The sequence below is a fragment of the Pinus tabuliformis genome, chromosome 5_1 (assembly GCF_031772625.1).
Source record: "Pinus tabuliformis cultivar Carrire ecotype Pingquan chromosome 5_1, CPIR1, whole genome shotgun sequence".
NCBI lineage: Eukaryota > Viridiplantae > Streptophyta > Pinopsida > Pinales > Pinaceae > Pinus > Pinus tabuliformis.
The window spans coordinates 483,939,030-484,083,208 of NC_142305.1; the positions used below are offsets into that span (position 1 = coordinate 483,939,030).

General features: G+C 38.3%; 5 pseudogenes; 1 reads left to right on the plus strand and 4 right to left on the minus strand.

Moving 5' to 3' along the window:
• Positions 1–8,871: 8,871 nt before the first annotated feature.
• On the plus strand, positions 8,872–84,058 carry LOC149165609 (calreticulin-like; annotated as a pseudogene).
• Positions 84,059–85,499: 1,441 nt separating this feature from the next.
• LOC149165610 (putative protein phosphatase 2C 11 pseudogene) lies at positions 85,500–94,467 on the minus strand (annotated as a pseudogene).
• On the minus strand, positions 91,692–92,986 carry LOC149165611 (glucan endo-1,3-beta-glucosidase 9-like; annotated as a pseudogene).
• Positions 94,468–97,556: 3,089 nt separating the features above from the next.
• LOC149165612 (glucan endo-1,3-beta-glucosidase 9-like) lies at positions 97,557–98,754 on the minus strand (annotated as a pseudogene).
• Positions 98,755–98,990: 236 nt separating this feature from the next.
• LOC149165613 (putative protein phosphatase 2C 11 pseudogene) lies at positions 98,991–99,928 on the minus strand (annotated as a pseudogene).
• Between the last annotated feature and the right edge of the window lie 44,251 nt (positions 99,929–144,179).

The window sequence follows — 144,179 nt, forward strand, 5'->3', positions numbered from 1 at the left end:
CCCAGATTGATTTGCCGAGATTTTCTCGCCCTGGTCTGGACTTTAGTTAGTTCCGAAGGGACAACCGTTATCTTCTCATAGAACTCCAGTTTTGCACTGCGTCTTCCTCCTTTTGTCATTTTCTGCATAGAGAAGACAATTATTAATAATTGGTCATTCGTGCTCATTCTTATTACATTCTTCTTACTTTATAACAAAGAAAGGATTACAAACATTGCTTGAAACATCACTAAATTATGCATCAAAACATACCTTTCCAATGCTCTACAATGAATATATAACACTTGCAAAAAGTCTTCAAGGAAATGTCCATGACATGATAATAGCAAAACTTACCTCATCTTGCAGAGCATATGTCAGTGCTAAACAAAAACAACAAATTAGAATACAAACAAATTAATGCAATTAAGAGATCAACATGCATATATAGAAGATACTTACCTGGAGCTTACCTCTGCAACATCATTTTGCTGCCCTAGAAAGTCTGGTCCTTTGCAACCCTTGACAACACTTGATCTAGTTTTTTTGTTTTTTGCCTTCTAGGAGCATGATATTAAATCTAATGTATCTCTGTGATTTCAGATCTCCAATATGTGATCTTTGGTCCTATAGTATCCCTCTGAGTCATCCTTCCAATTCCACAGGTCTGACCCGGCGATTTGGATTCTTCAAGGAAACGTTATGCCCATTCTCTCACAGTGACCTAATTATGGACTAGTTCAATAGAGCGAACTTGTATGGCATGCCACATGTCACTGTTTCCTCTTTCAGATCTTAAATTGATACACACAAAACTGCAGTCCATGCACTATTTGTCACTTTTCAAATAGTTTCAATCCATTTCTTAGAGAGAGAGTTATGATGGTTTTCCTAATTACACCTCTTTAAGATGAAATTCGGGAGCCTGCAAAAACCCTAACGTCCACGGATCATATCTCTGAAAATATAGTGAACCAAGATCTAAATGTGGTCATGATGTTCATCAGGATTTTAGCTCAAATGGGTTTTAATTTCAGCATCTAAGACTTCTCAGAAATAAAGTTATAGCGAAAATTCCACGTTCACTTCGTTTGGAGGATATATGAGATTTCTTTTTATAGAGTTAAGAGGGGCTTCTGTAGAGAATGTTGGAGGGATTTTAGGAGCTTAAAAAATTATCAATTATTGACTATTCAATGACCAAAATAAATGATAAATATCATGCCACAACCCCATGGGGTTTTAGCCCACTAATTGGGGTTACTAACTTCAATCCTGAATAACTTACAAACCATGAGGAATTACGAGGAGAGCTATATACCAATAAAAGGATATTTTTAGTAGAGTATTCCTATAATGGTTATGAGATGAGAAACCATGAATTATGATGCCCAATGTGTCATGGAATTTTATTGTCATCCTTGGTGCTACTTGGGTTGACATCAATGGAAACCTCAGATCATATTTAGATCAACAATCTCCCCCTTAGGCATTGATGGCAACACAAGTACACCCCCTGCAATCAGGGCACCTCTTCCTACTACCTTCTCTCCCCCTTTGAAATAAATGGAAAAGGGTAAATCCCCATGACACACAACCATCGTGCGGACCTATACACACTTCCACTCCCCCTTTATTTTCCGAATAAGGAAAATCTAATGAGAACTTGGGAGAATCCCAAGCTTCTGGTGAAGATATTCAAATTCTTCATGAGGTAAAGGATTAGTGAAGATATTAATGATTTGTTCTTTTGTACCAACATATTCAAGTTTGATATTCTTTTTAGCTACTTGTTCTCTAACAAAATGATATTTAATTGGAATGTGTTTTGTTTTTGAATGCATGACAGGATTCTTGTTGATGCTAATGGCACTGGTGTTATCACAGAAGATGGGAATAGGCTCATTGAATTGTACTTGAAGATCTTGCAAAGTTTGTTTCATCCAAAGGACTTGAGTACAACAAGTTATTGTTGCAATATATTCTACTTCTGCTATAGATAACGAGATTGAGGTTTTCTTTTTGCTCAACCATGATACGAGACAACCACCTAGATAGAATGCTGCTCCACTAGTACTCTCATGATAATCAACGCTTCCTACCCAATCTGCATATGTAAAGGCTTTAATAATGAGATATTTTCCCTTGGAATACCACAAGCCATATTCTATTGTGCCCTTTAGATATCGAAGAATTATTTTGACAACAATAATATGTGATTCTTTTGGTGCTGATTGGAATCTTGCTACTTGTCCAACTGCTTGCATAACATCTAGTTGGGAGGTTGTTACATATAGAAGACTACCAATCATAGATCTGTACAACCTATGATCCACATCCTTAGATGAGTCGTCTATTCTCAATTTGCAACTTGTTACCATTGGAGTAAGGACGGGTTTGCAATCTTCCATTTTGAATTTCTTGAGCATTTCCTTGATTTACTTGGCTTGACATATAAATATTCCTTTCTATTTCTAAGATATTTGAAACCCTAATAAGTACGTCAACTCACCAAGTAAAGACATCTCGAACTCACTTTGCATATTTGTAGCAAAGTTATTATTTAGTTGATCATCATTACTACCAAAGGTTATATCATCCACATATACCTCAACGATTGTTAAATTATCTTTATCTATTTGTATGTAAAGATTACTATCAGTAGTACCTTTCTTGAACCCTTGTTGACGTAGATATCCATCAAGACAAGCATACCATGCTCTGGGATCTTGCTTGAGATCATACAGAGCCTTATTTAACATGCAAACATAGTCTTCTTTTTATTAGTAGAAAGCCTTCAGGTTGTTCGATGTAAACTTCTTCTTCTAATTCACCATTCAAAAATGTTGACTTAACATCCATTTGGTATACTTTTATTTTTCTTGAACATGCATAGGGGAGAAACATCCTGGTAGCTTCCATTAAAGAAATGAGAGAAAATTTTTCTTCAAAATTGATTCCTTCAACATGTGCATATCCTTTGCAAACTAATCTTTCCTTGTTCCTGGTAACCCGTAATCCTTCAGCTATTTTTCTCCCCTTGAACGTTTAATGAAACTACCATCTTGTTCAAACTACCTTCCTTTCAATCGTAGACTTGTGCCATATACTGCTGCATAGACTCATCCTGTACAAACATTAAGGAGTCAACAAGCTAGATTATTCAAAATAGTGAGTCACCTAGTGGGCATCTTGACTTGAGTCATTATCTGAAGCAACTGTTAATTCCTCATGACCTTTTGCTTTTACAAATCCTGGAAGAATAACTGTTAAAACCTTGTTATCTACTTTGTCTTCCTGTGCCTGTTTCCTTTTCTAGACATTCTTATTCCCACAATCTCTAGCCATGTACCCATAGTTATTACACTTGAAGCATTCAATGTTTTCCATAGGCGATTCCATATGATATCTGCAACCGTGAGCACTATGGCCATAGTTATGGCATTTGAAAAATCAATGTTTTTCCCATCTAGCACGTATTCTCTTCTAACAAAATCAGCGTGAAAACTGTCTCATGATCCTGCAAACTTGCCTAGGGTTTTGTAGATAATGATTGTCCCTGTCAAAAACTTCACAATCCCTATCCATATGTCCATAGTTAGCACATAAAAGAAATAACCATTAAATAAACGAACATACCTGGAATATTTTTTATTCTCCTTTGAAGGCGGCGTTGTAGATAGTTGTGGTCCTTTATTCTTGATTTCTTTGGTCTTGTTCTTTGGAGTTGCAACATTCTTCTTTGGCTTTTCACTTTGATCAACTTCCTTCTTAGAATCATCTTGCGAAGCTGTGGAGCTTGTACCTTCATCAACTGGAGCTTTACCATCTTTAATTTCCTTCATTTTTTCTTCTTCATTTGTCTTATCTTGTAAGTGTTCTTTTTTTGATCCCTTGAGTTTTTTGATCTCATCATGGGTTGCATCAAGTTCTTCTTTCTTTTGAGCAAGATATTCTTGAAACCATCTTTTCAAGATATTCCTTCTTTTTTTGCCTCCTCAACCTATAGCTTGAGAAGAGTGGTCTTCTCTACTTCTCTGTTGAGAACCTGTATCTGTTCCTTCTGCTTCTCATTTTCAATCCTGAGCCTACTTATTTCTATTGAAGATGTTTCTAATTCATTTTTCTTTTGGTCAACAGCGGATATGTATCTTTGATAAAATTCCTTCCTTTCAATTTCTGCTTCCTACATCTGTTGTGTAATCTTTCTAATCTCTGCAAATGTTGTGTCGAGTTCTTGTTGCTTCTATTTGACTTCTCCCTTGAGTTCTCGTGTCGTTGTATTATTGATTTCTTCCAACACCCTTGAGTTGTTGGCATAGTTTTGGACAATTTTTCCCTTCTTCACTTCCTTACGCAACGAGACTACTTCGGCTTCTAATTCTTCCCTTTCTCGGTTTCTTTCTTCCAACTTCTTTTGAAGTGAGTCTTTAATACATTTGTGTTCTTCAACTTCAATTTTTAGACCTTGAACTTGTTCTTCAAGACTATTGCAATGGATCTTCTCAGCCTTGAGCTCTTTTATAAGCTTGATTGCCTCCTTAGAAAATTCTTCTATGGTCAACCCTTCTTCTTCGTTGCTTGATACCTCTTGTTTATTCTGCTTGGCCATAAATAGTACTCTCTCATTGGATTCTTCTTCACTGTCACTGTCTTCATCAGATGATGGGCTATCTTCTTTAGAGAGAAAGTTCATTTTGAATCCTTTCTTGTTTCCAATTTGTAGTTTTCTCGTAAAATAAGCATATTCTCCATATGAAAAACCTTCTTCATCATCTTCCTTTTATTCACACTTGCAGGTGTAGGTCTTTGCCTTTGATGATTGTTTGTCCTTATTGGTTTTCTTAGATGCAACAAACACAGTTTCTAGATGTGAAGTACCCTCTCTTCATCAAGACTCATTTCATATGCTATGAGAACTCCATGTAATTCCTCTTTGTTGAGTTTGGCCATATTTTCACTGTATTCTAAGACTGATACCTTTGGGTTGAATCTTCCTGGTAACATTCTAAGAATCTTTCATATAATAGTCTTCTCGTCAACAGGCTCTCCCAATCCTTCTAGAGTGTTGGTTATTTCATCAACGTGTTGGAAGTATGCAGCAATGTTGTCATCTTATTTCATTCTGAGTTGCTCAAATTTTTCTTTGTAGATTTGAAGCTTTTCTTCTTTGACATTTGAGTCACCTGCATATATATTCTCAAGCTTGTCCCATACATTTTTGGCGGTCTTACAACCCAAAACCTTATGATAATCAGATTCAATAAGTCCACTGATAATAATATTTTTTTCTTTTGCATCATTTACCAAATTCTTCTTACCTTGTGCACACGCAGTTTGTGTAAAGCCATTTTGAATAGTGTCCCATACTTCATAACCTTTTGCCAAGAGATAGAACTACATTCTTCCTTTCCATAGTGCATAATTATTTTCATTGAACAACACCATTCTTGGTATGCTCCATGATCTCCTTCCATTTGTTAAACTGTTATTGAAGGAACCAAGCTCCGATACCAATTGTTGGAAATACTGAGGGGAAGGGGTGAATCAGTATTCCTTTCTAGTATTATTATTAATGTTTCATAGCACTAGTTAATCTTTACTTATTATCAGTGTTTGTACAACGATAGAAGTAAACAAAAGGAACACAAATGCACACAGTTTTTAAGGTGGAAACCCCCTCCGAGACAAAAACCACCTGAATGCTTTTCTAATAATTCTTTAATATTCAAATCCAATTGAAAAGAAAGCTCCAAATTCCTAGAATCTAGAAAATCATTCTTCTCCAGCTCCCACTGGATGGACACTCCAATGCCTGAGATTCTTCAGTAGTCAACTGAACGGATGTCCCAACACCCAATGAGCTACAACTCACCCTAGTACCACCCTACCACCATGAATTTTTCACAGGCTTGAACCAGTTGGTGACTTCATGCACCAGCCTAGCACCACCCTATAGAAGAATAAAAGAAGAATGGACTCTCGTACCAGGGAAAATGGTCCACTTTACAATGATATATAATGACGTAGAAGAAGAATACACACTAGATCATAACCCCAACTATGACACAACCACCTAATGATGATCCTGGACCTCCCAACACTAACTCTTCAACTCTGAGTAGATAGACACTTGTACAGCTTCTGATGCTTTTACAATGAATTTGTACAATGACTGCAGTGTTGCCCACTTGAAGACTTCATGTGGTGAACTTCTTGTTGTTGTTTTGCACCTTGATTTCTGCTCTTGTCATGCTATCCTTTCTCACTCTTCATAACATTAGATTATGCATTGATTCTTCTCTTGATGAATATATAATACGTGCAAAAATTCTTCAAGGAAATACCCATTACATGATAATAGCAAATCTTACCTCATCCTACAGAGCATATGTCAGTGCTAAACAAAAACAATAAATTAGAATACAAAGAACCTGATGCAATTCAAAGGTGAACATGCATATACAAAAGATACTTACCTGGAGCTTACCTCTACTGCATCATTTTGCCTCACTTTGCTCTTTGCTGCCCTAGAAAGTCTAGTCCTTTGCACCCTTGACAACACTTGATCTAGTTTTTTTTTTCCTTCTAGGAGCACGATATTGAATATGATGTATCTCTGTGATTTCAGATCCTAAATATGTGATATTTGGTCTTGCAGTATCCCTTTGAGTCTTCTTTCCAATGCCATAGGTCTGACCCGATTTGGATTCTTCAAGGAAAAGTTATGCCCAATCTCTCACAATGACCTAATTATGGACTTGTTTAGTAGAGATAACTTGTACAGTGTGCCACATGTCATTGTTTCCTCTTTTGGATCTGAAATTGATACACAGAAAACTATAGTCCATGCACTATCCACCACTTTTTACAGAATTCCAATCCATCTCTGAGAGAGAGAGAGTTATGACTATTTGCCTAAGGTCACCTCTTTGAGATGAAATTCGGGAGCCTGCAAAAACCCTCACTTCCACAGATCATATCTCCGGAAATACAGCGAACCAAGATCATAATTTGGTCATGACATTCATCAAGATTTCAGCTCAAATCGGTTTTAATTTTAGCATCTAAGACTTCGCAGAAATAAGTTTATAGTGAAACTGCCGTGATCGCTCCTTTTGGAGGATATATGAGATTTCTTTTTATAGAGTTGAGAGGGGCTTCTATAGAGAATGTTGGAGGGATTTTAGGAGCCTAAAAAATTATTAATCATTGACTATTCAATGACAAAAATAAATGATAAATTCCATGCCACAACCCCACGGGGTTTTAGCCCACTAATTGGGGTTACTAACTTCAATCTTGAATAACTTACAAACCGTGAGGAATTACGAGGAGAGCTATATACCGATAGAAAGATATTTTTGAGTAGAGTATTCCTATAATGGTTATGAGACGAGAAACCATGAATGATGATGCCAAATATGCCATGTAATTTCAGGGTCATCCTTGGTGCTACTTGGGTTGACGTCAATGAAAACCTCTGATCATCTTTAGATCAACATATATTTCAACCAACTTCATGAGAAACCAAGCATAATTGAGACTATCCCATCTAGTTCTACATCAAACCTATCACAAGTGCTAGAAAATATTCACATTGATTATGCTAGGGTTTCTACATTGCATATCTCAAATATTTTTCATAATCCAAGGTTTCTTCCAAACCCTAACCTCATAATATCCATCAAGCCCTAACAAGCAAATTCCCTAAGGTTTCCTTCAAAACTTAGTATTCTTTTAGGTCTCCTCTGTCTCCTCTTGCTTCCATCAAAGGTGTCTTCATGGGGGTGATATTAATGACTTTTCTTCAGCCCAACTCTTGTACCATGTTAATTTTTCTTAGGGTTATATTTTTCTTTGCTTTAGATAATTGAATTTCTACATTTACATAATAAATTCACCCCACAAAATCATAACATTATTCATTTTTACAACATTATTCTGCAGCATATGCAATTATATAGAAATAACAATATCATCATCAATGTAGCAGAACATAAAGGAACAATAGAAGAAAATCATTCACACGTAGAGACACTAGGATTAGTCGGAGACCAGGAAAACACCCACTACGAGGAAAACCATTTAAAATTCTTCTTCTTATTAGATTTTCATTGAATGTTTCAACAAATAGAGAGTATAATGATCCATATCTTCAACAACAAACCTATCCGGAAAAATCAACAAAAAACAATCCATGAGATGAACCCAACATTGCTAAAAATCAAAACCTTGATTCAGAAGCCTACAACCAACTGTCAATGTTTGTGATAAACTGTCGAGTTCTGTGGTCAACTAAAAAATCAAACCCTAGTTTCCAATTGCTCATAGAGAGTGTATGTGAGTTCAACTGAAACCCTCCAACCACACCCATGAGCCTACGTGCTTGCGGTTTCAATCGAAAAATGTTTGTGTCATCCCTACAAATGGAAACCAAAACCACAGATCTCATGTGTGAGATTTGAACCCATAGGAACCAATCTCCGTGAACCACCTCAAACCCATACAATCCAAACCAAAGAAAGAATAGTGATCATCATGATCATCAAATGAGGGTCACTTGACTTGTATTTATAGCCATCCTTGGGTGTCCAATTTCTCTTTTGGGTCGACCCAGTCTTTTGTGCACATGTGGGATTTAATTCGAAAATAAAGTTTCCCTTGTCCAAATCAAGTGCTTCAAAAGTCAAAATTGGTCCTCTCAAAAAAGAGGAATCTAGTCCCATGATTGGAATTTGTCACTGAGCTGCCAAATTAACACTTTGTATGCCTTTGGCTTTAAATTCAACCTACTCATTATATTTGATATCTCAAGATAAAGTGATCAAGAACCCTCGAAAACAAAACAACTTCAATTGTATCATTTTATTTTGTGCCGAAGATCCAAATATGGCAGGTATGTTGCATCCATCGAAGGTCAAATCCAAACCCTAAGAAAAACACATAGTTAGAAGATTATTCAACTATGAACTAGTTTTCGTGTGAACTAGTGAAAATGGAAAAGATGGTTAGAGTAGTAGTAGTGGTTTCATAACCATGACAATGGTGTTCCAATGATCACCTTTGTATGTTGGGTTCTTGTTGTTGTTCGCTTATTTTATCTTGGTCGAAGTCTTGTTCAAGGAGTGTTTCAATGATAGTTATGAAAGTCGTTGGGTGCAATCTAATTGGAAAAAACATGAAATCTTGGATGGAGATTGGGTGCACATAATTGGTAAATGGAATGGGGATCCAAATGTCAAGGGGATATAAACACATACATATCGTATATTTTTTGTCATCACACCTGTGTACCCTGAGTTTATCAACAAGGATAGGACCCTTGTTCTTCAATTTTATGTTAAGCATGAAAATAATCTTGATTGTGGCGTTGGTTATGTAAATTTTTTAAGTGTTGAAACTGACCAACCGAAATTTAGTGGAGAGACACCTTATAGTATCATGTTTGAACTAGAAATTTGTTGTTATAACACTAAAAATTTCATGTCATTATGTCATATAAAGGGAAGAACCATCCTACCAAAAAATATGTTTCATGTCAAATAGATCAGCTTACTCATGTTTATACGTTCATTCTTCACATGATGGTACATATAACATCCTCATCGACAACAAGGACAAGTAATATGGGAGTTTATATAAGGATTGAGACTTATCTCCACCAAAAATAATCAAGGATCCAAATTCCACTAAGCTAGAGGATTGGAATGGTGAGGAGGATGGTGAGGGGACAACACCAACTATTACAAATCCATAATATAAAGGACCCTGGAAGACTAAGAAAATTAAGAATCCTAACTAGATGGAAGGCTCCAATGATTAACAATCATGAGTTTAAGGATGCTCTGGAGCTCTATGTGTTTCCCAATCTCAAATATCTAGGAATCATGTTATGGCAATCAAGTTAAGAACATTATTGATAACATTTTAATGTGTGATGATCCTAAATATGCAAAGAAGTTTGCAGAGGAAGCGTTAGCACTCCGTAATTTTCCTAGGCTAAAAAGGAAACTGGAGAGGCAACCACAAACCACTTTTAAAGCTGGGATCTAGCCCTTCCAACTTCAGAGAGGGGTCTCTCTGTATGATTTTAATCTTATTGTTTAGATCTTAGGCTAGTTATGAAAGGTCAATATAGGTTTTTTAAATTTTTGGTTGTAAAATGTAAGAAAATTCCATTGGGCATGGCTTCATAAAATCTTCAGTGATTAAAATAAATAGAGGAAATGAAACAAGGAGAGGTAGGTAAACTCCTGAATCTCATAGAGTTGTTGTGGTGTGGATGAGATGAATAAGAATTAGGATCAATTAAATATAGAGAATACACAGATGAATTCTATACTTAATATTAGAAGGAAAACATTAAGATTTCTTAAATAGCTAGAGCAGAGTACTGCAAGTAAATTCTACTCATCATCTTCTTGTAAACAATTTAAGAAGGAACATTCATGTGAAACTTGAAAGAAAAAGAGATATACAAAGAGGTAAAAATCACCATTTTCTTGACTCAAGAATCTCGCAACCAAATTCCCTTTGTATTACTGAATTGATTACTTCAAAATATACTGCTTACAATCACATAAAAAACTTTTCTTCTTGCATAATCCAACCCTTTCTAAATATTTTTACAAAATATTTATAGAGTTTGTCTCGAATTAATTCGGACTTCAAAATAAAATTTATTACAAAATAATATCTACTAAAATAATGTAGATATTCCAAAAATAGGACTAAATTATAGCATGTTCTAGACTGATTTAGACATTTTGCACACATTTGAGGATTGTTGTTCATGACTGTAGCTATAATCTTGCTCCTCTTTAACTACACCTGATCTATAGGATTCTTATCCTTTTCATTTCTATGATCACTAGAATTCTATTTGTTTTACTTGATGAGCTCTAATAATTTATCCCACGTGTCTTCACTTGGAACAGAGAAATTTACCATGCTTCAAAATCATTCATCTACCTCTATGTATGTTTGAAAATATGGATTATTGAGAAATAGATGGTGGACTTCATGCTAAATGTAGATGTTGGGTTGTATTCCTTCCTGTAAAGCTTCTCCAGTTATTGTTCCTCTGACTTTGGTGAATTTGGAAGTATCTGCAACTATGTTGCATAATTGGTCTTGATAATTCTCTAATGGAAGAAATTTTCCATTAGAGGCTTTTAGAGATGGAAGTCCTTTCTCTTGTAATACATTAAATTTTCTATTAAATATTATCAATAGTAACTCCAATTCTTTGCATTTACTCTCCAGTTGTATCATGAGGTTCTTCTTTGTTAGAACCCTCTTTACTTCCGTAATTGTGTCTGTTTTGTCTTGAATCTGGACTTCTTCTAGCTCATCTCTAGCCTTGGAGTTCAACATATTAATAATTATGTGTGCTTCCACTAGTTTGTGCTCAATTTGAGATTTTGTTTGTTCAATTGTTGCTTTGGCCCTTTTTACTAGCTTCTCCTACTAAAAAGTAAATTGAAATGATGGCCAAAATTCTCTAACATTGGCTTTGATGTTATGTCATATACTTTGCTTGGCCTATGCCAACATTTGAGTTGCTAAAGATTTTATTCTCATATTTCTCAATTTTCTTAGTCAGTTTGAAATTTCTCTAGACCTATGCTAGATATGCATTATCATCTTTTATTTTATTTTCCTCCATCTTTTTCTGTGATGCTAGTAACTTCTCATTCGCCCTGTTTGTTATTGATAGTTCTCCCAAAGCTTTGACTAGTTTTTCATAAGAATCTACATTGAATGTCTCTATTGTTTGTTGTACTTCCTATTGTGATGATGTACATATAACTAATAATTGCTCCTTTTATTTTAACGGTGTTGTTGGCTTATTGGGGCCTGACCCAGGTTTGGAGTTGATTTAGCCAAACAAATCCTAGTATTACTGGCCCTTTTAGCAATAGTCCGTGAAGCGCGGACTGAAGTCTCACCCGAAGGAGTATGGGAGGGTGTTAGAACCAGGTTTCCACACCCTGGAGATGTTTGATGGTTTCAAGTGGTTCGTGGTTCGACCCTGCACACATGTCACTACAAGCACTTACCCATACCCCACAGCCTGTGATGCAGCCTTCGTGCAACCGTACTCGAGGGGCAAACACTGTTATTACCGAATTCCTTACTAGTGTTCCACCATTAGTTGATTAACTTAGCTTATTTGCATGTGTAAAATATACTTAGCAGCATAAATCATTCATACAAGTGCGCGCAGTAAATAAATAGTATATTTTCAATTGATATCAAACATGTAATAACTCAAGAACAGATACACAGAAATTGGATAAAACTTCTCTTTATTATTCTCTTCTTTGGTTACATACTCGACTCTACCCTGTGCACTCAGGTGCATGGGTACGCGCACTCAGCGGCGGACAACTAGGCCTCTACACACTCAACTGCATAGCCTTCTCCTACCCTACGACCCAAGATACACTTATACACTTTCTCTGTGCTCCTACTTCCCTATCTCCTACTTCGCTATTCTTTTTCTCTTCCCTTTTACACTTAGAGCCTCGCTCTATTTATACAATCCCATGGTCCACGGACCATGGGTAGGCTGACATTACATTACAAACTAGGGCGAACAACCCTATGACTCTAACATACTTCCGCGCCCGCAATTCGCGGGGCTTTACAACATTATTCGGTCAAAACATGGGCTTTGAGCCCCAAAACATGCCTCGGGGGGGATTCCATGCCCAACGGCCCCCCAACACAAGCATCATGACTCACCCTCGAGTCACTCTGTTAGTGTGGCAATCTTAGCACGGAGTTCCCCCAACTGTCCTCAAACTGTGCTGATGTCGACAGCGCACTGTGCCGCTGCTTACCGAATTTGTTGCATCCTTTGTTTTGAGACCTCCGTGTTTGGGGTGCTTCTTTGCATTAACGTGTGCATCCCCTGTATGTGCGCCAGCTTTCCTCTAATGTTTGTTGTGATAGTGAAAGCCTCATCAATCCACGGTTGGACGCGCGCTTTGAGAACTGCCTCCTTATGCCGCATCGCATCCACCTATTTCTTCAGTGCCTTGGCTTGCTGCATCCTTGCAAGTTGCTGAGTGAGGACTACTATCTACACAATTCCTATGAAACTGTCGTATTGCTGCTGAAGTTCTCACGCCTCTGTCTCTAGGCACTGCATGTTAGGTCCTCGTGCAAAGTTGTGAGGACCTCAAGTGCTTGCTCCAACAAAGTGGTACAGTCTTGCACTGCACCTCCAATTTCTTCCAATCCCATTGCAATAACACTAGCGCGTTGTTCTTGAACCTCTAGGGGAGTGGAAGGTTGCACCTTTAGCCACAGCTCAGCGATCTGAAGGTTCAAATCCAGCTAAACCTTGGTCATTTCTTCTCTAACCTAGCGGACTCCAGTTGCCAACCTTTGAATTCATACCTCTACTGGTAGATCTGCTAGGATGGCCAGCTCCAGGATGCGTCGGCAAGTGTCATTTACCACCTGTGCCAACTATTGGTTTTGTGACACCAATTCGTTGTGATGTAGACTGAGCTACTCCATGTTGATATTTTGTTCGCTAAGAACTTGGATCGCGCAGCTCTCCTAGTGCATAGCTCTATCATTATCCCATCCTGTAGCAAATGCAGTGTCTCTCGTGGAAGGGCAGTCAAATTAAGGCCAAGTCCTTTGATCATGTTAACCGCAAATCTGTCGGTCTCATTTGCTACTATTAGTGCTCCTTCTAGTAACACTATGGTGTTTTTCATCCATGCATGCAACATCTTCTCTGTTTCCAAGGATCTTGCTGCGAGGTGGGTTGAAAGGGTACCCACCTGAGGGGGCCGCACCTGTAACTCTTGTAGCTGCACCCTAAAGACCCCCAACATAGTCTGGTGCTCCTGCATAAACTCCTTAAGGGCCTCATTGGTGACATTGCGAACCATCTCGCCGATGTCATGGAGGTCACCTTCAGTTAAGGTGATTGGGTCAATGGCCAACTTCGAGGCCTTAACCTTCTTCCTCGGTCATGTTCTCTCTGCCATGTGTGGGCATTTCAATTATGTGGACGTGGTCCTGGGATCCGAGCTCCTTTCTGTTGTTTTTGCTTCCTCTGCCTCCTGCCCCTATGAGGACGTTGCTTGGTCCTCATCCACCTTTGTTGTTGCTTCTTCTGCCACCTGTGCTGCTGCTACTACTTCTGCAGCCTTTTTCTGCTCTGTGGATTTCTATGTCGCTTCTCGCGCTGCCTTTTCCTTATTTTGTTGTTTCCTACCGCCTTCTTTCGGCCAACTGTGTGACACGCAACTTGGCATCGTCCTTCTTCTTTTGCGCTGTCATCTTCTCAAGTTCTGTGAGGTCTGGGGCACACCATTCTGTAGGCCATGTCTCCAAGACAGTGAAGATGGCATCGTCAGTGGCTATAGACAGGAGCTTCATCCACTGCTTCATTGTATCCTTACGTGCCCTGATGTATACATTATGCATGTCAACTTTGAATTCTACAAAACTCTGCAGACTGTTGTACACCGTAGGTGATAGGCGCGGCCTCTGATTGATCCACATCTGAATGCTCATCTCCATGAGCACCCAGAATGAGCATTATGGATAACAATGACCACACGTAGTGGAAGGTTTTACCCTGCTCCTGGGCTTCGCAACAGTTTTGCAAAAATTCCTCGCAAAGTAATTCAGACCAGTTGAACTGGACCCCCTCCATGCACTGCTCGGTAGTGCAACCACCGGCACCGGTACCTCGTCAGCGTGGCACTTCCTCATAACTTTTCCAGCCAGGAGTTGGGTTGCTATGCGTACCCCTTTTTCCTTGATGCTAGAGATGGCGTAGCCCCTCTTCTTCTTCTCCAACTTGTATTTTGTCTTCATGGATTTTGCAAGGGCCAAATCATTTCCCTTTCCTTTGGCTATGGTTGTGGGGTCATTTCCTCTGCAGGGGAGCCAAGAAATGTGGTGAATGAGGTCTGTCGTGATGGGGATAGGCTCTTCCAACCTTATATACCCATCATGCACCAGGTAGAGTAGTTGCCTAACGAGGAAAATTGTGATTGGCATGTGGTGGAGATGTGGTATCCATAATAAATTCAGTAGCCCAACCTTCTCCACACCACGTAGCCACTTCCATGGCTCTAACGTTATCACTGCCCCCTTAGTGTTTTTCTTCATTAGGTTCCCGGTCTCTAGGTGCGGGAACTTCTCGTGATCAGCGAGGTCCCAGTCTTCAAACTTCATGGTTGGCATGTGGCCTAGGTGTGTGCCCTCAAACACAATGCCATCTAGGAGGAGCGAGGTCTGGAGTGAACTCTTGGTTTCGTCCAGGTCCTTCGGCACTTTGGTTTTCCCTTTCCACGAAGGGACATATGCGGGCAGTTTTTTTGCAGAGCGTATAGGTTGAATATCCTCCTCCATATCTTCGTCTTCTTCTGTTGTGATGATAAGGGCCTGTAAATATTCTTCTTCCTCATCTGTGTCGATCGTGACAACTTTTCCTTTATCGGCCATTGATAGCTTACTACATAGTGGATCCCTCGGGGACACTCGTACGGGGGTCGTTGCTTGTTTATCTTTATTGGGCCTCGATGTTCGCAGTGATTTGGAATTTCTGCCACAACCCCAGTGCCTTCAGGAACATCCTCCACCATTGGGGTCTACGCGGCCTCGCCAGTGGTTACCTCTTCAATTCCCAAACCATCCTTAGTGGCGGTCATCATATCTAGACTGTAGTCTGTCACTCGCAAATTCAGGGGCTCAACTATCATTGGGCTCTCACTACTCAATACTCTACTCAGGCACTCAGTTCCAAAATGACCAAGTGTTGTTTGCTGGCCAACCCTCTATGTTTTTAGCGTCTTTTGAATTCGAATTCGACCATTCCCCACAATTTCAGGCCATTAATGCTTTCTAGGCGGCATATTTTCCCAAATATTGCCCATAAATCGCATCTTAAATGCCCACCGCCCACTCCATTTGGCCTTAAGTCGAGCATCCCATCATGAATAGTGACTTCAACAATCACTTTCTGGCCAACCTACACAGCAGCGCAATGCCCCATGCGCAGTCGCGAACCCTGTGACACTCTATGTCTGCACGCTTTCCCAATATTGCGCGGCTCCAGGGAAAAATAGTTTATAATCCCGCGCTCCCTTTCAACTACCTGGAGCGCTAAGACTGTTCTTCCTGTGGCTAGTCAGGTGGTCGCACCACCCATGTGGGGCTCCATCCTATCCTCCACCATGGTTCGCGGGGAATCCCCTCCTTCCATTGTTGTGGTCAGCATCGTGCACTCTACTATTTGCAACACGCTACCTTGGTCACAACGTTTGGAAATATGTGGTCTAAGCCAAGGCAGCAGACTAACCAGTTCACAGCGATAGTTCTCCCACTTGTCAGTATGATCGTATGCACCTTGCTTTACCACCCTCAGTTTTTCGACAAGAAATGCTTCCTTTATTTGATCTTCCAGCTTCTTAACCTCCACGTCCATCAAAGTGCTTTTCTCCCTTAGCCATACCCAGTCTTTTTCAAATTCGCGAAGTCTAAGGTGTCCCTATCGGATTTCTTCCTCAAGTCTTATGTGTTCTATTTCTCGCAGCTATGTGATTCCTTCATTCTGGGCTTTGCAAACTATCGTATCTATGGGTGCTACTTTGTGCAGACTAGGCTTCACATAATCCATAGGGATTACAGCCCCTGCTTCATACTTCAGCTTTGAAAGTGCTTGCGTGGTCAAGGTCTTCCACATGGTCCTATAAGCCAATAGAACAACTGGTATGTGTAGGTCCCGGTTAGTGCATCTCACATGGTGGACCGTGTTCAACACTTCGCACACCTTGTCAAAGGCTTCTCCGTGTATAATCTTAGCCACACTTGGTCTTAGCATACTTCATCATTTGCGCCCTCGTCTTGCCTACTCCTGTTTGTTGTTTCTGTTTCCTATCATGAGGACGGTGTGAGTTCGTGCAGGTTGCGTACCATATGCCTGTACCCATCTAGAGAGGTGGGCGCGTAGGCTGTTTCATCCATCATATCCATCTTCCATCCATAACTGAGGCTTTCCAAAACATATAAGCATCATTCTTCTGCAGTTGCACCAATTCTCAAAACTCCTCTGATGCATACCCCACCATCTTGCGGGTGTAGCGTGAAGTACCCATTTTAGAGCATCAAACCGCTGCTGTTCTAGTACCTCTTTTTCAAATTTGTTCAGGAAGACATCCACTACTGTCAACCCATCATACATGGGCACATCCATTACCTCTATTTTCACGCAGTGCAGTGATCTTACCATCATGATGGAATTGAGCTTGGTTACCTCGTGTAATCGGTTCTGCCACTGTTCTATTTCCTCATCCGAATCCGATGTGCAAGTGCTTTCCCGCTCCAACGAAATCTTGCCATCCACAGTTGGATTCACCCAATCCTATTCGAGGGTGGTTATCTTGCAGATACAGTCTAGATCTTTGTCGCTATTGTCGTCATGCATTGGCTCTGTGTAGCGCAATCCTTCCGTGGGGACTAAAGGTACCACTACTCGCAGTGACTTTTTTTTCAAAAATCATCTTGCGCTTCTTTAGATTTATCACTCCATTCATATCAGTGGCCCAATGTATTCCCAGTAGCACAAGATAGGGATTGTCGTCATCAATAATCTCTATCACTTCGAAATTTGCAAGTGCGCTCGCACCTTCGATATCTACCATTATTCCTTGCAATCTTCCCATCGGTAAGATCTTCTATTGGTTGGCCATTCGCAATTGAATAGGAGACCATTGCAACTCTGGCCTGCCCATGCACTCCCATGTCTGCTTTTGCAGTATGTTCAAATCCTATCCTAGATCCAAAATCACTTTATCCATTTCATATTCCCCGATTTGCGCAGTCAATCTCATCTCCCTTCCTGCTCGCGTTGTGTGCTTCCCGAGCTTTCGGACTACACGTGGTTCTCCTGACCCAACGCACCTAGTGATGTGTTCCTGTAGTCCCTTCACAGCCTTGCTGTTGCGTAGTAGCTTCATGCATGTCTCCAAAAAGGTAGTAAGCATTGATGGATCCATCTTTGGTTCTAGTTTGTCTTTACTACCTAAAGTGGAGGCCACCATGAAGCTCTTCTTAGCTTCCATGAATGTCTCCTTTGCACGCTCCAAATCAAACTCTAGTTCCTTTGTAGGAGCCTTGTGAACCCAAGCACTCTCTTTTGGTTGCTTACCCTTGTCATCTCCTGTCGTAATACCGCTTCAGAGCACAATGTTTACATTCGGGTCCTCTTCACGCGGCTCAGACCTCATCATTTGTAGGTTCTGAGTCGGGGGAGGCTGGAGTATTCCTTTATCACGCAACCTTGCTATCAGTGTAGGGTAGTCCTCTGTCTCATGATAAAACTGGGTACAATATAAACATGATGCTCTCATCGGATTTGTACAATCGTGGGCATAATGCCCTAGCCCTCTGCAATTGTAACAAATCAGCTGTCCGCAACCCCTTCCTAGTCCCATTCCACCTCGACCTCGTCCACACCCCTGAAATCCAGTGTGCACCATTCCTCCATTTTGATCGAGGGCTGGCATTTCAGTTTGAACTCTGTAGGCAGGAGTCTGATCCATCATTAGTTCATAACTTCTATAGGTGCATTCATCATGGCCTACTGATCTGCAGAAATTACAGAACAACTGTTGGGACATCTACGTATACTTTTGTAATAGGTGACATTTATCTGTAGTGTGCTTCCCTCCTATTTGACAAATCACGCACCATAATGTAGGTGCCACACTCGGTCCTGCTTGTGCCTCTAGTCTCAATGGCATTGGCCCTCCTCCCGCTAGGTAGTTCATGAAGACTGGACAATGGTCCTTGTCATGCCCCTGGCCTTTGCATTTTATGCACCATACCTCCTCGCGCACTTCTGGGCAAGTTGTCCTATCCTGTTTCAAACTCTGCATTTCCAGACACAAATTTTTCAGTTGTGCATGGATTTGTTGGACTCCCAGGCTAGGATCTTGTATTGGGGTCTCGTGCAGTCTCATTGCAATCTCCAAAGCTTCGGCCTGGGTGGATAACTTCTGTTGTGACAACACGGTCCTTAGATGCGGCGTTAGTGACGCTACAAACCATGCGTGGTGTTATCCATCCATCAAGGTCATGTTGGCATTGCGAATCATACTCTTCATTCTCTGATCCAATTCCTAGAGGGTCTCACCTGGAAGCATCGCGATTTCCTTAAACCTGATAATCAACTATGTCTCTGATTTTGGCCTGCTAAATTCCCTTTTCAGTGCAGCCTAGGTATCTATGATCCCCACATTTGTATGGTCATTAGAATGCTTAATGTACCATGTCAATGTGTGATCCTCCAATGTGCTTACTAGCGTTGCCTTCTTTATATTGTCATCCACGACTCCTTGTGCTTCCCATACAACTTTTACTACGAACCAAAATTGGTCTCGATCTTCGTTCCCTACTCCTTTGAACACCAAAAATTTTATCGCATTCGCCATATTAAACTGTGGTGGTGGCGGAGGTGGTGTGGGCAGAGATGGGGGTGAAGATGGTGAAACCGGTGGTGGTGTAGGTGGAGGTGGTATGCGCGGAATTCACTACCTTATCAGACTGATCACACTTCTTGGTGAAACTTTCACGAGCTCTTCCTCGCTTTCTCGCGGAGGTGAAATCAAGGGACTAGTCTTTAATTCTTCACTATTTCCATTTCTGTAGATCTTCCCACTTCACGTGGCCCTAAACATCAATTTATTCGCATAACCCGCTTTTCACACAGTAGCATTTTAATCCAAGTGTTCAAATATTTAATGTACTTACCTTGTGGTCCTTTGAGGAAGCATCGTTCTACCTCGTTGTAGTTGACTGACGTGTCTACCGTGAATTCGGTGATAAACCCCCCTATAATTCGATCGAGCCAATGGTCCACAATGCACGCGATCTTATCTTCCAATGCTTCTAGTCTGTGCACCAATTCTGGAGTCCACACAATTGGTTTGTCGAGCCTACACCTTCCCTGACTGTTTGCTAGCTTCGCGATCCACTCATACAACTTAGAGGGGAAGGATGCAAAGAAAATTTCATGGATTTCTGTATATAAGTAGTGCTCTAACCACTATTCCTTCGATACTTGCGAATTCCTATTTTCCTGCACCGCAAACTCGTGAATTTTTCTGTCCAGCCACCCTTCAATTTCTTTCTTTGTCAGATTCCAATGACATGACATTAGACATCCCTTATGCAGATCCCAGTCCTGGCAATGGAACCATTTGTTGGCTTATTGGGGCTTGACCCAGGTTTGGTGTTGATTTAGACAAACAAATCTCGGTACTACTGGCCCTTTCGGCAATAGTTCATGGAGCGTGGACTGAGGTCTCACTCGAAGTAGTATGGGAGGGTTCTAGAACCAGGTTTCCGCACCCTGGAGACGTCTGATGGTTTCAAGTAGTTTGCAGTTCGGCCCTGTGTGCACGTCGCTACGTGCACTTATGCGTAACTTGCAGCCTGTGATGTGGCCTTCGCGCAGCCCTACTTGGGGGTTGAACATTGCTATTACCCAAGTCCTTACTAGTATTCCACCGTTAGTTGATTAACTTAGCTTATTTGCATGTGTAAGATATACTTAGCAACATAAATCATTCATACAAATGTGCGCAGTAAATAAACAATATATTTGCAATTGATATCAAACATGTAATAACTCAAGAACAAATACAAAGAAATTAGATAAAACTTCTATTTATTATTCTCTTCTTTGGTTGCAAACTCGACTCCACCTTGCGCACTCAGCTGTAGGGGTCCATGCACTTAGTTGCGGACAACTAGGCCTCTGTGCACTCAGTTGTAGAGCCTTTTCCTACCCTGCGACCCAAGATACACTTAGACACTTGCTCTATGCTCCTACTTTCCTATCTCCTACTTCACTCTTCTTTTTCTCTTCCCTTTTACACTTAGAGCCTCAATCTATTTATACAATCATGGGTAGGCCGACATTACATTACAAACTAGGGTGGACAACCCTATGACTCTACCATACTTCCACGCCTGCAATTCTCGAGGCTTTACAACATTATTCGGTCAAAACATGGGCTTTGAGCCCCAAAACATGCCTCGGGGGGATTCCATGCCCAACAAGTGCCACCATGTTTTCCTCCATTTTCTAAATTTTAAACATTCTATTCAACTATTAATTTGAAAATATTTTCCTTTTCTATCTCTAGATTAGTTATTTCTTTGGCCTGAAGGTGCTCTGTGGTTGGAAGCTTGAGTTGTTTCCTCGGAGCTTGAATATATGCATCTTTACTTTTAATCATCTCCTTAGTTTCCTTGATGTTACTAAGATCATATCCTATTTTAATCACTAAATCTTCCAAATCTTTAGTTCTAGTGTCTTTGGCCAAAGATGACATTCGCTCTACCTTTAGCTGCTAATGCATATTATTCAAAGATGCCTACAACTTTGAGACAGCCATTGTTGAACTTGTAAGTGTTGAATAGATCATTTCGCCTGCATGTTTATGCAAATCAATTTTATCAATTGCATGCACCTTTTTGGTGTCAAAGGAAAATACTGAAGCTTTGTAGTCTTCTACACTTTTGGGGACTTGGCCTATGGGTTCCGAGAAGGCCAATTGAATTGTCCCTTCTCAATGTCTAGTGTGGATAGAAATATGTGTTGAGTAGTAGCATTTTTCTTTCAAAACTATGAATATGTTGTAGCCTTAAATGCTCCATTTTTCTTCTTGATCTCCCTATATATAGCAAAAATGCTTTGTTGTGTTGCAATATGAGATGTAGAAGACATAGGTCACTCAGTTGTCTCCTCAACATATGGAAATGAAGTAGTGGGAATACCTATCAAAACCACCATGGCTTTATCATGTGAGCCCTTTTCTTCTGAGGATTCCTCTTGAATATTTATATCTGAGCATCACTTTTAGTATTAGTCTTAGTATTGGTCGGTGGATCTTTCTTTCTCTTCTTGAAAACATGAAAGTCTACAGCTTAAGATCCTGAATCTGTAGGGGACATACTTTCACTTGGTCTCTTGATTTCTTTGTCATTTGGAATAGGAATTTGTAGAGATGATTGACTGATAATTTGTTCTTCATCCTCCTGTAGTGTGTTCTCTATCCACTGCTCCTGATTGGCATGCTGCTCTATCTCTGGCCTAGGTGTATGTACATATGGTATGGTCTTCTGCTCGACTCTTAGTCTTGAAATTATATGTAATGGATCATAAGAACATGTGAAACTTAACTTAAATTTCATTTGCTTTATTATTTCATCCGCTTCCTTTGATGATACTCTTGGATTTACAATATAAGGCCCAACATGTGCCTGCAATTTAAATTGTGCCTTCTTTTTGTTTGATACAAAATGTAAGTCATCCTTATTTAACATATGTCTAATGTATTCCAAGGAAAAAATCCTTACTGGTAAAAATACTAGTAATATTTAGGGAGGAAGTTCACACCCATAGATTCAAATATTTGTATAATTCTAGTAAAGATACCAGTCTCCAACTTTAGCTTGTTCTGTAAGATGCAAAACCTTCTTGATCTCTGGTGAAATTCTTGGTATAATATCGCTGCTAAGAAGACACAAGGATGTATGTAAAAATTGATCCAAAAAATTGTTGAATGAATAATCTTCTAAATTCCTTCTCACCAAAGAAGTTCAGTAAATGATTGATAGTGGACTTCCCTGGTCATCCATCTTCTGTAACTGGAAATTGAATCTATATGTTTGATAGAATAGCATTAAGTACACAAGGACTGAATGGTGTATGAATGTACCTTCATCTTTAAATTTCAAAAATTGCTCATGAATAACAGGTGACAGGAATGGACTGTAGTTGAAGATGTTTGATGGCTTCTGACCAATTGAAAACACTAACAAGAAACCTAACACTACTTCATCTATCCATTGGTCTTTAGGATAAAATAATAGTCAAGTAACCATGTAAATAACTTGTCTTGACATCTCAAGGAAATAGAAGCGGAGTATGGGGGATTAGTTCTAGGAAATTCAGAATTCTTAGGCAGAAAACATTCAAAAATATGGGCTCACTGGAGGAAGGTAAGCTTTTTGTATATTTCCATGAGTGTATCAGTGGAAAATGGGTGTAATGAAGTTTGATAATTAATCTTAAGGGCTTGAAAAATGGCTTCTAGGGTCATTTAGAATAGATTTTCATTGTTTTGAGCAATTACTGCTTTCTAGCTGGGGAGGTACCTCATATGGCACTAGGTAGCAAACTCTGGGAAAATATGAGTATAGGGAAAGGTAGACTGAGGTAAAAATGATTCCCAGATACTTAAGTCATCACTATTATCTAAAAACTTATTTTTCACCCAATTATGAAGCTCATATAAATCAAATTCAAACTGAGTTTCCACTATCTTATACTGTGTATCAACTAAAGGCATCTCATTTAAAGTTGGAACAGAGGGTAAGCCTGGACTCTCGAACACCATTTTTTATTTTCCCTTATGTGATGAAATTTCAGATTGTAGAGATGGCCCAAGGGAAATTACTCGATTTGTACTTGATTAGTACTAGAAGAGAATGGAAATTACAGAGGGAACTGGTGCACTGAAAATTTTTTGGGCGTGAACCTACACTAACAGAATGAAATGGAAAAGGGAAAAATTCTCGGTAATGTGGGATTTCTAAATGGAAAAGGGGAAGAAAATCAATGATAAAATTATTTTTTTTGGAGCATCGCCATTAATGGTTTTAGACGTTGGTGGAAGTTAATGACCAACGTTTACATGACTGTTGGCGGGAAATTTGGCCAACGGTCATGTGATGTAAGGGGGTCAGGTGATGTGGAGGGATTTGATGGTGTGGCGTCATGTGGTGGCATGATGTGGATGGGTGTGGTGTGGTGGCACGTATGAGTGGAGTGGGAGCCAGTGGGAGCGGGGGCAAGTACAAACAGGAAATGGTTTTCGGGGGGGTCAGGTGGTAAGTGGTAAGGGAGGAGAGGCCTCCAAAATGTTTGTGGGGTTGCCACGTGGTCAAAAGTGGTTTCAAACACACCACTTTTCAGACCCCCCCCAGTATTAACCTTCTGGAGGTCGGGGGGGAGGTTTGAACATCGTTCCCTCCCATTGATTTTGGTGTGGATGATCTCATTCATCCATAAGCACTCTTTCTTTATTAAAAGATGACAAAACATCATGTCGTGCTTCATTCACCCTTTAAAACACACCTTTGCTAATTTTAAACGAGCTTTAAGGATAATAAATAAAGTAATTTTGGTGGAATTTTGGCTGGCACACCTTTTTTAAGGATTTTATTTCATTAATTTTTCTTTAAATGCTTTTTCTTTTATTCCTCTTTTCATTTTTCTTTATTTTTCTTTATTTTTCTTTATTTTCTTTCTCTTATTTTTCTATTTTTCTTTTTAATAGCTAAACAACTTAAAATGAAAATAAATGGCAATATAATCATACCTTGATCACTATATTTATAGAACCCTAACAGGAAGCATGGGTGTTACGAGAATAAGTACCCTAGGGTTTTGGGCTGGAACCCCAACAGAGAAAAAGAAATCTACAGTAAGAAACACGCATACAACTTAGGCAACATGCTTATATGAACAAACTATGTGGTAATGATCATACCCAGATGTCCTTCATTTGGGTAGTTCTAGCAGGATTCAAACCCTCTACAACTCCTGATGATATTTGAATCTGCAAATCAACCAATTCTAATACACATAGTAGCATATAGATAAAGCATTTTAATGAAATCAACCTTATATCATATAAGCAAATGGTTAGTTATACATCAAAATAGTCATTCATACTTGAATTACAACAACAACATCTAATGCATAAACAAAGTCAATCTCAGGAACAAGACAGTGTTTCTTTTTATTGTAGAAAGCTATAACAGATACGGAAGGAGTTCACCTGATTCTTCTTCTTCCGGATCCAAGAAGAACCATCCTCTAGGTCCATCCACTCCCAGTCTTCAACAGCATCCAACCATAACCAATACCATGATATCTCAAGCAAGTGGGAGAATATCAACACTCAAGGAAACAAGGGTTTCCTAAACTTGGGGAAGTGCTTGAAGCACAGGGATACTTCAAACTTGGTCAGGGGATAATCTCAGTATAGTAATTCTATCTCTTCTCTCCTCCTTAAGGCCTTCCCATAGAAGTCTATTTATACTTCTCCCAATTAGTTTTTTAGTTGGGAAACAGTTGGGCCACAGGCACTAGGAGGTAATCAACAGGTAAAACCCGTGAACTCTGCCCATAGTTAAGGAAATTTAATTTTTTTAAGTGTTTTAACACATATACGTGGGTTGGGTATTGACTAACCCGCATGTACACACTTTTATCATAGGGAAAAGTAGCGTACAGGAGTAAAACATTGTTTTTAAAATATTTGGACCAAGTTTGGAAGGAGGGGTTGCCCTAGGCCATAAACCAAGCATCACAAATACCAAGGGTGATATTTGGAGCTATAATAAATGCCCCTTAATATATGAGGTTATAAGGGGTACATGATGGCCGAAATGTATTAAGTATATGGAAAGGAAACCTATCAAAACTGAGAAGGACTTCGCCAAATTTCAGCCTGCCAAGCCATCAAAAAAAGATCAGAAAGAAACAGCTATCTGAGGCAGGCATACCCATGCTCAAAGAAAGTAAAGAATGGTTGCATATCAAGTACAAGCGGATCCACTATGTATACAAGTATAAAGAACTAAAAGTACATAATGGATCATCTAATCGTGATCGAACAAGTACATGTATGAATATCACATATAAGAAGATGATCAATGAAGCTGAATGATGAAGCTGATCACTGATGTCAAAAACTGATCCCAATAGTACCAAATGAACATGATGGAATAAGATGATACTACATCACAACTCAGATGCCAGCATATAAGATGTTGTTGTGAAGGACTGCAACATATAATGTTGATGGTGTCAACTAGCAGCAACAGGAGAAACTGACAAGTGAACCAAAGAATGTTGATGCAACCCGAGGTCTTCACCGACCATCGTGGTACATTTCTACACAATGGGAATAAATGATCTAAAGTTGACCATGTGAGAAATCGTTTGATTACCGGTCATTGATTTATACCGTTAACAAACACGAGACTACTCACTGATAATGATAATGAGAGTCAAGGTACCCAGTACAATCTAACAAGTGCGAATGAATGAGCTAAGGTCGAACACCTGGAAGAGTCTAACAATCAGGGGACAATGATGGTTTCCCATTGTTGATAGCGAAGGATATGCCACTGATGACTACAAACCCTGAGGTACTACCAAATGGACTCTAGATCTTTGCCCCAGAGCAATGAGTCGTAATCGATAGGAAAAAATTCGTTAGAAGGAAGGCATTAGGGCATGCTTCATCAATCTAGTGTGAGTGTAAGCCGTAGGCCAATAATGTGGAAGGAATCGAACGAAAAATTTGTAGTAACCTGACTGAAGCATGTTTCCAACGTACACAAGATGTAGCTAACACACGATAGAAACCCTCTGAACCAACCAATAATGAACACTGACACAGAGGCGAGGAATCCAGCAATAGGGTCCAATGGAAATCAAGGCACTGCATGAATCCCAATGTGTGATAATGAAAGATGACGTTGAACACAAGGGAAACCACTCAGTCAAAGACCCATAATACTTATCGATGTTGAGCACAAGGTGACCTATCAATAATGAAAATAGGGCCAGGGTGCGGCTCTAGGCCTTCCCTTAGAGCAATATGTTGTCGTCAATAAGGACAACACCTGCTAGCAAGAAGTCAATGGAGACCCTCTCAAACCAGCATGAGCAAAGGACCAATATAACTAATGTGATGAAAAACATGACACTGACAACCAAGGATGGTCGACTGAAAAATAGGTCAAGGGACACCGCAGAGAGGCTGACTCATGCTTACTTTCCTTGAACAAAAGCACGACTCAATGATGACTATGTGGCAGCATATGATAACTCTGTATAAGTTCGTCATGTAGGAGTCATGAGTGAACTCTCCATATGATTAGAAGAGATGACCAGTCGGAGGAGAACTGACTCAATAATAAGGTTAAGGCATACCTAAGTCAAACAAAATCCTGCCCAAAATGGAGGAGAGACTTTCTTTTGAGTGCTTTGTTCAAGGGCGACACAACTGACTCAACTGACTCTAGCTGCCAACAATATATGGAAATGTTGTCTCGTTCCCGCTCTTTTTTGGAATATATAATTTTTTTTTTGTCTTTTTCTTTAAGCTGGAAAAAGAATAAAAGAATGCTATAGTACAGTGGAAAGAACAAGTTTCAGTAAAACAGATGATCTAGTTCCTGGGATGGGAACAATCCTATGCTCAATGCAGGAAGGCGAAACTGGTCAAGAACACTCAAAGGGACGTTCCTTCCACAAGCCAAAGACTGTGTCAAGTTGCAAAAGCTAAGTGATTGCAGGTTTGAGTTTGCAGAAAACATGGTCAAATATGTGGCTTAAACACGAGTCCAAGTGAAGCTGGCTCAAGGCCAAAAGGTGCAAATAGTCAAAATGTAATGCAGCAGCACAACTGAGCATGAAGGAACCTCTAGGGTATATGGCCAGAAATAAGCATAGAAGCAAGGAGAATGAGTCTTCAACGCACAAGTCATGGTGGGATTAAAAAGGGCTCCCGAGCCTAAGAACAAAAAATCATCATGGGTGCCAAGTGACAACAAGGTACTATCTAGGGCACCAATGTAGGCTCTACCACACAAGTCATGATACTTCTAAGCAATGAGAAGGTTCTGCACCATAACTTGGTGAGGTCAATCCTAAGGCCAAAATGGGAAAGGAAACATATAAGTGCACAATGCAGGTCAAAAAACCTAGCCTATATGCCAGTTTCGAGAACCAATACCCGTCAGAACATATCAACCATAAAATTTTACAAAGGAGAAATATTCCAAGTTCTGTAAACATAAATAGGAACACTAGACAAGAAGTTAATACATCCCACATATAAACTTTAGATAAAATCTTGTGTTATAGAATACAAAACTTGAAAATGCGTACCTTATATATACAATATGGTACAAGGAACCATGTAGCCTTGCGGCTTACGCATAATAGTTCTTCTGGACAATCCCCTTGTAGGGCTCAGACCAAGGACTCCTTTGGTAGTCAAAACTCATGGCTTCAAAGAGTTCCTCCTATGAAGGAAAATCAAGTTTTTAGAAATCATGAGAACTACAAGGATCAAAAGAGGGAATTAAGGGGTCCCATGTCGCTATAGGAAGAATCTGTCGATCAACTGTTGGAACCAAGTCCCAAGAAGGAGAATAATAGGTCAAAGGATCCTTCTGAGAAGCGATTGAACATTGAGGATTCAACGCCACATAATTCACCCATGGCGGGGTAGAGTCTACTTGAACACTTGGAACAAACCAAGGGGTACTCTGCAGTAAATTCGAATTAGGGTGGTGATTATCATATGCAAGCTTATCAATAGTGAGAATATTCCTTTATGAGGAAAACACATCACTCAAAAGAGTGAAGACACCACTGCATTCATAGCATAGACATAATCACGCCCAATTAGCATATTAAAGTCTAAAGGGCTAACAACCACCATCATATCGATTAAGACAATCTTCCCACCTAAAGTAATCGGCGATTGAGGAAGAACACCCATAGATTCACCAGGTCTTCGTCATAAGCTAACAACTGACTCTGAGCTATCAACAACCTTGGGGAACCCAAAGCTTTCCAAGTCAAAGAGGATATAATACTTGCAGAGGATCCTTCATCCACCATACATTGATAGATGTTTGTGGAATTAACTCTGACCTTTATTTGAAAAGGTGCAGTAGAAGGAAGACGAGGGTCGATAAGACTATCCCAATCAAAGGAGACACTCTTAGAACTTGGAGGGGGAACATTCGAAGAAACCGAAATACCCCCTATACCAGAAGACTCTATCCTAGAAATCAAATAGACTCTTTTGTTAGGCACTTCACCCCCCAAAAGAGGAGTGTAATCAGCCAGAGATTGCACTGGCTCAACCACATTATCAACCAATGGTTGATGAGACTGATGAGAAACCATATAAGATCCATAAGAACTTTCAGACTCGGACCATATCCTTTGTACCTCTGGAATACCAGGGCACAAATGAGTAAGATGGTCTCCCTTGCATATCTTACAAGAGAACTTAGGTTTAAAACTTCTACGCCCAGGTTCCTTATCAACATCCATTCCGCCAACATGACTAGCAGTGGTTTGTGGAGTCTTGAACATAACTTGCAGAGGTTCACGGAGAGTCCCGAACATGACTTGTAGAGGTTAGTGACTCTTTGCTAGTATGACTTGCAGTGACTAGACTCATGCCCCCAGCATGACTTGCAATGACTGAAGGTTCATCTCCAACATGATTAGCAGAGGTTGATGATGAATTGCTAGTATGACTCGCAGTGACTAGACTTGTGCCCCTAGCATGACTTGCAGCGGCTGAAGGTTCATCTCCAACATGACTAGCAGAGGTTGATGATGAATTGCTAGTATGACTCACAATGACTAGACTTGTGCCCCCAGCATGACTTGCAGCGGCTGAAGGCTCATCTTCAACATGACTAGCAGAGGTTGATGATGAATGGATAGAATTATTCTTCTTCTTCGTCTTCCTCTTTCTCCTCTTTTTAGATCTCTTATTACAAGAAGGAGGAGAAAGAGGAATCCTAGATTTCTCTTTGAAAGAAGATGAACAATTAACATCCATGTGATGCCCCTGAAATAAAGCATTCAACTGAGAAGCTTCAAGAGAATTCGGAATATTCGGAGTGGACCATAGCCAAATGGGTAGTCCAACATTCAATCTAAGAATATTCAAAGTGGCCATCAAGGGAGTACCAACGTTTCCAAAGAAAGGAAAAGCACAAGGATCCCCTTTTGGGAGGGTACCTTGGTTGGTTTCCATAGGAATATTGGCCATATCTAACTGATTCACAAACCCTTCCCTTATGGGAATGTACAAATGACTTTTCAAGGAAGATATATGCATAATCAAAACCTTTGCCCTTGAGGAGGCAACTCCACAACTTTTGAAAGAACGATCAAAAGCCTTTCAAGATCGATGGAGTGGTAAGTTAGTCACTCAAAATCTAAAGTCCAAAAGTGACTAGACAAAAATACCTAAAGCCAACTATATACAAGGAGCAAAGAGAACTTGACTATAAAGTCCCTAAAGATACAACCAATCAAGCAACTTCCAAGTATTTCCACTCCAGGTGATGAGGAACGGACACCAAAATACAAGAAAGTGATGTAAGGGACCTTCCGAAGATAGTCTAGGATAATGACGACCCAGGCCTACCAATGAAGGTATCAGAGGTAGTTACACTGACCTCCAGACAACAGCTTTTGCCGGTGCAAGCGCCCAAGCTTCGCAAGGGTGCCCTCCAGAAGTACTACTGAATGTGATGCAACGTCAACCTCAGGTGCCACGAGATTCCCCTCTGCAGCCACCTGTGTAGATTCCTAGGATAGGAAACTATGGACACCAACTCGTATTAGAAGCCAGGCGGAATAGTCGTGAGGTAGGATCCGACAAGTAATAGAGGGGGTATCTCTCGTCCTTATCTTCACTAACCCTCGTGCTTTACTCCCAGTCATAGAGCTTTCCCGGTCTCCCTAATGGTATTGGATTTTCTCTTTAATCAAACTTCTATGTTTTACAATTTAGAGCAGCCTTGGAGTGTTATCTCTCCTCTCGCCTAATCCAAGGCCCTAAATAAACCTAAAACTTGTTGGTGTATTCTGATGACAATACAAAAAGTTCTAGTTTATTTTATTAAGCGCTTGATTTTAAGTGGTTGTTATTTTAAGTCAAAGGGACAATATGGAAGTGAAACCAATGATGTGTGTATGACTAAACCAAAATCAATGAAAAAGTAACTACATGAATGCAATCGTTTTTCCTTCGATGAAAAGAGATCTCTATGTGGGTTCTACGAAACTTCTAGAAAGTAGAAAACTTTTTTGTTTCTTTTCTTTTCTTTGCTTGCAACACACCTCACACACGCAAAAACTAAAAAGATTACTAATGCTTTAACAATGCAAACTATCCTAATGCAAGGTGTAATGAAGATGCAAGATCATAAATCACTCTAAAAACGAAAGCAATTGTTTATAAGCATTAATAATCCAACTTAAGTATTGAAGATAATATAAATTTTGAATGCAAAAATTCTCTCCAAACAAGAAGGATGGATCACAAAAGATCATAATTCACTTTCAAAAAATGAGAAAGGAACCAAAAACTTGGCTAAAGAAAAGAAAAAAAATGTTTTTTAAGACTTTTTCTTTTTCAAGAAATAATCAAAACAACTTTTTGAAAGCACTCTAAATGCCACCAAAGACTCAAAGACCGAAACCAAAGCACAAGGAAACTTTGTAAGTTACCAATTCGACACGAATGAAAACTTGAACAAAAAAGGGCTTCAACTTGCACTAAACGATCCAAAAGCGGCAAAAGAGCTTTGAGAAACTGACCAAGAAGTCAGGAAAGAAACACTTTCAAATTCATCAAAAAGAAACTTTCAAAAAGCAAGAAAAGGTGTAAGGCCACAAAATGATGGAAAGCAAAGAAAGTAGACCAATAATCAAGCTTGACACAAAGATTGAAAACAATCTGTTGTTCCAGAGGACCAGAACAACCAAGAACTTCTATAAGAAGTCTTGTGTATCAAAACACAAATCGTAAAACTCGCTCAAAATCAAACCTAGGCCAAAAACTTTTCAAAGCAGAAGAGAATTGAAAATAGTAAGCTCACTGGATAATTAAATTCTAAAGACAGAAACTGACCACTTAGAAACCAAACAAACCAAGAAACAAATCTTTCTAGGCGGAAAGATTTGAAAAAAGCATTCAAAAATGGTATATGCGACTATGTTCAGGCACAGTTGCATGTACATGCGCTTCTGACAAAGGCAACTCGTGTATACGCGGGTTCACTTCAAAGAAACAAGAGTGTGTACACTACTGTAAACAGACAAAGGTGCGTATACTAAGTTTTGCAAGAAAAATAAAAAACAAGGCCTAATCAAAAAGATTAGACTTGAGGTCTGAGTTCCTACAGGAGCAGGCAATATTGTCACAGCAAGAAAACAAAGAACTAAGCCCTGACTAACACTGAACAACCCAAACTAGGAATAACAAGATTGTTATCCCCAGTGGAGTCGCCAATTTTGTTACGGGAATAAGTACCCTAGGGTTTTGGGTTGGAACCCCAACAGAGAAAAAGCAATCTACAGTAAAAAACACGCATACAACTCAAGAAACATGCTTATATAAACAAACTATGCGATAACAATCATACCCGGATGTCCTTCGTTTGGGTAGTTCCAGCAGGGTTCAGACCCTCTGCAATTCCTGATGATCTTTGAATCTGTGAATCAACCAATTCGAATACACATAGTAGCATATAGATAAATAATTTTAATGAAAACAACTTTATATCACATAAGAAAATGGTTAGTTATACATCAAAATAATCATTCATACTTGAATTACAACAACAATATCTAATGCATAAACAAAGTCAATCTCAAGAACAAGATAGTGTTTCTTTTTATTGTAGAAAGCTATAACAGATACGGAAAGAGTTCACCTTAGTCTTATTCTTCCGGCTTCAAGCAGAACTATCATCCAAGTTCGTCCAGTGCCAGTCTTCAACAGACTCCTTCCATAACCAATACCATGATATCTCAAGCAAGTGGTAGAATATCAACACCCAAGGAAACAAGGGTTTCACGAACTTGGGGAAGTGCTTGAAGCATAGAGATACTTCAGGCTTGGTCAAGGATAATCTCAGTATAGTAATTCTATCTCTTCTCTCCTCCTTAAGGCCTTCCCATAGAAGACTATTTATACTTCTCCCAATTAGTTTTTTAGTTGGGAAACAGTTGGGCCATGGGCACTAAGAGGTAATCAACAGGTAAAACCCGTGAACTCCACCCATAGTTAAGGAAATTTATTTTTTTTAAGTTTTTTAACACATATATGCGAGTTGGGCATTAACTGACCTGTGTGTACATGCTTTTATCATAGGGAAAAGTAGCGTACAGGGAGTAAAACATTGTTTTTAAAATATTTGGACCAAGTCTGGAAGGAGGGGTTGCCCTAGGCCGTAAACCAAGCATCAAAAATACCAAGGGTGATATTTGGAGCTATAATAATGGGCCAAACACAAGGATACTAAAATGGAATTATTTATAATCTCTCATTAGATAGTGAGAACTTACAAATATAAGCCACCAGATTTCTACCATACCTTGGTAGATTAGCAAGCGAACTATCTCTAGGTCCATTCATTAGGCCATACATTGTCAATATCATAGTTGGCCTACAATCATTACAAGGTAGCTTTATCTACGTACCTTCTTTCATCATGGTTATGGGTCACCCACAAACCCATGGTTATGGGTCAACCACACAAAACCATTTCCATAATTCCATCTACTAGGACATATGTTGTCAGTATCACAGTTGGACCACAAGCATTATGGGGTATCTTTATCCTTGGACCTTCATTTATCATGGTTATGTCTCACCCAAAAACCCACAGTTATGGGTCAAACACAAAAAACCCTTTCCATCGAAGTCCATTTTATAGGTCCTACATTATTAGTATCACAATTGGCCCATAAGCATTACTAGGTAACTCTATCCTTAGACCTTCATTCATCATGGTTACGGGTCACCCACAAACCCACTATTATGGGCCAACACACAAAACCCTTCTCTTCATTATGTCATATTCAACAAAAGCTTCTCATGAGGGAACTTGACGCAATGGAGACCATTGCTTCCTAAGGGAGGATGATTGATCTGAATGGAAAGTGGCATCCACCCATGTTATTTACCCATGGTATTGTAAATCAAGAAGACATCGAAACTACTATAAATAATTGGTCTCACCTTTTCCAAAGGAGAAATTGGTCCACTATAATGTAATGGTAAAATGTTTCTGTCATTTAATAAGTGGTTATCTTTCCTTTCACATGTTGGGATGGATTCAAAACTTATATGTATTTTAATTCTTTTGTGATTAGTTAAGTTGTAGTTATACATTTTTTTTCCTCCTCTCTTAACATTCAAGGTTCTAAGATCTTACGCCCCAAGATCCGAATAATTTGGAAGTGGTTTAGATCGTTGTGGTATGGAATTTTATTAAGGAATAGGATTCTGAAGATGGATACCACTCATAAGTTGTTGGCAATAATATTTTTTGGTTGGCATTGATGTCAACCTGTAGATTTTATGCTTTGGATTGTTTACTATAGGTCTTGAAGGATTAATGTGCCTCTGATGACAAGTAACCTGATGTGGGTGTGTGGTAGATATGTTTGGTTTAATTTGATAGTAAATCATGGTTGCAATTGTTTGGACAATGTCACAAATGATTAGAATTATTCCTTCTAGTGTGATGATGCAGTATTGAGGAGATGTTGCAGATATGGGTGAAGATTTTTTAGTTTCTCCAAATTACGTAACAATTGCCAATTAGACATGGGTTATCTATGTTAGTATGATCCGAACTTAAACAGGAACGAAAAAAATTATAGAAATAACCATAAATACATATATGCATCATAAATAACACTTCATTTCATTAATATCAAATACTGAAATATGCTTACAAATAGAATGGAAATAAAACTAGCTTGGACAATGGTAACTTATCTCTTAGGAGAGATGTGGCGGCTAAATGCCTCTCAATTGTGTTACAATGAGGCTTGGAGGCCTATTTATTATTTAGAAACAATGGGAAACCCTAAACATCCAAAATCCTAACCCTAGGAGATGAAGCACCAAACTATGGGCCTTGTTTGGGTAAATTGGTACATCAACTTCCCGGGTCGTAATTTTGGCATACGATCTTCATTTGACGCTCACAATGCCTCGATAGAAATATCTATCTGAGGAACACAAATTTAGAATGAAAAATCAATCAATGGGACATGTTTTCTTGGTTTTCCCAAAAAAATTCGTTTAGGGCCTCAAAACAGCTCCGAAAGTTTAGGACCCGAAAAACTGCAAAAAATAGTAAATTGTGCTACAATTAAGGAAACGGAAAAAATGAAAGAGAGAGTGGTGAGGACCCAAGTGGATTAATTGGTTGGCCACCAATATCTACCTAGATCACTCCTACCCCCTTAGGAAGCAATGGTTCCCATTGCATTGAGTGCCTCCGTGAGATGTAGAAACTTTTGCTGAACTTGGTCCCTGGTGAGCCACTTGCTTTGGTGCAGGAGTTGGCCTGCTTTGACAACCTAATATAGTTGGATCTTCTACTGGTGAGTGTTCTTCATTTGTTTCCATGATCTGATCAGTTGTGGCATGTTCCATGCAATTCATGTTTAGCTCTCTTGGTGTGAGTTGTTCTACATTGTTAGATGTGCCCAGCAATGGTGGAAAGTATGGTCGAAGACGGTCTACATTGAACATTGGGTGTAGACAAAGGAAAGGTGGAATGGTGAGCTCGAAGGAATTGTCCCCTACAACCTTGGTGATTGATCAAAAATTGATTTTTGGATAGACTCCTAAGTCTAGTGGTCCTCATAGAGGAAAAATGAAAGTCCAAGGAAGTTCCTAGAAATAGCCCCATTGCAGAGATCTTTTCCTTCTAAATCTATTGCAACTTGAATGGGCTAAAATGGACTTAGGATGCAGAAGTTATCACATGCAGAAGATGCCCAATTTCTTTGAAAAAAGAGGCAAAAACCCCTAAAAATGGCAAAAAACCCTTATGAGGGAAAATCGCATCGCATGAGGCAAAGAGGAGGACTTAAGGTTGGGCGGAAGGTGCCCCAGATCAGCGACCTCTGATGAATGTATCGGTGGGTCGGATAGGAGGCAAGCGGTGTATACCTAAGGCAAAGGTCTCGGGCAATGCGATATTGCGATATGCGATGTCTCCAATCGCCGAAATCGATGAATCGCAATCGGTGATGCCATGAGGCAAAGGCAAGACCCCGCAACATGCGATATCGTGATCGCCGATATTGGTGGATCACAATCAACGTCGGCATCGGCCATGCCATATGGGAACCCTAGGCCCATGCGATACGTGATTGCGATGTCGCAATATTGCGAAGGAACATTGCAAAGGAGCAGGGTCGTTATATATGTGTGTGTGTGTGTGTGTGTGTGTGTGTGTGTGTGTGTGTGTGTGATGCGATGGCCAGACTCGAAGGGGCTATAGGTGATAGTTGATGTACTTTTAAATTGCCTAACAGCATTTTGCTATGTATTTCACATATTTCGTTTGAAAAACGAAATACGAAAGGAAGCACTGATTCGATGAAAACAAGACCCGATAGGGTTTGTGAATGAAATTATATATAGTTTCAAGTCCGATATGGGCTGTTTTGCGGGATTTTGCAATGTTTTAATGCATTTCTCTGTGTAAATAGAGAATGGTTGTTTCAAGGATTTCAAAGGCCCAATGCACTTTTCCGTTGTAGAATATTTGGCCACCTCCCCTGAAGACGTTATGCCATGATTGCTAACACTTAGAAGAGGGATTTGAGCAGACATAGGTTGGAAGAAAAAGTGCCCGAGAGGGAAAATGAACAGACAGTGTCAATTGGCTAAAAGCCACAGAATGATAGAAAAAAAAAATAATAAGGAGCGTTGAGACAGGAGCACAAAAAGCTAGGGAAATTGAGAGTAGAGCGAGCTCAATTGAGTAGTGGGAATGAAAACAAGCAACGCAGAAAGCAAAAGCTGAAGTGCAAAGTAGCGAAGGGAGTCACTTGGAGTTCAATTGAAAAGCCAGAGCTGTAAATTGTAGAGAGGCAAAGAAGCCAAAGCCGAAGAGCCAGAGCCAAGAGCCAGAGTGAGAGCCGAGAGCCAGAAAGCGGATAGCTTCAAGAGCCAGGGAGAGATGGTGTTTAAAGCCCATTTTTCCTATGTAAAACAGTGAAGTTGAGCCAAGAGCTTGTAAAAGGACTTGCCATAATCCTAGAGAGCCTAGTCAAGTTGACTAGAGCTCAAGGAGACGTAGCCCAAGAGTTTTGGGTGAACTCCAAATTAATATTGTTGTTCTGTGTGTGTTTTATTGTTGCATTGTCTCTGCTGCTTTATTTACTACTATATGTATTTATATATCAGTTTGAGAACACTAAATTACAGCATATAATTAGTTAAAAACAAGCATTTCTTAATTCCGCATTGGTTAATCAATAAGACTTAGGAATATTTAAGCTTTGGAAGTGGGAGATGTTCTTGTAAGTTGGACAAGAAGCCTAAGTGCCCCATTTTCAGATCATGTGGTATCAGAGGCTAAGTTTGGTTAACCCCACCTTCAAAGAAGGTATTATCAGAATGCTTGATTAACAAAGCAAAGATTGCTTGTCTAAAGGGTGTGTAAATAGCAATAGGTTGGTTGTATGCTTGGTTTGCAAACTGACTATTTTCTGAGTTTGCAGAGGTGAAGGGAAAGTTGTTGCTAGCTCAGTCTAGGAAGGACAAATAGGAAAAAGGGCTAAAGGCATTCTTCTATCCCAAGGGACCTCAAGGTAGTCCTTAAAGCACAAGAGGTTTGTTGCAAAAGGTTGCTGAAATAAGCTCTTTATTAATCTTGTTTTTTAAGTTCTTTGTTCATTGGCATAATGAAAACTTCTACAAGTGTATCCTCAAATTCCTCTTGCATCACAAGACTCTTTGATGAAGACATAAAGAAAGACTTGTTCATTATGATGGGCAAGGTGAGATAAATGTATGAGGATGGATGGAAGAGCGGCGTACTTAGAGAGCAGTTGAATTTCGTGGAGGAAGAGAAGTAGATGCTTTCTGACAAACTGCAAGAAATGGAGAGCCAATTTCATATTGCAAATATGAACCTGAAGAGGATGCACGAGTTGGAGTCCCAGCTCTTTGCTACCAAAGAAGCCTTGGTCAAATATCAGCTTGAAGAAGAGGTAAACCATTCCAATTTGTCTTCAAATTCTTCTAAGAATGCTTATATTGGTTCTTTTGAAAAACATACTAGAGGCATAGGTTCCAAGCTAATGTCCAAGATGGGCTATGAAGGAAAGGTCTTGGGAAAGCATGCATAAGGTATTGTTGAACCAATAATGGTTGAAGAAAGGCCTAAGTATTTGGGTCTTGGCTATGGACAGTCTTATGGACAGAGTTCCAAAGCTGCCATGAAGGCCATTGAAACAGTCCCAAGAAGGAGTTTCATTTCATGTCCTCTACCTCAGAAGTGTGAAGGTTGTATTCAAGAGGAATGCAATGGCTTGAAACATCATTTGCAGGATGCAGGTGTTCAGAAGCACACACTTGAACCAGAGAGTTGTGGAAACTCTAACAGCCTTGAAGAGATTGATGGTGTTCCAAAGGGAGCCACTTCTTCATTTGCTTCACCTCCTCATGAAGGCAATAAATGTGAATGAGGTAGGTATAAATCTTGTTCTAATCATATTCCTTTTGATTTTGCAAAGCATGGTAAATTTCCCCATAAGCATTGGAAAAGAATTGCATGTTCCTTTTGTAGTTTGGATAACCATCATGTTTCTAGATGTTGGAAAGGAATGGCCACATACAGGAAACTTTTGAAGGAAAAGAAGCAAGCAACCAAAGGTCCATTGGACAAGGCAAATCATGCTATCAAGAGGATGCAAATCTAGTGCACTTACTGCCATAAACAAGGACATCTTGCTGAAAGGTGCTGGACTCTGAATCCAACAATGCTTCCACAAAAGTTGAAGAAAGTGGAAAGAAAAGATGGCAGAAATGGAAAGGAAGTTTCCATGAATGATGTGTCTCAGAATGATTCACATGTTGATGCTAATGTGCAAACAAAGGAAATACCTTTGAACTAGATTGGTAAGAAATGGTTAGAGTTCTTTTCCAATTAAGGTTGCATGTCTATTGATGCATCTATTCGCATTTCTTTATTGATGAGATGCAAGTTGCGGGTTTCTGCCAAGATGGTGAATGGAAAAAGGTTGAGTAGGAGACTCACTTTGTTGCTGCGAAATTATATTTCGTTTTAGCTTCGAAAGTACAGTGTGCTTAAGCGAAAGTTGAAGGATGAAATGCATGCATGAGCATGAGATGCATGAACACAGGGATGTTGATGTTTTCCTTGTATTTGAACATGTGTGTGTAATTAACTTGAAGGGCTGATTGCTTTAAACATAAATGCAATATTGACTTGAGAAAAGTTGATTTGGTCTCCAAGATGGAGAATAGTGATGAAATGTTTCATCTTTTGAAAAGAGTTCTAATGGTCTTTTTCTACATGCTTGACTTGAAGGGTCATTTGTTTTAAAGGCATGTTTTGTGGGTCTGTTGTCTAGTCCATCATTTGTATGTAGATGTAAGACATGGAGGTGTTCACAAGATCTGAAATCTATTTCTTTTATTGAAGCAGGAGTTTAGTCCATCCAGTTGTTGTCTGTATGCCTGTTGTTGTTAACAATTGTTGTTGGTAGCTCTTCAAACAGGTATAAATGAGAGTTTTTGGAGCAGGTGCACTTCACATTTGTTTGAGCCACCTCGAATCAATGATCAAGGCATAGAAGTTCAAACTACCTTCTATAACCATTTCAGCAGAAGTTCTACAAGAAGGCAAGGAGGAAGACAGTTCTTCCCGGGAAGACTAGCCCATCTAGAAGGGAAGTGGTCAGAAACTTTGGTTAAGGGAACTATGCAATGAAAGTGTATGGAGGCTGAAAGAAGAGGGTGTTGTTACTCTCAAGTACTGTTCAGATCAGTATATTAGTCTTTTGGAGACCAAAAGTTCTCTTAGTGGGAAGGCATGATCCAAAATTTTGGATAGACTCCTAAGCCTAGTGGTCCTCATAGAGGAAAAATGAAAGTCCAAGGAAGTTCCTGAAAATAGCCCCATTGCAGAGATCTTTCCCTTATAAATCTACTGCAACTTGAATGGGATAAAATGGACTTAGGATGCAGAAGTTATCGCATGCAGAAGATGCCCAGTTTCTTTGAAAAAAGAGGTAGAAACCCCTAAAAATGGCAAAAAACCCTTATAAGAGAAAATCGCATCGCATGAGGCAAAGAGGAGGACTTAAGGTCGGGCAGAAGGCACCCCTGATCAGTGACCTCCGATGATTGGATTAGCAGGTTGGATTAGAGGCAGGTGGTGTATAACCAAGGCAAAGGTCCCAGGCAATGCGATATTGCGATATGTGATGTCATCGATCGCCAAAACCGGTGAATCACAATCGGTGATGCCACGAGGCAAAGGCGGGACCCTACGATGCACAATATCGCGATCGTCGATATCGGTAGATCGCAATCAGCATTGGCATCGGCCATGCCATATGGGAACCCCAAGCCCATGTGATATGCAATTACGATGTCGCAATATTGCGTCGAAACATTGCAAAGGATCGAGGCTGTTATATATATATATATATATATATATCGAGAGAGAGAGAGAGAGAGATATGTGTGTGTGTGTGTGTGTGTGTGTGTGTGTGATGCGATGGCTAGACCAGACGGGGCTATTAGGTGATATTCGAGGTATTTTTAAATCTGCCTAATGGCATTTTGCTATGTATTTCACATATTTCGTTTGTTAAACAAAATACGAAGGGAAGCATCGATGCGATGAAAACCGGACCCGAAAGGGTCTGTGAATGAAATTATATATCGTTTCAAGTCCCATATGGGCCGTTTTGTGGGATTTTGCAATGTTTTAATGCATTTATCTATGTAAACAGAGAATGGCTATTTCAGGGATTTCAAAGGCCCGATGCACTTTTCCGTTGTAGAACAGGTGGCCACCTCCCCTGAAGACGTTATGCCATGATTGCTAATGCTCAGAAGAGGGATTCAAGCAGACAGAGGCCGAAAGCAAGATAGCTCGAGAGGGAAAATGAATGGACAGTGCTGATTGGCTAAAAGCTACAGAATGACAGAAAAATAAAATAATAAGAAACGCTGAGACAGGAGCGCAAAGAGCTAAGCCAAAGTATGAAGCTAGGGCAATTGAGAGCAGAGAGAGCTCAATTGAGCAGAGGGAATGAAAACAAGCAGCATAGAAAGCAAAAGCTGAAGCGCAAAGCAGCCAAGGGAGTCACTTGGAGTTCAAGTGAAAATCCAGAGAGCTGTAAATTGCAGAGAGCCAAAGAAGCTAGAGCCGAAGAGCCAGAGCCAAGAGCCAGAGCCAAGAGCCAAGAGCCAGAGCCGAGAGCCAGAAAGCCGAGAGCTTCAAGAGCCAGGGAGAGATGGTGTTCTGAGCCCATTGTTCCTGTGTAAAACAGTGGAGTTGAGCTAAGAGCTTGTAAAAGGACCTGCCATAATCCTAAAGAACCTAGTCAAGTTGACTAGAGCTCAAGGAGACGTAGCCCAAGAGTTTTGGGTGAAATCTAAATTAATATTGCTATTTTGTGTGTGTTTTATTGCTGCATTGTCTCTGCTGCTTTATTTACTATTATATTTATTTATATATCAGTTTGTGTTGAAAAGGCAACAAGATGATGGAGCTTAGTGAAAAGAAGTCGCCTTCACTAAGTGGGCCCGTAGGCTATTTTTGGTGCAAAGTCTATTTTTAGACATATGGATCATGGTCTATGAGTTGCAGGATGCTATTTGTGGATGATTGGTCATGTTGGTAAAAATAGATGGACTTCTATTTTTAGACATATGGGCGGAGTCTAATTTTAGACTGTCAGGCTAAAAATAGAACAGTCGAATATTATTAGCTCTTAATAATATTTGGACTATAAACATTATCTTATCCTCTTGGAGCACTTCAGTTCGAGCTACGGATATGGCACATGCAAATGCCAAAAGGAAATACGCTTTTCTTATGGGTCAGTTGAGCTATTGCATGATGGACTTCAGTTAGAACTCAAGTGGTTGAGTTTGGTGGAGTTGATTGAGGAGTTGATGGAGTTGTGTTCAGTTTGACTTAGTTGAACTAGTTGTATTTAGTATAATTGCAGAATACGCTAGTGATGAGTGATGTGAATTAATTGTTAATTAATTCACTAATTATTAACTCATAAAGCAACTAAAGAATACATCAGTTAACTCAGTGCATGGACAGTTCAATGGAGACTACTATCAGTTGTGACTATAGCTATGCATGAGATTTGCACAATCAATGATGGAGATTGCCAATGAGGATTGTGCAGTACAAGCTAAGGAAAACGAGCTTGGATCATTCCTATTCTCACATTGGATTGCGCAGTAGAGGCAGGCAGACAGCAAAGGAGATTTGAACCTGTGACTTGATTCAGATCTGAGCTAGTTTGTGTGTAGCAGGTGGAGATAGTACTGAGTACTTGTGAGGAGTATTGTACTGTGTATTGTTACATGTTCTCTATCATTATAATATATAGATAGTTGGAGGTTTTCAGCTGTATGCTTTCCCCAATACATACTGTGTTGATATGTGTGATTGATGTTTCAATGTGCACATGCAATTGTTTCTTAATTCTGCAAAATTGATGATCAACGTAGAGGAGGTTATGTATTATGCATGCATTCCGCAAATAGTGTTTAATCAGGATAATATATGTGAATAAGTGTTATATTATTCAAAATTTCTACATGGTATCAAAGCAGAGTTGATCATCATATCTATTATTCAAAAAGTGATTACATTTTATTTCTTCAGGCAGAGTCTGTAATCGGGCCAGGTAGCCTCTGGATTCATCCTTCTTTTGGAAGGTGAGATATCAGGTAAATGCCCATACAATCAATCTTTGTACAAGAAATACTTTTTTCTCACGAATTTTAGATCAGAAGCGGTTGAGTTTTGAGCTGGCGGAATTCGAATTTGCAGCAGTGGTTTCTTGGTGTCAAAGTTGAAATGTCTTTCAACAGATTGCGATTGGAGTATGCCCTTGAAGGAAGCTTGAATTATATTCCATGGAAAGACAGGATGGAGGCGGTGTTAGATGACAATGGGTTGAAGGATTTCATAGAGGATGAGGTCCCAAAGCCTACTGATGCTGCTCACATTGATGCTTGGCAAAATAAGACAGCAAAGTGTCGAAGGATTCTGTTGGAGGGCATGAAGGATCACATTATATCCAGCCTGCATGGAAAGACTTCTCCATACTTGATGTGGAAAGTGTTGACAGATTTATTCCAAAGCAAGAGCAACCAGAGGAAGTTGGTGCTCAAGGATAAACTCAGAAACATTAAGTGTGAGAATGGAGACAATATGCCCAAGTATCTCACGAAGTTCACCCAATGCCGGGATGAGCTGGGAAGTGTGAGGGTGACTGTCGATGATGAGGACTTGGTGAGCTTGGCTCTCCTTGGTCTTCCAAAGAGTTGGCATTCCTATCAGGACTCTGTCAATGGTTAGGAGAAATTGCCAGGATGGGAGAGACTTTGGTCTGATCTTGTGCAAGAGGAGATCAGGCGGAATACCAGGGACAAATCTTCATCAAAGGCATCTGATGAAGAAAATTGCACTTTGGCTACCAAAGAAAAGAAGGAGAAGGAGAAGGGTTCTCTTTCTGAATCCAGTTCTTCCAATGATGGGAAGAAGGTTGAAAAATCAAAATTGTGATGCTTTCGTTTTCATGAGATGGGCCATTATGCTTCAAATTGTCCATGGAGGAAATCCAAGAAGGGATCCGGGGAAGGATCTGAAGGCGAGGCACTTGCTTCACAGTTTGAGTTGGATTTCACACTCTTTGCATGCATGGTTTCATCCATGATGGGAAGTGGTTGGTTTCTTGACAGTGGAGCTTCTTTCCACATGACCGGTGACAAGATTTTGTTCAGTACTTTGGAGGAGAAAGATCTCCAGATACTCATAGCGATGGGTAATGATGAGAAGTATAGTGTCTTAGGTGTAGGCACAGTTATTATTCAGAGGGAGCATGGAGCTCGCCTTACCTTGACCGATGTCAAGTATGTACCAGGACTGAAGAGAAACTTGGTGTCGATCACGATGCTGGATGACAGAGGCTATGATGTAGTCTTGAGTTAGGGAAAGGTTTTCCTTAGACACATCATCACTAGACAGGTGAAGCAGATTGGTTCATGGGTCAAGAACCTGTATGCTCTTGAGGTTCAAGATGCATGCAAAGCCTTGAGCAGTGAGGCAACTGATGGAGACTTGGTGGTTGAGAGGGAGCATATATTACCTCTCAACATGCAGAGCCAGAAGAAATCTCAGACGATTATGGAGGAGCCACGATTGGTGCAGCAGCTTCAAGAAGTTGTGGAGCATTCAAAACAAGGGAAGTTGAGAGGAGATCGAGTAGAGACATCTACTCATGCAGAGACCTCCAGTAGGTGGAAACTTCGAGCCAGGTGGGCTGAGGGATCACATGCAGCCATACCTCCAGGTAGGAGGTGGGGCGATTTAGAGTGATCGTCCCAAGGAGGAGGGGCAGGATCCTTGAGGTACCCAACCTCTTGGATGAGACCTTGCTATGGGAGCCCTGATGTGGAGTAGTAGGAACTTACTGATTGGGTAGAGACAGAGTGGCAGAGAGAGCGACAGTGCAGGGAATCCCCGGATAGTGCATAGCTAGCAGGCTGCAGTAATGCAAGAGGCACAAGTGTTTTGCACAGTGCTAGGTGGCACAGAGAAGTGTGCAATGGTGCGAGATGCATGGAGATGTTGCAGTAGCGTAGATGTCAGAGAGGGAGAACTTGTCAGCAGCAGGTAGAGCTTCAGCATCAGAGTATGTTCCTAGCCCAACAAAGTGGTCAGTTGGGAGTGCTTTTGTTCCAAGTGTTGTTGGAGCAAGTGGACTGGGCAAATGTGTTGCATGCAAAACATTCCAAAGTTGCAGGATAGGGGTTGCAGATAATCCATATCTTGTTGAGAGGGAGTGTTGAAAAGGCAACAAGATGATGGAGCTTAGTGAAAAGAAGTCGCCTTCACTAAGTGGGCCCGCAGGCTATTTTTGGCGCAAAGTCTATTTTTAGACATATGGATCATGGTCTATGAGTTGCAGGATGCTATTTGTGGATGATTGGTCATGTTGGTAAAAATAGATGGACTTCTATTTTTAGACATATGGGTGGAGTCTATTTTTAGACTGCCAGGCTAAAGATAGAACAGTGGAATATTATTAGCTCTTAGTAATATTTGGACTATAAACATTATCTTATCCTCTTGGAGCACTTCAGTTCGAGCTACGGATGTGGCACATGCAACTGCCAGAAGGAAATACGCTTTTCTTATGGGTCATTTGAGCTATTGCATGATGGAATTTAGTTAGAACTCAAGTGATTGAGTTTGGTGGAGTTGATTGAGGAGTTGATGGAGTTGTGTTCAGTTTGACTTAGTTGAACTAGTTGTATTTAGTCTAATTGCAGAATACACTAGTGATGAGTGATGTGAATAATTGTTAATTAATTCACTAATTATTAACTCATAAAGCAACTAAAGAATACATCAGTTAACTCAGTGCATGGACAGTTCAGTGGAGACTACTATCAGTTGTGACTATAGTTGTGCATGAGATTTGCACAATCAATGATGGAGATTGCCAATGAGGATTGCGCAGTACAAGATAAGGAAAACGAGCTTGGATCATTCCTATTCTCACATTGGATTGCGCAGTAGAGGCAGGCAGACAGCGGAGGAGATTTGAACCTGTGACTTGATTCAGATCTGAACTAGTTTGTGTATAGCAGGTGGAGATAGTACTGAGTACTTGTGAGGAGTATTGTACTATGTATTGTTACACATTCTCTATCATTATAATATACAGATAGTTGGGGATTTTCAGCTGTATGCTTTCCCCAGTACATACTGTGTTGATATGTGTGATTGATGTTTCAATGTGCGCATGCGATTGTTTCTTAATTCTGCAAAATTGATGATCAACGTAGAGGAGGTTATGTATTATGCATGCATTCCGCAAATAGTGTATAATCAGGATAATCTTTGTGAATAAGTGATATATTATTCAAAATTTCTACAATTTGAACACACTAAATTACAACATATAATCAGTTAAAAACAAATACCAGCATACACCTATATTTTCAAGCACTTATTAATTCCACATTGGTTAATCAATAAGACTTGGGAATATTTAAGCTTTGGAAGTGGGAGAGGTTCTTGTAAGTTGGAAAAGAAGCCTAAGTGCCCCATTTTCAGATCATTAATGGTGTATGGCCCATATTAGAGTGGAAAATCTTGCGATGGGGTCTAGTGAGGTGTTGCTTCTGCAAATGTAGCCAAACTTTGTTGCCCATTTGTACTTAGCATTGGCTTTGTCCAATATATCATGGACTTGCTGGCAGATTTGTTGAATGCAATCAATGAAGTTGTTAGCCTTGTCGACTTCAGACTGGACATGATAAAAATCTGCCTAAGTGGCTGCAAATGGTATGACCATATCAATGGGACATAATGGCTAAAATTCCAACCCTACCTGAAAGGGGTTGTGTCCTTTTGAGCTATGGAGAGCTCTGTTGTAGCTGTGCTAGACATAGGGGAGAATTGCATCCCATGTTCGCGGATGCTTCGAGTTGTACATGCGCATAATGTGTACAATCATCCTGTTGATGACCTCTATTTGGCCATAAGTTTGGGGGTGGAAAGTGGTGGACTAAGTAAGTTTGGTATCTAGCATCGACCAAAGACTTGACCAAAATGCACTTAGGAATCTGTTGTCCCGATCTGAGACAATGGACTATGGGATCCCAAAGCATACCCACATTCGGTCAAAGAAGAGATTAGCAGTGGCCTCTGCTATTATACTCTTCTTGTAGGCCGCCATAATGGCCATCTTATGGAATCTGTCGACAAACATGAAAACGTAGTCATTTTCATGCTTATTAGAAGGAAGGACTACATGTAATCTATGGAGATGGATTCCCAAGGTCGACTAGGAGTAGGCAGAGGAGTATATGGACCTTGTAGGTCTATATTTGGAAATGGTGTAGGCAATGGAGGATCGAATGTACTTCCCAACATCTCGACAAAGTTTTGGCTAATAAAAATATTTCTGGAGTACTGTCATTGTTTTCTCTAATTCGAAATGTCCATCGACCCAACTATAGTGCGCCTCCCAAATCATCTTGGAACACTCACTTTAAGGAACACATTTGTGTCATAGGAGGAAAAATAGTGCATCTTGGAGGTGAAAATTTGGAACTTTCTTACCCTCCAGGAGTGTCTGGTAAGTCCTACCGAATTCTGGATCACTCTTGTAAAGATGCAGCCACCCCAAAGTCTCATTCCCATAGGAATCAAGCACAGTGATTAGTTTCGTGACTGGTTGTTAGCTGAGGAAGTCTGCAATAGTATTAGTGTTGTAATTCTTGCACTTAATGTTCAAATGGAACTGCCACAAGTATGTGGACCATTTCTCATGGAAATCATTATTCAACTTCTCTTGTGTCTGTTTGAATTTTAGGGGTCGTTGGTCTGTGTGGATGACTATTTCCTTCCCCAGAATGTAATGCTTCCATTAACGACAGACCTACACAATGTAATACATTTCTTTGTCATAAGTGGGATACTTTTGGACTATTTCTAAAAGAGTATCACTGTGGTAAGCCACTAGATGCCCCTTCCAAGTAAGAACTGCATCAATAGCATAGTCGGAGACATCTGTCTCAATCTCAAATGGTTGTTGCAGGTCTGGTAATTTGAGCACTAGTGCATAGCAAAGGTGTTGCTTCCACTCGGAAAATGCCTTCTATTGGGTTTCAAAACAAAATAAATTTTCTTTTGCTCCACCCTTGGTGACATGACTTAAAGGACAAGTGATATGAGAGAACCCCAACGTGAACCTATGGTATAAATTGGCAAGACCCAAAAATCTGCAGAGCTCTCTTAGAGTGGTTGGGACTGGCTAATCCTGAATGAATTTTATCTTGGCTAGGTCATTGTGGTGTTGTTATTTTCTTGGGACTTTGGCGGGTTGTCCTGGATTTCCCTGCCTTGGCTTTTTTCTTTTCTCTATGATTTGGGGGCACCTTTCCCTTTTTTCGGATTTGCAGATCCAAAGTATTGCTTCTTTTGTTTAAACATCTGCTCAATATTGACAACAAATCGGTATGTTGTTTCAAGCGAGGAGATGTTTAGAAACTCCATCATGTCCTGGATGTACCTATGTAGGAAGTCATGGTACTTGAGTACCAAATGTCGCTTAGATTCCTTGATACCCAAATTCATGAAAATGGTATGAAAAACATTGGTAAACTTTGGCATGTCTTGGCCCCTTCATTGCCGCAACATGGTCCACTTTATGTATTTATCCTCATAGCTCCCAATAGGGTAGTACTAATCCTTGATGGAATCACAAAACGAATTCCAAGTGGGTGTGGCTGAAAATAGTGAGGGTGTACTTTCTTCCTTCTTCTCACAGTATGTTTCCCACCAATCCTTGATGTGGGGGCGACTTTAAGAAGTGGAAAAGTAATATTTTCCCGACCGAAAAAATCATGAACAAAAATATATCCTTCTATTATATTTAATCATTTATCTACAATGTCCACATCTATCTGACCTTGAAATATGGGGATGTTAAAGTTAACTTGTACCTTAAGGGGTGTGGCACTTCCAAAGTAGCTGCTGGAAGGAGATGCATCGCCTTTGGGTGGGCACTGAAGGATCTTGGTAAAGTTGTCCATCATCACATTCCTCTATCACTCGAGGGCTTCTTCGGGCAAGATTTTGAAAGGATCTCCTACCCCCCTTGTATTTCTTCTCTTCTACCATGGGAGGCTGTTGGGATTTGCAAGGCTGGTCTTGCAAAGGTTCGACCAGTTTGAGCCCTAACTCCTTATATCTCGACCTCGTTGGGAACATGCAAATAAAAACAGAGAAAGAGAAGAGCACTATGATACCACTAATCTGAACTTAAATAGGAACGCAATAAATTACAAAAATAACCATAAATACAGAGATGCAACAGAAATAACACTTCATTTCATTAATATCAAATACTGAAATATGCTTACAAACAGAAAGGAAATAAAACTAGCTCGGGCGATGGTAGCTTACCTCTAAGGAGAGATGTGGCGGTTACATGCCTTTCAACTATGTTACAATGAGGCTCAACGGCCTATTTATTGTTTAGAAACAATGGAAAACCCTAAACATCCAAAAACATAACCCTAGGAGATGAAGCGTCAAACTATGGGCCCCGTTTGAGTAAATTGGTACATCAACTTCCCAGGGTCGTAACTTTGGCATACCATCTCTGTTTAACATGCACAAACCCTCGTTAGAAAGATATATGCAAGGAACACAACTTTTGAATGAAATTGTTCCAAGCATTTTGTTTGCTCAGTTTCCCAAAAAATGTTGTTTAGCATCTCAAAACGGCTTCGAAAGTTTTGAACCCGAAAAAATGCCACAAATAGTAAATGGTGATACAATTAAAGACACTGAAAAAGTGAAAGAGACAATGGTGGGGACCCAAGTGGAATAGGTGGGTGGCCACTAATATCCAATTGGATCATAGTAACCCATATTTCCAAAGCATTAACAACATTTGCAACCCAAATTGTGTGTGGGTAAACAACGTCTATGGGTTTGCATAAGGAAAATAAAAACCACAGGAATTCCCCTGGTATTTGGTGTGAATGGTAACATGTTGATCAGGACCTATTTGATATGGTCATCAAGACAAATGGAATATAATTAATGTGTTGATTTGGTGCAATTTGATGAGGGAAAAAATAGTATAAATATATCATGCGATGGTTGGAACTTATTTTAGTTGTCGTGTGTAATGAATTTGAGTAAATATATGTGTAGCAATCATCAGATCTAGGGATAATACTGCAAAGTTTTAATACATCGTTGTAGTTGTAGTGTATCATTTTAGTTGTAGTTGTATGACCAAGTAAGGGCATGTATTGTTGTTGATATCATGGAGATATATTATTCTCCTTAAAGTATGGTTGTGAGTTTTTCATACTATTGATTATGTTGATTGCAAGAAGTTTGTTGTTGTGTTATTGTTGCACAAGAGGACCCAGTATAAAAATGAATACAATCATGGTTCATAGTGTTTGTGGAGGTTGGGGCCTTTGGAAAGTGGTGGCTTGCTAAAATAGGGAGTTGGGACTTCCTAGCTAGTAGTGGCCAACAAATTTATGGATAGGGAGTTGGGGATTCCTAAATGGTAGGGGCCAGCAAATGATGTAGAGTGAGTTTGAGCTTCCTAGTTAATTGGGGCTAGCGAATCTATTTTGAAGAAGTAGTTTATCCTAGCTAGTGGAGGCTAGCATTTTTATGTAAAACAAAGATTGAATATTAATAAGAAGAAGACAAGAAAAGTATCAATATGGTGGTTTTCTTTCCCTTGAGGATTGATGGGCTTCCAAATTAGGCATAAATTAAGGTGCATCTGACCATCCTTTAGTACATTAAACCTCTCTTTTTCATTATATGACATACTTTTAGCTTTAATATTTTCATTAGGAAGGTTTAGAGATAATTTCATATGTGTTACTAATATTATTTATTTTTGTAGAATATTGTGAGAATATTGGGCAGATTATGAAGATTTGGAGGGTGAGATAATTTAGGGACTCTCTCCCTGCTACAAGAGGACCAATATAGGATAATAAATGAACATGATATGATGAAATTATTGAACACGTTCTGGATCTCCAAATATTGAGAAAATCTAGGAATATGTTCCATTTCATTTAATGTAGATTCCTAGTGTTGAGAACCAAATCCACTATTTGAGGGATTTTGGAGGGGAATACTTCCTCATTTCAAGAAGAATGCTTCCCCATCATTTTTTTATAATTACCAATTCGAATTTTCCTCTATGCACAAGTATTTCTCAGTCTTCTTGTGGAGAAAACTTGTTATTTAGTAGCTCCACTTTCATTTCTAGAAAGGATGTACTTGGATTGATTCAAATAATGAAGTATGGTGCCATTTTTAGCTTCTAAATCTCGGTTTCCTTCATATGACTCTGAGTTTATTTGGACTTTTCCATCATAGGACCCCCAGAGCCATCTTGTAGAATTTCTTTATTTCCTTTGAATGTCTTTTTCACTTGCATCTCTTATTTTTGCATTTACTATTCATGCCATTTTTGTTGTAGGTTACATTGGTTAAATTATTGAAGAGAGTTTTTTTTTAAGTTATTTACAAATTCACAAGAATGATTCATCCTTGTAATATCTTTGAAAATTCATATTCATCATTGGGCTACTTGGATTGGTCTACTAGTTCACAAATCTATAATTTCTGGTCCCTTGTAGCAAAATAGTACTAATTTTCTGTTATTTTTTAGAATGTGCTAATGAACTTACTTTGAGTTGATTCCACTTGTATTGGGTCATAAAAAATTCAATTTAATAGAAAAATTTACCCCATAGCATTTTCACTTTATTAGGCTAGGCATTTGGTAGGTTAACTAGCTCACTAGTTCTTGAATTTCCAGTTTTTAGAGTAGTAATTTTCTGTTATTTTTTAGCATGTGTTAACAAGGGTATTTTGGAGTGATTCTACTTGGAATGGAGTCCTAAGACATCCTACTTAATAACAAAATTTTCCCCATATCATTTTCGTTTGATTCACTTGGGCATTCAGCAAGTTATCCTGTAGCAAAACAGGGCCTCCTTTAGCACCTCCTGTAGCACATGTAAACTTAACCATATATGCTCCAAAAGCTTGGTTTTTGTCCCTTAGGCTTGAATAATTACCCCTAGGCTCAAAAACCATGATTGAGTAAGACCAAAAACCTCTTAATCCTTGCCTCTTCTCCATTTCAATTCACCTTTGCAGTTATGGTTAGTGGACAGATTCATGACTTGAAGAGCATAATGATGATTTTCATGATTACTTTATGAAGCACCTTATGAACTTTGTTGACAAAATCTATCTTGAATGCAGTGATTGAAGAATGATTTCATTTTTTTTCATACATCTTAAGCTATGGTTTCCATTTCCAACATTGTTATTTCTATTGCATAGACTAGGCTTCCTTTTGATGTACCATTCACACTCTGCAAATAGGTTAATGTTTACATTTCTACAAATAGGATTAACATTTACATTCATGCAAAGTAGAATAGCCTTTCCATTTTTCAAAAGTAACTAGATTTTCCTCTCTGCAGAGGTAATTAGGTTTACTTTCCATTTCTGCAATTATTTTAGGCTTGGATTTCATGGCATTCACTTCATTGCATCAGATCAACGAAAGAAGGACATATTGCATATTTCACATATAGTTTCCACACCTTTTACATTTGTACGAACCCCAGGTTGATAATTTATGTTGGTAGCCTTTGGAGTTGCAACATTCTTGTTGCAATACTGAGATTCGTCACTTTTTCGCACCGTTTCCAGGGAGGTGTCAAAGCATGCATTGTTTTCTTCCCTAGTTGATTCATTTCTTTTATTTTCTGCAGAAAAGCAAAAGAAAAATGCTTTAGGTATATTTCATTTAAAAAAAAATTGCATTAGCATTTTCATTTGAAAAAATTTAAAAACTAAAAAATTATTCAATACCGCAACCCCCCATTTGATCACGTGGTGCAGTAAGAGCCACATCGCCATCCAATTTTGTAGATAGACGAATAGGAGGTGGAAGAGAACGTAGAATAAATGGATGGAGATGATGATAATGAGGAAGATCCTCTTGGATTTCCCATTCAAGATACTGGTATCATTGTTCATATGAAGAACATCCCTCCATTTTTCCTTCCCAACTTCCATGGTATGAAGTCAGAGGATCCGGAAATCTTTCTCTTTGAATTTGAAATCCTTTGTAGATCTTATCATTACTTATTAAACACTCAAAAACTTAGATTGTTTCCAGAAACACTGAAGGATAGAGCTCTTAAATGGTTCATGAGTTTAGGAACTAATTCAATAAGATCATGGGATGATATGCAAAAGATATTGTTAGAAAAATATAAATATAATGATCTTAAAGAATAAATATTTAAAATGAATCAAAAGTAAGATGAGAACCATGAGGATCTAATAGACATATTTATGTATTGTGTTAGGCCCCTATACTACTTGTGTAACCCCTTATTGTTATTAGTATAACCCACTTATTATATTGATGTACCCATGTAGTGCCCATATTGTTACTATTGTGCTCCATAGAAGCCCAGTATTGTTATTATTGTGCCCTTACATTATTATTGTTATGTCGGCTCTGATTATGTTATGACCCCTTAGACTCCTATATATAGAAAGGAGGTCTTTTCATTTGTATCATCGAAGAATTGTTCATTTATGTAATGTAAAGGAGGTTTCCCCCTCGAAGAGACTGAATTCTAAGGCGTTGATCTATCTTTTATATCTTTTCTTGAGCTGGTTTCATAACATTTGGTATCAGAGCTTTGGATTCTAGGGTTTCGCTGCTCCAAACAGGTCATCATGGCATTTTCGATATAACGTTTTTCCTGTGATGTTTCAGAAGTCACAAAAAAAACCCATTTGAGAAGAAATCTTTCTTAACCTTAGGTCCAAATTTCAGAGCTTTTCGCGCGATATTTGCAGAGATATGATCTGAGGAAGTTGGTCTTTTTCCAGACTCCTGAATTACATTCAAAACAGGTGACCTGGGGAAAAGTGTCATAACTTTCTCTCTGAGGATCGGATTGAAATTTCGTAAGAAGGTACAGAAAGGGGACGGACTTTAGTTTCTTGTATGAATGTTTCAGATCCAAAGGTTGAAACAGTGACTCGTGGCACGTCATACAACTTCGCTCTACTGAACTAGTTTATAATCAGGTCATCTTGGGAGATTGTGCATAATTATTTCTTGGAGAATCCAATTTGGATCAGACTGGTGGCATTGGAAAGAGAACACAGAGGGCTACTATAGGTCACAATTTCAGAACTTAAAGATCCGAAAGTACAGAGTTACAGTCGTTTCAAGGTAGAGCTCCTAAAATCAAGAAAAAGCAAGATGAGGAAGTTTGATGGCAAGGATCCGGTAAATTGGATACTTTAGATGGAGCAATATTTTGATATACATGGTGTACAACTGTTACAAAAGGTATGTATTGCATCTTCATATTTAGAACCAGATCAATTTTTATGGTACAAAGGGCTTTGTTCTCGTAAACAACTTGTTACGTGGTCAATTTTCACGGAGGAAATGGTAGCACATTATGAGGATACAAAGAGCAAAACCTTCTTTAGAGCAACACCACAACAATTGGAAAGAGTAAAAGGGCTTTGTGACATAGTGGAAAGAAAAATTATGGAAACCACGAAGTGTACCCCTCACAACTATAAATATGGAAGTGTTGTTTCTCCTAACCTTCCACAACCTACAAGGGTTACACCACAACAATTGGAAGAAAAAAGAGAAAAAGGGCTTTGTTACAATTGTGATAGCAAATGCACTAAAGATCATAAGTGTGCTGAGAAGAAATTATTTTACATAGAATATGAAGAGGAGGAAGAAAAGGATCAAGAAACAACAAAAGGAGAAGATATACGCCAGGACCCCACCCTAGAGAAAGAAGAAATGAATCAGACCATATCTTGTAAAGAATTGGCAAGAATTACCACTCCTCAAACTCTCAAGATAGAAGGACATATCAATAAGAAAAAGGTGCAAGAAGTGAAAGATCACATCGAGAAAGAAGAAATGAATCCAACCATATCTTGTAATTCATTGTTCGAAATTACCACTCCTCAAACTATCAAGATAGAAGGACATATAAGGAAGAAAAATGTTCAAGAAGTGAAAGATCACATCGAGCATCAAGAAATAAATCCGACCATATCTTGTAAAGGATTGGAAGAAATTACCACTCCTCAAACTCTAGAGATAGAAGGACATATCAAGAAGAAAAAGGTTCAAGCAATGAAAGGTCACATCAAACATCAACAACAAGTTCTCCAACTTTTAAAGGATAACGCCACTTCGGTGCAAAATCAAACGAAACAACAGGCACTTAAAAAATGGCGACCTTACCAAATGGGAAGACTCTTCAAGGATGAGGATGTGGAAGCATTATTTTGTGCTATTTATATTATCCAACAAGATTGGATAAACGAAGCAAGGGATGAACGGAAGAAGGACGAAGAAGTATGGCCACTTATTCAAAAGTTGCAAAAGATCCCAATTCAAACAATATTGCAAGAAATTAAAGAGGAAGGAAAAATCATATTGGAACCTGGAGCAGTCACAGAAATATATATGATTGCTACGAAATCGATCAATTTCAGAGTATCTCATCAAGTGGAAGAACTTACCCACTGAATATTCCACATGGGAGGACAAGAATTTTATACAGAAACATCAAGAACTACTCAAGCATTGAGGACAACGCTTTTTGAAGGAGAGGGGCATGTTAGGCCCCTATACTACTAGTGTAACCCCTTATTGTTATTAGTATAACCCACTTATTATATTTATGTACCCATGTAGTGCCCATATTGTTACTATTGTGCCCCATAGAAGCCCACTATTGTTATTATTGTGCCCTTACATTATTATTGTTATGTCGGCTCTGATTATGTTATGACCCCTTAGACTCCTATATATAGAAAGGAGGTCTTTTCATTTGTATCATCAAAGAATTGTTCATTTATGTAATGTGAAGGAGGTTGCTCCCTCAAAGAGGCTGAATTCTAAGGCGTTGATCTATCTTTTCTATCTTCTCTTGAGCTGGTTTCATAACATAATGTTAAGAGGGAAAACTTACATCATTTAGGATCTGACACACTAAAAACCCTCTTACTTGGAACAATTAGGGACGAGTGGATTGATCTCCTTGATCTCATCAGTAGACGTGATGTATACCTATTATCATTTGAAAAAATTTGTGAAACATGCAAGCATATACCAAGAGGAAGGCCAAGAGTAAGTAATAAACATCAATATCGATAAGTCAAGATGAACTTAGAAAAAAGCTTGATAACTTAAAAAAAAAAAAAAAAAAAAAATCCTTGGCAATCTAAGTGAACAAGTAGAAATGTTAGGAACGCAAAATGAGGAAAAAGGGAATGTTTATATTTGTGTTATCTATGCATAATCACATGCTACTAATTATTTCCCATTGTTATCGAGGTTGAAGTTTACCAAGAGGACAATGGAGAAATTCAATCACCAAAGCAACTATGTTGTGTAGCTCAAAGAAAACCATGGAAGCCTAGTCAACTTGATATGATGCAAGGACTTAATTCACAATTTCAAGGTTATGCACATCCATCTCTAAGTAATTGGAACACACGCTTTCCATTTCAACCTTGGCCATCTCAAGCCCAAAACCAATCTTGCATAAAATGTTGGCAAGAACCTAATGGGAGAAATCCACAATATCCTCAATATTTTCCTCAATATCCTCCATACTTAAGTCCATGTTATCCCTACCATCCACCTCCACCACAACCACAACACCAACCACATCCATCACAAAAATCCACTCCCACTCAACCACATGTACCACCATTTCCAAACCTAAACAATGAAGTAACTCAACCCACTTACGATGTTGAGGTACAACACTTACAAACAACTTCTCTTCATATAAATGGTATTCATGTTAGCTCAGGAAGAATATTTCAAAAAAAATAGATTTTCCTGATGTCATTGAAGAACAACATCTAAAAGAAGAAAATATAGAAGAATCGTGTATCACATTTTATGGAACCATTGGAGCCTAAGATTGAAGATTTTTTGTTATGCTTACCATAAGATCCTTTATGTGTGCAAGGGAATATTCGACAAAAAGTATAAGATTTGAATGGCATAGAAAAAGAATACATGAAGAATGATCGAGATGAGCAAGCAAACCAAGGGCATCACAACTAAATTGAAATATGGTTCCAGACAATCATTAAGTTGTAGCACCACACTCTTCTTCAACAATTCCTGATCGCATCTCAGTTAAAGCATTCGGTCTCTCATATTCAGGTACATGTCAAAGCATATCTTTCAAGACCACACACAATTTTATCTATCATCTTGATGTGCACATGGATCCATTATAAGTATTCCTATACTTGAAAGAGATTTTGTTTTTTTCAAGTATAGTAGGATAGAAAAAAGAAATTAAAAAATAGGAAAAAATAATAATAAGAAAATAAAATAAGAAAAATAAAATCTTATGTGAAAACATCCTTTGAGGCACCTAAGATTAGATCACTAATTGAAAACCTCCTTGAGGTAGTGAGTGGGTTAGGAAGAAAAAGGGAAAAAAAAGGAAAATATACTAGGTGAAAACCTCCTTTAAGGTGCCTAGGCAAACCTACTAGTTAAAAACCTCAATAAGGCAACTAGTAGGCATAAACAAAATGAAAAAAAAATAGAGGAAAAAAATAAAACAAAAAAAAAAAACTATATTTTTCCAATTGCACATATGTATTTACATGTAGGTACTCCTCCACTTGCATAAGGAAAAGAAACAGGTCAGCGCCACAAAAGGAGAAAAAGAAAGAAATGAGCAAAGAGGCAAGCAAAATGTCAAAAACAATCAACCTTGGGCTTTTTACTTTCTGTGAAAACTACTTAAGAAGGACCAAGGACATGTCAATCCATCACCCTCATCCATTTCCAACATCCACCCATCAGTCCCAAGCCTTTCCCATTTATTTTCCTCATTGTCCTAAAATGCGATAAGAAGGTTATGTTTTGCTACAGGATGCCAAACACACACAGGGAAGAAATTGTTTTTACCATATCTAGAAAAGCGTGCATCCATCAACTGAGTTATTTCACGGGGAGATGCATATGGATGATGGTAATGTCCTCAAGTAATTTCAGTAAATTCCAATGCACACTTTTCGAGAAATTGGCCTCTGTCACCTACAACCATTTTTTTTTTCGAGATTCATGCATCCATTGGCCAAGATATTTTATGTATAGATGAATAAGGATGATGAAAACATGATCACCAAATTGTAGGTCAATAAAATCTACCATTTGAGAGATATGGATAAAACAATTCTACTACATGAGAATTCCAAAATTGCTACAAGAGTGGCCATATTTTCTATAGGAGTAAGATCTGCTTAGAAAAATGTATCAAAAATCATGTTTTCCCTTGGGAAATGTCAGGAGAGGTTCATCAAACCTCCTTCACCTCTCATCCACTCCATTTAACCAAATTCTTCTCAAGATTCCACCTCTGTTCATGAAAAAAAATAAAGAAAAGAGACTTTGCCTTCACCCCTTCTTCACAAGCTTTCACCATAATCAAAGTTTGTGTTCTTGTCCCTAGGCTCACCATGATTCATCCAAGTCACTGAATGTATTTCTTGAAGCAACATAAGGTTTGAATGAGGTTTTGGGGAGGGATTGTGTGACTACTACAAGAAGGAGATCAATCTTGTAGCAGTCTGCACAGATCCAACAAGATCATAGACAGAGGATTGTTGCAGCACCAAAGTGAAGACTTAGCCATTCTGAAGCATTTAAGGACCCTGTTTGTTATATTGGGAAGCCACAAAACTCTTGAGGAGTTGCTATAGGGTCAATATTCATATCTAAAAACAACAAATCGATCCACCATTTGAAGAACCATCAACAGATTTTTCTCAATCATACATCTATAAAAAAATATTAAAATATTTTTTTCAAAGCAAGGCCAGAGCATGAAGCACCTAGCATGGAAAATGGCGACTCCAAATAGTCAGCAGATCAACCACCATTTTTGAAGCAGCATGCAAACATCAAGGCAACTAGATACCATCAAGTAGGCATAGGCATGCAATATTCTTCACCTCTTCTCTTGAGCATATTATGGTTAAAAATTTGTTGTCAACTCACAAGAGAGAAGGTTTTGTGGGATGAAAGTGAAAAATAGTCTCAACCACCCTTGAACAGTTAAGTCTAGCTAACTCCCTCACTCATGCAATGTGGAAAATGAATAAAAAGAAGGGTGATAAATATGAGTGGACCAGCGTGTCTATAAGGGGAATACATAGGTGGTAGGTGGGGGACACCTCACCGAACACACCAATCCCAATACCACAAGAAGAATAAAAGGATAAGTATGAACTTTATTTGTACCAAGATTTCATTCCCAAAATGGTAAGGGAGTCTAACTACATCATTGATAGTCAAGCCATCCACCATCAAGGGTTCCCTAGGCTATTATAGAGGTGTTTAAAGGTTGAAAAGAAAGTGCTACAATATCATAACCAACTGCTACAGGAGATAGAGTAGGTGTTACGGGAGAGACAAAGTTTCTACATGAAGGGACAGATTTGCTATAGGCCCAAGTCCAAAGAGCTACAAAAAGCCTAATTTTGAGCAAATTTGTCATGAAAATCTTAGTTTTGAAGAGGGACATCTAAGAGAAGGGTAAGTACACATTTTTCTCTTCCATCCATCAACAAGAAACCTACAAAACCTCTCATTCCTTCATAAATGCATCATGTAACAAAATTTTGATAGCAGTTTATAAAAAAAAAAAACTAAATGTGAATGCTTCTTTTGAGTTAAGCAAGATAAGAAAGGAAATTGAATTATTTTTTAGTTGATTATGAAGTTTTCCTTCCTCTAACCGATATGGATAAAACTGCTCTTTTACCCCTGTAGCAGATTGGGAGTATTGGTTTGCCAAACTTTGGAAAATCATAGTGACAATCATGGGGGGTGGTTTCAATTGAAGATATTCCACAGACTCATCAAGGATGTCAATTATCATACATGTTGTGGAGAATTTTTGAACACTTGATTCATGGGAAAACTCTGTGGACATAGACAGAGAGACTTTTCTTAAGACCCAATCACAAGCCTAATTAGAAATTGGAGAAAAGGATGGATCTACATAAGAAGAAGAGGAAGAAGATGGATCAAGAGGAGATGTGCCAAAATTCCTTCTGAGGTATCTTGGGATGTTCGGAAGGCCACAAGGGCCATGAATGAGGCACAGATAGGTCATTAAGTTGCTTAGATGATGAACAACACTTTCAATAAGGGGGTATGATGGGCCTCCAAATTAGACACAAATTAAGGCCCATCTAACCATCCTTCAGCACATTAAACCTTTTTTTTTTGCATTAGATGACATATTTTTATCTTTAATATGTTCGTTAGGAAGTTTTAGAGATAAATTCATATTTGTGCCTAATATTATTTATTTTTGTAGAATATTGTGAGAATATTGGGCAAATTTTGAAGATTTTGAGGATGAGATAATTTAGGGACTTGCTCCCTGCTACAATAGTACCAAGATTAGATAATAAACAAACATGATATGATGAAATTATTGAACAAATTCTGGAACTCCAATGATTAAGAAAATCTAGGAATGTGCTCCATGTCTTTTAATGCAGATTCCTAGTGTTAAGAACCAGATCCACTATTTGGGGGATTTTGGAGGGGAAAACTTCCTTCTTTCAAAGAGAATGCTTCCTCATAATTTTTTATAGGTATCTATTAGAATTTTCCTATAGGGTTAGGTATTTATTAGTCTTCTTGTGGAGAAAACTTGTTCTTTAGTAGCTCCACTTTCATTTCTAGCAAGGATGTACTTGGATTGATTCAAATAATGAAATTTGGGGTCATTTTTAGCTTATAAATCTTGGTTTCTTTCATAGTACTATGATATTCCTTGGGCTTGGCCATCCCAAGATCCTCAGAGCCCTCTTGTACAATTTTTTTATTTACTTTGAGTGTCTTTTTCACTTGCATCTCTTATTTTTGCATTTACTATTCATGCCTATTTTGTTGTAGGTTACATTGGTTAAAAGATTGAAGTGAGTTGTTTTGCAGGTTATTTACAAATTCACAATAATTATGCATCCTTATAACATCTTTGAAAATTCATATTCATTATTGGGCTACTTGGATTGGTCTACTAATTCACAAATCTAAAATTTCTGGAAATCCCTTGTAGCAAAATAGTAGTAATTTTCTATTATTTTTTAGAGCATATTAATGAATTCATTTGAGTTTATTCTACTTGTATTGGGTCATAAAAAAATTCAATTTAATAACAATATTTACCTCATAGAATTTTCACTTAATTAGTTTAGGCATTTGGTGGGTGAACTAGCTCACTAGTTCTTGAACTCCCAATTTTTAGAGTAGTAATTTTCTGCTATTTTCAAGTTGTTAACAGGGGTATTTTGGAGTGATTCCACTTGTAATGGAGTACTAAGACATTCTACTTAATAAAAAAAATCTCATCCCATTTCCATTTAATTTACTTGGGCATTCGACAAGTTATCTCACCCTTGTAGCAAAACATGGCCTCTTGTAGCACTCATGTAGCATATGTAAACTTAACTAGATCTACTCCAAAAGCTTGATTTTTGTCCCTTAGGCTTGAATAATGACCCTCAAGCTCCAAAACCATGATTTAGTAAGACCAAAAACCTCTTAGCACTTGTTTCTTCTCCATTGCCATTCACCTCCGCAGTTATGGTTAGTGGACAAATTTATGACTTGAAGAGCATAATGATGATTTTCATGATTACTTTATGAAGCACTGTTGGGTGATTTAATTGAGAGTTAAATCCCTGTCATTAATTGTCAACTCGAGGTTCGTAGAACTGACGAGGTATACTTGTACTATATGTACTAGGTAGTTATTTATCATAATAGATTAATCTAATGTAGTTAAAACTAATTACCAAACAAGTTAAATCAATCTAATCCAAACCAAACCAAACATAAAGAATTGAAATAACACTTGCATAAAGGAAATCACACTTGCTTGAAATTGAAGTCACACCACACTTTCATAAATTGAAATCACACTTGCAGAATTGAAATCACACCACACTTGCATAAATCTAATCACACTTGCATAATTGAAATCACACCACACTTGCATAAATGAAATCACACTTGCAGAATTTAAATCACACATGCTGAATTTAAATCGCACTCATGCCTACTCAAATGAAATCACACTTCCTGAAAGGAAAAACACATTTGCATAAAATGAAAATGCACTTGTTGAAAAGAAATGAAATAAAATAACTACACTATGTTACCAATATGTACAAAGGTGTGCAAACTGTGGCTGATGGGGGGCCTCCATTCCTCTACAAGCACACTAAACAAACTACCACATCTTGGAGATCAAAGTGGCAATATGTATTTCATAAAATGAGTTACAAGATATTACAAGAATTCTCTATCCCCCACTTTACAAATCACATCTTGGATGGAACTTGGAACCTCCAACTAACAACTAGCAACTAGATACTAATGACTAATTAGTTAACAACCCTTTATACAAAGGGTGCACTCCTATTTATACAAAAATTAAGGATAACTATTCAATAAATATAGATCCTTATATATATCCTAAATCCACATTTAACTCTTGTGGTTACAACCAATCTCCTAAAAATGTAAGGTACAAATCCTCTCAAAATCCTCTCATCCATGATTCTTCTCCTTTGGATGTGCATAGTTAATGAACCACATCTTCTACAATTATTCCACAAATCCTCATGAGTTGGAATTTGAAATTCGAATTTGTGGTTGGATGGGCAAGTAGGACCCTTCTAGAATCTCCAAGTAGGCCTACAATATCACAAAACTCATAACACTTTTAGATATATATGAAAACATGTTAATTTCCTAATATTTAATCACAAATTCACTTATAATACTTAAAATAAATGACTTGGAAAATAATAATAATAAACCCATATGATTATGAAAATGGTTACTAATGTAGGGTTATGGAGTTACAAAGTTACAAAATGAGGGTAAAATGATGGAAATGAAGGTGAAAATGGATGACATTTTGGAGACTCAACATACCCCCCAACTGAAGATGTTGCATGTCCTCATGCAACTATTGCATTGATTCCCTTAATCATAATTTGATCTTCTTGAAATGTTTTGCTTCTATATGAGTTTTGGCTTTGTATTGATGCTCTTTTAACTTTGCATAATCATATCATTTCACAATTTTATTCTTTTTGCAAAGTGTACTTTGAAATACATTTGATTGCAACATATATTTTGTATGGTTGGTTCTTGTGTGACAACTAAAATTTTATGAGTATTGGTTCTTGTGTAATAATACTTTTCTTATTTTTGTTGCATCAAAAGACTTGAAAACACTAACAATTCATTTTTAAGTCTCATAGCAATTGTCAACCATTTGATGTACTCATCAATTTATCATTGCAAAACATATAAACTTTTGGAATAAAAATGCAATAATAGTTTATTAGGAAAAATATGTTGGTTAGGATGAAATTAAATGTGACATGTGGCATGAAATGTGAATATCCCTTCCCCCCAACTAAAGGTATTTTCATTTTTTTTGGCAAATGAGAAAGGAAATGTAAATGCAGTGAGGGATTTTCCAAAATCACAATTTTAGCATTTAAGGAATTACATGATTAAAAACTAGAAAATTACATACATTCACCTGCCTGAAAAGTTGACAAGCTATGTATATAGAAGAGTGTGGTTGTTGTTGCTGGATCATGGAATGTGAAGTAAAATAATCTGATTTGCTTCTTCTTTCTCTTGGTTGTATGAATTAAGGATGAGATTGGAATATTTATTGCTATGGTTGTTGAATTGAGTCCTATTGCAAACTGTTGAAATCATGTAGTCTTCATTTGTTCCACTCAATGGCATAATTCTTATCTATGTGAATAAATGTGTCGATGTCGAACATAGAAAAGAAATTGTTGGATTACTGGCCATTAATGAATGTCATTAACCAACACGAGACTACTCACCATTAATGTCAATGAGAGTCAAGATTCCTAAGTACATCTTACTAGGTATGAATAGATGTGTCGTAGTTGAGTCACCTAGAAGATCCGACAAATAGGGGACATTGATGTATTCCCATTGTTTATTGGCGAGAAAACTTGTCATTAAGGCATGCAAGCCTCAAGGTACATGAAAGATCTCTAGTCTTGATCCCAGATGATGTGTCAGAGTCGATGGGTCAAAACGTGTTAGAAGGGAGGCCTTAATGAATCATCCATTATCTAACGCGGGTATGAAATAATAATTTGAAGGACTATATGGAAAATTTGCATTGAAGCAAGGTTTATTTGACAGAAAGGAAAAGGAAAATTGGGTGACTCAACTTTGTAAGGGAGTTGAATGAATTTATTTTTGGGTTAAGGGTGAGTGAAAATGAGGCGGGAAAGTATCAACATTGCAAAGGGAAATGAGTGTTTAGTAGTAGGGAGATGGACAGTTATGGATTGGCTGCAAGCTTAAAATGTGTAGCAATGGTAAAATTAGTATATGTTTAGTAGAAATGGAGTAGTGGATCTGACTTTACATGGAATGATCATGCTCTTCTAAAAGAAATTTGTTCTTTAAAAAGGTACTCGTGCATATGGTGATCTTTTTCAATCGTCCTGGAACCTGCAAAAACTTAACAATTTCTGTGATAAAATGTAAGACTATAGAGAGAGAAAGAGAGAGAGATGATTAGTCTCTCTTCATCTGATATATATATATACAAAAAACTCAAAAAATAATACTAATAAAACAAATTCAAGGAAGAAAAATTAAATGCACTTTTACCTGATTAGAAAGCAGTACCATGGATCACCTGTTATTGTTTTGTTGGTGACATATTCAATGTGTTTCTAACCAATTTTGAGCTTGAGGCCTCTTCTCCATACACTTAACTCTTTATCAATAGATTATAAACCAAATTTTCATAAGCTATTGAATTGTGTCGATTATGTAGCTACCAAAAAAACATATCGTTGCATTGCCTTGCCACTTTACAACTTGCAATTAGACTCGGATGTTGGTTTGTCAATTATCGCAGTTGGATTTTTAATATTTGCAGGTTTTTATGAAATTCTAAGTCTGTAACTACATTTTTTCCTTTTCTCTAGCACTTCACCCTTGTCCATGATCCTATGGATCAAGAAAATGCTCAAAATTCAAAATTCTTGGATCAGCTTGAAACTAGCATCAAAGCATAGATCTCATTGCTCTGAATCCAATGCAACTCATTTCACTGAAATCCAACTTTGTATTCTCCCAGAATCATGTTCTATTCGTTTTAGGAAACAACCAAAAAAATTGAAATTTGAGTTGCAGGAATTCCTAGTCAGCAGTCCGTACGCTGACTGAGTCATGACTTGGCAAGTTTGACTAGACCTTCATCAACCAATGAATAGTCCACACTTGGCACTGAGTTGATTGGTTGAAACATGTTTGTTTTTATTGGTCAATGGGTTGTTTGGTGGCCCAACGAGAGAGTGCCACATGGGCCAACTGTTAGTTGCCACGTGGCCTCCTCATGGTCAATTAAAAATTTTGTGAGGGAAAACATCCTCCACAAGGTTCAAAACCATGACATCATGTACACTAACAAAGTGCTTTTACCAACTCGCCTATTATCACTCAGGTTGTTCCCTTTGACTCCCAAGGGAATACGGCCGAGGTAACCACTAACCAATCTTTGGGTCACAGGTTCTATCCTACCTATGACCAGAGAGGGCTCTCTCTTTATGATTTAACTTTGTTTGTATAATATTTTAGGCTAGTTATAATACTCAAGGTTTTGTTTTAAAATTTGCTGGATGATGACTTCAGTCAAGATAGATATATGTTTGTCAAGGTGTTCTAGGCCATTGGGCATGGAGTCAGTGATGCTTGATTTGCTTGATATGTCTGTGTTGATACAACAGTGATGCTGCAGAGCCAGATAAGTGTCTAAGAAACAATTCTTTAAATCTGAGATTGGGTGTGATGTAATCAGGGCATGAAAGGCAATTAAGGATCTTTCAGTAATCTGATATGGAGAACAGTGGCAATATTATTTAGAAGCAGTGAAGGATTCCTATATAACATTCATATTTATAGAATTAATGTAAGCATGAGCAATTAAGAATTCATGTTCATGATTAATTATGAAGAAAACATTTTCAGCAATAGAGATTGAGCACAAGGTGTAACCAAACATTTCCTGTACTATTCCTTTTCTCTACTGTTAGACTGGTGAAACATGTGTATGATTTAAATAAACATAAGAAGACAAAACATAGATTGAGAAAACTTATTGTTCCATTAGACAGCTCAAGAATTCTGCAACAGCATGCATAGCATCAGCAAGACATCAAACATTCAGGAAATCACTGAGCTTTTCCAGCCTCTTGCATTAGATTATCTGAAAATATACAATACATTTGCCTCATAATGAAAATCACCAACCCCTAATACGTTGCCAGGGGAGGTATATATACAAAATTTACATCAGAAAATATCTAGCTAATGAGTTAATGGCTCATTAATATCGTGCCAACTCCTAGAGCATTGTAGCTGAGAAAGTAAATGCTGTAGTAACTCCCAGATGTATTAGCTGTCCAAAATGGTCAGAGAATGTTGACTTTGTGACCATTGGAGTCCGCTGAAGATGTGCTGCCCAAAATTTGCACATTTTTTATATTTGGCTTGCTGCCGCTATCTTTATGCTGAGTCATCCTTATCGGCTGCCTTGCATGTTGTCTTTATTCTGCTTTTTGCTCTTTGCTAAGTGGAGGCTGACTAGGAATGATCAACTGAGATCACTGAGGCAAAATTTGCAGCATTTCCTGCCACCAATCCTCTTTGGGCAGCTGGTGCCTTCGAATTTTCACCAATGTTTCATCTGCCTCTGTATATCTATAAAAATTAGGAGGAACCTCAAAAAGGTGATTGACTTCATGTTCTATGAAAAACAGATTTTCAAGTTTATCATATAGGCTCTGCCCTGTTGGTGGCCCCATTTCCTCAGAAGTGCTGGCAGATGCAGTGATTTGATTTTCAATAAAAGTTGACATTCTGGTGGCATATTGCTCACGAGGGAGCAATCTTCCTGTGCTGGTTAGTAGGCTGGGCAATCCCTTTCCTTGCAGTGTTCCTATTTTGAGCTTGTAATCATCTACCTCAGCCTGTATTTCATGGAATTTTCTCTCTACAGTCTGTACAAAATTCCTTAGAGTTAGCACCTTTTTAGCTGTAAGGACAGCCTCTGTTCTGTTAACAATGTCGATGGCTGCTAGTTCCTCCTTAGTCTGATTGTTCAGAAAATTTATCATTCTATTGGCCTGCTCAGGCCTGTTCCCCAGTACTGTTCTGGCCTTCTGAATCTCAATTTGTGCTTGGCCAATCAAATCCATTTGTTCATGCACAGTCTTGATTGACTTCCATTGTCTAGTAATGGATTGGTCAATCCGGGCCCACGAAATTCTCTTTATTTCTACTAGAGCATTTTCCAATTTGAGCTCCTTTTCTAAGGCTTTGATTTTGTCTTTGAGGGCCTTAATTTCTCTAGACTGCTCTGCTACAGTCATCTTTGACTTGTCATATTTGGCCTCTAGTTCTGCTAATTTTTCCTTGGCCTCCTTGATCTCAGTAGCTTGGAGCTCCATCTCTTTGATAGCCTTTGTCAAATCTTCCATGTTCAAACTGGACTCAGGGGCTGTGGTTGTTGTTGCTGCTGCTTCTGTTGTTGCTGTTGTAGTTGCAGGGGCTACTGCTGCAGGGGCTACCGCTGCCTCTGTAGTGGTGGCAGTGGTTGAGGTAATCGGAGGAGGTTGGGATGTGGATTCTCCCTGTTTATTTTGTAGTGCCCCTTCTAGTTCCTTTTCCAAATCAAGGACATTTTGATTGAGCTGCATTATTAGATCAAGTTGCTCATCAGCCTCCTTTTCCTTCTGCAATTCTACTGTTTGGGGTGCTCGGTGGGCAGTAGTTTCAGCCTTTTCTTCAATGCATTAAGATCATCTTCCTTCTTCTTCATGAGGGCCCTCACACGCTTTGGGTCCTTAGGATCATGTCCTAGGTCTATGATGATGTCCTCTAGTGATTTAATCCTGTTGTCCTTGGCCATGGAGGACATTCTCTCAAAATCCAACTGAATGTTGGTATTCTTCAGTGATTCTTTCAATTCATGGGCCATTGTGGCCCTCTTTACCAAGGTAGCATAGACCATTTCCCCCGTTTGTTTGTGCAGCTCTATTTGGTCCATGGGGTGAATGTCCTTTGCCATGACCTCCACCCTTGTTCTTACAAAATCTGCAGCTGATTTAGGCTGCGGTACCTTGGGTTTGAAGTGACTGAGGATCATCTTCTCATCTTGTATGTCATACACTGACATCAACCTCTCTTGCTTGGCTGGTGTCGCTTTGAGGAACTGCTTATACACCTCTATTCTTAACAGCTCATTTTGTGCTTTTATTTCTTTGAAGGAAGCCTTGGTGCTTGAAGGCTTCTTGCTCTGTTGAGAGGAGGAGGACACCTCCATGCCAAGCTGCAATCCTTGCTCTTATTGGAAAGAGCTTGTGCCCGTTTGCTGACTGTCTTCCCCTTCTTTCCTTGGGCTCTCAAGGACTTCTTCACTTATTTCTTCTATGATCGGGGAGTCAACCTTTTGCCTCTTGGCCTCAGGTTGCTGGGAGGATCCACTAGCAGGAGTGGACTCTTCTCTGTCTCTCTTCTTGCCTCTCTCCTCATGTGCAGGAGTCTGCAATATAGGTGCTGTTATTGGTTCTGTTTGTGGTGGAGGTGTTTGCTCATGTTGCTGCCCAATTGAGGAGGCAGGCTGTTCTTTTACTGTTTCTTCTTCAGCACCCATTATTCCTTTACCTTTATCTGTACCTGATGCTACTGTAGATGGCCCCTGGGTGGCTGGTGCAGTTGTTGTAGCTGAAGTCCCTTCTCCCCTTGACATTCTTTTGCATTATTTCTTCTTCTGTTAGTTTCTCAATTAATGTATCTTGCAACCATTCTTGCTGATTGGCATACTGCTCAATATGTGGAAATTTACTAGGCTCATAGCCTAGCAGCCTATACTTGACCCTTCTAGCACAGATGAAGCCTTCAGGGTCATAAGGGACCCACCGGAAGCTTTTTGATAGCTTGTACTTGTCTTTGAGGATTTTCTCAGCATCTTGCCATCCCTCTTTTTTGTTCATGATGAAGGGGCCCAGGTGGTGCTTAAACTTGAGATGGGCTTTCTTTTTAGCACTATGAAAGTGGGTGAGGTCAGAGTGAATGAGCTGCGTATAGTACTCCAAGGCAAACAGTCTCATTGGTACATATTTTGGGAGCCTGTATGGACAGAGCTCACAGCCATAAATTCTGATGACTGTATGATCTTGATATAGGTACCAATCACCTATTTTATAATTTTTGGACAGCTGCAGAGTTTTCTGGATTTCAAATGAGACTCTGGGGGGAGGGGACCTCATTAATAAGCAAGAGACTGGGTAGACAAACTCATCAATAAATTCACAGTATGAGTATGGTGAATCTTGGACTTGGTGATAAACTGATGTCCAAAAGATGACAGAACTTCTTTCCCCCTTAGAATCTAGCTTTTTGATGGGGCATTGAAAGGCCTCGGATTGGTAATACATGAACAAATGGTAGATGTATGATGAGTATTTGAATATGCCCTCCCTGTCTACTTTGAACAGCTGGTCATGTATCTTGTTGGCTATGAATTTGGAAAAATTATATTTGTAGGCAGGGGGTTGGCCTGGGCTATAAGCAGCTAAAAACACCAGCACAGTCTCATCAACATATTCACTGGTTTTATAGCCCAACACATATGCAATCATGTCCAGCAGAAGTTTGCCTACATCAGTAAAATGGACATATAAGAAGGGAGGTGGCCCTGTGGGCTGGCGGTCAACTCTCATAAATGTCTGGGTGATCTTTTGAATGTCATCAGTGGAAAACTTGGCACCTGTATCCAGCAAATAATTCATGGAGAAGGGATGCAGCAGCTGAGTTTGTTTGAAGTTGAGCATCTGGTTGATGGACTCAACATTAATGTGGAAGAGGATGCTCCCAGATGGAGACTTGACAGCTCTGTGACTTGGATCATAATTTTCATCACATAGGCGGATAATCTCTGGAAAAATGTTGACAGATGGGAGGAAGTAATAAGGCAGATTAGATTCCCATATCCCATATGTATCATTGTTGTTCAAATAGTTATCTCTCAATTCCCGGAAGGTTTGCAAATGGTTTCTGTCACCCACAAAGTCTTGAATGAGGTAATCTCTGTCAGCAAGAGGCAGGGACTCAAGCTCTTTATTTGGTGGATTCATGGGGGCCACACTGAGAGCTGTGGGTGCAGGAGCAGCCATTGTGTAGTTTCTGGGTGCTGTTTTTAGAATGCAGTTTCTGAATGCAACAAGGTAAGTGCAATAGCTTGCAAGGTTTCTCAAAGGTCAGGTGACAGGCTGAATGCAGATGATGCTAGATATATTCTTCAAAGAGGAATAGGCAGGCTAGGCAGGCTTGCCTTTGCTCTGCTTAGGTAAATTCACAGGGATTGTGACTAATGAAGATGAATTGCAGAGGAGGGGGTATAATTATAATTTGGTAAAATTTGGTCCTTCAAGTATGTACCTGGCAAAAGGGAACAATGCCGGGCGATTGGGAGGTCAATTTGCAAACTTAAGGCCGGGAATTATTGTTGTAACATCGAATTTTGGAGCAGGGGGCAATGCAGGTTGTTTTAGTCCAGAATTGACTAAGAGACAATCTTTAATTTGGGAATTACCAGGTGTTTAATGGACAATATTGCAGAGAAATGGCATAAACACGGGTAAAACAGGTGAATTCTGGCAAATACCTGGATAAACGATGCCGAGAGCCTCCGAATTGAACAGTGGATGAACAATGCAGCTAAATTGGTGAGTTGCGGCGTCTGTAGCTTTGAATTTCGTGGCTTGGAGGCAAATTTCGCAGTGAACAAATGAAACGGCGACTGTGTCTTTTTCGAGTGAAAATGACATAAAACGGCTCTTTTACGCGTTTTTAACGATAATTTAGGAAAATGTGGGTTATTGGCGCTTTTCCGCCGATGACGTCAGCATGACATCATGGCGGGCCCGGGTACGAAAGGTGACGTGGGTGCTGAGCTGGAGGCCAGCATGGCAGGACACAGTGGCGGGACGTGGGGGCCGCGAGATGATGTGGAGGGTCACGAGGCGCGGTGGCGGGGGCCGGTGATATGACGTCACGATGATGTGGGGGTGACGTGACAGGGGGGGCGGTAAGAGGGAAGGCGGTAAGCGGTCTCCCCACACCGCTTTTGGGAGAAGGCGGTATCGGGGAGGGGGGCTCCGAACACCTCCGCCGGCTGCCACGCGTCCAGCGTACGGGAGCAAAACCACCCGCTCCCCGGACGCTAAACCGCGGCAGGTTTAAAACTGAAATCGCCCGCCCATCGTTGGATTGAGGGAGGTGGGAGATCGAGGGCTGGCGGGCGCCCCGACCCATTGTGCAAGTTTGGGTGGGGACCCGCCAACGAATAAAATATTCGTTAAAATATTTCGGGTCTAGACTTTGGGTTAGGGGGTTTTTTAATGGGTTTTAACATATGCGGGTTAATCTGTCCGGATCAAAAACCTTTGAATGCTAGGTTTGAGAGGGAGGAAGGGGTTTTTCATGAATTTTTCCGGACAAAGGGTAAATGAGGGTTTAGTATAGGTTATTACTCTAACCAGAGGTTAGGGTAATCCCAAAGCAAGGGTTGATTGTAGTCCCTGGTGGACTAATGTCTCCCATAGAGGTGTTATTTAGCTATAATGCTAAAGGGGGGGGATATTTATACATTTTATGGGGTTTTATACACCATGGTGTTATAGTAATAGGGAAAAGGGAACATAGGGGATTTAGTGTAGATAGAGTTAGTAGTTAGTATTGGAGGGGAATGTGAATGAGAAGTGATAGATACTAAGTTTTTGGGAAACAAACTTAGTTAGGGAGTAGATCAAAATGAAAAGAATTTTTACACAAGAAATGTGGCTGCTTTTCAAAAGAGGAGTCACTTCTGACATGAAGTTTTTACAAATGAGGAGTGTAAGGAGGACTGATCAGGCAGATCCTGCAGTGCTCATGGGGAGGTTAGTAAGAAACTTTTGAAGGGGATGAGGGAAGTTAGTGATGGTTTAGTAGTTTGCCAAATAGGCCATTGCTCTTGCCTTTCTCCTGTTGGTAACATCATTGTGATTTTTCCCAAGTGACATGCTTAGATCTTGCTTTCTGCAACTTTCAACTGCCTACCCTGCCTAATATGCCTAACATTTTTTCTTCCTTTGGATGGGTGCACTCAACCTTGCAAACCCTGATAATTCTCCTTTCTTTTTGCTGCCCTCCTATCTAAGTCTACCCTTATGACTTCCAAGGGCCCAGATTAAGCAGTTGGGCTCCTTTCTTTCTCTATCCACCTAGTCATCTGTCAAGCTTGAACTGTTTGAACAAGTACTTCCTCTCTAGTCTACAACATGCAATTTAAAACATGGTGAGGCCCAGCTTGAGTTGTTAGACTACCCATCAAAGTAGTAGTGGCAATTTGGACTAGCCACTTTCATGGTCTTTATTTGGGGTTCATTTCTTTTATTTTTTCTTTGACCAATTCATTTTCTTGCCCTTTGATTTTTCTTTTAAGGCATACCCTCTTTACATTTTTTAACTGTCTACTTCTTTCACAAAAATGGAACCTTAGTAGCATGGAAGGTGAACATTTTTGGCACTTCCACTGTCAATCATGAGAAATGAAAACCTATTGGTATAGGAGGCTAACAGTGGCTCCACTTGGGGATGGCTTTTCCAGGTGAAAAGCCAAGAACAGCAGGTCAGATTGCCTGAGTTCTGCTTTCTTGCTGCAGGCTGAATTTCTCTATTGTTGGAGACCATTGGTTAGGATCCTAGATAGTTGCTGGCAGCACCCAGTGAGCTGATTTGCTGTGAATTTGCTGGCAGATCTGTTTTTACCTGTTTCTCAGAATTTCTCCTCATCACTTGACAGTTACCCCGTGTTTTTTCTTTGCTTTCTAATGCCAGGATCAAATATATTCAAAAAAGGGGAAAAATGCAGCACCCTGGTCTTCTCAAAATATGTTCCACTTGGTGCTTTATTTATCTGCTGTAACTGAAAATACTGGAAATACAAATATTTATGTACAATATATGCCTGTTCAGTGTTTGATCAAAGGGAGTCAAAATAATGCTTGAGCATTCTCCCATTAACTGGGCCTTCCTCCGTGTTAGAGCCATCCAAACTTCTTAGAAAATAGGTGTTGTTTCCTTGTATAGCATAGATGACATAAGGTCCCTTCCATAAAAAATCAAACTTACCATGTTTGCCTTTGTCCTCCCTCCTGGAATCCCATCTTAACACTTTGTTTCCTATGAAGAAATCTTCAGCTTTGGTTCTTTTGTCAAATATTCTTTTGAGCTTTTCTTGTAGAACTTGGGTTCTTTGATAGACTTCCTCTCTTGTTTGCTGTAAGTGAATTGTCTGATTGATTCTTCTTTGAATGTCATTGGGCTCAGCTTGTATTTCTTGCAGCAACTTGATCACAGGAATTCCTAGAGATGTAGGAAACTTTGCTTCTAGCCCATAGACCAGTTCATATGGACTCATGCCAATTGATCTCTTGGTGTTCAGTCTATCTGCCCACAGTGCATTTACCAACTTCTTATGCCAATTCTTTTTGTTTTCTTCCAAAACTTTTTTAATGATATTAATGAGACTTTTATTGGAAGACTCAGCTAGGCCATTACCTTGAGGATAATAGGCAGTGGAATGACCTAGGGTCATGTGATACTTGTGACAAAAGTTGATCATTTTCTTGGACTTGAAAGCAGCAGCATTGTCTGTAATAATTTTGTCTGGACAGCCAAACCTAGACAAGATGTTGGTTTCTAGAAATTTTATAATAATGGAGTCATTGGCCTGCCTACAAGGGATGGCTTCTATCCATTTGGTAAAATAATCTGTGGCAGTGAGAATCCACCTATGCTGGCCAGAGGATGGAGGGTGAATTTCACCAATGAATTCTAAACCCCATTGCTGGAATGGTCTCTCAGTTGAAACTGGTTTGAGTGGTAAAGGTAGCAGTTTCCTCTTGCCCTCAAAAATTTGGCATTTGTGACAAGACATTACAAATCTCTTTACATCAGTAAACAAGGAGGGCCAATAAAATCCAGCCCTTAGGATTTTATCAGCTGTGGACTTCCAGTATAAGTGTCCTCCACAGTCACCTGCATGAAATTCTTTGAGGACATTGTCAGTTTCTTCTATTGTTAAGCAATTGAGTAGGATCCCTTCATGATTTCTCCAAAATAAAACATTGTCAATAATACAAAACTTTGATGCTTTCATTTTCAAGAATCTTTTCTTGGTTCTGGACAACCCTGGAGGAGCTTGCAGGTTCAATAATACAAAACATATATCAGTATACCAGGGAGATTGCATAAAGGCTTGGTTGATCTGTGGAGTCGCCATCTCCTATTCGTCGTCCAGTTCATTAATGTCAAGGGCTTGAAAATTGGTTTCAGTCATTAGTTTGGCTAGGCCTTGTCCTTTTATCAGTTTGGTAGGTTTAATCTCAACGTCATATTCTAGGATATTGGCAATCCACTTGCCCCTCTTGCCTTCAATTCCTTCTTGGGTTAGAATTTCTTTGACCACTGCATTAGGAACATAGGAAATTATATGAGAGTAAAGGATATAGATTCTGAATTCCTTGATGGCTTTTACCAATGCATAGGCTTGTTTTTCCATAATATGATACTTTAAGGGAGCATCCCTAAGGGCTCTGCTAAAAAATGCAATGGGTTTTTCACAGCCTTGGTCATCTTTTTGTAGCAGAACAGCAGCAATTGTATGCTCAAAAGAAAAAGAAAAAATCATGAAATCTTGATCAAATCTGGGGCTTGTTAGGACTGGTGTGTTTGTCAATGCTCTTTTGATATCCTCAAAGGCTTGTCTAGCTTCCATGGTCCATTTGACCTTGGAATCCTTTTTCAGCATATTATTTAACAGTCTAATGAGTTCAGCCAGATTTGGAATAAACCTCCTCAAGAAGTTGATCTTTCCTAGAAAGCTTTGTAGTTCTTTGATGTTTCTTGGATGTGGTACTTGTAGGATAGCTTGAATTCTGTCTGGATCAATCCTAATTCCATCTTTTGAGATTATATGCCCCAGAAGTTTACCTTCTTCTAGCCCAAACAGTGACTTCTTTGGGTTCAAAGATATGCCATACTTTCTACAAATTGTGAAAACCTGCCTCAAGTGTTCCAAGTGTTCTTGATCTGATTTTGAAAAGGCAGTGAGATCATCAAGATAGATAACTAGGAAGTCATGAATTTCCTTGGCAAAGGCAATATCCATTGCTCTTTGGAATGTGGCCCCTGCATTTTTAAGTCCAAAAGGCATTTTGACATATTTGAATGTTCCCCAAGGTGTTGTGAAGGTTGTTTTGTCTTGATCATCCGGGTGTACTAGAATCTGATTGAATCCTGAGAAACCATCTAGTAAAGAGATCCTAGCAGCTCCCACTACCCTTTGCAAGATATGATCCATTTTTGGTAAGGGGTAATGGTCTTTGAGAGATACTTTGTTCAGATTTCTTAGGTCAACACACAGTCTGATTTCCCCTGTCTTTTTCCTAGTAGGCACTAGGTTTGAAATCCACTCTGAGAATCTAATTGGGGCAATGATCCCCGCTTCATACATGCGTTTAACCTCTTTTTCAATAAGGGGGAGGAGGACTGGATTGACTCTCCTAAGCTTCTGTTTAAAAGGCTTTTGATTTTCTTTTAGAGGTATAGTGTGCTGGATAACTGATGTATCATAAGATTTAAGGTCTTCATAGCTCCAGGCAAAGACATCTTGAAACTCTTTGAATAACTCAATGTATTTTAGTTTCTGTTCAGGTGGTAATGCTTTGGATAGCTTAACCATTTTGGGATTTTCAGGGGTCCCAATGTTACAATCTTCTATTTCAGCATTCAATGGTTGCATTTTTGGTTTTCTTGAGATGTCATTTGAATCAAACAGATCCTCCAAAGGGGTTAGACCTATGGGCAGAAAATTATCCTTTAGCTCAATTACCTCCTCTTCTGTTTCAGCCATTTCCTCTTCATCTGATTGTTTCAACTCCCGTATAGTTTCTTTGTCAAAGGTAGTAGGATGCAAAACTAGATCAGCTGTTTCAGCTGATATTTTCTGTGTAATGGTGCATACCTGTGGTTGATCATCTTTAGTGCTAGTGTCAATGTTCATGCCGGAAAATTCTTCTTTTAAAGTGAGAAAGTTATTTATCTGTGTATTATTTTCGAAGACTTGCCAATTCTTGATGTTATCCGGAACTGAAGGTCTGTGTTTGATTTCAGCAGTAAACGTATGATTGGTTTTGAAAGGCAACTTACAAGTGCTGGCAAAAGTTGCCAAGCTGTGAGCATGTAGATTGAGTTCTCTGGAAATTTTAGTCAACTGTGATTGTGAGAAGCTCTCAAGTATTTGAATAGCTGCCCCCTTGTATGCTCTCAACCTCAGATCATTTGTGGTGAAATTTCCCTTCATCTGTTGTATGACCAGATCTGAATCTCCTAAGATTGAGATTTTGGTTGCACCTAGATTTTTTATGAGTTTCAGACCTAGCAGGAGGGCTTCATATTCAGCCATATTGTTTGTGCATCGAAAGTTTAGTCTGTATGCATGGCCCTCAGCTTGGTCATTGTGCATATTGTGGATCCATACTCCTGCCCCAGCTCCTAGCTTGTTTACAGAGCCATCAAATTCTAAATACCATAAGGTTTCATGATCAAGATCTGGGTTGAAATTTTTAGTGAGTTGGATCATGGGCAGATTTGTTTCTTGCAAGTTACTTGGTGCATCCTGTTCCTTTGCCTTCTTATCAGCTATACCCACAGTCCCTTGGTCTTTGAAAATACATTTTTCATCTAACTTCTCGGTCTCTACTGTCATTAATAGCTCAGAATAATCTTTGTGAAAGATGTCAGCATTGTAGAGAATAAATGAATCCATGTCAGAATGTATTGAATAGATTGGGAAGTTTTGGGGCTTATCTTGACTGCTTACCACATATTTCATCAAAGTTTCCTGGTACAATCTCTTTGGCTGCCCAAAGACTGAGATAGTTGCATAGGACATATCTAATTGTAGAGATCCTTAAAGTTTGGCCCCCCAGGATCTGGACAAGAGCATGCCATACTTAGGGGGTATGTCAGCTACCACTACATCCATCAAGATAGTTTTGGTTGGGTATTGAACCAGGGAGACACATAAGTCTTTAATCAGGCCTAAACACCTGACTTGGCTTGAATCAAATGAGAACAGATCTTTGTAAGGTCTTGTGATGTCCAAGTCAAGTTTTTCCATTATAGATTTGGGCATTAAGTTGTGTGAGGCCCCAGAATCGAACATTGCATTATGTAGGACCTTATCATGAATGTTTATACTGACATAAAAGGGTGGTACCCCTCCATTTTCTATTTTTCCATTAACCTCAGGTCCGAACAGCAACTCTGGTTGGTCATCTAGGACATTAACTGCATCTTTGTTGTCTGATACTTGGAGTGACTTATTGATTTGTTGTCTGTATATGTCGTGTTTGGCCAATTCCGAAAGAGGAACTGATATCTTTAGCTTACTTATTTCTGTTTCCAAGTTGAAAGGTTTTTCCACTTGAATTTTGGCATTTAGTGCAACAGATTTTTCCCTTTTAGCTGAGTTATCAAGTGTCTTTTGCTCATAGTTGGGTCCATTTTGGGTAAAACTGGTGCCATGTTTGTTTCCTGGGGGATTATCTGCCTTTGTCTTTAATGGATGGGGTGGACCTGGATGATTTTGAGAGGACTGTTTCTCTGAAATGTCCTCCACAGTCACTTCTGTGGCAGGTGGGTTTGAGCTGCCAGCTGTTTGGGGAAGGGTAGTATTTTCATTGATCTTTTTTGGCTTCTTAATGTCCTTTGGTTTGAGGGGTGTAGGTACATCTATTGTTCTACTCCTTAGTTTGTACTGTTTGTGCACCTCATACACAGCTGCATCATACCCTTCTTTAAAATCGAATGATTCTCCTGACTTAGTGTGGAATTGATTGTCATTGTAAACCTCTTGGTCTTCTTGTGTCAGAAAGACTTGATTTTCACTGTCCAAACCCATTAGGTTGATGTGAGGGTCCTCACTAGGTTCACTAGATGTTGAAGCCTCAACATAGTTTTCCTGGAAAGGAGGTCTGACATGCTGGTCAGGATCAGTCCTTCCAACATTAGGATTTTGGTTCTTTCTGAAGTTTGGGTTTCTAATATTGCTGGTTTGACCTTCCCATGATGATTTTCTTTCTATGGTTTCCACTCTGTCTCCAAGTCTGTCCATGCCTTTGATGATCGCATCTAGCTTTTGCTCAAATGATGAGGGTTCTTCTTTAAAAGTAGTTCTCCTTTCAGTTCTCGCCCGGTTTCTCTTGGCAATTAGATTTGCCTCTACACTCACAGCTATGTTTTTCATGTCTGCTAGAGTTGCAGGGGCTCTTTCTCTTAGTTGATATGCCATATCAGCATCAAATCCATCAGGGAACTTAATCAATGCTAAATCAGGTGGAGGTCTAAGATTTTGAGGAATGGCATTATAAATAGTGTTGAATCTAGTGCAATAGTCCAAGACAGCTTCTTGTGGGCCTCTTTTTATGGTATCATATTCAGATAAAATGTGCAGAGGGTCCTTTTTCTTTTCCCATCTGTTGAGGAAGGACTGATAAAGGGCACCCGAATCAGCTATAGAATGTGCAGCCAGTGCCCTGAACCAGGTTCTTACTTCACCTATTAAACTTTGGACAAAGATTTTCATCCTTACATCATCATCATCTATCTCATAGTTCTCAAAGTAGTCTTGCATTTTCTTAGTATGCTGTAAGGCAGTGTATGTACTGGTTCCATCAAAATAAGTAATCTTGCCTTGGTAGTCCTGAGGCATGGCCCCAGGATTTCCAGGTAACTGAAGGGGTGCATAACGATTAGCCATATTTGGGGGGATAAGTGGGACAACTGGTAGAAAGGGAACAACTGGGACAGCAACAACAGTTTGTGTGTTAGTTGTAGACAATATGTTTTGTGAAGTGGATGATGAAGAGGGGGGAGAATGAGTTGTATGAAGATGAACAGATGGCTTAGAAGGGGTTGGAATAAAACTTTGCTGAACTGCCTCAAGGCTAGTTTCAGGGGATTGTTCGGGTTCCTTCTGGTTCCTAAGAGTTTTATGGATCAAATTTGGATTTTCGAAAACAGGTGGGGGATTTGGGTCAGGGTTTGACCTGGTGTGCCTAGTTCTCTTTTTCGGAGCCAGCTTCTGAACTTGTTTTTGGTATTTTTAAGGATATTTTTAGAACTATTTTAAGGGACTGCTCAGGCTTTTGGAACTACTGTCTAAAAACAGACAGCAGCTGAAAAATACGCTCTTTCCCCAGTGGAGTCGCCAATTATGTTATCACTCAGGTTGTTCCCTTTGACTCCCAAGGGAATACGGCCGAGGTAACCACTAACCAATCTTTGGGTCACAGGTTTTAGCCTACCTATGACCAGAGAGGGCTCTCTCTTTATGATTTAACTTTGTTTGTATAATTTTTAGGCTAGTTATTATACTCAAGGTTTTGTTTTAAAATTTGCTGGATGATGACTTCAGTCAAGATAGATATATGTTTGTCAGGGTGTTCTAGGCCATTGGGCATGGAGTCAGTGATGCTTGATTTGCTTGATATGTCTGTGTTGATACAACAGTGATGCTGCAGAGCCAGATAAGTGTCTAAGAAACAATTCTTTAAATCTGAGATTGGGTGTGATGTAATCAGGGCATGAAAGGCAATTAAGGATCTTTCAGTAATCTGATATGGAGAACAGTGGGAATATTATTTAGAAGCAGTGAAGGATTCCTATATAACATTCATATTTATAGAATTAATGTAAGCATGAGCAATTAAGAATTCATGTTCATGATTAATTCTGAAGAAAACATTTTCAGCAATAGAGATTGAGCACAAGGTGTAACCAAACATTTCCTGTACTATTCATTTTCTCTACTGTTAGACTGGTGAAACATGTGTATGATTTAAATAAACATAAGAAGACAAAACATAGATTGAGAAAATTTATTGTTCCATTAGACAGCTCAAGAATTCTGCAACAGCACGCATAGCATCAGCAAGACATCAAACATTCAGGAAATCACTGAGCTTTTCCAGCCTCTTGCATTAGATTATCTGAAAATATACAATACATTTGCCTCAGAATGAAAATCACCAACCCCTAATAAGTTGCCAGGGGAGGTATATATACAAAATTTACATCAGAAAATATCCAGCTAATGAGTTAATGGCTCATTAATATCGTGCCAACTCCTGGAGCATTGTAGCTGAGAAAGTAAATGCTGTAGTAACTCCAAGATGTATTAGCTGTCCAAAATGGTCAGAGAATGTTGACTTTGTGACCATTGGAGTCGGCTGAAGATGTGCTGCCCAAAATTTGCGCATTTTTTATATTTGGCTTGCTACCATTGTCTTTATGTTGAGTCATCCTTATCGGTTGCCTTGTATGTTGTCTTTATTTTGCTTTTTGCTCTTTGTTGAGTGGAGGCTGACTAGGAATGATCAACTGAGATCACTGAGGCAAAATTTGCAGCATTGCCTGCCACCAATCCTCTTTGGGCAGCTGGTGCCTTCGAATTTTCACCAATGTTTCATCTGCCTCTGTATATCTATAAAAATTAGGAGGAACCTCAAAAAGGTGATTGCCTTCATGTTCTATGAAAAACAGATTTTCAATTTTATCATACAGGCTCTGCCCTGTTGGTGACCCCATTTCCTCAGAAGTGTCGGCAGATGCAGTGATTTGATTTTCAATAAAAGTTGACATTCTGGTGGCATATTGCTCACGAGGGAGCAATCTTCCTGTGCTGGTTAGTAGGCTGGGCAATCCCTTTCCTTGCAGTGTTCCTATTTTGAGCTTGTAATCATCTACCTCAGCCTGTATTTCATGGCATTTTCTCTCTACAGTATGTACAAAACTCCTGAGAGTTAGCACCTTTTTAGTTGTAAGGACAGCCTCTGTTCTGTTAACAATGTTGATGGCTGCTAGTTCCTCCTTAGTCTGATTGTTCAGAAAAATTATCATTCTATTGGCCTGCTCAGGCCTGTTCCCCAATACTGTTCTGGCCTTCTGAATCTCAATTTGTGCTTGGCCAATCAAATACATTTGTTCATGCACAGTCTTGATTGACTTCCATTGTCTAGTAATGGATTGGTCAATCCGGGCCCGCAAAATTCTCTTTATTTCTGCTAGAGCATTTTCCAGTTTGAGCTCCTTTTCTAAGGCCTTGATTTTGTCTTTGAGGGCCTTAATTTCTCTAGACTGCTCTACTACAGTCATCTTTGACTTGTCATATTTGGCCTTTAGTTTTGCTAATTTTTCCTTGGCCTCCTTGATCTCAGTAGCTTGGAGCTCCATCTCTTTGATAGCCTTTGTCAAATCTTCCATGTTCAAACTGGACTCAGGGGTTGTGGTTGTTGCTGCTGTTGCTTCTGTTGTTGTTGTTGTAGTTGCAGGGGCTACTGCTGCAGGGGCTACCGCTGCCTCTGTAGTGGTGGCAGTGGTTGAGGTAATCGGAGGAGGTTGGGATGTGGATTCTCCCTGTTTATTTTGTAGTGCCCCTTCTAGTTCCTTTTCCAAATCAAGGACCTTTTGATTGAGCTGCATTATTAGATCAAGTTGCTCATCAGCCTCCTTTTCCTTCTGCAATTCTGTTGTTTGGGGGTGCTCGGTGGGCAGCAGTTTCAGCCTTTTCTTCAATGCATTAAGATCATCTTCCTTCTTCTTCATGAGGGCCCTCACGCCCTTTGGGTCCTTAGGATCATGTCCTAGGTCTATGATGATGTCCTCTAGTGATTTAATCCTTTTGTCCTTAGCCATGGAGGACATTCTCTCAAAATCCAACTGAATGTTGGTATTCTTCAGTGATTCTTTCAGTTCATGGGCCATTGTGGCCCTCTCTACCAAGGTAGCATAGACCATTTCCCCCGTTTGTTTGTGCAGCTCTATTTGGTCCATGGGGTGAATGTCCTTTGCCATGACCTCCACCCTTGTTCTTACAAAATCTGCAGCTGATTTAGGTTGCGGTACCTTGGGTTTGAAGTGACTGAGGATCATCTTCTCCTCTTGTATGTCATACACTGACATCAACCTCTCTTGCTTGGCTGGTGTCGCTTTGAGGAATTGCTTATACACCTCTATTCTTAACAGCTCATTTTGTGCTTTTATTTCTTTGAAGGAAGCCTTGGTGCTTGAAGGCTTCTTGCTCTATTGAGAGGAGGAGGACACCTCCATGCCAAGCTGCAATCCTTGCTCTTGTTGGAAAGAGCTTGTGCCCATTTGCTGACTGTCTTCCCCTTCTTTCCTTGGGCTCTCAAGGACTTCTTCACTTATTTCTTCTATGATCGGGGAGTCAACCTTTTGCCTCTTGGCCTCAGGTTGCTGGGAGGATCCACTAGCAGGAGTGGACTCTTCTCTGTCTCTCTTCTTGCCTCTCTCCTCATGTGCAGGAGTCTGCAATATAGGTGTTGTTATTGGTTCTGTTTGTGGTGGAGGTGTTTGCTCATGTTGCTGCCCAATTGAGGAGGCAGGCTGTTCTTTTATTGTTTCTTCTTCAGCACCCATTATTCCTTTACCTTTATCTGTACCTGATGCTGCTGTAGATGGCGCTTGGGTGGCTGGTGTAGTTGTTGTAGCTGAAGTCCCTTCTCCCACTGGATGTGGTTTCTTGAAGATCACCTGCTGCACAGAATCTAAGTCAAGAGTTTTTTCCAAATCCTTGACATTCTTTTGCATTATTTCTTCTTCAGTTAGTTTCTCAATTAATGTATCTTGCAATCATTCTTGTTGATTGGCATACTGCTCAATATGTGGAAATTTACAGTGCTCATAGCCTAGCAGCCTGTACATGACTCTTCTAGCACAGATGAAGCCTTCAGGGTCATAAGGGACCCACCAGAAGCTTTTTGATAGCTTGTACTTGTCTTTGAGGATTTGCTCAGCATCTTGCCATCCCTCTTTTTTGTTCATGATGAAGGGGCCCAGGTGGTGCTTAAACTTGAGATGGGCTTTCTTTTTAGCACTATGAAAGTGGGTGAGGTCAGAGTGAATGAGCTGCCTATAGTACTCCAAGGCAAACAATCTCATTGGTACATATTTTGGTAGCCTGTATGGACAGAGCTCACAGCCATAAATTCTTATGACTGTATGATCTTGATATAGGTACCAATCACCTATTTTATAATTTTTGGACAGCTGCAGAGTTTTCTGGATTTCAAATGAGACTCTGGGGGGAGGGGACCTCATTAATAAGAAAGAGACTGGGTAGACAAACTCATCAATAAATTCACAGTATGAGTATGGTGAATCTTGGACTTGGTGATAAACTGATGTCCAGAAGATGACAGACCTTCTTTCCCCCTTAGAATCTAGCTTTTTGATGGGGCATTGAAAGGCCTTGGATTGGTAATACATGAACAAATGGTAGATGTATGATGAGTATTTGAATATGCCCTCCCTGTCTACTTTGAACAGCTGGTCATGTATCTTGTTGGCTATGAATTTGGCAAAATTATATTTGTAGGCAGGGGGTTTGCCTGGGCTATAAGCAGCTAAAAACACCAGCACAGTCTCATCAACATATTCACTGGTTTTATAGCCCAACACATATACAATCATGTCCAGCAGAAGTTTTCCTACATCAGTAAAATGGACATATAAGAAGGGAGGTGGCCCTGTGGGCTGGCGGTCAGCTCTCATAAATGTCTGGGTGATCTTCTGAATGTCATCAGTGGAAAACTTGGCACCTGTATCCAGCAGATAATTCATGGAGAAGGGATGCAGCAGCTGAGTTTGTTTGAAGTTGAGCATCTGGTTGATGGACTCAGCATTAATGTGGAAGAGGATGCTCCCAGATGGAGACTTGACAGCTCTGTGTCTTCGATCATAATTTTCAGCACATAGGCGGATAATCTCTGGAAAAATGTTGACAGATGGGAGGAAGTAATAAGGCAGATTAGATTCCCATATCCCATATGTATCATTGTTGTTCAAATAGTTATCTCTCAATTCCCGGAAGGTCTGCAAATGGTTTCTGTCACCCACAAAGTCTTGAATGAGGTAATCTCTGTCAGCAAGAGTCAGGGACTCAAGCTCTTTATTTGGTGGATTCATGGGGGCCACACTGAGAGCTGTGGGTGCAGGAGCAGCCATTGTGTAGTTTCTGGGTGCTGTTTTTAAAATGCAGTTTCTGAATGCAACAAGGTAAGTGCAATAGCTTGCAAGGTTTCTCAAAGTTCAGGTGACAGGCTAAATGCAGATGATGCTAGATATATTCTTCAAAGAGGAATGGGCAGGCTGGGCAGGCTTGCCTTTGCTCTGCTTAGGTAAATTCACAGGGATTGCCACTAATGAAGATGAATTGCAAAGGAGGGGGTATAATTATAATTTGGTAAAATTTGGTCCTTCAAGTATGTACATGGCAAAAGGGAACAATGCCGGGCGATTGGGAGGTCAATTTGCAAACTTAAGGCTGGGAATTATTGTTGTAACATCAAATTTTGGAGCAGGGGGCAATGCAGGTTGTTTTAGTCCAGAATTGACTAAGAGACAATCTTTAATTTAGGAATTACCAGGTGTTTAATGGACAATATTGCAGAGAAATGGCATAAACACGGATAAAACAGGTGAATTCTGGCAAATACCTGGATAAATGACGCCGAGAGCCTCCGGATTGGACAGTGGATGAACAATGCAGCTAAATTGGTGAGTTGCGGCATCTTTAGCTTTGAATTTCGTGGCTTGGAGGCAAATTTCGCAGTGAACAAATGAAACGGCGACTGTGTCTTTTTCGAGTGAAAATGACATAAAACGGCTCTTTTGCGCGTTTTTAACGATAATTTTGGAAAATGTGGGTTATTGGCGCTTTTCCGTCGATGACGTCAGCATGACGTCATGGCGGGCCCGGGTACAGAAGGTGACGTGGGTGCTGAGCTGGAGGCCAGCATGGCAGGACACGGTGGCGGGACATGGGGGCCGCGAGATGATGTGGAGGGTCACGAGGCGCGGTGGCGGGGGCCGGTGATATGACGTCACGATGATGTGGGGGTGACGTGACAGGGGGGGCGCTAAGAGGGAAGGCGGTAAGCGGTCTCCCCGCACCGCTTTTGGGAGAAGGCGGTATCGGGGAGGGGGCTCCGAACACCTCCGCCGGCTGCCACGCGTCCAGCATACGGGAGCAAAACCACCCGCTTCCCGGACGCTAAACCGTGGCAGGTTTAAAACTGAAATCACCCGCCCATCGTTGGATTGAGGGAGGCGAGAGATCGAGGGCTGGCGGGCGCCCTGACCCATCGTGCAAGTTTGGGTGGGGACCCGCCAGCGAATAAAATATTCGTTAAAATATTTCAGGTCTAGAATTTGGGTTAGGGGGTTTTTAAATGGGTTTTAACATATGCGGGTTAATCTGTCGGGGTCAAAAACCTTTAAATGCTAGGTTTGAGAGGGAGGAAGGGGTTTTTCATGCATTTTTCCGGACAAAGGGTAAATGAGGGTTTAGTATAGGTTATTACTCTAACCAGAGGTTAGGGTAATCCCAAAGCAAGGGTTGACTGTAGTCCCTGGTGGACTAATGTCTCCCATAGAGGTGTTATTTAGCTATAATGCTAAAGGGGGGGGGATATTTATACATTTTATGGGGTTTTATACACCATGGTGTTATAGTAATAGGGAAAAGGGAACATAGGGGATTTAGTGTAGATAGAGTTAGTAGTTAGTATTGGAGGGGAATGTGAATGAGAAGTGATAGATACTAAGTTTTTGGGAAACAAACTTAGTTAGGGAGTAGATCAAAATGAAAAGAATTTTTACACAAGAAATGTGGCTGCTTTTCAAAAGAGGAGTCACTTCTGACATGAAGTTTTTACAAATGAGGAGTGTAAGGAGGACTGATCAGGCAGATCCTGCAATGCTCATGGGGAGGTTAGTAAGAAACTTTTGAAGGGGATGAGGGAAGTTAGTGATGGTTTAGTAGTTTGCCAAATAGGCCATTGCTCTTGCCTTTCTCCTGTTGGTAACATCATTGTGATTTTTCCCAAGTGACATGCTTAGATCTTGCTTTCTGCAACCTTCAACTGCCTACCCTGCCTAATATGCCTAACATTTTTTCTTCCTTTGGATGGGTGCACTCAGCCTTGCAAACCCTGATAATTCTCTTTTCTTTTTGCTGCCCTCCTATCTAAGTCTACCCTTATGACTTCCAAGGGCCCAGATTAAGCAGTTGGGCTCCTTTCTTTCTCTATCCACCTAGTCATCTGTCAAGCTTGAACTGTTTGAACAGGTACTTCCTCTCTAGTCTACAACATGCAATTTAAAACATGGTGAGGCCCAGCTTGAGTTGTTGGACCACCCATCGAAGTAGTAGTGGCACTTTGGACTAGCCACTTTCATGGTCTTTATTTGGGGTTCATTTCTTTTATTTTTTCTTTGACCAATTCATTTTCTTGCCCTTTGATTTTTCTTTTAAAGCATACCCTCTTTACATTTTTTAACTGTCTACTTCTTTCACAAAAATGGAACCTTAGTAGCATGGAAGGTGAACATTTTTGGCACTTCCACTGTCAATCATGATAAATGAAAACCTATTGGTATAGGAGGCTAACATCGCCTACGTTTTTACTTGTTAACAATAGTCCTGAAACCTTTATTTAAATTTTAACATACATGCCTTTGGGGGAGGGGTTGAGCTAAGGCCTAGCCCCCCACCACTCTAGCTTCATAGAACCATGGGAAGGGGCCAAATGCTAGGCCTTAGCCTGGCCCACGGTCCCATGAAAACCACAATATGACCATTTTCTTAAGTTTAAAGGGGAGCAGTGGAAGAATTGGGATTAGCCCTGGGTTGTATGACTCGCATATGACCACACCCACATAGGAAAGGGATGGAAATCCATTATCCCTTGATTTTTGGCACCCAACACAATCGTATGGTGCCTATGTGACCACGATTTTCAGAACTGGGGTAAATGCAGATTTTAACCGTCCTACAAATTTGACCGCTGATCAGGAATGTAGGCCAGATTTGCATGCATTTTCCACATTTAGGATGCACATGCTAGGTTTGGGTCAAATTGTAGGATTATGAACAACAAAAGTGGGTAAAAACTTGAAACAGTGACATTTTACTCAATTTTTGGCCAAATGAGGTGCAAAAAGAGTCAAAATAGGGGTTTTAGATAGTGTTGGATCCATTGGAAACATTAGTTTTTTTGTTTTATCTTTGTAAAAGCCTATTATTATACTTTTAAGTATGAATTTAGATCTCTTATCCAATTTTTATTGAAAATTTTAAAACTATCTTGGTTCAATTTTCTTTTCTGATCTTCTAGATCACAGAGAGCGTAAGAAGAGAACATACTCAACAATATTGAAACTCTTTATTCATTTGGGATGTGAAATTAAAAAGACAAAGTGAAAGGATTTGATCTCTAAAGTTTAAATGGTGTCTCCCAAAGCTCTATGTGTCTCCTTCTACTCAAATATTCCTTCTCTTTTTTACATCTTCCTGCAAATGATTAGTGGGTTGGGTGGCTCTTACTGCACCACCAATAAATAAAATTGCAAATGAAATGAAATCTAACTTAAAAACTCTTTTTTTTTAAAGACAACACCAAACTTGGTTTTTAATTCATTGATTCTAACCTACTCTACTCTATTGGAAATAGAAAATTTGTTTCAAGTGTATGCATATTTCTAGTGTAACCATGTGCGTAACAAGAGTAAAAGTATATCCATGCTTAGTTTTGAAAAGTATGCATTAAAACATATCAAAGCATGAAATACTAGTTGTTTTGATAATGAAATCAAGAAGTAAGGAAGAATGAAAGAGTGATGTGACTTGATCCTTTATTGGATCCATATTTCAACAAGGCCATGAAATTCCTGGTTCCTTTCTTGGTTTAGATCACGTTGAATATCCTCCTTTATTATACATTCCTCAATCTTCGATTCTAGTGGTTTCTCGCCATCAAAAGTATTGCATGATTCTTGAGTCTCTTCAATCGATTGACAAGAGGAATCAAAAGAAACTTGAAGATCTTCTTGTGGAGGTGGAGAAATAGACAAGTTTTTGTATGCAATTAAAATAAAATCTTCCTAAGAGATAGATATCCCAACTATTGCTAAGATTCGAAAAAGTTCTTGGAAGAGCATTCTTCAAACTCTTAATTGTCTGTGAATTACTCCAACTGGTTCGTAATTCCTGTCGTGCACACAGATTAGTACAAAGTATTGAAAAATTATTAAAATCTAATATTCAAAATGATTTTAATATGATTTTAACCATGCATTTAAAAATGAATGCAACTATAATGAGTTGTCTAAACTTTCAAAATAAACACCTATGTATACCTCCCTGGCAACAACGCCAAAATGTTAGGTGATTTAATTGCGGGTTAAATCCCTATCATTAATTGTCAACTTGGGGTTTGTAGAGCTGACGAGGTATACCTGTACTATATATACTAGGTAGTTATTTATCAAAATAGATTATCTAATGCAGATAAAACTAATTACCAAACAAGTTAAATCAATCTAATCCAAACCAAATCAAACATAAAGAAATTGAAATCACACTTGCATAAAGGAAATCACACTTGCTTGAAATTGAAATCACACTTGCAGAATTGAAATCACACCACACTTGCATAAATGAAACCACACATGTAGAATTGAAATCACATCACACTTGCATAAATCAAATCAAACTTGTTGAATTGAAATCACACTTTCTGAATTGAAATCACACTCACACCTGTTGAAATGAAATCACACTTACTAAAAGGAAAAGAACACTTGCATAAAATGAAAACACACTTGCTAAAAAGAATTGAAATAAATAACTACACTATGTTACCAATAAGTGCAAAGGTGTGAAAATTGTGGTTGATGGGGGGCCTCCATTCCTCAGCAAGCACACTAAACAAACTATCACATCTTGGAGATCAAAGTGGCAGTATGTATTTCATAAAATGAGTTACAAGATATTACAATAATTCTCTATCCTCACTTTACAAATCACATCTTGGATGGAACTTGGAACCTCCAACTAACAACTAGAAACTAGCTACTAATGACTAATTAGTTAACAACCCTTTGTATGAAGGGTGCACTCCTATTTATACAAAAATTAAGGATAACTATTCAATAAATATAGATCCTTAGATCTCTCCTAAATCCACATTTATCTCTTGTGGTTACAACCAATCTCCTAAAAATGTAAGATACAAATCCTCTCATCCATAATTCTTCTCCTTTGGATATGCATAGTTAATGATCCACATCTTCTACAGTTATTCCACAAATCTTCATGAGTTGGAATTTGAAATTCGAATTTGTGTTTGGATGGGCAAGTAGGACCCTTCTAGAATCTCCAAGTAGGCCTACAATATCACAAAACTCATAACACTTTTAGATATATATGAAAACATGTTAATTTCCTAATATGTAATCACAAATTCACTTATAATACTTAAAATCAATGACTTGGAAAATAATAATAATAAACCCATATGATTATGAAAATGGTTGCTAATGTAGGTTATGGGGTTACAGAGTTACAGAATGAGGGTAAAATGATGGAAATGAAGGTGAAAATGGATAACATTTTGGAGACTCAACAAGCATTTTATGAACTTTGTTGACAAAATCTATCTTGAATTAGTGATTGAAGAATGATTTCATTTTGTTTCATACATATTAAGTTATGGTTTCCATTTCGAACATTATTATTTCTATTGCATAGATTAGGCTTCCTTTTGACGTACCATTCACACTCTACAAATAGGTTAAAGTTTACATTTCGACAAATAGGATTAACATTTACATTCATGCAAAGTAGAATAGTCTTTCCCTTTTGAAAAATTAACTAGGATTTCCACTCCGAAAAGATAATTAGGTTTCCTTTCCATTTCTGCAATTACTTTAGGCTTGGATTTCAAGGAATTCACTTCATTGAATCAGATCAATGAAAGAAGGACGCAATGTATGTTGCATATATAGTGTCGACACCTCTTAAGTCTGTATGAATCCTGGGATGATCATTTAAGTTGTTAGCCTTTGGAGTTGCAACATTCTTGTTGCAATACTAAGGTTCATTGAGGATCACCACCTAAAATCATTGGTGTCCGTCTGTGTTGATTTGTCATTTCTTGCATGTTTAGATTTGTTTTCCATGGGTTATACTACTAGTTAACTAAGTGTTTAATTGATTGATTAATGTTTTGTAAAAATTGGCTAATGATGATTCAGTCTGTTATCTCAAAATCAGGCCCTGGAAGGCTACAGACCAGGAAGACTTCAAGTAACTGTTTCAAACCTACTTTAGGCTGAGGTTTAGCCTCCCCAACCTAAGAGGGCTCTCTCAAAGGATTAAAGGTTTTTGATTATGATCAAGATGGCTAACTCTTGTGAAACAACTAAGAAATGAAAATGGTGGAAACACAACTAACAAGTATCCATTGGGCTTATGGAGTCATATATGATTCAGTATTAACAGCAAGGTTGGCTTTGCATAGAAGTCAAGGCATTCAGATTTCAACACACCAAACACATAGAAGGCAGTTTATGAGTATATGAAGGAAATTAGAGCACTGTAAGCGATTTCTAAGTAATCAGATACTCATAACACTGTAGATAACATGAAAAGACAACAAAAGAAACTCAGTACATTGAACTCTTTATGATTCTTGAGAATCATAAGCCAGTATTGTATTACCAAAAAAAACAGAGTCTTTACATAAGCCAAATATCAGAGCTTTTACTTATAAATTTCCAGCCCTTATTACATTGCTCTTTCTCCTATATATAGAGCTCTTCTACCTAACTGAGATTCCTCCTCAAGCATGAGGAGAACTCGAATTATCCTTATCATGACACCTATTGAAGTTTAACTACTTATTAAATACAACAAACTGCTAACTAGAGTTTTTAGAAACCTAAGACAATTAGGAGTCTAACTCCTTATCAAGCTGGTAAGGTCATTAATTACAATCAAATCTAGTTCCCTGACAAGTGGTCTTTTTTAGTTTGGCTGTGGTAGGTATTTGTAGCTGCCTGCTGGCCCTTAATGTCACATCTTCTCCATTTCTCCTCAAAAGTAGGAAACTACCCTGTTTATCTACTTTTGGTTTTCCTCAAAGATACTCGAAATCAATGAACCATGCCCTTCTTCTTTGATTATACAAAAATATATTAGGCTACTACGTCCTTGATGTGCTGTCAACCTTTTCCATGTGTGAAGACAAGACCTCCTCCAAGTTGTCTGATATATCATGAACTATAGTAACTTTGATCACTTTATAACAAAAAATTTAGAGTTCGAATATAGGTCTCTTCCACCTGTTTCTTCCTTTGTTGAATGTTGACACCTGTTACATGATCCTTTGAAGATATTCCTTTTTCAAAAATTTCCCCTCGATCCCTCCAAATTGGTTGACTGGGTTTTAATTATGTGGCTACAACAGTTTCGTAGCACGCTACGAAACTGCTGTGTAATCACCAAAACACATCTTGATGTGTGACTTCCTTAAGGACATTTTTTCTGTTGTCTTAGCTGCATCTTTAAATCCTCAATTTGCCTTTTCATAACTTTTATCCCAGCTCTCAGTTGCTTGTTAACCATTCTGATGTATCTCGCCTCCTTTTTCTTGAAATCAACCTAGCTTTGGCTTGGTATCTTCTTATTGTAGTTATCAACTACTATAGTATGTTTCTGAATTAACTTGTCCTGCTTTTCTTTCTCTTTATGAATCAACTCTTCTACCTTAGGAATGCATCATCAAAATTGTAGGCCTATAGACACTGAGATCACCTTTAAGAATTTACTAGAACCCATGCAACAAGGCTACAAGAAACACCATATGATGTTGGTCCCTGGGTAATACCCTAGGGAGTTTTAAAGTGTTGAGTCCAATACATTTGGCCATTGAGTAGTTGTTCGGAAAAATAGGTGCAAATCACAACCTGCACTGTTTTACCTTTGGCCATGAATAAATAGAACAAGATATCAGAAACCCTGCAGTTAGAGACAAAATAATAGATAGACGGCTATCAGGTACAACATTCTAGAACATAATGCCAAGAAAAGTCAGAGTACATGATAGAAATGTCCATTGGACTATCCAATGCTTCTTTAAGCTGTTGTACAGGCTAGAAGCATATGAGTCACTAGTTGCAACCAAAAACCTACAATCTCCTATTGATGGGTCTACAATTGTTATCATCCCAAGACCATCAAAATTGCAGCTATCAAATGATTGATTGTAAAATTGATAGTAGTTGTTAAAAGCATATGAGATATTTCCTGGTGACCCAATATGATTGCAAGAACCTCCGGAAAAGAGGGTTGTACAATCTGAAGTTGAGCAGGCCTGTTCCACATGCCTTGACACATTTGTAAGATCATGGTTATCATTTGCAACACACCACCTTGAAGAGAGGTGTCGAACATTTTCTGCATTCACTAGACCCGCGTCTTGCTCTATGTCAATCTCATATTTAACCTGACCATCAATTGTAAATATGCCCCAATGTCTTTCAAAATTTCCATGCAGAATGCTCCTTTGGTCCTCATCTAGCAGACTTAAAAATATATGTTTCTATTGGGGGGTTTCCAGGCCTAAGCGGGGTGCCCTTGTTGCTTATGATGTGGTTTACCAGTCCTTGAATGAATCTTTTTGCATCGCTGATAGTTGCATTGAATCCCCCATCTGTTGGTCATCCAACCTGTCCACCAACAATTGGCATCTGTCCAAAGCCAATTTTTTTTCAAGGCTGATTCAAGTGTATCCTGGTTTCCAATGCTTGGGAGGAAGACTGCAAGAAATCAAGTATAGAATTCAACTCCTTCGCAGTATCTTTGTCAGGGGAAGGTAGTCAAATAGATCTATAAAAGTGCTGATCTAGGAGAATTTGCACATCATCTGGAGTAACATAGCCATACCAATGACCAGTAACTCCACCATTAGCATTTGGACCATATATTATAAGGTTCCCAGCATAGTTGTGACCACCAACGTGTGAGCATGGACTCACAGCTACCTGACCTTTAAGGCCTCGAGATTCTATATCTTCTTTTAATCTCTTGATAAGAGCAGGTCCACAAACACCACACCTTCGATCTCGACTAGTATGTGAACACACAAAGATATGTGATCCAGTGAGTATTTCAGGATTTCCTGAAAGCCATTCTATATCTTTGACAGTCACTTCTTCCACAAAGGTATCAACATCAAAGTGTGTCAACCCCTTGTATCTGATCATATCTGGAAATATCAAAACATCTTTGTTTGAAGTCTTTGTTCCATCCCGCCCCTCGCATATTGTAAAGCGTGTTTGCTATAACAGGAGGCCGATTGGATTTCAGGCCAGAAACTCCACAAAATCCACCAGCGAGAACACTAAGAGCTCTGCGGGGAGCATTGTGTAGCTATGAACAGGCAGCAGTGGTATATAAATAGTAAATACATATACATGAAATCTCAATTTCATGATAAAGTTTAAGATGATAATTCAGGGTTTCCACTGCATTTATTTTCAGATCTCTTCTTGAATTGCTCTATGATGACAGTCATGTTATCACAACCCTCACCTAAAGTTGTTGATGGCACAAGACATTTGGCAAGCACTTTTTCACAAACTGTTGAAAGTTTATCATCAACATTAATGTGCTCATGTATAAATTCCACAACTTGTTGGCTAGACATGACATCCCAGACTCCATCACATCCCAAGACAATGAACTCATCATCCTCGCATATCTCCACAACATTTATATCTGGATTTTCATTTACAATCTGTTTTTCAGCAGGGAGAAATTTGTTTGTTTGAATTCCATATCTCCAATAGCCCTTGCCAAATTTAAACTTCCATTGATACGTCCAGCATGAAGGAATCCTCCAGCTCAAAGAATTCGACCCCTTTCGATCTCAAGCTCTGGCTTATGATCTCATGACACGTTGTATGCCTGACCCTTTCTTGAGAGGACACAATGGGAATCACCAGCATTTGCCACAATAAGCTGATTCTTTTGAAAAAGTGCAACACATGCCGTGCTTCCAGAAGTTGGCCCAGAAAAATCAACATGTGGTCCCTGTTCAAATGCCCAGTCATCTTCTTGATCTTTATCTTTGTTCTCTATGTTTCTTGGAGAAGAAGACCAAATAAATCCCTCTGATAAGCCAGTGAATTTGTTGAACTTATCCCCAAGTATAGCTAATTTCCTCTAGCCCCTTTGCCCACGCATCATCTCATCCATCCTATCAAATGCTCTTCGAAGACTTCCACATAAATCACCATTTTTGTAGGCCTCACTCTTCAAAACGTGTGTATGAATATATTTTAGAACAACCTTCTAATAGATAGTTTCATCAAGTTCATTTTTCTTAGTGACTTTCAAATTCAGGATACGTGATAAGATGTTTCTGAGATTTGGCATTTGTTTAAGTAAAGGTAGCTGGGTGAAATTTGTGAAATATGAGACCAATGATAGGCTAAAGAAAAGAATTGACCCCCTTTGACATACCAACAAGACTCTAAAATAATATGAAAACACTGGACCCAAAACTGACACCAACACTTTGACAAATTTAAAAAATTTATGTTCAGAATTTAAAATACCTTTTCTTGAGTGATAACAGGTGGCTCCACTTGGGATAGTGTGCCCCTGTGGTACACTAAGAACATGCAGGTCCAGTGCTTTGTCATCTTTATGACAAACATAGATTTGCTTGACAAACATCCATTTCCAGCTTCTTGAGCCTTCACCTCGGGCTTAAGCTTGATGATCACTGTAGGAGAAAGAAATCTATATCTATTGACAAATGCTCAGTCAGCCTTGAGCTTATTTTCATTTTCCTACCTACCTACCCTATCAATTTCAAACTATTTTCAGCTCAATCAATGTGAAATTTCCAATGTAGCCAATCATTTGTCTTATCTGATATTGAGTTTTTTTTACTGCATCAGAGTTCAGAGCCACTATGATATTGTGATGACCACTGCCACTGAAATTGCCTCTGATCTTCATAGAAAATCTGAAACACTGGAGAGTAAAACTCTTCCATGTATTTAGCTATAGGATCCCAGAATACATGATCAGCTTGATGGTTCTCGTAACTTTCTAGTTGTGCCAACTGATCTTCAAAACAGTGTATTCTTCCTCAATCACAAAAGAGATACGAAGCCACACCCTCTCCCTATGTTCTACCATTGAAAGCTTTTGATAAGAATGATCATGATTATGAAGACTATATGATTGAACCTGACCTTGTAAACCTTCAATGTATTTCTCAATGTCCTTAGCAACCCCATCCAAAAATTTCATCTTATCTGATGTCTTGCACTCAAATGATTTTAGATAAGAATACAAGGACAAAGAAAAATTTTCATCTATTTCTTCATTAATATGATCATTATTCCATTGTTTGAAACTTTGAATTGAAGGAAATTTTGCCACCAAATCTGATCTATCTATCCATTCCTCCAAAAACATAAACAAAAGTCTTCAAATGACTTAATGGATTTGGCAGGAAAGCTTTCAATCCACTGTTTACATTTCCCTTGAAATGAATCATAGAAAAACATGATGCAAACATCCTCATGTTTAACTCTAAGAAGCTCGGTAAAATCACAGAAATCTGATATATGCTTCAAAGTTAAACTCAAATCTTCTCCATTGAATTTTGGACCATTCCTTAGAAAATATGCATCTTTGGGAAAATGATTTGGGAAACCGTGAATTCCTGAAAAATTTATGCATGCATACCTTGAAATAAGAATGGTAGCATCTGAGTTCTTCATAACTCCAATGGAATCACCATGAATCTATGAATTTCAAATTCTTCAACAATGGAGTCACCAACGTAGTTTTGCAACCTCAAAAGATTTCTGAGCTCCTGCTACCTTCAGAAGTTCAGCTTCTTGATTTCGGGAATGATTAATCTTTAGACTCCTGGCAGACGCACCAAAATTTTATCTCAAAATCAGGCCCTAGAAGGCTGCAGACCAGGAAGACTTCAAGTAACTATTTCAAACCTACTTTAGGCTGAGGTTTAGCCTCCCCAACCTGAGAGGGCTCTCTCAAAGGATTAAAGGTTTTTGATTATGATCAAGATGGCTAACACTTGTGAAACAACAAAGAAATGAAGATGGTGGACACACAACTAACAAGTATCCATTGGGCTTATGTAGTCTATATGATTCAGTATTAACAGCCGGGTTGGCTTTGCATAGAAGTCAAGGCATTCAGATTTCAACACACCAAACACATAGAAGGCAGTTTATGAGTATATGAAGGAAATTAGAGCACTGTAGCAATTTCTAAGTAATCAGATACTCATAACACTGTAGATAACATGAAAAGACAACAAAAGAAACTCACTACATTGAACTCTTTATGATTCTTTAGAAGCATAAGCCAGTACTGTATTACCAAAAAAAACAGTCTTTACATAAGCCAAATATCAGAGCTTTTACTTATAAATTTCCAACCCTTATTACATTGCTCTTTCTCCTATATATAGAGCTCTTCTACCTAACTGAGATTCCTCCTCAAGCATGAGGGGAACTCGAATTCTCCTTATCATGACACCTATTGAACTTTAACTACTTATTAAATACAACAAACTGCTAACTAGAGTTTTTAGAAACCTAAGACAATTAGGAGTCTAACTCCTTATCAAGCTGGTAATGTCATTAATTACAATCAAATCTAGTTCCCTGACAAGTGGTCTTTTTTAGTTTGGCTGTGGTAGGTGTTTGTAGCTGCCTGCTGGCCCTTAATGTCACATCTTCTCCATTGCTCCTGAAAAGTAGGAAACTGCCCTGTTTATCTGCTTTTGGTTTTCCTCAAAGATACTCGAAATCAATGAACCATGACCTTCTTCTTTGATTATACAAAAATATATTAGGCTGCTACGTCCTTGATGTGTTGTCAACCTTTTCCATGTGTGAAGACAAGACCTCCTCCAAGCTGTCTGATATATCATGAACTATAGTAACTTTGATCACTTTATAACAAAAAATTTAGAGTTCGAATATAGGTCTCTTCCACCTGTTCATTCCTTTGTTGAATGTTGACACCTGTTACATGATCCTTTGAAGAGATTCCTTTCTCAAAAATTTCCCCTCGGTCCCTCCAAATTGGTTGACTGGGTTTTAATTATGTAGCTACAACAGTTTCGTAGCGCGCTACAAAATTGTTGTGTGTTAGGCATCATCTTCAGCAGTTTCGTAGCGCGCTACGAAACTGCTGTGTAATCACCAAAACACAGCTTGATGTGTGACTTCCTTAAGGAAATTTTTTATGTTGGCTTAGCTGCATCTTTAAATCCTCAATTTGCATTTTCATAACTTTGATCCCAGCTCTCAGTTGCCTGTTAACCATTCTGATGTATCTCGCCTCCTTTTTCTTGAAATCAACCTAGCTTTGGCTTGGTATCTTCTTATCGTAGCTATCAACTACTACAGTATGTTTCTGAACTAACTTGTTCTGATTTTCTTTCTCTTTATGAATCAACTCTTCTACCTTAGGAAAAATATGCATCATCAAAATTGTAGGCTTGTGGACACTGAGATCACCTTTAAGAATTTACTAGAACCCATGCAACAAGGCTACAAGCAACACCATATGATGTTGGTCCCTGGGTAATACCCTAGGGAGTTTTAAAGTGTTGAGTCCAATACATTTGGCCATTGAGTAGCTGTTCGACAAAATAGGTGAAAATCACAACCTGCACTGTTTTACCTTTGGCCATGAATAAATAGAACAAGATATCAGAAACCCTGTAGTTAGAGACAAAATAATAGATAGACAGCTATCAGGTACAACATTCTAGAACATAATGCCAAGAAAAGTCAGAGTACATGATAGAAATGTTCATTGGACTATCCAATGCTTCTTTATGCTGTTGTACAGGCTAGAATCATATGAGTCACTAGTTGCAACCAAAAACCTGCAATCTCCTATTGATGGGTCTGCAATTGTTATCATCCCAAGACCATCAAAATTGCAGCTATCAACTGATTGATTGTGAAATTGATAGTAGTTGTTAAAACCATATGAGATATTTCCTGGTGACCCAATATGATTGCAAGAACCTCTGGAAAAGAGGGTTGTATAATCTGAAGTTGAGCAGGCCTGTTCCACATGCCTTGACACATTTGTAAGATCATGGTTATCATTTGCAACACACCACCTTGAAGAGAGGTATCGAACATTTTCTGCATTCACTAGACCTGCATCTTGCCCTATTTCAATCTCATATTTAACCTGACCATCACTTGTAAATATGCCCCAATGTCTTTCAAAATTTCCATGCAGGATGCTCCTTTGGTCCTCATCTAGCAGACTTAAAAATATATGTTTCTATTGGGGGGTTTCCAGGCCTAAGCGGGGTACCCTTGTTGCTTATGACATGGTTTACCAGTCCTTGAATGAATCTTTTTTCATTGCTGACAGTTGCATTGAATCCCCCATCTGTTGGCCATCCAACCTGTCCACCGACAATTGGCATCTGTCCAAAGCCAATTTTTTTTCAAGGCTGATTCAAGCGTATCCAGGTTTCCAATGCTTGGGAGGAAGACTGCAAGAAATCAAGTATAGACTTCAACTCCTTCACAATATCTTTGTCAGGGGAAGGTAGTCAAATAGATCTGTAAAAGTGCTGATCTAGGAGAATTTGCACATCATCTGGAGTAACATAGCCATACCAGTGACCAGTAACTCCACCATTAGCATTTGGACCATATATTATAAGGCTCCCAGCATAGTTGTGACCACCAACGTGTGAGCATGGACTCACAGCTACCTGACCTTTAAGGCCTCGAGATTCTATATCTTCTTTTAATCTCTTGATAAGAGCAGGTCCACAAACACCACACCTTCGATCTCGACTAGTATGTGAACACACAAAGATATGTGATCCAGTGAGTATTTCAGGATTTCCTGAAAGCCATTCTATATCTTTGACAGTCACTTCTTCCACAAAGGTATCAACATCAAAGTGTGTCAACCCCTTGTATCTGATCATATCTGGAAATATCAAAACATCTCCGTTTGAAGTCTTTGTTCCATCCCGCCCCTCGCATATTGTAAAACGTGTTTGCTATAACAGGAGGCCGATTGGATTTCAGGCCAGAAACTCCACAAAATCCACCAGCGATAACACTAAGAGCTCTATGGGGAGCATTGTGTAGCTATGAACAGGCAGCAGTACTATCTAAATAGTAAATACATACACATGAAATATCAATTTCATGATAAAGTTCAAGATGATAATTCAGGGTTTCCACTGCATTTATTTTCAGATCTCTTCTTGAATTGCGTTATGATGACAGTCATGTTATCACAACCCTCACCTAAAGCTGTTGATGGCGCAAGACATTTAGCAAGCACTTTTTCACAAACTGTTGAAAGTTTATCATCAACATTAATGTGCTCATGTATAAAGTCCACAACTTGTTGGCTGGACATGACATCCCAGACTCCATTGCATCCCAAGACAATGAACTCATCATCCTTGCATATCTCCATAACATTTATATCTGGATTTGCAGTTACAATCTGTTTTTCAGCAGGGAGAAATTTGTTTGTTTGAATTCCATATCTCCAATAGCCCTTGCCAAATTTAAACTTCCATTGATACGTCCAGCATGAAGGAATCCTCCAGCTCGAAGAATTCGACCCCTTTCGATCTCAAGCTCTGGATTGTGATCTCATGACACGTTGTATGCCTGGCCCTTTCTTGAGAGGACACAATGGGAATCACCAGCATTTGCCACAATAAGCTGATTCTTTTGAAAAAGTGCAACACATGTCGTGCTTCCAGAAGTTGGCCCAGAAAAATCAACATGTGGTCCCTGTTCAAATGCCCAGTCATCTTCTTGATCTTTATCTTTGTTCTCTATGTTTCTTGGAGAAGAAGACCAAATAAATCCCTCTGATAAGCCAGTGAATTTGTTGAACTTATCCCCAAGTATAGCTAATTTCCTCCAGCCCCTTTTCCCACGCATCATCTCATCCATCCTGTCAAATGCTCTTCGAAGACTTCCACATAAATCACCATTTGTGTAGGCCTCACTCTTCAAAACTTGTGTATGAAGATATTTTAGAACAGCCTTCTGATATATAGTTTCATCAGGTTCCTTTTTCTTAGTGACTTTCAAATTCAGGATACTTGATAGGATGTTTCTAAGATTTGGCATTTGTTTAAGTAAGGCAGTTGGGTGAAATTTGTGAAATATGAGACCAATGATAGGCTAAAGCAGAGAATTGACCCCTTTTGACATACCAACAAGACTCTAAAACAATATGAAAACACTGGACCCAAAACTGACACCAACACTTTGACAAATTTAAAAAATTTATGTTCAGAATTTAAAATATTTTTTCTTGAGTGCTAACACAGTCAACATTATATTGATTCACCCCACCCTCTTGGGATAACTAAGTTTTCAACAATTGGTATCAAAATGGATTCCTTCGGGTGCAGCTTAACCGCTAAAAGGTAGAACTGGTTGAATCATGAGTCATTAAAGTGCTCCTTTCCCTACTACCACAAACAAGTTTCAAGAATTGAGAGAGAAGGTAAAATATGAATTATTCATTAGAGACATTTTGAGGTCTAAAATGAGCCTACTAAAGAATATTATAAAATAATAGTGGAAATAATAAAATAATAATATATTACCTCCTCAAGTTTTGGAGGGAAAAAAAGAAAAAACTACCTTTTCAACTTCTATTTTCAACTTACCTCCCTAATATTTTACTCAAATTTTGAGCGGGAGCACTCGTTGGATGTTGATCCAAACTTAAAAAGGAACACAACAAATTATAGATATAACCATAAATACATAAATGGAGCAAAAATAACACTTCATTTCATTAATATCAGAATACTGAAATATGCTTACAAACAGAATGGAAATAAACTAGCTTGGGCGATGGTAATTTATCTCTGAGCAGCGATGTGGTGGCTATATGCCTATGAACTATGTTACAATGAGGCTTAAAGGCCTATTTATTATTGAGAAACAATAACCTAAACATCCAAAAACCTAACCCTAGGAGATGAAGCACCAAAATTGTGGGCCCCATTCGAGTAAATTGGTACATCAACATCCTGGGGTCGTAACTTTGGCATACGATCTTCGTTTGGTTATCATAATACCTTGTTTCAAATATCTCAAAGACGAGACCGCAAACAAACTAGTAATGTAGATTGGGACTTTTTTTATCTCTCTGTTTTCCCTAAAAACGTTGTTTAGGGCCTCAAAACGGCTTCAGAAGTCTAGGAACCGAAAAAACTGCCAAAAATAGTAAATTGTGCTACAATTAAGGAAACTAAAAAATTGAAAGAGACAGTGTTGGGGGTCCAAGTGGAATAGGTGGGTGGCCACCAATATCCACCTAGATCAGATGTGGATTCAATTTTTCATCCAAAGAGTACCCATGTTGCATACTTTCAATGGACCCTACTACACGAAAAATGTGAAATACACGAAAAAACGTAATTTTAATTACATTTTTTCATGTATTTCACATTTTTGGTGTAGTAGGGTCCATCAAACATATGTAACATTTGTACTCTTTGGCTAAAAAAACAAATTTTGCATCCAACGAGTGCTCTCACTCAAAATTTGAGTAAAATAGTAGGTAGATGAGGTGAAAATATGAGTTTTAAAAATTAGTTTTTTTTTTTTTTCATTTTACCTTTTTACTCCAAAAATGGTGAATCATCCCCCATGGTTGACATCATCATATTGAGACCGATTGGTTCTTATAAAGTTGATTTTGTTGTACATTTTTGCTTTGAGACCCATTTTTTACCTCAAAATTTCTCTAATGTGTGCTTGTATTTGAAGTTAGGAAGGTAGTGATGAAAGGTTATGGTGAAGAACCCCCTTCAAAACAAGTTCAGTAGTAAAATGCTCAGGCCAAGTGTGCAATTTATGACAGTCTTCATAATCTATACCTTGATAAAGTAATGAATCTCAAGTCTACAAAGGGGATATGGGATAGGTTGCAGGTCCCACATGAAGGAGAAACTAGTAACAATGGTGGAGAAAGGAGAAGAAATGAAAGAAGAAGAAAAAGGCCCCCCGAAAGGAAAGTGTTCATTCGGATGAGATCTTCTCTCCTAGTATCAATGTATTTGATTTTCAAGAGGAGAGATCAATCGAAGATCAATCTAAGATTAACTCAACCTTGGTTGATATAGAAAGGATCTCAATCGAAAATAGAGATCTAAAGAAACTCCTTAAAATACTTGAAGAAAGAGAACATGTTTTTAAAGAATAAATTATTAACTTGAAACCCAAATATAAGAAGGAAGGAGAGTTGAAGAGGGAACGAGTAAGAAATATAAAGAAAATGAAATCAATGTGGAAGATTAGAAGTTGAAGTTTTTTAATTAGAGATGATTTAGAAAAGAATAACCAACAGTTGAAAGAAAGACTCAGAAACAATGTGAAAGAATAAAACCTAAGACAGTTTATGAAAAACAAGTTGGAAATAACAAGTCTACTTCAAAGGAAGCTACATACAAATCAAAAATACAAGGACAGCAGGAGAAAAAAAGAAATGTTAAGGGGCAGTCGAGACTCTTTCCTCCTCAAGATCGAAGAAATCAAGGGAAAAATATTTTCAAGTATACAAGTTCCTTTCATGGCTATTGTTATTCTTCCAATATTTTTGTCCATAAGGCTATTTATTGTAAATCTTATGCAAAAAGAAGTTTCAGTGCATTGTTTGGAAAGAATAGGTCATATGTAGATAGAAGCACAAGAAGGCATGAACCTTTTCCCATCTTTCTTGGTCACATATAATGTTATAAATGTGACAATTATGGCCACAAGGTATTAGATTGAAAGTATAGAATGTTTAGATCTCACCTTAAGTTTAAGCAATCAAATGAAGCATCCCAATCCATCAAGGAAAAAAAACATAAGAAGAAATACTATTATATGGTTATCCTAAAGTACAGTGTGGCAAAGCTGTCTACCAAGGAAATGCAAAAGAATATAAATAATAAAAGAGGAGAAAAGAACAAACCTTAGAAGATTCAGTCACCAAGGATGTAATGGAAGCTAATTAATACTTTGATATGGTCCAAGTGCTACTGATTACTCAACATTGTTTTGGTCCTTGTGGATGTAACCTGATTTATCATGGGTAAATCAGTTTAAAGTGCCATTTGATGGTTTGGTCAGAGGTTACATGGTGCCTAGATCAACATGCTTTGTATGTTATGTGCAATTGAGGGATATTTATGGGTCTACTTGTAGTAGAGTGTGACTACCAAAGAAATTATGTGCTAGATTATTTGTGGGTCGATTATTCTAAAGAGTGATGGAGTGGTGTACAATGTGAATGGAAAAGTGTGTTTCACCTGTAGTGGTGTGATTTCTAGATACATGTTGTATTATGCCATCGATCGATAAAAGGTTATATAAAATGTGATCTTGTGTAAAAATGATACAAGATAACCTACATATGAAAGAGTTCAAACTTAGTGTGTAACATCCTATAGTGTATTGATGCACATGGATAGAGTGGAGATCAATTTAGTGATTTTCTCAATAGATATGATCATTTTTTTAAGTCTGATTTTATTTGGTCAACATGTAGTGTTGGAATTGGTCTTGGTATATTGATCTAGTATCTAGTGCATAAGTGGAATGTCATTAATTTGATCTATATTGATTTTTTCATGTATATACATCAATTGAGTTGTTGATCTCATCACTAAAACAAGGTCGATGTAATCAATGGTTATTCAAAATTTGATTTGGTCTAAGTATAGTGTGAACTAGTCAATGTGTGGCTCCTGGTCCAATTTGTTACTTTAGAAAATCAAGTTTAATTGCAGTGTGGTGAACTCGTCAGGGGTTAGACGCAAATCGAATGTACATCTAGTGCGATTGAAGAGTGAATTTTATGATATAAGTGATGGTCACAATGATATGTTGTAAGCTATGAGCTTTAGAGATTATCATATACCCCTATAGCAGGTGGAACATAAAACATAACTTAGTTTTTAAGTGATTAATGGGTAAATGTAAATGCATGTAGAAGAATGCATTGAGTCTTTAACTATCTGCTTGGCAAGATTGTGAACTTTGGAGTGTTTGTGGATTCCTCTGTGGCCTTAAATCTGTGTGCATGTCCTTTCTTAATGATTTCATGTGCGGTCAACATTTACATGGTGAAAGAAATGGTTTATATGGGTTGAGAAATGTTTTATACAATGTAATTGAAGATTGATTTATTGAGAATTGGAGCGTTGAAGAATGATGGGTACCTGAGTGATGCATTGACATTTGAACTATGATGTGTAATATCAAGTGTGATTGGAAGAGTAATCTGTGGAATTGAATATACCGATGTGCTGAGATTGATTGAGCTAACCACATAAGCTTGTTGTAGATTTTTTCTACAAATCAACTAGCTCCGATACCATGTAGAAATTTCACCTGTAGAACAAACCAATATATGCAATGTCCTAAAGCATAATACTTGTTCTACTTCTACAAAGCATTAAGCAGAAGCATAATCAAAATCATGAGAAACATCAAGTAGAAACATGCATAACTGATCAAGAGAATTAAACACACATAACACAATATATATCCAGGGGAAAGCACCAACCTAAAACCCCAACCATGTATTATCAATCAAGTGGAAATCCTCTTCACAATACAAAAAGAATTAGCTCTCAAGTTATTCAGATCTCAATGAACTATGAAGATATGAAGAGATGTCTCATGAACCAACCAAGCCCTTATTTATATAGGCTTTCCCTATGGTCCTTACGTAGTTTTCTTAGGAAATAATAGCAAAATCATATGCTATTTATTCCAACAAACCAAAAACAACCAATGGTCCAACTACGTATTCCTTGAGAACACTAATTCCTCAACCATGCAAAAACTACTTACTAGAAATAGTTAAGCATCTGATAGTACACTGTCCCACATCTGATCTCAACTGGGTCTCTAACAGAATTGACATGAAAGAGTTATCCATGAGTGAATTCACAGTTATCTAAAATAATAGTTTTCACATGCATGCAAGTATTAACAAACTATACTTTATTATTTTAACAACTTGTTAAAATAATCTAACTGGACTTGACTAGTTAGAACTAAGTCAACTGATTCTCTCATTATAGAAATCATACGTATTCCATCAATCAGTGGAGGAAATTAAGGATAAATTCCTCAATCAGTGGGACAACTCATGTGCATGCTCACAAAGACTTCAAATTCAAATTTCCTTAACTAATGAACTCAATTAAATTAATTAATTAATATTTCCAACTCCTGTTAAGAACAAAATTAATTTTACTTCCGATAGATAGACTAGGGACTGATATAAATAGGAAGGGACCCAGAAATGATATTTTTAGAACTTTCTACTTTTAGCAGTTTCACCTCTCACCCAATGTGGCCAATGATTTCATTGGCCAAACTGCTATTTTTAGACACGCTATTTTTAGCAAGTCTATTTTTATCACATTTTAAATTTAACATTTCTTGTTGCACATTTTTCAACACTCCCTCTCAACACGAGAGGCTTTCTCTCGAACCTGATCGTGTAACTATGGAATGTTCTGCATGCAACACATCTACTTGGTCCACTTGCTCCAACAACACTTGGAATAAAAACACTCCCAACTGACCACTCTGTTGGGCTAAGAACATACTTTGATGCTGAAGCTCTACCTGTTGCTGACAAGTGCTCCCTCTCTGACATCTGCGCTACTGCAACGTCTCCTTGCATCTTGCACCATTGCACACCTCTCTGTGCCACCTAGCATTATGCAAAACACCTGTGCCTCTTGCATTGTTGCAGCCTGCTAGCTATGTGCTATCCTAGAATTACTTACACTGTCTCACTCTCTGCCACTCCATCCTCATCTGTCTCTACCCAATCATTCAGTTCCTGCTACTCCACATCGGGGCTCCTATAGCAAGGTCTCATCCAAGAGGTTGGGTACCTCAAGGATCCTTCCCCTCCTCCTTGGGACAATCACTCTATATCGCCCGACCTCCTACCTGGAGGTATGGTTGCATGTGATCCCTCTGCCCACCTGGCTAGAAAATTTTCCCCTACTGAAGGTCTCTGCATGAGTAGATGTCTCTACTCGATCTCCTCTCAAACTTCCCTTATTGTGGCTCCTCCACAACCTCCTGAAGTTGCTACACCAATCGTGGCTCCTCCACAACCATCTGAGACTTCTTTTGGCTCTCCATGTTGAGAGGCAATATACCCTCCCTCTCAACCACCAATTCTCCATCAGTTTCCTTGTTGCTCAAGGCTTTGCACGCATCTTGAACCTCAAGAGCATACAGGTTCTTGACCCGTGAACCAATCTGATTCACTTGTCTAGTGATGATGTGTCTAAGGAAAACCTTTCCCTCACTGATGACTACATCATAGCCTCTGTCTTCCAGCATCGCAATCGACACGAAGTTTCTCTTCAGTCCTGGTACATACTTTACATCGATCAAGGTAAGGCGAGATACATGCTCCCTCTTAAAAATAACCATGCCTACATGTGAGACACTATACTGCTCATCATTACCCATCGCTATGAGTATCTAGAGATCTTTCTCCTCCAAAGTACTGAACAAACTCTTGTTGCCAGTCATGTGGAAAGAAGCTCCACTGTCAAGAAACCAACCACTTCCCACCATGGATGAAACCATGCATGTGAAGAGTGTGAAATCCAACTCAAACTATGAATCAAGTGCATCACCTTCAAATCCTTCCCTGGATCCCTTCTTGGATTTCCTCTGTGGACAATTTGCAGCATAATGGCCCACTTCATGACAACGAAAGCATCGCCCCTTCGATTTATCAACCTTCTTCCCATCATTGGAAGAATTTGATTCAGAAAGAGAAAACTTCTCCTTCCCCTTCTTTGCCTTACTCGCTAAGGCACAGTTCTCGTCATCATGCATAGATGAAGAACTATCTCTGGTGCTCCGTTTGATCTCCTCCTGCATCAAATCCGACCATAGTCATTCCCAATCTGGCAGTTTCTCCCTTCCATTCACCGAGTCCTGGTAGCTATGCCAGCTCTTAGGAAGGCCAAGGAGTGCTAGACTCACCATATCCTCATTTGATGTCACGACCCCTACACTTGAAAGCTCATCCCTGCATGTGATGAGCTTATTCAGATACATAGAGATCGTCTCATCCTTTTCACACTTGATCTTTCAAAGTTTGTCCTTCAGTGCCAGCTTCCTCTGATCACTGCTATTTTGATATAAATCTTTCAGTGTTTTCCACATTGCATGTAGAGTCTCCTTCCCATGGAGGCTCGAGACAATGTGATCTCATACTCCCTCCAAGAGAATTCTCCTAGCTCCAGCCACACACTTCCTCCATTCCACCTGCTCAGTCTTGTCAGTAGGCTTGGGAATTTCTTGATCAATGAAATCCTTAAGGCCATTATCTTCCAAAATTGCCTCCATGCGATCCTTCCAAGCTATATAGTTTGAGCTGCCATCAAGGGCATACTCAAGCCTCAAACCATAGAACGTCATCGATGAAATAGATGTGATAAGAACTTGAGATCTATATCCCGAATAATAAACTTCGAATTTCCCTTCCTAGTATACGGTTCTTGCTTGATCACCTATGCTCTGATACCATGTAGAATTTTTCTACAAATCAGCTAGCTCTGATACCATGTAGAAATTTCACCTATAGAACAAACCGATATATGCAATGTCCTAAAGCATAATACTTGTTCTGGTTCTACAAAACATTAAGCGGAAGCATAATCGAAATCATGAGCAACATCAAGTAGAAAAATGCATAACTGATCAAGAGAATTAATCACACGTAACACAAGATATACCCAGGGGAAAGCACCAACCTAAAACCCCAACCATGTATTATCAATCAAGTGGAAATCCTCTTCACAATACAAAAAGAATTAGCTCTCAAGCTATTCAGTTCTCAATGAACTATGAAGATATGAAGATATGTCTCATGAACCAACCAAGCCCTATTTATATAGGCTTTCCCTATGGTCCTTACGTAGTTTGCTTAGGAAATAATAGCAAAAGCATATGCTATTAATTCCAACATACCAAAAACAACCAATGGTCCAACTACATATTCCTTGAGAACACTAGTTCCTCAACCATGCAAAAACTACTTACTAGAAATAGTTAAGCATCTGATAGTACATTGTCCCACATCTGATCTCAACTGGGTCTCTGACAGAACTAACATGCAATAGTTATCCATAAGCAAATCCTCAGTTATCTAAAATAATAGTTGTCACATGCATGCAAGCATTTACAAACTATATTTTATTATTTTAACAACTTGTTAAAATAATCTAACTGGACTTGACTAGTTAGAACTAAGTCAACCGATTCTCTCATTATAGAACTCATATGTATTCCCTCAATCAGTGGATGAAATTAAGGATAAATTCCTCAATCAGTGGGACAACTCATGTGCATGCTCACAAAGACTTCAAATTCGAATTTCCTTAACCAATTAACTCAACTGAATTAATTAATTAATATTTCCAACTGCTGTTAAGACCAAAATCAATTTTACTTCCTATAGATAGACTAGGGACTGCTATAAATAGGATGGGACCCAGAAATGCTATTTTTAGAACTTTCTACTTTTAGCAGTTTCACCTCTCACCCTATGTGGCCAATGACCTCACTGGCCAAACTGCTATTTCTATACATGCTATTTTTAGCAAGTCTATTTTTAGCACATTCTAAATTTAACATTTCTTGTTGCACATTTTTCAACACTCCCTCCCAACAAGAAAGGCTTTCTCTCGAACCCGATCCTATAACTTTGGTATGTTCTGCATGCAACACATCTACTCGGTCCACTTCCTCCAACAACACTTGGAACAAAAACACTCCCAACTGACCACTCTGTTGGGCTAGGAACATACTCTGATGCTAAAGCTCTACCTGTTGCTAACAAGTGCTCCCTCTCTGACATCTGCACTATTGCAACATCTCCATGCATCTCGCACCATTGCACACATCTCTGTGCCACCTAGCATTGTGCAAAACACTTGTGCCTCTCGCATTGCTGCAGCCTACTAGCTATGCGCTGTCCTAGAATTACTTGCACTATCGCTCTCTATGCCACTCCATCTGCATCTGTCCCTACCCAATCAGTCAATTCCTGCTGCTCCACATTGGGGCTCCTGTAGCAAGGTCTCATCCAAGAGGTTGGGTACCTCAAGGATCCTTCCCCTCCTCCTTGGGACGATCACTCTATATCGCCCCACCTCCTACCTGGAGGTATGGCTGCATGTGATCCCTCTGCCCACCTGGCTCGAAATTTTACCCTACTAGAGGTCTCTGCATGAGTAGATGTCTCTACTCGATCTCCTCTCAACTTCCCTTGTTGTGGCTGCTCCATAACCTCCTGAAGTTGTTGCACTAATCGCGGCTCCTCCACAATCGTCTAAGACTTCTTCTGCCTCTACATGTTGAGAGGTAATATACCCTCCCTCTCAACCACCAAGTCTCCATCTGTTGCCTTGCTGCTCAAGGCTTTGCATGCATATTGAACCTCAAGAGCATACAGGTTCTTGACCCGTGAACCAATCTACTTCACTTGTCTAGTGATGAGTATCTAGATATATTTCTCCTCCAAAGTACTGAACAAACTCTTGTCGCCAATCATGTGGAAAGAAGCTCCACTGTCAAGAAACCAACCACTTCCCACCATGGATGAAACCATGCATGTAAAGAGTGTGAAATCCAACTCAAACTGTGAATCAAGTGCATCACCTTCAAATCCTTCCCCGGATCCCTTCTTGGATTTCCTCTGTGGACAATTTGCAGCATAATGGCCCACCTCATGACAACGAAAGCATCGCACTTTCAATTTATCAACCTTCTTCCCATCATTGGAAGAATTGGATTCGAAAAGATAAACCTTCTCCTTCCCCTTCTTCGCCTTACTCACTAAGGCACAGTTCTCGTCATCATGCATAGATGAAGAACTGTCTCTGGTGCTCCGTCTGATATCCTCCTGCATCAAATCTGACCATAGTCATTCCCAATCTGGCAGTTTCTCCCTTCCATTCACCGAGTCCTGGTAGCTATGCCAGCTCTTAGGAAGGCCAAGGAGTTCTAGACTCACCATATCCTCATTTGATGTCACGACCCCTACACTTGAAAGCTCATCCCTGCATGTGATGAGCTTAGTCAGATACATAGAGATCGTCTCATCCCTTTCACACTTGATCTTTCGAATTTTGTCCTTCAGTGCCAGCTTCCTCTAGTCACTGCTATTCTGATATAAATCTTTCAGTGTTTTCCACATTGTATGCGGAGTCTCCTTCCCATGGAGGCTCGAGACAATGTGATCTCACACTCCCTCCAAGATAATTCTCCTAGCTCTAGCCACACACTTCCTCAATTCCACCTGCTCAGTCTTGTCAGTAGGCTTAGGAATTTCTTGATCAATGAAATCCTTAAGGCCATTATCTTCCAAAACTGCCTCCATGCGATCCTTCCAAGCTATATAGTTTGAGCTGCCATCAAGGGCATACTCGAGCCTCAAACCATAAAACGTCATCGATGAAATAGATGTGATAAGAACTTGAGATCTATATCCCGAATAATAAACTTCGAATTTCTCCTGCTAGTATACGGTTCTTGCTTGATCACCTGTACTGTGATACCATGTAGAACTTTTCTACAAATTAGCTAGCTCCGATACCATGTAGAAATTTCACCTGTAGAACAAACCGATATATGCAATGTCCTAAAGCATAATACTTGTTCTACTTCTACAAAACATTAAGCGGAAGCATAATCGAAATCATGAGAAACATCAAGTAGAAACATGCATAACTGATCAAGAGAATTAATCACACATAACACAAGATATATCCAGGGGAAAGCACCAACCTAAAACCCCAACCATGTATTATCAATCAAGTGGAAATCCTCTTCATAATACAAAAAGAATTAGCTCTCAAGCTATTCAGTTCTCAATGAACTATGAAGATATGAAGATATGTCTCATGAACCAACCAAGCCCTGTTTATATAGGCTTTCCCTATGGTCCTTACATAGTTTTCTTAGGAAATAATAGCAAAAGCATATGCTATTAATTCCAACATACCAAAAACAACCAATGGTCCAACTACGTATTCCTTGAGAACACTAGTTCCTCAACCATGCAAAAACTACTTACTAGAAATAGTTAAGCATCTGATAGTACACTGTCCCACATCTGATCTCAACTGGGTCTCTGACAGAACTGACATGCAACAGTTATCCATGAGTGAATCCTCATTTATCTAAAATAATAGTTTTCACATGCATGCAAGCATTAACAAACTATATTTTATTATTTTAACAACTTGTTAAAATAATCTAACTGGACTTGACTAGTTAGAACTAAGTCAACTGATTCTCTCATTACAAAACTCATATGTATTCCCTCAATCAGTGGAGGAAATTAAGGATAAATTCCTCAATCAATGGGACAACTCTATCTCTCTGTTGCCAAAGAAGCCTATGCAAGGCCTATTCCCTTTGGCCTCTACTGATTTATGCTTTGGAGCCGCCTTCCTCGTACTTCCCACCTACCTTGACTTTGCACGTCGTACGGTCTTCTGGCCTTGCCTTACTACGACTTCTTACGAACCCGTCCTCGCACGGATGGAAGGTACTTACCTTCTAACTCAGGTAAGTAATAACCTTGCGTCAGATGCGTGCGTACCCTCATTTATTGATAGCTCCTTCCTCCGGGCGGGGTTACCGAAGGAATCCAAAAGGCCAACATGGCGCATCTGCATGCTCTATCTAAGGGTGGGTGGGGCCGCCCTCCTCCCCACAGCCCCCCCCCCCCGCTCACAAAGACTTCAAATTTGAATTTCCTTAACTAATTAACTCAATTGAATTAATTAATTAATATTTCCAATTGTTGTTAAGACCAAAATCAATTTTACTTCCTATAGATAGACTAGGGACTGCTATAAATAGGAAGGGACCCATAAATGCTATTTTTAGAACTTTCTATTTTTCGCAGTTTCACCTCTCACCCAATGTGGCCAATGACCTCACTGGCCAAACTGTTATTTTAGACATGCTATTTTGCAAGTCTATTTTCAGCACATTCTAAATTTAACATTTCTTGTTGCACATTTTTCAACACTCCCTCTCAACAAGAAAGGCTTTCTCTCGAACTCGATCATGTAATTCTGGAATGTTCTGCATGCAACACATCTAATTGGTCCACTTGCTCCAACAACACTTGGAACAAAAACACTCCCAACTGACCACTCAATTGGGATAGGAACATACTCTGATGCTGAAGCTCTACCTACTGCTGACAAGGGCTCACTCTCTTACTTCTGCTCCTGCAACATCTCCATGCATCTCGCACCATTGCACACCTCTCTGTGCCACCTAGCATTGTGCAAAACACTTGTGCCTCTCGCATTGTTGCAGCCTGCTAGCTATGCGTTGTCCTGTAATTACCTACACTGTCGCTCTCTCTGCCGCTCCATCTGTCTCTACCCAATAGTCAGTTCCTGCTACTCCACATCGGGGCTCCTATAGCAAGGTCTCATCCAAGAGGTTGGGTACCTCAAGGATCCTTCCCCTCCTCCTTGGGACGATCACTCTATATTGCCCCACCTCCTACCTGGAGGTATGGCTGCATGTGATCCCTCTGCCCACCTGGATCGAAATTTCCCCCTACTGGAGGTCTCTGCATGAGTAGATGTCTCTACTCGATCTCCTCTCAACTTCCCTTGTTATGGCTGCTCCACAACCTCCTGAAGCTACTGCACCAATCGTGGCTCCTCCACAATCATCTGAAACTTCTTCTGGCTCTGTATGTTGAGAGGTAATATACCCTCCCTCTCAACCACCAAGTCTCCTTCAGTTGTATTTCTGCTCAAGGCTTTGCATGCATCTTGAACCTCAAGAGCATACAGGTTCTTGACCCGTGAACCAATCTGCTTCACCTGTCTAGTGATGATGTGTCTAAGGAAAACCTTTCCCTCAATGAAGACTACATCATAGCCTCTGTCTTCCAGCATCACAATCGACACCAAGTTTCTCTTCAGTCCTGGTACATACTTGACATCAGTCAAGGTAAGGCAAGATCCATGCTCCCTCTTAAAAATAACCATGCCTACATGTGAGACACTATACTTCTCATCATTACCCATCGCTATGAGTATCTAGAGATATTTCTCCTCCAAAGTACTGAACAAAATCTTGTTGCCAGTCATGTGGAAGAAGCTCCACTGTCAAGAAACCAACCACTTCCCACCATGGATGAAACCATGCATGTGAAGAGTGTGAAATCCAACTCAAACTGTGAATCAAGTGCCTCACCTTCAAATCCTTCCCCGGATCCCTTCTTGGATTTCCTCCGTGGATAATTTGTAGCATAATGGCCCACCTCATGACAACGAAAGCATCGCACTTTTGATTTAACAACCTTCTTCCCATCATTGGAAGAATTGGATTCGGAAAGAGAAACCTTCTCCTTCCCCTTCTTCGCCTTACTCGCTAAGGCATAGTTCTCGTCATCATGCATAGATGAAGAACTGTCTCTGGTGCTCCGTCTGATCTCCTCCTACATCAAATCCAACCATAGTCATTCCCAATCTGGCAGTTTCTCCCTTCCATTTACTGAATCCTAGTAGCTATGCCAGCTCTTAGGAAGGCCAAGGAGTGCTAGACTCACCATATCCTAATCTGATGTCACGACCCCTACACTTGCAAGCTCATCCCTGCATGTGATGAGCTTGTTCAGATACATAGAGATCGTCTCATCCCTTTCACACTTGATCTTTCGAAGTTTGTTCTTCAGTGCCAGCTTCCTCTGATCACTACTATTCTGATATAAATCTTTCAATGTTTTCCACATTGCATGTGGAGTCTCCCTCCCATGGAGGCTCGAGATAATGTGATCCCGCACTCCCTCTAAGAGAATTCTCCTAGCTCTAGCCACACACTTCCTCCATTCCACATGCTTAGTCATGTCAGTAGGCTTAGGAATTTCTGGATCAATGAAATCCTTAAGGCCATTATCTTCCAAAACTGCCTCCATGCGATCCTTCCAAGCTATATAGTTTGAGCTGCCATCAAGGGCACACTCAAGCCTCAAACCATAGAACACCATCGATGAAATAGATGTGATAAGAACTTGAGATCTATATCCCGAATAATAAACTTCGAATTTATCCTGCTAGTATACAGTTCTTTCTTGATCATCTGTGCTTTAATACCATGTAGAATTTTTCTACAAATCAACTAGCTCCGATACTATGTAGAAATTTCACCTGTAGAACAAACCGATATTTGCAATGTCCTAAAGCATAATACTTGTTCTACTTCTACAAAACATTAAGTGGAAGCATAATCGAAATCATGAGAAACATCAAGTAGAGACATGCATAACTAATCAAGAGAATTAATCACATAACACAAGATATATCCAGGGGAAAGCACCAACCTAAAACCCCAACCATGTATTATCAATCAAGTGGAAATCCTCTTCACAATGCAAAAAGAATTAGCTCTCATGCTATTCAGTTCTCAATGAACTATGAAGATATGAAGATATGTTTCATGAACCAACCAAGCCCTGTTTATATAGGCTTTCCCTATGGTCCTTACATAGTTTTCTTAGGAAATAATAGCAAAAGCATAAGCTATTAATTCCACTTGGTTGGGGACAACAAATCTATGTTGATGGAATGGTTGACCCTAGCTAGTGGAGGCTACTACATTTCCATGTAAAAGAAAAGGTTGAATATTAATAAGGAGAAGACAAGTGAAGCAACAATATAATGTTTTTCTTCCCCTTGAGGGTCTCCACCTAAAATCCATGGTGTCCATTTGTGTTGATTTGACATTGCTTGCATGTTTAGATTTGTTGTTCATGTGTTATGTTACTAGTTAACTAAGTGTTTAATTGATTGATTAATGTTTTATAAAAAATGTTAATGATGATCCAATTAATGTTATATTGACTCACCCACCCCACTCCCCCTTAGTATAATTATTTTTTTCAAAAATTGGTATCAGAGCGGGTTCCTTCTGATGTGGCTAAACCACAAGAAGGTAGATCTAGTTAAATCATGGGTTATCAAAGTGCTCCTCTCCTTAGTACAACAAACTTTCAAGAATGGAAAGAGAAGGTAAAATTTGAATTGTTTGTGCTTGGATCTAAATTCTGGAAGCTAGTGATGAAATTTCATGATGAATAACCCCCTTCAAAACAAATTCAACATTGGAATGCCCATGCCAAGTTTTCAATTTATGACAATCTTCATCATCTAGACCTTGAGATAGTAATGGATCTAAAGTCTGCAAAAGGAGATATGGTGTAGGTTGTAGGTCTCGCATGAAGGATAAACTAGTAGCAATGGTGGAGAAAAGGAGAAGAAAAGGAGAAGAAAAGGAGAAGAAAAGAAAGAATAAGAAGTCCCCTTGAAAGGAAAGTGTTCATTTGGATGAGATCCGCTCTCATAGTATTAATGTATTCGATTGTCACGAATAGAGATTAGTTGAAGATCAAGCTAAGATTAACTTAGCTTTGGTTGAAATAGAAAAAATCTCAATGAAAAACAAATATCTAAGGAATCTCCTTCAAATGCTGTAATAAAGAGGGCATGCTTTTAAAGAATAAATTACTAACTTGAAAACCCAAATAGAAGAAGGAAGGAAAGTAAAATGGAATGGAAAAGTAGTATAAAGAAAAGGAAATAATTGTGGAAGATTAGAAGCTAATGTGATTTTAATGAGAGATGATTTAGAAAAGAAGAACTACAAGTTTAAGGAAATAGAGAAACAATGTGAAAGACTAGAAGCTAAGACAATTTATGAAAAACAAGTTAGAAAATAAAAAATCTAGTTCAGAGGTAGCTACAGGAAAACCATAAATCCAAGGACAACAACAAAAGAAAAGAAATGTTAAGTGGAATCTGAGACTCTTTCCTCATCAAGATCAAATAAATCAAGGGGAAAATATTTTAATGTATACAAGTTCCTTTCATGGTTATTGTTATTCTTGCGATACTTTTGTCCATAAGGTTGTTGATTGTAAATCTTATCCAAAAATAAGTTTGAGTGCATTGTTTGGAAAGAACAGGTTATATGTAGATATAAGCGCAACAAGGCATGAATATTTTCCCCTCTTTCTTGGTCACATTAAATGTTATAAATGTGACAATTATGGCCACAAGGAATTAGATTATAGGTATAAAAATTTTAGATCTCACCTTCAATTCAAGCAATCAAATGTAGTAGCCTAGTCCATGAAGGAAAATAAGCATAAGAAGAAAGACTATTATATGGATACCCTCAATTCAATGTGTCAAAGCAGCCTACTAAGGAAATGTAACAGAATATGGAGAAGAAAAGAGGAGAAAAAAACAAGCCATAGCAAATCTCCAAAGGACTTTGAAGAAGGACATCTTGTATCTAGTGATTCAACTAATAGCATGAAGGAATACAATCTACTCAAGGGGAGTATATCTCTAATTTATGTTCAATAGAAGATGGATCAAGAGGAGCCAAATGATTCATGTGCAACCAACAAAAGAACCAGTGCATATGATTGCTTCAAATTCCAAGAATAAATTAAAGCTTGGAAAGAAAAATGCATAAGCTCAAGGGGAGCTTTTCAAAAGAAAGAAGACTCCCTCATCATTTTATTACTTTGGATTTGATAGAAATGGGTTCAGTCAAAGGAAGGTGTGAGAAATTTAGTTTTAGTTATGTTCTGGCACAGCTATTATGTTTGGTGAATTAGTTTAAAATATCTAAGATCTATCTCTATATATCTTTGATATGAGCGTCAACACATATGTTCAAGTGCAACAATGATTTGGTCTAATGGTCATTGAATTGCTTAATTTGATTTTGATCTCATTGTAGTGGCTAGTGTTGTCATTGGATTGAAGTGCTTATGTGCTCTTGTATAATAGTAAAGGCCAAAAATGGAATAGGTTACACTAAGTGTGATTGGAATTGGCTCATATTCATGTACTGTAGAGTCAAGTGTTCACTCCCCATTATTTCCAGAAGTTACTGTGTGAGAATGTGTTGTTAGTACATGCATTGAACATGTAAGTATCATAGATCAGAATGCAGATTTGTTGGTGCAAAGGTACGTTTGGATAGAGAACTAATCAATGACAGCATGTAGTGCGAATTAAATGCTAATTGTTGCAGATGCGATGAACGAGTGGCTAAATTACTTAATAAATTATAGTGTGATTGATTTTTAGTTTGATTCATCTTATAATACACAAAGTTTGTTGGTGCAATCAAGATCGGTTAATTCGTGTGATTTGGGTGTGAAATCATTGTTGAAGAAACCCAACTCAAACTATCCCTACGCATGGTTTTTGGTATTGATCATATCTAGTCCAATATGAAAAGATGTGTTTTGAATGACAATTTGTGCTTGACCTAGTGTATGCAAGTGGTAATTGACTTTGTTTAATTATGTCTCCAAGGGTGTTGTGATTTGGCCTAATGACATTGTTGGTAACATAGCATTTGATTTGATTTAACATTTTGAACTTGATCCATAGGTGTTTTGATCCAGTCTCCTTATGAATGTGAAAGATGGTGTTGATCATGTTTGTAAATCGATTTTATCTAGTCACCTTGGTCGATTGAATTAGTTTGAAATAATCAATTTGATGTGACCATTGTTAGCAGTTTGGTTTGGTCACCAAGGATGTAATAATGGGTAATTCATACTTTGATATGGTCCAAGTGTTAATGATGACTCGACATTGTTTTGGTCCTTGTGGATGTAATCTAATTTAGCATGGGTAAATTAGTTTAAAGTTCCATTCAATGTTTTGATCAAGGGTTACATGGTACCTTGATCGACATGCTCTGTGTGTTATGTGCAAATGAGGGATATTTACGGGTCTACCTGTAGTAGAGTGTGATGACTAGAGCGATTATGTGTTAGATTATTTGTGGTTTGATTACTATAAAGAGTGATGGAGTGGTGTATAATGTGAATGGGCCAAGTGTGTTTCACTAGTAGTGGTGTGATTTCCAGATACAGGTTGTGTTATTCCATGGATCGATAAAAGGTTATATATAGTGTGATCATATGTAAAAATGATACGAGATAACCTACATATGAAAGAGTTCAAACTTAGTGTGCCTCCTCTTGTAGTGTATTGCCGATGCACATGGACAGAGTAAATATCAATTGATTTATTTGGTCAACATATATGATCATTGTATTAAGATTGATTTGATTTGGTCAATGTGTAGTGTTGGAATCGAGATTGACATCTTGATCCGGTCTCCATCACATAAGTGGATTGTCATTAATTTGATCTGTGTTGACTTGGTCATGTAGATATAATGATTGAGTTGTTGATCCGGTCACGAAGACAAGGTCAATGCAATCAATGGTTACTCCACATTTGATATGGTCTTAGTGTGAACTGGCTAATGTGTGGTTTTTGGTCTAATTTGTTACTTTGGAAAATCAAGCTTAGTAACAGTTTAGTGAACTCTTAAGGGGTTAGATGCAAACAAATTTACATCTATTGCAATTGAAGAGTGAAGTGTCTGATCCAAGTGATGGTCACAATGATGTGTTGTAAGCTATAAGCTTTAGAGATGATCATACACCCCCGGTCTCCATCACATAAGTGGATTGTCATTAATTTGATCTGTGTTGACTTGGTCATCTAGATATATTGATTGAGTTGTTGATCCGGTCACGAAGACAAGGTCAATGCAATCAATGGTTACTCCACATTTGATATGGTCTTAGTGTGAACTAGCTAATGTGTGGTTTTTGGTCTGATTTGTTACTTTGGAAAATCAAGTTTAGTAACAGTTTAGTGAACTCTTAAGGGGTTCAATGCAAACAAATTTACATCTAGTGCAATTGAAGAGTGAAGTGTCTGATCCAAGTGATGGTCAAAATGATGTGTTGTAAGCTATAAGCTTTAGAGATGATCATGCACCCCTTGTATTAGGTGGAACATAATACATAACTCAAGTGTTAAGCAATCAATGGCTAAATGTAAATGCATGTAGAAGAATGCATTAAGTCTTTAATTACCTGGTTATAGAGATCGTGAATTTTGGAGTGTTCATGGATTCCTATATAGCCTTAATTTGTGTGCATGTCCTTTTTTTAATGATTTCATGTTGATGTCAATTTCTAAGTGGAGAAAGCACTAGTGTGTGATGATGGTGTGTATGGGCTGAGCAATTTGTTAGATAGTGTGGTTGAAGACTATTTTATTCATTTGCATTGGAGCATTGAAGAATGATGGGTACCTGAGTGATGTGTTGACATTCAAACTATGCTTTTTAATCTCAATTGTGATTGGGAGAGTGAACGTGGAATTAAATACACCAATGTGTTGAGACCGATTGAGCTAACCATAGAAGCTTGTGCGCTTGTGCGTTGTGAAATTCTATAGAGAGGATGTTATCTTAGATTTATGACAACCTAAGCTATGGAGTGATCATGCCAAATTCTCTTATTTGTGTTGGAGGAACAATTGTGAAATAGTCCCATAGTGCCAGTGCCTTGTTTCCTCCTCACTGTGTAATTGTTGAGTCATATTTACTAGGTTGGATACTAGTCTTTTTATTGTTAATATGTCATTACTAATGTAGATCTGAGTAAGTGTTATAGACATATTTGGGCACTGCAACCCCAATCACATATGTCCATAAACCAAGGGCTTATAAAAACCCTAAAAGTGTTGTTTCATACCCTAAAGGAACAAGGCCAATTGATTACATCATTTCCCAGAAGTTATCCCTGAAAAACTACTCATAACTAGTCAAAACTGGACCATACTGACTGCTCCATGCTAAGGGTGTGATGAATCTCACCTGCTACACACAAAGGGTGCGATGCATACTAAAAATCCCTTCTGTACGGTGTGATGAGAAAGAGCAGACAAATGGCAGAAACAGTTTGCTAGGTGGAAACCCAGAGAATCTTCTAGAAATTGCTCATATGACACTTGCCTCTCTGAATTCGCCCAGGGATGAGTAAGAGGTCATGAAATCTCCAAGTGGAACCAAGAAATATCAGAGAAATGACACTAATCAAAATCCCAGAAGCTGACTCACCCCCCTGCAAATATCTATATATGGATCCCTCATCCTATAGATCCAGAGGCTGGAATTTTTTATTTTGTAAGGAAGTGCTATTGGTTTCTCTGTAAAGCATTGTATTGTTGGGTGATCTAGTCTTTTCATGAGGTGAAGAGGGCTTTCATGCTAGGAGGATGGTGCTGGATCAGATAGCTGGGTTGTAATCCTCTCTTCTACTACTTCTATCAATAAAGCTATTTGAGTTTTCCTCCATATACTTGTATATTTATGAATCTTGTATTTGTGTATGCATTTGTATGGTTAATATACATCTGATCCTATATAGGTTGTGATTATAGATCTCTATGCTTTGATGGTATTTTGTTGCTTTGACTCTATAGGCGTTCTTTGAAGTGAAACAAGTGAGAAAGGGGTGGCGAAAGCTCTATCAAACGAGAGAGGAAACAAGCAAGGAGCCAAGCGAAAGACTAAGGTTGGTACTCTCTGCTTCTCTCTCATCTATCTCTCATAAAGGAAAACACAAGTAACTTTGAATTGTTTGTTTCTAAGATAGCTACCCATCTTAGTGGGACTAGCAGCTTTGAATGGACACTAGTTTCCCTGGAAACAAAATGGTGACTCCACTGGGGAATGAATAGTTTTTTTTTTGTCCTTGTTGTTTACTTTATAAACTACAGATGGAGCTTGAAGTTAAGCCAACTAGCCTTCGAACTACTTTTGCTATGCAACTACAAAGTAGATCAACGCTGCTTCAGTCAATCTCTGGGTTAGTTTATGAATTGAAAATCTGACTTTCAAACATCCTAAGTGCCCTGGTGGTAGCTCAAATAACCTCATTAGATCAGGCCCTATACTTTTTATTTACTACCTATCATAAGCTCAGCCTAAATCCCTGAACTTAGCTACAAACTGTGAGTGAAAATCGAGCTTAGTCTCATCCCTGGACCATTGCACTGTCTCTTATTGGCAGTCTGGATGCATCGCGCCTCCTGTGTGCTGCAGGTGAGATGCATCCCTGTTTCCCTTAAGGACAGGTGTGATGATTGAATGAGACTATTTCTGCCTCCATATTTTGGTTTTTTTCTTCATTGTTTTCAGCTCTATTCAGTAGTTTTGTTGTCTATGATCAGTATATCACTATTGAAACCTTCTTCCTTTACATTATTCAGCCTCCATTGATGAGGAATTGTGAATGTTTTTTATGTATTTTTCATCATTTACAGTCCTCCTTTGCAAATAGTAGCTTAATCGAATTGTCATCTTTTGATTTGAAAGTGTCGCAACTGTCATTTTCAATCCAGAAAAAGAGTGTCGTAAAGTCTTCCTCTTTTAGATAGTCGATTACACTTTTTCCATTGTATTTGATTTGAGTTATCAATTCTTTGAAGTGTCAAAAACAGTTTTCCTTTCAAAATTGAAAGTTTCGTCTTAGTCTTCCTTTCGTTTTGAAAATAAATTGCTAAAGTATCGCTTTGAGGAAAAGTAATTTAGATCTGTACTTAGTTTTCTTTTTTTCATTCTCACATTAAGAAAGCGGAAAAACAAATACATGCATGTGCATTTGCATTTAGACTACATGCGGAAATTGATTTAGGAAAAGTGCATTTAGTGTGTGCTCTCTGCTCTATGTTGAAAGAATTTTACTCTTCTTTCCTTAGTAGCTAGGATTTTCATTGCTAAAAGAAAATAAACGACTGTTTATCATCTTAGATTGCATATTTAGGAATTGTATATCTACATCACGCGGTGAACCTTGAAAGGAAAACTTCTTAAGAAAGATCAACTGTAAAATAAACCTCAATGAACATAAAAATTCTTTGGAACCTAATGCACAACATCTAGAAGTCTAGGCTAGAGACATATTCTGGTGTCGTAAAGCCTAGTAACTATCATTTTCATCGTAGGTTGGGTGATTCCTCCTCTTTGATACGACAAGTGCCAGTACGGACTTATGCTCCCACATACCGTCGAGTATATATTGGGAGACCACAATAGGCTATATCCTTTATCCTTAGGAAGCCGTGTTTGTCTCCCTATCTATCGCAATGCACTGAACACAACATTCAAGAAGATTGACTGTTGTCCGTAAAAGTATATTGTAGTTTTGCAATTGGTTTGATAATCCCTCTTTCTAGATTACCAGAGTAGTCACTTCCATTCCTTTTCAGACTCCTTAAAAGAAAATGTCCATCTGAGCACTTGCCACTTCAGGCTCATTAAAAATCGAAGGCGACTAGAGTCATCTTTAGCTTTTTCTCTTCTTGGGGAGATATTGGTGCTCCATACATGGCTACATTGTCCCTTCCAGGACTCACAATTGGCCTGCCAGTATGGCTATTCTCGACCTCTATCGTTCAAAACACCCTGAGTAATCAAATCAGCAACCAGGTGATACTCGAGTTGTTCCCCCACCTTCTACTTTGTTTGTTTCTCCCTCTCCTTCTTCCCTTTTTCTTGGTGAAGCTAGTAACACTAAAAACCAAGTAGCTAAGAAGAAGAAGAAAGGGAAGGAGAAGAAGAAGAAGAAGCCAACAACAAAAGGGGGCAACCATGCATCATCTGGAAAAAATCCACACACTGCACCGTCCAAACCTAAATCTCCATGTGTCATTTGCAAGGGAGACGACTATCTTCGAGATTGTCCTTGCATCCTGCAGATCTTGAGAGACTAGTCTCCCTATTGAAAACGAAGTCACTGGACAAAAAGTAATATCTAAATTTCCTTGTAGGATGTGTGAAGGTGATCATGCCCTCCACCATTGTCCTTTCCTAGACGAATCTAAAAGAGTCTTGGATAATTGTCTTGCTTCACCGCAGCGACTTCCACCTGGATACAAGAAACTCTTGCCAAGTCCATCGCTAGTTGAAAATCAAACTGACACACCACTGTTGTCGGTCGAAATGAATATCATTGAAGATAAACCCTCTGAGTCCATACCAGACCAAATTCAACAAGTCGAGACGGCAGTCGACCCAATCTTGTCTTCAGAAGATCCATCTTTAGATGATACAGTCACCAAAGAGAATGAGAACGACACTATTCAAATTCTTTTTGTTAACACAGAATCCGATGAACATGGGGGAAATCTACCCATTCCTTTACTGCAGGAAGGAAGTTCCTCAATTCAAGAGATTCATTCGGCCATTTATTTGGTCCCTCCTCCAAGCAATCTAGTAATTTCCTTTGATTGGAATCTACTAGCGAGACCCCGCCTACCATCTAATGTGCCATTCTGGATCATAGTACAAGCTTACAGAATGATCATGGATGGCACTATCATAGATGAAGGGGCTTCAGTGAGTATCCTTTCCTCAACTGCTTGGAAAGCACTTGGTTCGCCATCGCTTCTGCGTGAGATTCGAAATCTGTCAGGCTTCAATCAAGGAACCAGTTGACCGTTGGGGATCCTTCCAAATTTTCCTATAACTTTGAGAAGGAAAATTGTTCATCTAAACGTGATGGTAGTCCAAGGGCCTCTAGATTACAATCTACTCCTTGGGCATGACTACATTTATAGCATGGGAGCTATTGTTTCCTCACTCTTTCAAGTGATGTGTTTCCCATATGAAGGCAGAATGGTCCAGCTCATTGACCAGCTTTCATTCCCCGATTCAAACATGGCTACTAGTCAAATGTCATCCCTAACTGGTCTTTTTGCACAAGGAATATCTCATCAACCTCCAGTCCGTCCACTTGATGATCACGAGTGATTCGGTGAATGTGACTAAACCCAGGGGGCACACGCCCTGGCCTGCTTCGGCAGGAAAACCCCAGATATAAGATATGTTTCCTTGTAGGATATATGACCAATCTGACACACCCGTCCATTTAGGAAAATGGGATGACTCTGGAATAAGATTTCCTCATCAAAGGTTATGTGATTGGAAGCTCACACCATTCACCTTTGTCTATTTTATTGGACAAAGCCAAGGAAGTGTTTTGGCTGCTACGCGAATGAAACAATTTTGCTAATGCAAGGACTTCCTATAACTTTGAGAAGGAAAATCATTCATCTAAACGTGGTGATAGTCCAAGGGCCTCTAGATTACAATCTACTCCTTGGGCGTGACTACATTTATAGCATGGGAGCTATTGTTTCCTCACTCTTTCGAGTGATGTGTTTCCCGTATGAAGGCAGAATGGTCCAGCTCGTTGACCAGCTTTCATTCCCCAGTTCAAACACGGCTACTAGTCAAATGCCATCCCTAACTGGTCTTTTTGCACAAGGAATGTCTCATCAACCTCCAGTCTGTCCACCTGATGATCACGAGTGATTCGATGAATGTGACTAAACCCAGGGGGCATGCACCCTGGCCTGCTTCAACAGGAAAACCCTAGATATAAGATATGTTTCCTCGTAGGATATATGACCAATCTGACACACCCATCCATTTAGGAAAATGGGATCAATCTGGAATAAGATTTCCTCGTCTAAGGTTATTTGATTGGAAGATCACACCATTCACCTTTGTCTATTTTTATGGACAAAGCCAAGGAAGTGTTTTGGCTGCTAAACGAACGAAACAATTTTGCTAATGTAAGGACTTCCATATGGTAACCTGGAAACTCTACCTTTCTTTATACATGGGGGCATGCAAACCTTTTTTATGCAAGTGAAAAGCGACCAGCGTAACTCTAACCCCATAGTTTTTACTAAATTTAATTGCTTAAGTTAGGTGATTGGTCTGGTCAACCACTCACCTTTGCAAGGGCCAAATGGCACCGGCAAAGTAAAGGAGATGTTTCTACGAAACTATCCTACCTAACCTCAGTAGTTCATTAACCCTTAGGACAGTAGTTGGTCGTTCCTAGCTTGCATACAAAAGGCTTCGGAGCAAAGTTTCGCATGGGGCAAGCTCCCTAAAAAATGAACCTACCAATGAGAGACATCCTTATTATACGACTGGCATGAGCAGGTTTACACGAAGTTCAAGCTCGTTAAAAAATAAACCTAGCAATGAGCATATGTTTCCCCAGAGTTCAATCTCATTAAAAAATGAACCCACCTTCGGTAAATAACCTTTGTGATCGCATTGCTATCAGCTTTTGAGCCTTGGTCGTGTTCTTACCATCACCTCCACTTTTTAGCTGATCATACGCCTCCACTTGATTGTTTACCCTTTTGAGGAATAACTGCGATGAGTGATTCTGTTAGCCACCTTCTTTACACTGCCATGATTGAAAAGTTCCAAACCTTACCTGGAACCAGCTGCTACCCGAAAACATCACTCGTTCCTCAAAAACGAGTCTCTTTTAAGGTCTTTTTAGACTCATAAAATATAAAAATATTGCCGAGCAATTGGCCTCTCTAACTCATTAAAGTGATTGGAAGTGCCATCCCTCTTGTATTTTAATCTTTTTGGACCTGAGGGATCATTACATGAAAATATCGAGCGCTTGTCTTTTTCAGCTCGCTAAAGTGATCGGAAAAGTCATCCCTTTCGTATTATTTTATACTTTTTCGAACTTAAGGGATTATACTACGAAAAAGGACTATTGGAGTTTCCTTTTCGTCTCTTTTCAGACTCTTTAAAACTGAAAAGGACCGAGTTATCTTTGTCATTAAACTTGTTAAAACAATAGCAACAAACTTGTCCATACGGACAAGAGCGAGTTTCACTGTCGCTAGGCTCGCTAAAACATAGCGACAAGTTTGCCCGAAGGGAAAATTATAGAACAAGCATATGTTATCCTCCTCAAGCTTAACAAAAATAAAAAGGTACTTGTCAGCAATGACTGGGGAAAAATTGGGAAGAAAACTTGAAGAACTTCATTAGTAGTAGGTCGCTCTTGAACATGACACTTTCACTCCATCACCATGATTGAGTCGGGTTGGGTTATTCCATTCACCAGTCATATCACCATTGGTCTTCTGTATGATCCATTTTTGGGGTTAACGCTACCAATCCATTTCAGTGTCGCCGATATGTTCAAGAGAAGTCACTCAAAGAATTCACCAACCCAGCTAATGCCTCATCTGCTGCAATACCTTCACGCTCCATTTTTCATGACCGCCACCCTAACCCTTGTATCATTATATCATTTTCACCTCCACAAAATCATTTGCTTCGTTCCGTGTCATAGATGTGGGATTCATTAAGGCCCTCCTATGATGGGTCACTTCTTGTCGACGTCAGCTCATTATCCAAGAAGTTGACTTAAGAACAACCCTTTCAGTGCTTTGAAGCTTTCATGCCTCAATGGCAAGTTTCTCACTTCTGGCGACAGGTTTACATCAATGGCCTTCGACTGAAAGATTTTGTGTGGTGTTCGACATCGACTCATGTATTCACACCACGTGAATTGTACTGCAGTACCTTGAGGGTCATTATCATTATCGGTGATTCCTCTCATGCCTGTTAACAGCTTACATCATTGGCTGGTAATCAGGCAATGTCTTTCCATGTTCGACATCAAAACATCTTTTCACATGGATCAACTTGTACTTCGGGTGAAGATTGGATGAGTTTGAAGACCCCAGATATAGTTTCATCCATCTAGGCTGCTATATATTCAGGAAAATAAAGACATCAAATGTACTCTATAGCTGCACAGATAATCATCCAAGCTAAAGGATGATGGCTCTACCAGAATCATTAGTTTGCCACATAGACGATTGTATGTCCTACATACATGAAAATGACTTTATAAAGTTGAGCATGGGAATGCTGACCTCAGCTAGATCATGAAAATATTATGAAGATAATGTATTGTATTGTATCTTATTACAGGTCACCTTCTAGTTCAAAAAACCTCGGATCCTCATGATAAAGCATTTCACCCGACATCAGAAGATTTACGACCTCATGCTTTAGGGGGCAACTGTTATAGACATATTTGGGCACTGCAACCCCAATCACATATGTCCATAAACCAAGGGCTTCTAAACCCCTAAAAGTGTTGTTTCATACCCTAAAGGAACAAGGTCAACTGATTACATCATTTCCCAGAAGTTCTCCCTGAAAAACTGCTCAGAACTGGTCAAAACTGGACCATACAGACTGCTCCATGCTAAGGGTGTGATGCATCTCACCTGCTACACACAAAGGGTGCGATGCATACTGAAAATCCCTTCTGTAGGGTGTGATGAGCAAGAGCAGACAAATAGCAGAAGCAGTTTGCTAGGTGGAAACCCAGAGAATCTTCTAGAAACTACTCATATGACACTTGCCTCTCTAAGTTCACCCAGGGATGAGTAAGAGATCATGAAATCTCCAAGTGGAACCAAGAACTATCATAGAAATGACACTAATCAAAATCCTAGAAGCTGACTCACCCCCCTGCAAATATCTATATATGGATCCCTCATCCTAGAGATCCAGAGGTTGGAAGTTTGTATTTTGTAAGGAAGTGTTGTTGGTTTCTCTATAAAGCATTGTTGTTGGGTGATCTAGTCTTTTCATGAGGTGAAGAGGGCTTTCATGCTAGGAGGATGGCGTTGGATCAGACAGCTGGGTTGTAATCCTCTCTTCTACTACTTCTATCAATAAAGCTATTTGAGTTTTCCTCCATATACTTGTATATTTCTGAATCTTGTATTTGTGTATGCATTTGTATGGTTAATATACATCTGATCCTATATTGTTTGTGAAAATAGATCTCTATGCTTTGATGTTATTTTGCTGCTTTAACTCTACAGGCGTTCTTTGAAGCGGAATAAGTGAGAAAGGGGTGGTGAAAGATTTATCAAAGGAGAGAGGAAACAAGCAAGGAGCCAAGTGAAAGACTAAGGTTGGTACTCTCTGCTTCTCTCTCATCTATCTCTCATAAAGGAAAACACAAGTAACTTTGAATTGTTTGTTTCTAAGATAGCTACCTGTCTTAGTGGGACTAGCAGCTCTGAATGGACACTAGTTTTCTCGGAAACAGTAAGGCAATATCTTATATGGCTACCAATAAGTTAAATTTGTTTCTGATGTTGAGAGTGGGTTGTTGGTGGTAGTTAGTTGAGTGAAGGGCTACCAGTGAGAGAATGTTTGCTACTACTGAGATGTTTGAGTTGAGAGGACAATGTTTTTCACTGGTCATTGGATGGTTGATGATTAATCTTGTTCTCGATTAATGTTTTGACATGATGCATGATGTTGTAGTGTGTTTCTAGTGCTCATTTTGTATTGGCAGAATTATGATGTATTTGGTTGGGATTGAGAGCTCACACTTATGTTATGTATTGTCTTCCTATAGTTTTCCTATGTTATGTGTTTCTACTAGAGTGTCTTGGGAGTGTGTATGTCGTATTGAAACCCTATAATATGCGTAGTTGAAGTGTTTTTTACAGTGTGGTCAGGGTATGCTACTCTTGGAACAAAGTATGTTGGATATGTATGTGAGATGATATGTACCTTGATAAGGAGAGTAGCCTAAGCCATAGAGATATCACTCTTCAAGAAAATCAGAGTTAGCATTTGTTGAGGGCGAGTATTTCAAATGTCTCTAATAGCTATAAGATCAGTGAAGTGTTGGAACTATTGACATTGATGTCATCTTATTCTGTAAAAGCCCTTTACTATTGATGTCAAAGGAGGACAAAGAGTGAAAGTGATTAGTTGTTAGGATCATCTTTAGATGGAAGGCTCAATTGGGGTTGCCATCAATGCTAAAGGGGGAGACTATTGGAAACAATAGTTTTTGGTGGGTGTCGATGTCAACCTTAAGATATTATGCTTTGGATTGTTTGTTGTAGGTCTTGAAGGATTAATGTGCCTTTGTTGATAAGTAACCCTATGAAGGTGTGTGGAAGATATGTTTGGTTTGATTTGCTAGTGAATCATGGTTCTAGATGTTTGGTTGGTGTTGTAGATGATTAGAATTATTCCTTCCAGTGTGATGATGTAGTATTGAGGAGATGTTACAGATCTAGGTGAAGATTTTTTAGTTTTCCCCAAATTATGCAATAGGCGTTGATTAGACATGGGCTATTTGCGTCCATAACCGATATTTCCAAAGAATTAACACTCTCTGCAACCTAGATTTTGTGTGGATAAACATCGTCTATGGATATGTGCATGAAAAATAAAAACTATGGGTACTCCCAAGGTATTAAATTGGTGCAAATGGTAACATGTTGATCATGTCCTATTTGATATGGTTATCAAGACAAATGGAATATAATCAATTTGTTAATTTGGTTCAATTTGATGAAGGAAAAATTAGTAAAAATATTTCATGTTGTGGTTGGAACATAGCTTGGTTGTTGTGTGTAATGAAGTTGAGTGAATATACCTGTACCAGTGATCAAACCTGGGTCTAATGTTGCAAATATTTAGTACATCGTTATAGTTTCCAGGTATTATGAACTTTGTATTATACTACAACTAATGGCGGTGTTGTATAGCCTATGAGGGTTTGTATTGTTGTTATTTTGATTAACATATATTGTTTTCCTTAGAGTATGGTTGTGTGAATTTTTGGTGTTGTTGCTTGTGTTGATTACGGGAAGTTTGTTGTTGTGTTATTGTTGTAGAAGAGGACCCAATATGAAAATGAATGAAATCACGGTCCATAGTGTTTGTGGAGGTTGGGGCCTTTGGCAAGTGGTGGCTTGCTAAAATAGGGTGTTGGGAATTCCTAGTTGTTAGTGGCTAGCGAATTAATGGACAGGTAGTTGGGGCTTCCTAGATGGTAGGGGTCAGGAAATGATGTAGAGGGAGTTGGGGCTTCCTAACTAGTTAGGGTCAACAAATCTATGTTGAAGGAGTGGTTGCTCCTAGCTAGTGGAGGCTACTACATTTCTATGTAAACGAAAATATTGAAGATTAATAAGAAGAATACAAGCAATGTAGTAATACAATGGTTTTCATCCCATTAAGGGTTTCCTCCTAAAATCCATGGTGTCCATTTGTGCTAATTTGAAATTGCTTACATGTTTAGAATTGTTTTCCACATGTTATGCTACTAGTTAACGAAGTGTTTAATTGATTGATTAATCTTTTGGAAAAAATAGTTAATGATGATCCAATCAACATTATATTGATTCACCCCCTGCCCCTCAGTATAACTATGTTTCCAACATAAGCATCTAAACACATGTGTAATATGTGAATGTGCTCACTTTTGTACATGAATTCAAAGGTACAAAAGACATTATGGTGAAGCTTATGAATGTATTTGTATGTATGTGAGAAAATGGGAGGGTTGGAGAAAAGATTGGTAGCATAAAATCTCAATGGGCATGCAAATGATTCATACTCAAAGTATTGGCACAAAGGACTAGGTAGGTAAGTTCACGAGAGAACAAATGTCACTAGAGATTAGCGTGGAATGAAATAATGAAATATTAGAGGAATAAGGACAGTATAAGAATGTTCCAAGACATACTCTTGAACCTATAAATGGAGAAAGGGTTTGATTATGATGAACAAAGAAATGAAATACCTCATATTCTCTTTGTTGGTTTTATTGGAATGGACCAAATGTTAGCTATGGAGGAATACATTCTCGAATGGAATGCTATACAATCAAGGAAATAATTCTTAGTCAACATTTTATCAAAGGCTAGTAGCAATAAGAATAACCCCCATAACTATTGACCCAGTGATCCTTGAAACTTGTGATGTTTTGCAAGATATTAGTAAGAAAATAGGTGAATCTATATACAAGTCAAGCAGTTAGCTCCAGATCCAGAACTTCAAGGATATTGTAGACAAAGCAACTTTATTGAAATTTTGAAGAACTTTGAATTTTTTTAAGATAGTCTCCCTTCATAAATTTTATTTTAACCTACTAGATAGTTCAACCATAACCCTCTTTTAATACAAAAGTAGTCATTTATGTTAAAAAAAAAGTATGTAACATCACAACTAATATAAATGAAAGTTGTGGATTCTATATACGATGAAACCATTTTCTAGTCCTAGAGTATGACCTAAAGCTACTTCCAATTGACTAAGAGTTTGTTTTCCTCATATGCAAGGAAATAAGTTAATAGCCCAACACCTATAGGCATTTGGCAAGAGTGGAAACTTGCTCTCATATAAGCCACTAGTGGACTATTTTAAGATGTTAGGTTTTGTTTGCAAATAATGATAATGTTGCATGTTGGGATCTTGAAATTGTATAAATAAAGGCTAAAGTCATGACACTAAATATTATAACATTTTTCTTAATGTCAAAATTAATATTATAATAATAATAATAATTGAGTTGAGAGTCCAATATGAGGGAGCTGTGTAATTCCTTCCCTACTCAATCTTGAGTTGACATGTGTCCCTTTTAAATTATATATATATATATATATATATATATATATATATATATATATATATATATATAGATATATATATATATATATATATATATATATATATATATATATACATATTTGGTTAGTGTTGATTAAAATCACTATAAAACACCACTAATCTCACTCTCACTATATTCATTGTTGCATAAGAGTCTCTCTCCAACCCAATATGGAAGAGATGTTCTAATGTCTTATCCTTAAACATTTTGACTAGATCAAATTACATAAAAATCAAAATTAAAAATAAAATAAAATAAAAAATTAATAACATGAAAACATTTTTACTCGTTCAAAATAAAATTAACTAGGGGGATTAAACCGGCCTAGATCCATCTTAACTTCGGATCTACCAAGTGCCAAGAGGGAGGAAATATAGTGAAAATATTTCACTCTAACCCTCAACCATAAGTAAAACGTTTCAATTTCAATGTGAAGCAAGATTATTTTATATCAACTTCAAGGAGAAATAAAATAATTAAAAGTAAAAAATAATATGTGTAAGTAATTGAAAGTAAGAAAAAAATCATTTACTTCTTAATAAAAGTAATATGGATAATATGGTTTATAAATAAAATATTTCAATGTCAACCATGTATTTATTATATATGATTAATAAAAATGTATATGTTACATAAAGTAATTGAAAAAAATAAATTCTCATTGCTAAAATATTTCAAATATTATTAATATTTTACATTTTTGGCTCTTTTCACCTATATTTTTGGGTCAACTTTGTGTTTAGAAAATATTTGTTGCAATTGCAAATTTAAGTTGTGTAGCCAACACAAACCAAATGTCCAACCAAAAAAAAACTACGTATTGAATCCATTTATACATTCAAAAAAGTAATTTAAATAATGAAAAATTATATATATATATATATATATATATATATCGCCTTGCTAAGGAAATCCATCCTCAACTAGTTGTGCTAGTGAGACTTACAATTTGGTGTGATATATATAGGAAATCCATCCTCAACTAGTTGTGCTAGTGAGACTTACAATTTGGTGTGATATATAATATATATATCACACCAAATTGTAAGTCTCACTAGCACAACTAGTTGAGGATGGATTTCCTATATATATCACACCAAATTGTAAGTCTCACTAGCACAACTAGTTGAGGATGGATTTCCTTAGCAAGGCGACCCAGGATCAAACCTCACGAGGGTGGTTGTGCCCTATGCTAGGGGGAGGAAACATGCTAAAAAATCTAAACAACTTAGGGCTCACAACTTAACAAACAAACAAAAATATCACACCAAATTAAAATACATCAAACTATATATATACTCATATATTATTCAATTGACCTAGACCGAATGCGACTCCAAATAACTTTAACATATTAGATACCCCTAAATCACGACATCACAACTTAACAAACAAACAAAAATATCACACCAAATTAAAATACATTAAACTATATATATACCCATATATTATTGAATTGAAATACATCAAAAATGAAATATACAATCCATATATATAAATTTACCAAAACAATACCAATGCAATCAAACATATATTCATATAACATTAATAATAACCTCCCAAGGTCGTTGTACCCTAATCATACACTTGATGTGAAAGCTTGGTCAGGTTCACCTTTCAGCATCAACTTTGGGATCACACACAATCAATCATATCGGGTTTTGTGGGTTTTGTGAGAAACTCAACACCTCCATACAATCATCATCATACATTACATTACTGCATATTTTATTCTATTTTTTCCAGCCGAGGCAAAAGCAAACCATCAAATATTAAATGTTTTGAAAACTGCAAAGATAACGCCCCTGAATTGCAAGTTAACAAAAGCAAACTCAAATTGTTTATAAACCTAGGAAGTGATTACTATGTTCATCACTCATGTTTAAAAAATATAGGTTACATTATTAATATTTTCCTTCCTTTTCCTCAAGTGTAGATATATTTTTATAAAAAAAATTATTAATATTTAAATTTTTTTTGTAAGGTAGATATATTTTTATAAAATTTATTATTACTATTTTTTTTTTAATTTGTATATTGATGTTTGTAAAATGTTAAAATTAAAATATGTATTACAAGAATCAAAATTTTCAAAAAAGTTGGGATCAATTTTTCTTAAATGATTTTTTTTTCTTCGACGTAAAATTTAAAGAAATATTTATATCTTTAAAGATTTAATTTTTCTTATTTTTTTAGTAAATTTAAATTTAAAATATATTTATACACATTTTTATAATTGTGTCGAGCTCTCCATCCCAGTATGGAAGAGATGTTGTAACTAATGTTTAACATTTTGACTAAGTCAAATTATATACAAAAATTAAATTAAATTAAATTAAAAAATCAATGTAATGTGACGTAAACATAATTGGCTCAAAATAAAATAAAATAAAATAAAAATAAAAACAACCCTATAAAAATAAAATAAAAATAAGAATGACCCATGTTAGTGAAAACCTATGGTATTGACCCATAGTATTCAGGGGAATATAGCCTATTTAAAGGATTGATCCTTCTAGGCGTTTGGTTATTATGGAGTTAAGATGGATCTAGGATGGTATTATTTATATTTATATAAATTTTATATCTTTATGTCAATTGGTGATTAGCTTCCGTGGTAGGGATGGTGGTTTGTGAATTTTAATATTTTATTAATTAAATTTGAATATAAAGTTCTCAAATATAATACTTGCAAATATGAATCATTATTTTAATTTATATGGTTAAATAGATCTTGATTTATAGCTATTATTTATATTACATATATTTTATATTTCTAATAAAATATTATGGTTATGGATATGAATCATTATGATTTAAATTTATTTTAATGTAATATGCATATTATAGTTTTTTTCTTATACAACATCTCTCCCATATTAAATTGACATTTAAATGTTTATATTCATTTATAACCACAACAATATGTCTCTTATTAGATTATAGAGTGTCTAAAAGTGTAATAATTAAATTTTTTAATATTTAACTTTAAGTAAATACTTAGAAAAGAGATATAGAAAAAAAAAGTATCTAAAGAACTTTCTTATGGAAAATGGAGAATATATATATATATATATATATATATATATATATATAACCAAACAAAACTTTAATATTATTCTTTACTTAAACTTTCATTGAATTTTTTATTAAATTGAAAATTATGAATTATTTTCTTAATAATTTCATTCGCAATGTTAATTATCCATCATTGAATTGCTTTTTTTCTACTTATATAGATTTCATTATTTTTCATATTTATGCAATGACCATGAACACCTAAAACTAAAACACCTAGCTTAATTCTTTTTTAAAATTGCTATTTGGACAATTTTTTAATCAACCACCCATAAAATCTAATAGGTGGCATATTGTGGAAGTCACTACGGGAGTAATGACATCTAGTATCGATCCATTGTTATTAATCTACATGGTACTAGAAATTTTGTTTTCGAAACTCATGACATCATATGGCTTCAAACCCCGAGGCATGAGGTCATTTGGGTATTGGGTAATAATAGGAATAGATTTATGTTAATAAATTCTCAAGACAAGCCCTGCGGGCAACCAATAGTTGTGGAGTTGTAGCTTTATCAATGTATGACGCAGTGTATGCCACCTATTAGATTTTGTACTTGGCTAAATCCAAGGGTTGGCATATACTGCGCCCATACATTAATGAAGCTATAGCTTCACAAATATTGATAGTCACCTCTGAGCTAGTATATTTCTGGCCCTTTTTTCAGTCTCGTTTGCCCAACTTCTGGGTGGGTGGATTTTGTAATGGGGTTCTAAAACCCCGTATCACCATTACATGCCATTTGCAATTGAAACATTGCCACCAAACAGTCAATTTTTGTGTTTCCTGCATACTCCATTGATTTTTATGATTTCAATAATTCTGAGGTCGAGAATCTGGTACTCCAGCCAGTGAGTTTTGAAGCCATGAAAAATATACATAAACAAAAGGTTTATTGGTGAAACGTCATTTCCGGATGGTGAGAATGCTTTGAAACTTTGAAGTTTTGATGTCGTGCTTGTTTCTAATTTAGCTTATTGAATTACCCTTGAATCTCTTTCGCCTTGTCAATAATTCCCAGTGTCGATGATCTTAAAAAAAAAATATCCTTCATTACATTTATAAAAATAGAAATGGTGTTTGTGAAGCCAAATTGAATTACGAATAAAGTTGAGACTTTTTTTCTTTCTTTTTCTTTTTCTTCTTCTTCTTTTTTTTTTCAATGTAAGAAAAAAACATTATTTGATATTAATGTATGAAAAACCAATACATCCTGTCTAGTTGGAAGCTACATATAGAGTCCATCATATGTGGAAAAGTGCATCATATGAAATACAGTGAGCAACAAATGCAAAAAGTAAAGCACTAACATATAGAGAGTAGATCCTCCAAGGCCTCACGCCAAAAGAGGCACCCATAACCATTTGCCAAAGTATGAGGACCAAAAATTAGCTATCATATAGGCCATCAAAAGTCAGTGAAAGAAAAATTAATTTAAAAGCAAATACCAAAATAAAGTATGGTGTCATCAGTGACCATATTGTGTAACAAAAACAGAAAACCATCATCCAAGGAGTGACATGTTGTCAACATCCATAGAGTTATCATCCATCTCCAGAGATATGCATGCTTCTAGTGGAATCCATAATGCCCAACTTAGACATGGCATCTGCACTAGTATTAAATTCTCTATAAATATGCTAGAAAGCAATATTTTGAAATATACATTTTTCCTATATTGTCTGTAAAAGAAAAAATTATATCTAATAAAATTCAGCTAAACCAACATTTGAACGAATTGTTGATATTGACATATAACCTTTAATACCTTTAAACCTTAGCACTTCTTATTAGTCTCTGTCTACAACAAAACAAAGACTATAATGATAACTTGCCCTTCGAATGCATATTAGTTTGCATTGACTATGGTCTTTACCAAAATTTAACCAAGTTTTTGGGGTCGCAATTTCACTACACTAAAATTTAACGAAACTTTTCAATTAAACCTCTTATTGGAGACTTAACGTGTCTCTAAGCACATTAGGAACGAGCAAATTTAATTTACCCAAAAAAAATTAATCGAAAAAAAAAACTCTAAATCCTGACATATCCAAAGTTTCTTTTAGAATATTATGCAAACATTTAGTTGCAATAGACTAATACTAACTCTGGCATAGCATTAATCTGATAACGTTTTTAATTATAATTCTCTGGACTATACCTAAAACTTCCTCTCCAAGGGCGTTAACCTTGCTCGTATTTTTTTATTTCCAAGTAAGTTTTTTCCTTTCATTTGAATGAAATAATATAAAATCAAAATTTGATGACACTATTTTTACAATTCAAACATGGTACACTACTTTTACAATTCAAACAAGGTAATGGATATTTTATTTTGAGTTAAATACTTTTACAATTCAACCAAAGTATTGGATATTTTATCTTAAGTTAAATAAGTTTGCTATATTTATTTTACTTTTGGGTAATGAGATTAATGTGTAATTCAATAATATTTGATTTTCTATATAAAATTTAAATTAAAAGTTAAACTATGATAATTTTCTCTTTTAATTATGCTCATAAAGAATATTAATCTTTTTTAATAAGCTCATAAAGAATATTATTTTTTTTTATATATTTATTAAAGGAAAAAATAATTTTTAAATTAAAATTTAAAATGGTTTTTAATTTGTTTGAGGAATCTTTGGCGAAAATCACATAGAAAAAATTTTGTCGATGCATTTCGAACCAGCGAGTGTGGTTCATCATCAAGACAAGTTGAATGAGCAAATCTCACCAAGCACATTAAATAGATAGGGCAGAAAAATTTGTTAAATTTTTATAATTTTTAAATATAAAAAATAAATTAATTAATAAAAATTTAAAACTACACAAAAACATTAATTAGATGAAAATTTGGTATTATAAATTATTAAAAAAATATCCATAATATTATAATTTTTTAAATAATAAAAATATTTAACAAACATTTATAAACGGTATACTTCAATTAAAATAAAATATATTATATATTTAAAAATAATATTTTATTTTTTCCAGGGGAAAAAACAGTAACCTTTTATTTAAAAAATGAAAAGTTACACTAGCAGATGCATTGAAGCATTTCCATAAGCTGCCCATATGGGCTCGAGTGCATTCACACCCCACGCAAAGTTAGAGGACTAACTTGCATAAAGAAGAATAAGAATATAGAAGAGAGAAGAGAGAAGAAAGAGGCAAAAAACTGAATTCCGACAGTGAGTAAAAACTCACACTTCAAGTTTTTCTCCCCTTTTTCTTTTCGACCTTGCGCCACTCTCCTTAAGTGGGCTCAATCGAAGCTATGACTAACTGTGTTTCTGCTTTCTGTGGGGTTGTTTCCTTGTCTGAGTCTGAAGTATCTGAGTGGTAATGCCGTTTGATCCCTCCCATGCTTTGATCCTCACTTGTCTTCTTTGCCTGATTTTGGTGGAGCTTTGTGATCTTGTTTTCTGATGTAGTTTCCTTCTGAGTCTCCATTTCTTGGGGTACCTCTGCATTCTCTGCGGGGGTGTCGTCCTCTTCTGCTTCTGATTCTTCATCATCTGAGTCAGGGGGGGGAAATTGTCATCCTTTCCTCTGCTTCCCTTTCTGCTTCTTTTTACTGTTTACTTTTTTGGCTTCTGGGCATGTGCTTTGCAGGTGCCATGTCTGCCTGCAGAGCCTGCATCTGAAAGCAGTATTTTCATAGTCTAGTGCTTGCAGCCAGTTTTGTTGTTTGTAGATCAGCCTTATGTTATCTGGCAGCCCTTTGCTTAGATCTACTTCCACACAAATGCGTGCAAAAGTGTATAACCTTTCATCAATCCTCTCCAAATCTGTTTTGATATATTTCCATATGTTGTTCCCAATTCCTTCCAAGACTCGTTCACTCCAAAAGTGAAGGGGAAGGTTGTATAGACGGACCCAAACCGACACTTTGGATACAGTCATGTTGTTTGGATCGAAATCTGGGAACCATGGGGTCATGAACAGCCCCGATGTTCCCCAGAACCAAGGCCCATCTCTGATGATTGTTTCTCTGACTTCCGAGGATGCGAATCTAACTATAAAAAATCCCTTGGAGCATAAATGTATATCACATTCCATGGTCCAAGTGGAGAAAATCCAATGGAATAGATCCATTGGTTTTGGCCAGAAACTGTTAAAACGGCAGATTAGGGCCTGCGTTTCATAGGACTTAACGAAGACATCAAGCCCTGTAGAGTCAAAGTTTAGGGCTGGGGTTTGCCCTAACTGATCTACTATGTATGGCCTAGGAGTATACCTGCCTTGATCTGGAGCGGACCCTGTATCTTTGTTACCCTGAAGAATGTTTTTGTAGGAGGAACCTCCTTTGGGTTGCTGCTGAGATGCTGTCTTTTTCCCCTTGTCCCCTCCTGAGGAGTTTTTGTCTCCCCCTGAGCTGCTTGTCTGACCCTGAGGAGGGGCTCCTCCTCTCAGTCTGAGGTTCAAAACGATGGTTTCTCCTGGGTTAATCCCATAGCTTCCCATGGTTCTGTTGTCTTGGAGAGACCATCTGCCATTGACTAAGTGTTGGATCTGGCTAGGGTATCCAGTCAATGCACAGATTTGTTGCTTCAGCTGCAGCACAGTACTTTCTGCATGTACCCATACTAAAAAAGATTGCGTCTCTGGGGTTTTAATGAAAATCTGGAAACGAGTTTTTGTTACCTGATGTCTGCAATTTTGCTGAGTTCCTGCTCTGCCTGAAACGGTGACGTTGTTGGTTGCCTTGTGATCTGGCTGTCGGCGGTCTTCCAGATCTGAGCTTCTCATTTGCATGTCGCGATCTGCGATCCCTCTGTTGAATCGATGTATAGATCCTCCGATCTGCAGCCTAGGTTCTTGGGAGTCTTGAAAACTGCTCGTATCATACAGATCCGGCCTGGATCTGCAGGGATGGGGCCATGCAAATGGGTGAAGAGGCAGATCTGCCTCATGCGTTCCCCTGTCTTTGCATGCAGTAAACGCCTGAAGAGGTATCCGCCTGACGCACAATAGACTGGCCGATCCCATGAAAAACAGGCCGATCTCTACCTGTTTCCAGCCTCCTGGATGGATTCTGGGCCCCAAGACAAATAATATTTGCAGATCCCTGACCTCGGTCGACTTAGCTTGGTTCTCCGTCAGATCTGTTTTATTTTTCCCATCGGCCAGTAGATGATTTGGATGTGGGGTGACTGCTGCGTCGAGGAGATTCGATTCTTCCCAGGCATTGGGCCGCTTGTTCAGACTGTCACAGCGTACCAGCACCGCACTCTGAAAATCAATCCTGTGAGGGGCAAGGACTGCATCCTTCCCTCCCTCGCCGCCTCCGACAGCCGCAAGGACAAGGGTTTCCTCCCCTGCACAGAAGAAGATCTCAGCGATGGCCGTCGCTCCTTCGGCTCTCTGATCACTTCCCTCAAAGCTTAAGAGTCCTTAGTTAGAGGCCAGGTCCTAAAAATAATATTTTATTGCATGAAATTATCTATATTTAATTCTATATTTATATTCATATTTATATATGGCTAAATTTTTATGTGGGAAAAGGACATGTCGGCTATTTGAGAACTTGAATTAATTAGCCATATTGAGAGTTGATCTTGGGATAAGGGGTTTTGGGTATGCGATAGGATAAGTTGTCTGTCATAAAACAAAAGTCATGTAATGGCAATCATCGGCTTTGTATTTTTTGCATGTAGTTTATATGTAGAAAATACATCTATACAAAAATGCAAAAGCAGTGACATTGCCACCACTTGGCATCGTTGTCTTTATATTTTCCACATGTAGCTTATATGCAGAAAATACATCTATATAAAAAAGCAAAATCAATGGCATTGCCGCCACATGGCTCTTGTTAGGTGTATAGGAGGTATTTAACCTCCATGAAATATTCTAGAATATTTCGAATAGTATACACAAATCAAAGGTTAAAATTTATCTCCAATAGTCATGTTCTTTTTCATCATTTAGTTAAATTGATTAATTAAAAAAAAATTCATATGAACAAGTGTGAAACGGAATAATGATTTTTTGGGCATATGGTATTGATAAGACAAAGTATTGGCCCATGGTATTATAACAAAGTCTATTTACATATTTAGAATCTTCATGATAAGATCCATGGATAAAAATCTTATTCTATGTTTTTTCAAATTTATATATGTTTAACTTATATATTAATTCTTTTTATAATTAAAAATAACAACAATAATTTAAAATAAAGTTATAATTTAGTAAGTTTTATGATTTTTTTTTTAATTTTAACAACGTGAGATGTATTATGAAGTAAGTGTTTTGATGTTTTGTTATGTCTATAGGCATTTACCAACCATTTAATTTATATAGTTGCACTAGTGTTTTAAAATGTTTTAATTATATATCAATTCTAAATAACTTAGAAAACTCTTTTACCCAAATTACCTTAAATTTATTATGTATTCTTAGCATCACACACATAAGAAAGTTATAATTAATTTATTACTTCACACACAATGGAGATCCCACAAAAAATGTAAGGAGGATGAAAATTTGTACACACATATAGGAAAGCTAGTCATCTTTTGAATAATATCCGACACAATAATCTTGTATGTTTTGTGTCGACATAACAGTGAATCTATTGACCATTTATTTGTCTTTTTCCCTTTTGTGACGACTATTTGGAAAGAGGTTTTGTTAATTCTAAAAATAAAATGTTGCTGGTTTGAGAACTCTGTTGAAAAAAGTCAGTGGCTTTGGGTTCATAAATATAATTTTTCCTCTTTTAATTTTTTCCTAGTGTTTATGATGTGGGGCATTTGGTTAGGGATAAATAGAGTTCTTTTGCTCAATAGTAATTGCACATAATTCTAGAGTTTCTTTTTTGGAACATGTCAAGCCCTTGAAATCAAAGAAGACAAGAATTATAAGGGAGTTGGTGTTATCTGAAGGAAATGTATGGGGTTTCTTTGATGATGTCTATCAAAGGGAGAATTGTGGGGCTAGTGTTGTCATTATATTCCATCATAATGTGGTTTTAAAATGTACATTGGGAATTTAAAATAGTGAAAACTTTGGTGTTGAGTTGATTTCTTTGTGGTATTCTTCCAAGTTAGCTTTGTGGAAGTAGGTGAAGGTTTTTAAACTAATTGGTGATTCCAAAATAATAGTGGATTGGTTCAATGGAAAGGTGGATCTTAGAATCCTTTAGTTGGAATCATGGAAAAGGAAGATTCGACAATTACAACAATAATTTGATGATCTTCAAATCCTTCACTATTACAGGGAGCACAATGTTTTAGCAAAACTGCTCTTAAAGGAACTTTTACTTCTGGATGATGTCATTTGTACCTGTTCAGAATTCCACAATGGTGTTTTATTGTCAGTCTTTTCCTTTAATATCTTTAATCTTTCTTTTCTAGTGACAATTTAGTATTTCTTCTTTATGTATGCGTGAAGTGTATTTCAGATGCTAAGATAAAATGTTAAGAAATCAAGTGGATGTTACGCAACCAAGATTTAAACTTTTTATTTCTATTCTAGAAATAGCAAAAGTATGTTTTTCTTTTGAAAATGAAAAACTCTTTTTATTCTTGTTCCTCCCTGGGTAATAATATTCGACAATTTCAATGAAATAACCATGTGTTTTTATGAAAATTGCACAATGTGATTGAATTTGATGAAATTGAAACAACTAACTTTTGGACTACTACTTGTGGAACTACTAGGGTTTTATTGAGTAAAATGGGTAAGATAAAATGTCTCTTAAGAAATCAAGTGAGATATTATGCACTCAAGAGATTGTATTTTTTTAATTTTATTCTAGAAATATCAAAAGTATGTTTTTCTCTTTTGAAAAAAAAAAAACTCTTTTTATTCTTTTTTTCCATGGGTAATAATATTTGACAATTTCAATGAAATAACAGTGTGCTTTTTTTAGGAGAATTTCGCATGTGATTGAATTTGATGGAATTGAAACAACTAACTAGCTTTTGAACTACTACTCGCGGAACTACTAGGGTTTTTATTGAGTAAAATGGGTACAAGTGTGAAGGATTTTCCATCAAAGGCCAAATAAATGCCGTGCTCAAGGAAGGCAGGCTTGTCATACTACATTTTGGGAAGAATTATATTAGGTTGTTAACTAATCCTTCGGGAAATTGTAACATTATTAAATTAGAATTGATAGTTTAGGCATTTTTTGTTTTATGGTTAGCAAAACCACCAAACAGTTTTGATCTGGTAACTGTTTTTTTTTCGTATAAATATTTGATGGTTTCACTTAATAATATCGGTGATTTGATTGTGGAGTTTATTGGGCTTGTACAGTGGTATTAGAGCCTGGCTTCTAAACTCCATGTGTTCAGACCGCATCATAAAGGAAACATTGGAGCATGAAGATGCTGATGGAGAGGTGTGTGTGTAGTTGGAGAGAGAGAGAATCCAGAGAATTTTATGGTGCGCTGAAGCGTTCACAACAGTCTTCGCAAGAAAAGTAACATGAGGGATTCCTCTACAAATCTGTCATCATTTCCCAATATGCAAGATATTTGATTTTTTCCATAAGACATTACTGTTTCCTCTCATATTTCCATGCAATATATCGGTTTCATGCTTATTTGAACAAAATCTAGTTGTGAACAATGGTTTCTATATTGACTGGATTTCGGTGGGGTTATTTTGGTCAACATTTCATGGTTCTTAGAGATTATGCATATTCATGTGCCATTCTCTTTATGGTCTTTCAAATTCTATATTTAAGGCTCAATCGTGTAGAATTTTGTAGAATTTTTCTACAAATCAGTTAGCTCTGATACCATGTAGAACTTTTTCTACAAATCAGCTAGCTCTAATACCATGTAGAAATTTCCCACCTGTAGATCACCTGGTAATGCAATGTACTAAAGCAAAACACTTGATCTACTTCTACAAACAATTTAGCAGAAGCTTAATCAACCATGAGAAACATTAATAAGAACACATATAAATGATAAGAAGGAATCAATCACACATAACACAGAAGAATTTACTCGGGGAAAGCACCTACCTAAAACCCCATCTTTGTATTATCATACAAGTGGAAATATAGTCTGGATTACACAAAGCCTTAGCTCGGAAGCTATCCAACTCTCAATACAATCCCTCTGCTGCTCATAGACAGTCAAAGGCTTCTCACAAACCTTCTCCTCTATCCTCTAAGCCTCTTATTTCATTGTGCAGTTTCCTTAGGGTCCAGTGCTGCCACCTGTGTGAATTGGCCTCTTCACACACTCACTAACCTTTGATATAACTGCACAAACTTGAAGGAGATAAATCCTCATCATGGATGAGCTTCCTTTATAGGAAAAATATTCATCCAGCTGATAGTACACTGTCCCTTCTTTGATCTCAACTGGGTCTTTGTCTGAAATAACATGCATGATTTATTTAATCTATAATATTCAGTTATCTGAAAATACCAGTTTTTACATGCATGCAAGCATTAACAAACTGAATCTCATTAATTTAACAACTTGTTAAATTAATCTAACTGGACTTGACTCAGTTAACTGAGCCAACTAATTACAACTCATCCTTATCTCTTTAACTGATGGATAAATTCACCAATTAATAGATAGACTGTTGCATGTCCTCACATAGGCTTCAAGTTTGTTTTTCCTTAACTAATTAACTCATGGACATTAATTAATTAATATTTTAAATTGATGTTAAGACCAAATTCGTTTTTACTTCCTATTGGTAGACCAGGGACTGCTATAAATAGGAAGGGACCCAGAAATGCTATTTTTAGAACTTTCTAATTTTAGCAGTTTCACCTCTCACCCAAGGTGGCCAATGACCTCACTGGCCAAACTGCTATTTTAAACATGCTATTTTTAGGAGTCCAATTTTTATCACATTCTAAATTTAACATTTCTTGTTGCACAATTTTCAACAACTCGGTCTAAAAAAAGGAAGGGGTTGGATTTCATTGTTGTTCTAATATGTTGCAAAGATTACAGATATACCCCTCTATAACTTCCCAACTGTTGCAATAAATACGCTGGTTTTATGTCCCAAATAGATTT